At 39.0% G+C, this 144,179-nt stretch overlaps 2 protein-coding genes and 1 pseudogene across 8 annotated transcripts; 1 reads left to right on the forward strand and 2 right to left on the reverse strand.

Moving 5' to 3' along the window:
- Positions 1–8,326: 8,326 nt before the first annotated feature.
- LOC307176502 (centrosomal protein of 78 kDa-like) lies at positions 8,327–103,946 on the reverse strand (annotated as a pseudogene). Its single transcript, XR_013831794.1, has 10 exons — positions 103,560–103,946; positions 99,572–99,744; positions 99,408–99,480; positions 98,220–98,323; positions 96,025–96,190; positions 91,592–91,703; positions 14,524–14,627; positions 12,365–12,537; positions 9,055–9,118; positions 8,327–8,765 (listed from the first exon to the last, which is right to left on the reverse strand). The product of XR_013831794.1 is annotated as a centrosomal protein of 78 kDa-like (transcript).
- On the reverse strand, positions 55,870–104,144 carry LOC307176499 (UDP-N-acetylglucosamine--peptide N-acetylglucosaminyltransferase 110 kDa subunit-like). Of its 4 annotated transcripts, XR_013824799.1 has the most exons (5): positions 103,872–104,144; positions 69,401–69,458; positions 66,061–68,026; positions 60,145–60,175; positions 55,870–59,088 (listed from the first exon to the last, which is right to left on the reverse strand). XR_013824799.1 is itself a non-coding variant. In XM_079902682.1 (3 exons), the coding sequence occupies exon 3, from the start codon at positions 67,991–67,993 to the stop codon at positions 66,908–66,910; it is 1,086 nt and encodes a 361-aa protein (XP_079758808.1). In that variant the 5' UTR covers positions 67,994–68,026; positions 69,401–69,458; positions 103,872–104,144; the 3' UTR covers positions 55,870–66,907. The 4 variants fall into 4 exon arrangements, 1 of the variants encoding a protein (XP_079758808.1); XR_013824800.1 differs by having other exon boundaries at positions 55,870–63,919; XR_013824801.1 differs by having other exon boundaries at positions 55,870–59,093; positions 59,852–68,026.
- Positions 104,145–127,850: 23,706 nt separating this feature from the next.
- Positions 127,851–140,597, forward strand: LOC307176501 (centrosomal protein of 78 kDa-like). Of its 3 annotated transcripts, XM_079902686.1 has the most exons (7): positions 127,851–128,309; positions 130,220–130,316; positions 131,429–131,600; positions 134,980–135,188; positions 139,254–139,425; positions 139,736–139,783; positions 140,315–140,597. In XM_079902686.1, exons 5-7 carry the CDS (start codon positions 139,273–139,275, stop codon positions 140,564–140,566), a joined length of 453 nt encoding a protein of 150 aa, XP_079758812.1. In that variant the 5' UTR covers positions 127,851–128,309; positions 130,220–130,316; positions 131,429–131,600; positions 134,980–135,188; positions 139,254–139,272; the 3' UTR covers positions 140,567–140,597. The 3 variants fall into 3 exon arrangements, with proteins under 3 accessions (XP_079758812.1, XP_079758811.1, XP_079758813.1); XM_079902685.1 differs by lacking the exon at positions 130,220–130,316; XM_079902687.1 differs by lacking the exons at positions 130,220–130,316; positions 134,980–135,188.
- Positions 140,598–144,179: the final 3,582 nt, after the last annotated feature.

Consider the following 144,179-nt stretch of genomic DNA (forward strand, 5'->3'; position numbering starts at 1 on the left):
AGACTATATTTAGGCTTTCAAAAACCACAGGACTAATTTTACCTGATGTACTTAATCAACTTAAAAATTTAGAAGTAGTTCTATTGCCTTTTCTCTTTTTGTATTTCTCAAAAAATGTGAATTGATTGAGACTTTATTTAGATATACCTAGAGACAACTGAATATCATAAATTTAAAAATTATTTAATGTCATACTATTTGTCTTTCATTACTCTACATTAGCACCTGTCATATTGCTTAAGATAGGGAGGACTTCAATAGATATCTGCTTCTCTAATAAGTGAATTAATAAAGTATATAGTCACATTCATAGAAATTAATTTAGACTTACTCATCATCATCTCATAATTCTTATATGGGCCGAACAAAAAATGAGTGACAAGGAAAATTTGTATTTTAATTATTTGAAAGTCAGTGAGATTTTCTAGAGGAATATATCACCACATCTGTGTGTCACCATTATTATTTGTATCAATTCCTCTTTCAATGTGAGGAAACTGGGCTGAAAATTACTAATATTAAGAGTTTTTCTTGTTAAATATAAATCTTGAGCAAATTATCAGGAAATATTTTGTTTCTGCTTGTTTTTCATCAAGGTAATTATTTTATACATGATAAACGATTTGACATTTAGTAAAGCCTCTAGTGCATCAATAGCATGATATCATGTGTAAGTTTTACACATTTTATAGCAAATAAGAGTAACTTTTCATTATTCATAAATTTACCTAAATATCAATTAAATGTTCAAATTTACTTCAGTAAATTAGTATATAGATTTCTCGTGTATGATGACACAAAAGAAACTTAGATAGAAAACAGTGACATTTATCATAGGTGTGTTTAATTTAGGTGACTATGATTATATGTATTAGAGAGCGAGGGAGAGAGAGAGAGGAAGATCTAAACAGAGTGTAGAGGAGAGAGATATTTAAATAGGGTGGACAAGTTGACATGTAAATTACTCAATGAGCTTATGCTAGTGAGTAGGCATGAGAAGGAAGACAGAAAACTGCTTTCTATTTGTTAAATTCAACTGCAGCAAGACCTGTAATGGTTTGAGCATCTCACAATGCAGTGTATAATGTAGAGTGTTCACATGTATGATACAGATTTTTCATATCACTTGCTTACTAATTTTACCTCTAACCATTTTAAGAAACTTCAATGCCAGAAGATAAACTAACTGTAGAACCTAATTAATAGGGTTCTTTATGGTTGACTTATGTAGAAAGATTTTGCTTATACTAATTCACTTTCCATACTTAATTTCAAGCTTACTTTCCACCTTTACACTTGTATTTATTAACTCTAAGCTACCTTCTAAGGCAAGTGCATATTTCTAAATTTTAAAAATCTCTTATTTATTAAAAAAGCCAGAATAATATAGTATTATATTCTCTATATCCTTGAAGAAAACATTCTATTGTTATACTGAAATGAAAAAAGAGAGAGCTATTTTAAGTAGTGTCTTGATTACTAATTAATAAATTACCATAGTGGTCCCCAAAATTCTTTTCACCACTCTGACAAACTTGAGAAATATTTCACAGTTCCCATTATGCAAGTAATTTTCAAATGGGAATTAAGCACTCTGAAATGAATATTAGAAAAGTGAAAGGACAGAGAACTATAACTAGGGAGGAGACTTCTCAAGTGATTCTTACACATTTTTGGGGAGTTCTCTTAAGAATCATTGACATGAAAAGCTTGGCATATATGCTGCATAATTGATTCATATGCACACACACACATTTAAGAAAGAAGAATGGCAGTAAGGAGGAAAGGGGACAAAATGCAATGAAAGGCAAAAACACACAAATCAAATATTGAATAGTTTATAGCTTTGTCTAGTGGTAACTTATTTGTATCATCTGACTCATCTCTCTCAGATATTTTATGAAAATGTCTAAAGTGAAGGAATTTATGATAGATTCTTAATTGGAGGCCACAGGCCCAAGGAAGTAACACTGGCTGTGTGGCCCTTGCTGCTTTGCACTTTTCCCTAATACTTGAACTACCCAGCCACTCACATTCTATTTTAAATATCTTATCATACAATTGCAATAAAATACATGAAATATTTCTTCCTGTTAATTATTAACAGCAAAACAAGTTAAAAACGCTCCAGGCTTCAAGGCAGATGATATATCCATGGACACCAAACAATAAGCATAAAATAGAAGACTTTATGCATATGATAATGATATTTCATCTTGTCTCTTTAGCATTCAAAATCTTACAAATATTTGATGTCACTTTGGCTTAGGATTTATTAAGATTGCTGTCTTTTCTATTTACCCACAAAAGAATTTGCCAGAATATTAAAATCAACAATGCCATGGATTTTAAACTAACTGCAAGAGATAAAGTCCAAGAAGACCTTAACATTTCTGTCAGCTTGACTAAACCTCAGGCAGGCTTCTTGCTGCTGTTAGGTTCCTGACCTTTTCTCATAGCAGCTCTTACAGATTCCAAATGGCCTAACCACAGAGGTCCCTCCTCTTCCATTTCTTAAACTATTTACTTGAGAAAACTTGTCTTTCTTTGTGCCTTGAAGTGTATGTAAATTCTTTCAAAAAGTTTCTTGCTGGTTTTACAATCCAGGAATGTCTTTTTCAAGGACCCAGGAGCCATCACTTTGAAATGTAAATATCGATCAAGATAGTGTTCCCCTGTGCCAGTTTCTCTGGGAGGGTAAGGAGCCAAACTTTTTATTCTCTTATCTGTTTTTCGCTGATGGTTTTATGATCTCAAGTCAGCTGGATTCATGGCTGGCTATTTCCTAGGTTTATATTCTTAGATTTCTGTGATCAAAGAGGAAAAGGAATCGACTTCAACCTCAAAACAATTTGAAAATTCCTAGGAAAGGACACAGACATACTTGGATCATGTCGCATGCCTACAGCTTGAACCAACATCACTGCTGAGGAGGGGATGCATGTTTATCCCTGTAACAGGGATAGAATAGGATGAATGGATGGCTGGTGTGCAAGTCTAAGGGACTGGTTAGTGAAAAACAGTATACAAGTGTTTCATACTCTAGTAACAGAAATAAGTGACAGGGGTGTATAGCAAAGAACTGAAATTTCCTCTGAAAAAGTATGATGTGCTTAATTTTTATGTTCTTTATCAAGAATTAACATTTCATATACAGCATTGTTAATTGCAAATAAAACAACTTCTCCACATAGTAATATAAATGACATAGGCTAGCTTCATTAGATTAATAAGCCAATGACTCCAATTTTTTAATTATGCACAATGCACCGTTTCTTTCAAAATAAGACATCTTTTAATTAGATAAATATGTCATCTATAGGTCATTGACAGCTAAGATGATCACTGATGATTCAGTTTAGTCCAAGGTAACTTAATACTCCCATGGGATTTCCAGAAAAATTTCATCTTTGAACCAAAAAGTTCTTTTCTAGTAAAGGATAATAGAGAAGTAAAATAAATTTCCAAATCCTTAACTTTTTCATACAGAGTAATGTAACCCAAGAGATAAATGCAACATTCCCCAGAAACACGTGTGAAGATGTCCTTTCAGTGGTGCAAACTAATTGTTTGAAAGAAAGCATATGATTGAAAAAGAAAGATTTTATTTAAAAATAAAATATTTTTTATTGTCAATATTTAATAAAATGTCATTCTTCTTAAGAAGAAGAAATATAAAAGGTACTCAAAAGAAAAATATTTGGACCACCAAATAGTCATGGAAAACAATCCTTTCCATTTTTTATGTTCATCTATAAGAATATTAAAATTGATGCTCTGGGAATATTTGCTAAATATATTCTTTTAAAAAGTAATAAAATAATAGTATTTCAATTGAATGATTGCAAGTGGTATAAATATTATTGCAAACACATAACAAATTGTCTATTTAAAACAAGTATCCTGTAAAGATTACAATTAGAAATAGAACAAAAATTTTTCATTTTCCCCCCAGTCTTCAAGCCAGTTGTCCAAATAGCATAATGCCAAATAATAAACCAAATAGCATAAGGCCAAATAATGAATATGATTATTAATATCATAGAATATTTTCATATCTATAGTTCTTACACAGAATATTATCAAAATGTTTTATATTCTTACTTATGGTGTCTTATCAGATTTGGCATGTAAACTAACCTTTACAAAGTTACTTATTCCACAAATGATATTGCAACAAAACACACTTATTTATAAAGATAAAAACTTCAGATATGAGATTTGGCATAATATTTTCTGTTTGTTGCAAAAGGATACTTTCATTTTTTCTCAGTGTTTTAATATCCTAAAAGAACAAAACCTTATGTTATTTGTGGACTTAAAGTTTAAAAATCAGAATAGGGATACAATACATATATGTACATTACGTTAATTTTTAATAAATCTCCTTTATAAAAATATTTTGGAATTATTATTCCATTTCCTTATGATATGATTTAACTAAAATTTGTTTTTCTGCTAATCTTTTCATTCAAAAGTCCAGTTTATTACCTTTTTTCTGTACTTATAATGCATAAACTTGAACAAAATATTCCTATAAGAAAATATTGCTATATGTTAGCTGAGTAGATTCTTCAGGGATTTCTGGATTCTAGCACACATTTCCATGGATTTTTATCAAGCATCTCTCTGTCTATATAAAACAGATTTAGATCATATGCCCTCAAAAATAACTGAAATGTGAGAATAATATTTTGTTTTCCCAGTACGCGGGCCTCTCACTGTTGTGGCCTCTCCCGTTGCGGAGCAACAGGCTCCGGACACGCAGGCTCAGCGGCCATGGCTCATGGGCACAGCCGCTCCGCGGTATGTGGGATCTTCCCGGACCGGGGCACGAACCCGTGTCTCCTGCATCGGCAGGCGGACTCTCAACCACTGCGCCACCAGGGAAGCCCAAACGTACCGTTTGCTAGGATACAAATAATAACAAATTCAAACAATGAGTGAATAGAGAATACATACTAAAAACCTATCATGAAAGTATGATGGCCAAGAACTCTCGCGGTAAAACGTCAGACATAAACCAAAACAAATGATCATGACTTCTAGTAGTTCTGGGGCTGAACAACCTACTCATTTAAACAAAAGCACAGGTATTAAAAACTATTACATGAAAGGAAACTATCATGAGTCATTTATTTAAGTGTTGAGTGGACCATCACATTAAAATAACTGGAGTCTTTCAACACCCCATGACATACAGAAATAGCAAGTCAGACATATGGATCTGACAGGATATGATACAACCATTACAAACTCTCACTACAGAAGAATGGACATACGGTGTTATTAACCAACTAGCCAAATGAATACAAACAGCCAGTAAACCTCACCAGTAAATCAAATGAATACAAAATAAAACAAAATGTGGTTATTCTCCTATCAGATTAAGCCAAGATTCTGTAAGAAAAGTCTTCAAAATGTCTATACTTTTTCCACGTTCTGCAGTATGCCACGGCCAGAAACCAGACACACCAGGTGGTAGAGGTTCAGGACCATAACATTCTTTACCAGCAGAGTGTTTCATTCCATTACTTACAGGTTGCTTTGCAGCCAAGCCTATGTTTGACAAAGCATGAAAAGAAGGAATCTTTATATGAAATATTTGGTTGCAAAAACTAGACCTACGTGTTAATATTTTATTTAGAACAAGCCACATATTAAAATTCACATTTAAATATTTAATTTGAACTTACTGAAAACAAACATCATAGGTTAAAAGGGTTATATTTATCCTTCAAAGCTACTATATTTTGTGTTATTTTATTTATTTATTTTAATAGATCTTTATTGGAGTATAATCGCTTCACAATTCTGTGTTAGTTTCTGTTACACAACAAAGCGAATCAGCCATATGCATACACATGTCCCCATATCCCCTCCCTCTTGAGCCTCCCTCCCACCCTCCCTATCCCACCCCTCTAGGTCATCGCAAAGCACCGAGCTGATCTCCCTGTGCTATGCTGTTGCTTTCTACTATATTTTAGCACCATTAGGATGCAGGGTAAAATGGAGTGTATGTGGTAATATAGGACAAATATTTCATAGAGTGTAGATTGTTGATAATCACCACACGATCCTGTGAGATTTACATGCCTCTTAAAAATATATAGGAGCTCAGTTCATTTTGTGCTATTATATTGTGTTTTTTAACTTAATTACCGTCAAAAAAAAATGTTTGTATGCATGTGGTTTGTATGTGTATACCCTTCCTTTACTTTCAGAAACGAATGCAAATACATTTGTATTAAAATTTTTTTAAATTACACTTTTCTTGTTAGGTGATAAAAAAAATTTCTAATAAAAGTTCCCATCTTTTTTTTAGGCATACATAATTACAATATAAATGTGACGCCATTCACACCATTATTTCACCCCTATACTCACCTGGATCTAGGTATAGAGCCAGATACTGATTTGGCTTACCTCTATGTCTCCAAATAACTGAGGCAAATACAAAAAAAAAGCCCAAGAAATAAAATTACTCTTCAAATAGCTCAATGAGTTTGTATATTTCAGTTACATTTCCACTTCGTTGAATCATGCTAAATAAAAAAAAAGTTTAACTGTTTTCTTCTCATTCCATGATGCCCTTTTATATACCGCCGGTACTAATTTTACAGAATTCCTAATATACATGCTTTATTTATATATATTTCCATTTCTAATATCATAGCAAAAGTCAACTTAGCTATTTTAAGAATACTTTACATGTGATATAAATTTTTAATAATAATATCTAATTAGTGTGATACCACAAATCTTAACTTATTTGTATGTACTATTTCATTATTAAAATATCACTCTCTTGAAATAACAATTGGCAGACAATCATAAGCTTTTTTTTGACTTCATAAACACTCTTAACAACTTCTATTTAATACGCTATTGTCCAAGCAAGTTGATTAATAGAGAATCAAAAACCTGGATTGAGAGTTGAGAGGCGGTTGAGAGTCCGCCTGCCGATGCAGGGGACACGGGTTCGTGCCCCGGTCCGGGAAGATCCCACATGCCACGGAGCAGCTGGGCCCGTGAGCCATGGCTGCTGAGCCTGTGGGTCTGGAGCCTGTGCTCCGCAACGGGAGTAGGCCACAACAGTGAGAGGCCCCGTACCACAAGAAACAAAAACAAAAACAAAAATACATCTTTAAGTAGAAAAAAAAAAGCTGTATTTATGAAGATGTTTACAATAGTTTATTTTAGGTTATTTCCAGTTTTTCACCAATTTAAAAAATTGACCAACTCAATTAAAACCTTGTAAATACAATGTTAAAAAGTATAACTATGAATCATAGAATTTAAATTTAGTATGAAAAGAGAAGAATGGCAAATTATATTGAAGCTACGTGGAATTATGTTTATGGACAGCAGGAAGAGAAAATAAAAATGTAAATATTGCTTGATAGGATAATGGAATTAGAGGTGGTCTTTTAAATTTTTCATTCTTATGCTAATACAATACCTTTATAAAACCCCCAAATCTTCAAACAACACATTTAAAAAAAATTGTGGTAAACTACACAAAACAGAAAATTTATCATTTTAACCATTTTAAAGTGGACCGTTCAGTGATATTAAGTCAACAAATTTTTAAAACTTTCAGAGGGCACCTGAATAAAAGATGTGTTGTCCATTGGTGATTTTAATGTATCTGGTATATAACTAAAGTCACCACAAAACTCTTTCTGGGAAATTGGCAGATCATAAACATAAAAAAATTTATTTTGCTTTATATTCAACCTTATTGTTCTGCTGTTTCAAAATTCAAAGTTACTCACAAGAAAGAGTCAGTTTCATATTAGATTTGGTTTCACAAATGCTGCTCCTGCTATTCATTCTTATCACCAACAAAAAAGGACAATTTGTGACTAACCATAATATGTTCCAGAAAATAAAAAGTTAAGGTCTCTTAGAAACAATACAAACGTTATCAGTAGAAGTGAATTCTAGGAAATTTATATATTCAGGAGAATGTGAAACTTACACCACTGATTGTTAAAGGCTTTTAAAAGCTTTCTATTACAATTACATTTCGTAACAAAATAATAGGCTTAGTTGTAAAATCCTGGGTTAACTACCATTTGGAAAATTAAATATACATTACAGTAAACATTTAGAAAATGGTTTTCTAAAATGTTCAATCTAGGTAAATAAACTTGTCTGTAGAAGTCTTTTATAAGTATCATACATATTTCAAGTTTTTTTAATCATTCACAGAAACAAGATATTACCTGATTCAAAAATTTAGGTAAGCATTTCTAAGAAAGAAGCAGGAAACAATGGGAAGGTTGGAACTGAGAAGAAATTTTGTTTCTTGTAGCGCAAAAGGTAATTCTGCATTTAAAAAAAATCATTCCTCAAAAGCACCACTACTAAAATTATCATCAAAGTGCACCCCAAATTACAATTGCAAAGTGTCAGAAGTAATTATCAACCAGGAAATATTTTCAAAATAACGAAGTTTTTATGAGATCCAAACAATAATGTTGGTTAATATTAACATCTCTTTAAATTCATTTATTATATCTATATTCTATAAATTCTCATAAGTCTCAAAATAATCATTGGCTTCCTAATATGCATGTGGTTAATATTGGCTGCTTTAATTTTAGCACACCAGAAAACATAAGGGGTATAAGTTCAGAAAGAGTTACCAACTCTAATCGTAGCTTTTCCTTTTCGATCACTTCCCCAAATTAGAGTTCTCTTTTTCTGTCTAGCAGCTTTGGATGGTTCCTTCACGATGGAGAAGTTATCCACTGGTACTGAGACAGAAATGATAAATATGCCATTTAAGTTTCAGGTAATTTAGGAGGGTTTGATCTTCATTGGAAATTAAGATACTTTAAGTTAATAAAAGGTTTTCAATCTGCATTTCTGGAAACCTAAATTAAAGCATCACACAGCATTTTCAAAAACAGAAAAGCCATTTCATTTGACTAAACACTTAGTTTTAATATGGCAGAAAGTACCTTGTAATTTTCTTTTAAGAAAGAAAGAAAAACAAGCCATTAAAGAGAAATTCTTCCGAGAGAACTGAAACGTGTGATATACCTCTGACTTGGCACTCCTTCCATCTGGAGAACTTTTTGGATAACTGCTTTCATCACACAATGATCTAAAGTAAAATAAATTGAGATTAGAGTAATTAGTTCCCAATGAGTGGCTATTTCCATTTAAAACCAAAAGCCAACTAATTATTGCTTTTCCCATAAATGTAAATACGAAATCTACATTATGTAATTATACACTTATCTCCCCCTTTGTGTATTCTAATTTCTTCCTCAGAAACCTAAGATGCCATCTTGCAGACTGCCTCCAGTGGCTACTATTTTGGCAGCAGCAAAGGTCAACTTTAAACATTTTGCATCTAAAGTGGCTTTGGATACCTTTGGATAGAAAGTACAGTCTGAGCACTGTCCAGACACTTAGATACCTAAAGGGCATTTAAGATAACAAACCAAAGTCCTGATATTCCCTCAAAAGCTGCTCCTCCCATCAGCCCCCTTTTTCTAAGTGATACCACCCAGTTGCACACATAATCATCAACGACTTGTCTCCTTGTTACTATTCCCTTCATACCCCACATCTAATCTATCGGCAAGCCTTGTTAGTTACACCCTCAAAACACAACCTGAATTCAACCACTTTTCACTTGCTCCAAACTTCCAGCCTAAGCTAAGCCATAAACATCTGTTTTTTGGACCACTGTGATAGTCTCCTAACTGGTCTCCCTGTTTCTCTTCTTTATCCTCCCAAGTCCATCCTCTATACCAGGTCACCTTATTCAGATACTATTTGGATCATGCCGTTTTCCAGTTCAAAACTCTCTATTCATTTAGAATAATCGAAATCTTTACTCTGGCCTTCAAGACTTTACAAGATCAGACCCCTGGCTAGCTCCTTGACCTCATGTCATACCACATCTTCTGCACTCAGTCCTCTGACCATGTTAGCCTCCTTGCTTTTCCTTAAATACTCCACCCACCTACCTGCCTGCATATTCATTGCCTCCTTGCTTTTCCTTAAATACTCCACCCACCTATATGCCTGCATACTCATGGGCTCCTTGTCCTGGAATGTGCTTACCCCAGATTTTCCATGGCTTGCTCCTCTCTTCATTCAGGTCTCCATTCAAATGCCACTTCTCCAGTGAAGCTGTCCCCTAACAAACCTGTCCAATGGAGTCCTACCTGCCCCCGCTCACTCTCTTTACATTAACATATTTTTGCACCTCCTACTATCTAAAATTATATTACTTATCTGTTTACTCATTTCTATCTGAACTCCTTCACTAGAATGTAAGCTCCATGAGGGCAAGACTTTTGTGTGTCTGGTTCACTGCTTTATCCCTAGTGCCTAAACACGTATCTGGCACACAATAGGTATTAAAAAAATTACTTGTGAAACTGACAAATAAATAAAGTACTCCTTGCAAGAATTCAGAGGTTGCACAAGAAAGAAATAATGCTCTTGGTGGAAGCAGGCTTAGTATCTAGGTGCACCTCTTTCTGAGTAGAGATGAGAACAATTTACAAGTATAACTAACTTTAATTAGTAAATTATCTGCTAAAAACATAAGGGACGTACAACATTAGAAAAGTAACAGGGTTTTTTTGTTGTTGTTTTTGTGTTGCTTTTTTTTTTTTTTTGCGGTACGCAGGCCTCTCACTGTTGTGGCCTCTCCCATTGTGGAGCAACAGGCTCCGGACACGCAGGCTCAGCGGCCATGGCTCATGGGCACAGCCGCTCCGCGGTATGTGGGATCTTCCCGGACCGGGGCACGAACCCGTGTCCCCTGCATCGGCAGGCGGACTCTCAACCACTGTGCCACCAGGGAAGCCCAAAAGTACCGTTTGCTAGGATACAAATAATAACAAATTCAAACAATGTGTGAATAGAGAATACATACTAAAAACCTATCATGAAAGTATGATGGTCTCGAACTCTCACGGTAAAAGGTCAGACAAAAACCAGAACAAACGATCATGACTTCTAGTAGTTCTGGGGCTGAACAACCTGCTCATTTAAACAAAAGGGATCATCACCAAAGCACAGGTATTAAAAACTATTACATGAAAGGAAACTATCATGAGTCATTTATTTAAGTGTTGAGTGGACCATCACATTAAAATAACTGGAGTCTTTCAACACCCCATGACATACAGAAATAGCAAGTCAGACATATGGATCTGACAGGATATGATACAACCCCTACAAACTCTCACTACAGAAGAATGGACACATGGTGTAATGAACCAACTAGCCAAATGAATACAAACAGCCAGTAAACCTCACCAGTAAATCAAATGAATACAAAATAAAACAAAATGTGGTTATTCTCCTATCAGATTAAGCCAAGATTCTGTAAGAAAAGTCTTCAAAATGTCTATATCCTTTTGATGCAACAACTCTCTTTCTAAGAATTTAACCAAAAGAAATAGTCAGAGATATAGGTAAGGATATATATCAGAGTACTGTTTGTAACTGAAAAACTGGACATACCTTTCATACAAGATTGGATAAGTTATGTGTACTGTGGCATATTCATATAATGGAACACTGAACAGTCACAAAAAATGATGCAGTAGATGCAAATTTACTGACTTGCTAAGATGGTCATACTAAATTAACTGAAAAAAGGTATAAAATTTGGAGTAATCCCACTTGCATAAAAAAGGGAGAGGTACTCATTTTTGTAGTCTTTCAGTTTTTTAAAAGTGCTACCAGCCAGTGTTTGTGAGAGGCAGGCTTCACATCCACTCTTGGGGTGGACCACAAATTGGCATAGCCTTTCTGGGTGGTGATTTGGCAATGTGTATCAAAAGTGTTAAAAATATGTCACACTTACTCATTCCACTTGTAGTACCTTATTCTACACAAGTAAGCCCAATGGACACAGAGGTGTATATACAATGTATTCACGTTGCTTGTGACAGGGAAAAGCAAACTATCTAAATATAATTGCAAAGAATTGATTAAACTATGGGACATCAATATGATGGAACATTACATGATACCTCATTAAGTGAAAAAAGCAGGAATATGAAATAGCAAGTATACTACAATTCTATTTTAGTAATCCCTAAGTGTATAAATATATTTATATATAAAAAAAGGACTGAAAATATATACACCAAAATGAACAGTGATTATGTCTGGGTATTAAGCTTATAGGTAACTGTTCTCTTGTTACTGTGTATTTTCTGTAAAGAATACATGCAACTCTTAGAGAAAGTTTAAAAGCAACATAAAAGCTATCAGAAAAATGAGGCTTTGAAAAAAATCCTATCACAACAGTATCACGCCAAAAGCTAAGCATATATTATATTAAAAATTCAATATTTTCAATTTTAGAATTTACCTCCAAGCCATAAATCCTCACTAAGAGATTCTGCAAAAGCACGAACCAAGGTCACCAATGAGCTTGTTGCAGTTCAGAGTGATGCGCCTCCAACCAGGCATACAGTCAAGATCAGGTCTCCTGGAACGAAGACTCTCAGCCCAGGTTTCTTCATGCCTTCTGGTAGTCTGATACTTCAAAGATTTAATGGGAGAAAATTAAGATGCTTCAATAAGGAAACAGGGTGTGCCTACTGAGTATGGCTTATTATGTCAGAGATTTACACACACACATATCAAGCATATGTGCCAGGAGAATCAAGCTGAGAAATTAAACAGTCAGTTCTGCTTTACGAGTCCAGTGACCCACATTCTAGTCGGTCAGTGATTAGATTCCAGCCACTGGATGACCTGTTTTTGAACAGTTATGTAAAGTCGGACAACTCAATTACAGTCTAAGAATTATTTTCCTTATCTTCTAAGTCAGGGAATTGGTTCTAAATTCTATCATTGCTGAGGCTCTAAATGTCATCATTCTGTCCTCCACTGGTCTCCAAACACCTGACTGGGCAACCCATAAGAAAACTTTTTAATATGCATCTTATTTTTTAACAAATTATATACACAAAGTTCTATACATTTAACTTACGTACATTATAAACTACACAGATAGTTTTTCATGATACAAAGCTAAATAGGTTCTAATATTTTCTTGCCCTAACTCCTAAGGCATTATTTTATTTTATTTATTTTGAAAAAATATTTATTTATTTGTTTGTTTGTTTGTTTGGCTGTGCCGGGCCTTTAGCTGCGGCCTGCCGGATCTTTTACTTATTGCATGTGGGATCTAGTTCCTTAAGCAGGGATCGAACCGACGTCCCCTGCATTGGGATCGCAGAGTGTTAACTGCTGGACAGTCAGGGAATTCCCAGGCATTATTTTAAAAACTATATTCACAAAATGGATCTCACATGCTACCTAGGGTATGCACACAAACTTCAGAGGCCTGGACTATGCAGAGCCAGTTTGATGTGCCTTGGGAAAATAATGGTTTGACATTTAACCACAAGTCTTGTCTTAAAGACATTCAATTCTTTATATTCATAAAATAAACTCTGGTAACAGGGAACACTGACTTTAAATGAGAAAAGTCTTGTTACATTCTTGAAAAAAGACTCAAAGTGCCTTTGACACTCTAAAAGGAAAATCATTAGTGTCATTTTCCTATTAACAATAGCTTATAAAAGCTCCAAGCAGAAATAACAGCAAGCACTTACACGGTGCTTAGTATGTGCCAAGCACTATTTATATAAATGAGTTCATTTAAACCTAAATGAAGCATAGAGGTTAAGTGATTTGTCCATGATCACTAGTTATGAAAAGGGAGAAAGGGAATTTGAACCTAGGCCATTTGGCTTCGGCACCCAAGCTCTTGACTGTTTTCTCCCCCAGGGGTCAGTGGACTTGCCCTGTAGAGGATCAAAGAATTCTTCAATTTTTAAAATCTAAATTTAAACATTTCCAGCTTTGTGGGCTATATAGTTTCTGTTGCAACTACTCAACCCCACTGGTGTAGGCTGAAAGTAGCCATAGCTACCACGTAAACAATGGGCGCGACTATGTTCCAAAAAAACTTTCTTTACAAAATCAGGCGACAGGCTGGATCTGGCCCACCAGCCATAGTTTACCTATCCCTGATCTGCACCAGCAAAGTACTAAAAAGGCTTCATGTCGAATTATTAAATACTTTAGGCCTAAATACAGTAATTAGAGCCACTGTAAACTTGTTAAGGCATTAGTTGAAAAACTGTATTTACAAGTTGCTGATGTAGTAATTTTTATTAGTTTATAAACTACAGCAGCTAACAGACACTTGATTCATTTAAATCTTGAAGACTGTAATGGCATAGTTTCTGCACAGCATCACAATCAGTGTTTTCAGTAACTAAAAATACATAAAAGTATTATTATGTATTATATATTAAATCTCTTATTTTTAGAATTAACTGGACTATCTTTACTAAATGGTAGAATCCCAAACTGAAAACTGGTCATATTCTTTCAACAAAATGAAAGATGCACTCACAGGTATCAAAAGACAAAAATTAACTGCCATCTGTGTCAACGTATTAATGTGCTTCAATCACATATGTTTTCATGAAAGTTTAAATATAAAATCACCTTTAAGATCTTGGCCACGTAATCTGCTCCCTGCCATGTCAGATTACAGCCCGTGAAGTTTACTGTCTTAAGAGTGATAGAGTTCTTTATACCTTGACAAAAAACTAAAAGGAAAAAAAAAAAAACCACACACACAATAAGATGAAGAGCCTATACATTTGTCAATCTTGACTTATTTGCTTTTCTTGAGTCAATTGGAGGTTTACAGCCACATTTTTTAAATCATTAACAACAACCTTCCCAAACACGTAATTGATGAACTGATGCGTTCTAAAACTTGTCAGTGACAAAGTCTTATTCCAGTTTACAGCAACACTTTAATTCTATTTAGGTACTAAAACTGAATACACTGAATACTGCAAACTTTATTGCCAACCACTCAGTAAAGTATGACATACTTTTGAGACAGAGGAAAAAGAAGAAAAACCTAAAAAGCATAAGACTCTTCCGATTTTCAGTTCCAATGATACATGCCAATCTTGATGATCAATCAGTGACTTAAATGTCAACTATAAACCCAGTATTTTATTAGCTGCTATGCAGTATACTAGAGCAATAGAAGAGAGAGAACCTCAAACCCTCTGTTCCCTCAAACTGAAAGGCAGGCTTCCTGACCCCTCCAGACCACTACTGGACATAGGGCACGCACGCTAACGTTTCAGGACTCCAATGAAGAGTCACCTGGTTTGTGATTACTTCCATGACACACCCTCACCACCACTGAATTCACTGCTCCTACGGGACGTTACATATATTTCCTATTTGAACACACCCACAGTGCATTATAATTATGACTGCAGACAGACGTTCTAACAATTTAAAGAGAATGATGACTTTTTTGCTCTTTAAGTCTTGCTATTTCCCTTCCCATACTATTTCTTGAAGAGAAACCATAAAAATATAAACACACATAAAAAACAGAAAATATAGAAAACGCATTGTTTGTGGCTTAACACAAACTTAAGTAAGATTAATTCTGACAGTATCCAGCATGACAAACTTCCATGGTACAAATGAGAATGGACCAAGGTTTGAGCAGGTACAGGAGACAATCCACGCATGAACAACACCAAGGAAAGGTAGACAGGAAAAGGTAGACAGACATGGTGTGTAGGAAATCATGAGACCAGTCCGATGGGAACAGACTTAAACAAGACTGAAACTCACTTTCTAAACCTCAATCTCTAACTGGACAACTCGCAAGACACAGGCACACCAAAGTGGCCAAATATTCAATCTCGTTAATGGGGAGGAACAGTTTAAAATTTTATTGGTTGAGTTTGCCCCAAAAGCAACTATCAAAGGTTGGCAGGACACAATGAAGGCTTACCTTTGTTAACATAGTTAAGTCTCTCTCTCTCAGAGCTAGCCCACTTAGCTGAAAAGGAATGGATATATGTATAACTGAATCACTTTGCTGTACACCTGAAACTAACACAATATTGTAAATCAACTATACTCCAATATAAAATAAAAATTTAATTAAAGAAAAAAGAGATTCTGTGCTCTGTAGCACCAGAACTCACTTCTTCCAGAGCACTGACTACTGTGCTTGTGTTTACTTGCCACCCAGTAGAAGGCGAGCTTACCTAGGGCAGAAGCATCACCCTTGGTTCTGACAACTCATTCAAGTGCCAGGATACTTTACACACATAACCTGCTTAATTAATTCTAAGAACCCACAGAAAGAGTGGTTTTGAATGTCATTTTACAAGTGTGGGGATTGTAGTGAAAAAGAAACCTGCCCAGGCCACAGAGAGCATAAGCCCTGGAATTCAAACCCTAAGCTGCCTTCACACCGGTGCTCTTTCCACTATAGGATACTATTGAAAAATTTTTTTTTTCCTGAGCCCTGTTTGAACGGAAAGGAAATGAAGCTGGGATAGATCAATTTCCTAACCGCTTTGGTCTGTACCAGGCAAAATCATTCAACACACCAGGTAACATCTGTGCAACCATTAACGACGCTCCAAACTGTGCTAAGTGTTCTACATTGTAGAGTCTGCAAGCATTAACAGAGTGAGACCTTGTAACCTCCACAGAGTGGGTCCTGTTAAGCCCATGCTACAGATGAGAACACTGAGACCTAGAAGTCTTAAAGCACTCGGCCGAGGTCACCGAGCTGGCAGGGGTCCTAAGCCGCACGCCCCGTCTAGTGCACGCACACCCGGGCACTGGGCACCGGTTCTACTGCCCAGCCTCCACCTTGCACCATCTAAAACCCCGCTTCTCAGCGCCCACATGAGGGCCTGTCTCGCCAAGCCGCGGCTGGAAGAAACTCTGGATACAGATCACGGGCAGAGGGTGCTCAAGAGCGGCGTCCAGTCCACTCCACGGAAGCGGTCGGCCTAGAAGTCCAGCAGGACCTCCCGCAGGGAAGCGCGAACGGGGGCAGAGGCAGCGAGTCCTGCAGCGCACACAGGTCCTCACAGCGCCAGAAGTCGGCACGCTGTCGCGGCGCAGCTTCACCGAGTGATCATGGCCAGAGCGTGGCCTCGGGGACGCTGGCTGCGGACACGATGCCCACAGCCGCCTGGCGGTCCCTGCTCGCCTCCCAGCCCCTCGGGCGGCTGCGGCGCCGAAGCGTGGGCAGGACCCGCGTCACAGGCGGAAGACGCAGGGCCACGTGCCCCAGCTACGCCGGCTGTTAGCGCCGGCCTCAATGCCTCGCGAAACGCGGCGCTGCGGTTTCAACTTCCGGGCGGGCCCGTGGGGGCGGGGCTCGAGGACGTCAGTGCACGCCCCGTGCGTCTGCACGCAGCCCAAGGGTCCTCCCATGGGGATCCGGCGTGAGGAACAGTGGCGGGCGCTTCGAGACTAGGGCATCGCGAAAGGTAGGAGGTGTGGAGAATTTGGGGTTTCGAAAACGCGTTTGCTGACTGATCCGAACAAAAGTGAGACATGATTGTATCAGCGCATTTTATGATTTTTGTTGTTGTTGTTGTTTGTTTGTTTTTTTGCAGTACGCGGGCCTCTCACTGTTGTGGCCTCTCCCGTTGCGGAGCACAGGCTCCGGACGTGCAGGCTCAGCGGCCATGGCTCACCGGTCCAGCCGCTCCGCGGCATGTGGGATCTTCCCGGACCGGAGCACGAACCCGTCTCCCCTGCATCGGCAGGCGGACTCTCAACCACTGCACCACCAGGGAAGCCCCCCTCAGCGCATTTTAAAAGTAAACTCCCGCTAAGTGTCTGTGCTCGCGCTGCCCAGGAGAGAGCGTGCACTCCGTGAGGGACACAGGAGAGGCTGAGTGAACGTCTGCCTGTGGTCCGTTACCTATTGCACGGGTGTGTGAATTTCTGCGGAGAGCTCTTAATTTCTGTAGTTTCTGCTGACTTGACACGGTGGTTGGCAAACGGTGACGTGTTCCGTGCATTCAGGACATGATCGTGGTTACTAATAATCACTTTGTTTTGTACTGACAACCCCACAGAGAATTTACTACTGCATGTCTACTTTACAGAGGAGAAACTGAGGCATAGGAAGTGAAGTGACTGAGTGAGAGGAAGGACTCAGACAATTGGTGTCAGTAAATTAACCCTGTGAGGCGGCCGTTAGACCGTGGTGGCTCTAGTGATGCGGCTGCCTATGTAAACCAACCAAAATCTAAGCCTGTCAACGCCTCAGAGTGACGAAAACTGCTGAGGACAACCAGTCACAAACCACCAACTAGGCGTTAAAGCCACAGCAAATCAGTCATTTCCTTGCTTTGCTTCTGCCCTTTTAAAAGAAACATCTCTGCAGCTCCTGTGGCTGGAGTGCTCCTCACCTCTTCCGCTTTGTGGTGCCTGAATCGAATCTATTTTTGCTCACATAAAGTGTTAAAATTTTAAATATGCCTCAGTTTGTCTTCTAAGGTTGGCCGTAGAAGTTGGATTTGTGCCCAGTTTCTAGAACAGTGGTCGTCCTCTGGTCGGGCCTTAGGCGTTACATGTACAATGTTCCTCTTCTACCACCACCTCCTGGATGCCTCCACCCACTGCCAGCTCCCGCACATCAGATCCCCTAGATGTGGTCAGCAATGGCTTTTACATGCAGCGTGCTCACCTTTTAACATCACAGACACTCCTCCGTCCTCCAGCCAGCATGTGAAGTGAAACATTGCCATTCCTGTTGAAGAGTCTCTGGTGTGACCACTTTCCCAAACACAGCCACTCCCCAGCTGACCCTGGACTGTTTTTTTCATTCGTGTCTGTTTTTCTTCAGATGATTTTCTAGTAGTTTATACAAATATGTGAATCTGGATAAACTAATATATTTTACTCTCAATTTCAGGTTGCATCCTTTGCTCTCCAGCAATCATTGGAGTGCTGTTTTCAATATGTCCACGCAGGCATTCAAAATAACAAAAATGCTTTTGAAAAATAATGTCGTAGGTTGACAGAGTGGTTTATAAATTATAGCATACTCTTATGCTCTTAATTCTTCTTCACAACCCTGCTTATCATGGCTGGAATTGCTGCTACACCTGTGGGGTCAGCTGGGGGCTGGCTGTAGCCGGGCCGGGGGCCTGACTGGGCCACATGCCACTTATGCCCCAGCTAGTAACTGGGGCTTGTGCTCATGGGGGTAGCAGGGCTCTGAGAGGGAGAGTAGAAGCATCATGGGACCTAGCTCTGAGCTGGCGCACCATCGTTTCTGCTGCCTTCTATTGGCCATGGCAAGTCACCTAACTTCAAGGGGGGGAAAATCAACTCTGTCTCTTGATGGGAGAGGTTGGAATGTCACATTGCAAAGAGTGAGGACACAATGAGTCAACCTGGAGCCATTTTTGCAATTTGGGATGGCGCTTGGTGCCTTCCTCGAGGAGGTCGTCTAAAACCATTTTTCAAACATCTCAGGTTCCTATAAATCTCCACCTCTGGTTTGGCGGCCCCTAAAAATTCCCAGTCAGTTTTGGTGAGGGGACACTTGGTGACAGTGTTGTCTTTCATAATGAGTAGTTCCGTTACCGACATTACATTGCTCCCCATACATTATTTATAAGGTTTCCCTGTTTGTATGTGCAAACTATTTCTGTGTATATTTTGAGAAATACATTGTACAGGCCTCTTTTTTTTTCTTTCACACACCCTAGAGATGTCATAGAGGCAGTAAATGTGTCCAAATTTTTGAGAAATTGGAACAATCAAGACTTACCTGTATGGAATGCTGTTAACGATGTCAATTCCCGCTACAGTACCTTTCATCTGAGACACTTAGGGTTTGTTAACAGATTAAAAGTAGTAAAAGACGCGGATCGAGAGAATTTTCATTATCTTGTGCTCTGAAAACTTGGATTTTCATTGGTTTGAATGGGCCTGAAAATGCATTTCTATTACTAGGTGCATAGAAACCTCTAGCGGTATTCTTAATAAAGCAAGGTTAGTTATAAGCAATCTGAGTTATAAGCAATCATCTGATGGAGGGTAAATGTACCACACTCCATTTTAAGAAAAATACAATATAAAAGTCTTACCATGGAAGAAAATCTTTATATGATCTTTTATTAAAAAAAACTTCAAGAAAAATAAAGACATGACACCATATTCAGTTTAAAGTCAGTGACTTGTAAGAAAGGCAAAGCAAAGACAGTCTGATTAAGGCCGTTGCATTGTTCTGGCAATTTTTAGGTCTCACCCATTTCTGTGGCCTTTTTAGAACCTAAGCTTATAGGGCACAGAGAACTTCATCTTGACGTAGGACTGAGCAAATGCACGGAGCGTTTCTCAATAAATAGGCATTAAATTCTAAGTCCAGAAGGGGCCTTGAGATGCCCTCTCTTTACTCCTTGGTAGAACTGTTTTAACCAGCCCCTGAAAACAGATTTTTTTCTTTAAATCTCAAAATTCAGAGATTCCACAATCAGAACTTACTTCTCATATTGCCTTGTGGTCTGCTGTGGGCATCTGTCGAATGGTGTGAACTCTGCGTGGGGAGCCTGACCTACCCTCCAGGCCCACGGTTTGGGCTGCTGTGGTGCCATGCTGTGCTCAGGGGCCTTCTTCTTTGGAGGTCTGAGCTCCAATGAGCCTTGGTCATGTTCTTTTATGGACCCTTGGGTGCTTGACCACTCTGTCCCTCAGTCTCATTTGCAGGTTCTGGGGAGGATTAAATGAGCTCATGTGATATCCAGGTGACTGAGGCAGTGTAGGCTCAGGATGAATCTTTGCTTCATTTTCATTAGCTGCGGAGAAGACGATGACCCTAGGGATGAGCAACGTGGACTCCAGCTTGGTGCCTCTCCAACGTTAATGTGGGTATGCCTCTCTTGTGGATCTTGTTAAATGCAGGCTGGTATTCAGTAGTTCTGGGTGGGGCCTGGATTCTGTGCTTCTAACAAGCTCCTAGGTGACGGTGACGCTGAGGGCAAGGGTCCAGCACCTGCGTTTTTCCCTTTCCGGAAGAGCAGGACGTCTGCCCCCCCCCCCCCACCGCCCTGGGAGGAGAAAACATCCACAACGTGACTACTAGGAACCAGCTTCCCTCACAGGCAAGGGACCTGTACCTTTGCTCCCAACCATTTTGTCTGAGGCGCAGCAAGCCAAAACACTGAAATGCTGAGGTTTGCAGCAAAGAGGAGGTTTATTCACAGGGCAGCCAAGCGAGGACGTGACGTGAGAATAGGTCTCAAATCCGCCTCCCCAAAGGCAAGGGGCTTGGGGTATCTGTGGGATAAAGGATAAAGAAGCAGGGCAGTATGAGCCATGGGGAGCATGAGGAAAGGTGATTGGAAAAAGGTGTGCTCATCATTGTTCTGAGCTGGCGTAACTAGGCTACAGGGCTCAGCACATTCTCAGGCTGGAGTTTTCAGCCCTCTGACGGCAGGAGGTCAAAAGGCACTTGCCCAGGTGGAAGATCGGTGGTCCTGTCCACTCTAAACCAGCTCAGTCTAACTAGGCACAGCTGATTCCAAGTTCCTGGACAATCCCGGGGCAAACATCTTATTTCTTATGCTACCTGCTACTTGGAGGACGTGCAAGCGTTCAAGCTACCTTGATGAGTGAAGACAGAATGTGACTAATCATGGCACATGGTTTCACCTCCAGGCGAGCAGAAGAGAGCTGTAGGCTGAGTCTGGCTCCTGGCACCTGGAATTGGAGGCAGGTGGTTTAAAAACGGGCTCTCCCACCCTCTGTGTGATCTTAGGTAGGTAGACTATTGAACCTTCCTGTGCCTGTTTCTCCACCAGCAGCATGGGGACACTCAGAGTCCCTCTCTTGGGGGCTGTTATGGGGGTTCAGTGAGATATAGATGCATGCACAGGCACATGGGAGACACCCAGTGTGTGTTACCTTGGTGCTTATTTTTATTAAGACACCAGTATTGTTAGAAGATTTCTGGTTTGGACAACAAATTAGATAGGTGGTCATTGCTATAGATTATGCAACAGCAATTCACATTACCATTTGCAAAAAAGTAGTTGGTTGTCCAATGGGGATTATAAACATCCATTTACCATGAGCTACTGAACAGATAGTTTACACAGTAACTACTTCAAGTACTATTTAGAATCAATTCTCTTTGTTTTCTTAAGCAATGGTTAACCCCCAATTTCGTGAATCCTACCAAGTAAGTCACTTGAAAATCATCTAGAGCAATCTATTTCACTTAGCAAGCCTAAAGCTATAGTTCAACAATTTTATTTACTGTTCTATGACAAAAATTACTCTGAACAGCTATCCCCTGGATAAGTAATCAGCTAAAGCTAGTTTGACTGACTAAATCGATTTACTGAGTTAATAAGCCAGTTGTTTTAGAATAGGTCTAATGCATATTTCTCATCCATTCTGCATTAAACTATTTCCCATACCTAAAATGTCTTTTTCCCCATTCATACATATCCAAATTCCTACTTCTGTGCTGTGGGGCTTGGCTGAACTACACCTGCCTTTAGTGAAACTTTTCTCCCCTGCACAATTGGAGATAATTTTAGTCTCCTCATGACTCCCATGGGGTTACCTCTGTTGTGACACTTGACTGTTTGGTGGCATATTTTATTTTATTTTATTTTATTTTATTTTAAAAAGCCTTCCATTACTCCATGCATGTCAAACGGTCAATGCTTTCTCTTCATAAACCTGCATAACAATTTTCTGAACTCTTCTGCTCTGGGCAAGATTCCTCAATACACCAGGCAAACATAGTGAAAGAGGAGACAGTACTTGTGTTGTATTCAATTGGGCCTTGATACCTAAGTGTGACTCTTAACCAAGGATTATGCAGTAGTTAAGGACACAAATTAAAGTTGTTTAGGGTGTGTCCTAAAGTCTCAGTGGCAGAATTTAAATCTCTACTCTGGAAATTGTAAACCTGAGACAAACTACTTCCCTAAACGTCATTTCCTACATCTGAGAAAGATAATAGTATCTACCTTGTAGTAGACTGAATAATACCATTGCCCCCAAATATCCACATTCTACTCTCCAGAACCTGTGAATGTCACCTTAACTGGCAGAAGGGACTTTGCCAATGGGATGAAAGTAAGAGTTCTGAGATGGGGAGATTCTCCTGGACTACCTGGACGGGCCCAAATATAACCACTGGTGTTCTTGTAAGAGAGAGGCAGAGGGAAGTTTTACTCCAAAGAGAATGTGATGATGAAGTTGGGGTTAGATTGATGTGGCCAGAAGTCAAGGAATGCTAGCAAGGAAACAGATTCTCGCTTAGAGCCTCTAGAAGGAGGATGGATGGCCCTGTCAACTCCTGGTTTCAGCCCAGGGAAACTGGTTTTGGACGTCTGTCTTCCAGAACCATAAGAAAATAAGTGTGTTTTGTTTGAAGCAAGCACATTTGTAGTAATTTGTTACAGCAACCATAGGGAACTAATGCGTACCTCATAGGAACTATTTCTCCAATTAAAATGTGTGACTGGAAACACACTTAGTGGCATGTGTGACACACAGTAGTTATGCTACCATAGGTCGTTCTTGGAAACTGAAGCCTTGGTTTTGAGAGATCATCAAAACCAGTTCAATGGTTGCCATGTTTCTCCTTGTTCATCCTGGTGACAAACCTGGTAGACAGAGCTCCATCCTTTCCCACAGGACCCCACCCCTAGTACTTAGAGGGAAGCGGTTATGTCTCACTTAAGGCATCTTTTTCTTTTCCTTTCTACTTTTTTCTTCATTAATCTTCATCCAACTGGCCTTTCTAAATTTTACAGAAAACAAAACCATTTCTCAGTGGATTCAGATACTACCCGCAAGTTAATATTCCAACCAAGTTCTTGTTCTTCCGAGTCTCATCACCAGAAATTTCTGAGCCTAACTCTTCTCTAGTTTCTAGGATCACTCATTTTCTCATTTCTCCCTTCTCCTTTTAGTTCAGAGTCTTGTCAATTTAGTCCCTTCCCTAACCACAACTTATAATAAGGTGACACAGCAAAGTGATGAAAGTCTAGATGGTCTGGTTTTAATCCTGGGTTTTTGCCACCTACTTACTGTGTGGCATTAGGCAAGCTATTCAACGTCTCTGGACCTCAGTTTCCCCCAAAAAAGTGACTATTGTGAATATTCCCTACCTATAGGGTTGCCATTATGAGGAATAAGTGAGTTAATATTTGGTAAGCCCTTAGAATAGTACTAGTTATAGTCTAAGCACTACAGTTGTGCTTGTTAATAATAATAAATGAAATTCCAAGCGTATAACTTACCCAACTTTTTGTCATAACTTTGAAGTGTCGGTCTATCTGTTGGCCAACGTTGCAGGTAAATGAGTCAAGGCATGGCCTGAGGCATTGCTACCACTGGGTGGTTTGTTCCCAGAACTTGGAACAGTGGTGTGAAATGGATAGTGGTTCTACCTGGAGACAGGGCAGACTGGAAAATGACAGCCTGGGAAGGAGGTGTGATGTCCATAGCTTTGTTGTCAGAGCTGCTGCCTGCTGAAGCACCGATACCGACCTAAGCTGTAAATGGGGGGCTGGGGAAAACAGGAACAGGATGGAAGATGACAGCTTGGGAAGGAGGTGTGGTGTCCATAGGTTCGGGGTCAGACGTGCTGCCTGCTGAAGCAGCGATGACACCCGAAGCTGTAAATGGGAGGCTGGGGACAAGAGGAGCAGAATGGAAAGGGAAAATGGGCAGAATGGAAAAAGATAGCCTGGGAAGGATGTGTGGTGTCCATAGCTTCGGGGTGAGATGTGCTGCCTGCCTGATCGGAGAAAAGAGAGTGAAAGTGAGAGAGCTTCTCTCTAGCTTCTAACTCTTCTCGAGGTCTAGCATGAACTGGACACTGGACGGCTCAGCCTGGGTCTTGACATTCCATTGTACGTGTCACAGAGCAAGGGCGGGCGGGTCAAGGGATGGGCTGGGGGCCCCACGCAAGCCCAGCCCCTGGAGAAACCCGGCCCAAGGGCAAAGAGCCTGACTCCTTCTGGACTTTCTATCGGCTGGGACTTCTCGCTGTGGGTGGCAGGTGTTTGGCACCGGATGGGCCACCATGCGGAGACTGTTGGTGACTGTGGAAGCCTTCTCCTCCAGAGCTCACCCTGCCTGGGCACCGGCTCTGCAGGCCCCTCAGCCCTGGATATGTATCGGCCAGCCCTTCCCCACAACGGGTCCCAGAGGCCAGAGCCTACTCAGAGGTGAGTGCAGGATGCACCCAGAGCTTGCCAGGCTGTGGCCCGCCTCCTCCGTGGACCTCTCCAGCTTGTGTGCGAGCCGTGGAGACAGGAGCACCTTCTCCTTGGCTGCTGAGCTGCCAACATCACCATGAGCCAGGCAGTGAAGGTTTCTGAGCAGGAGATGCAGAGCCCTGACCCGACTGGATGCTGCACCCCACGAGGTGCCTTCCTGGCAGATAGGTTCTTTCTTCACTTCTTTTTTGAAATTTGGTAAAACAACATTTAAACCTTGGCCTGTCCTTCAGGATATACAGATGGTAGTGGCTTAGCCGGGATTTGAACCAAGCCTATGTGATTCCAGAGCTCGTGCTCTGGACTGTGGTGCCTCCTTATCATATATGCTTCATGTGATACTTTTTCTTTTTTTCTTGATGTCCTTATGATACTTAGCCCTAAGTGCCATACCTGTAATGAACACATACACTGTCCTGCAGGAGGTGTTCATTTGTTCAACGCGTGAATTGGTCATCCACCACACTGGGTTTTAATCTCAGAAGATAGGTCAGGGACCACCAGTTGTCAGCATAGCACCATCCCACATTTCTAACTGAGGCTTGCAGCCTAGATTTTTCCCTTTGGTCTAGTTTGAAGGATCCAGGTATGTAAAGCTTATATTCTAGATAAATCATGGGCTGTCCTGAAAGGAATTCATCAATGAATTATTCTGTATGGATTAGAAGCCAGTTTCTCTGGCCTTCGTGGAGTATATCCAGTAAGGCATCTCATTCATGTCTAGAAAGCAAGTATATCATTTATTGCAACTTCAGCATGGAGCGATGTATTGGTTTAAAATAAAGTACGATCAACAGAATTTGGTCATTGTGAGTATGCCTGCTGGGTCCACTCTTTACTACACACACATGTGTAACTCTAAAGCTTATTAGGCCCCAGAGAGGAGACATACTCTTGTGTGTCTAGGACAAGGGAAACATGTGTTGCTATTCAGGAGCTGGAAGCTATATCATGACAGGAAAGAATTGAAAAATCCTGGTTTTGGTCTACACATCACTTGACCTTGTTCAAATCTTGTTTCTTTGGCTTGCTTCATTGGTGTGTTTTCTCTCTCCTGGGACTGACATTGTGTGTTATATATCAGGCATGTAACATGTAGAAGTTTCAGAACCCAGAATCATATAGATCAGTTAAAATTTATATATTTAAAATAACACTGGGCATAATTCATATATTCCAAAAGTAGTTTGACCCTCTGCTCATGAGATTCTTTTTATGGTATCTCAAAGCAAATTTGGACTTCCATCCCCAATAAACTTTGAGGTTGGAGGACACAAAAGCTATTGCTCAGACCTAAATTCTGTCTGAAAAAAAAGGGTAAATATTATAAGCCCTTTCTAACCTGTCCAAGAGCAGAAATGATTTACAGCTATGGCATTGAACCATAATTTCTTGATCTCATTTGAGAAGAGTTCAGTAAGAAACAGTATCTTGATTTTTGTTTGTTTGTTCCCTGTTTTCTTGTCTTGCTTACCAACAATCCACTGTAATACATGAGTGAGTATCACAGCAGGCTGAGTGTTCCCTGGATCTCATTAAATGAACTTTTTTCCTAAAATGAATTTTGTCTCCTTGTTTTCAGCCCCTCTTCTTTCCTCTGCCCTTTTCTATAACTAGAGCTCAGCAAAAGCTGACTGGCTTTGTGCAGACCCTACTTAGGGTAATCTTTTCTTCATTATTTTATTCATGGCCCCTCCATTTCATTGTTTGCCTTGTCGAAATGTGTTGAAATCTTTCTGTGGTTGATGACTTCCAAAATGTCTTGGCTTTTATTGGTTGATAGCTTTTCGTATTTCTACAGTTTTATTTAAATATGGTTTCAGGAGGACCAGAAAGTAAATATATTTCCTAGTCTGCCATCTTGAGAAGAAAATCCCTGTTGATTTTAGCATCCAGTGTTCCCATGGGAAAAAACACAACCTTGTCATTAATAGAGGTAACACTCAAGATTTCAGCTTTTCTTCAGCAATCACTAAGCATTTAATATGTGCTCATTTCTAATGGGAAAATAATAACTATCTCATGGCGTTGATTTGAGGATTAAATTAGATAATGGACATGAAAATACTTTGTAAGTTTTAAAAATCTATAAAAATGTTTTTGTTATTATTTGATTTGTTGCTATTTCAACTTTAGCTGACAGTTGTTTATGACCTTGCTTATGTGAGAAAATGCCTTCTGGTTTATTGTTTTGAAAGCCAGATTATACTTTTCAGTAGCTCAATGGAAATGACATCATTTGTGAGGGTTAAGGGTGAAGGCATAAATGTTTCTTGACACCTATCACTTTACAATGTTTTCAGGAACTAACTGACTCATGTATTCCTCTTCCAAATTTTGCTGAGGACCTCCTACCAGCCAGATGCCTTCCATCAGGTGTTGGAAAGCATTTTCTGGATTTTAGATATCTTAGGCTCTGTGGGCCATATACGGTTTCTGTAACTTCTCCTCCTCTTTCTTCTTCAACAAACTTTCTGAACGTGAGAACCATTATTAGCTCTCAGTCACACAGTTCCAGGCTGAGAGCCTGATTTGATTTGTGGCCAGTATTTGCCGATCCCTACTCTGCGTCCTCACTGAGGAGGGGGACGATGTTTGAGTAATCACTTATTTGAATCAACTGTTAATCTTCTGGGGCTTATCCTTATTCTCCTGCAGTCCCTAATGAACATGGCATCCAGAGAGATCCTGTTAAAACATAAGTCAGATCATATCACTGAAGTCTCTTCAATGGCTTCTTCACAGGAAAAGCAAAGTCCTCAAAGTGCCTCCACAGCCCTAGAAATCTGGCCCTCTGTTTCCTTTCTGACTGTTTCCTTCTCCTCTCTGCTTTGCTCCCTCTGTTTCCCACACACTGACATCCTTTCTGCTCCTTGGATACTCCAAACCCACTCTTGCCTCATTGCCTTTCCATCTGACTGTTCCCTCTGCCTGTACTATTTACTTCCCAGATATGCACCTTGCTCCCTCTCACAACCTTAGGTTCCCTCTTAAATTTTATCTTCCCCAGAAAGCCTTCAGTGATCACTTAGTTTCAGATCGCAGCCTCCTCCTACCAGGTAACAATCTCCATCTCCCTTCCTTGCTTGCTGTTTTTCTCCAGCACTTACCTGATATACTAGTTATTCTACCCATTTATTCAATTTTTATTTATGTATTTATACCTATGATTTTATATTTGCTTCTTTACTTTTGTCTCTCCCCTCAGCTCGAGAGAGGCTATATTCATCTGTGTTAATCACTGCTGTGTTTCTTGAACATGCCTATAAAACATACTGAAGAAGGGTGCCTGAAATTTGGTAAGGGATCAATCAATTTTCTTGGCTGAATGAAGAAATATGTTCATAAATTAATGAACAAATCTCTGGGGTTTCTGAATTAAGGACTAATGGGAAGAGGAAGGCAAATGGTTGGGACAGGGTACTGCAAGAAATAGTATTTGGAGTACTCTGATAGCTATCCTAATAGATAACATTTTGTTCATATAAATAGTTTTAATGAGAGAGCTGGGAACTAGGGACACACAGCATCAAGGTTTTTATAATGCATTCTGTAGAGTTCTTTTTAAGTGTATACAAATATCATTGAAAGTATATGCATGCATGTAAACCTCTGTTACTTTATTTAGTGCTTTACAAGAGCCCCTCAAGTAAGGGGTAGTAGCAACTATCAGTGTCCTTCCTTTATGATGAGCTTAATTTATTCAAAGTTACATCGTAATTTATTTGTAACTGTGAAACTAGACTTAGTTATTTAGTAGACCCTCCCTAGAAACCTATGACATTAATAAAACCAACAGAAATGTGTTCAGTTTCCAATGATACACACACTACAGACTCAGTTATGTGTCACCCATTTTAATGAAGGGAAGAAGTGATTTAACAAATACAGAGCAAACAGAATATGAAGTTTTGTCCTCCATTAATATTAGTAATGGATAAAGTGGGCTCCAACGCCTTCAAGGTAGCTTGAGAATATCACCTCTGTGTCATGGGCAGGGGGATCCTCTGCCAGGATGTCTTTCTCTGTCACTGAGAAAAATTTCCATAATATATAATGATACTTACTGAAACAGATATGGGGCATTTGGGTAATTCGGAATCCATTAGCATATTTTTCCGGAAGCCTTGACTACAAAATGAAGATAGTAGATTTGGACACTTTCAGCTATGAGGAAGTTGTTTGGGTATTCATCTTTATGCCAAATGAAGTAAGCTTATTTCATCTCTGCAGCTTCCCATATACCATTTTCCCACCTCTGTTTGTGTTTGGAAAGACATTTAGAAATTAAAACTCAAGTTGAAAAGTGAGTGACGTGCTTCCCTGGTGGCCCAGTGGTTGACAGTCCGCCTGCCAATGCAGGGGACATGGGTTCGAGCCCCGGTCCGGGAAGATCCCACATGCCGCGGAGCGGCTAGGCCCGTGAGGTATGGCCACTGCGCCTGTGCGTCCAGAGCCTGTGCTCCGCAACGGGAGAGGCCCCAACAGTGAGAGGCCCACATACCGCAAAAAAAAAAAAAGAAAAAAAAGTGTGTGACAACTTAAATGATATATGGAATATTTTGCTGACCTACAAGTACATGCAGAATTAAATATGACCCTGTTGAAATGTTAATTTTATTTTAATGTGTATATTGAGGTGGAGTCTTAAAGGTGCCAGAAAACAAGCATTCACCCATCCTGTTTGGAACTGCAGCACACAGGCACCTTCAGTTACCAATTCTGTTCATTCCACAGAATCATCTTGAGAAAACATACTGTTTTTTTTATGTACCTGGTATATATCTTAATTAGTTTGAAGAATTTCCCAAATATCTGTTAATATGTAGTTCTCCAATTCCAATCTTGTCACGTCCTGTACCGGTGACACAACACATAGGAGTTTTATTTCTCTTTCTTTCTCTGGGTTGTTCAGAACCCAACGAAAGAACAATGGAATGGCATCAAAGAAATCAGGGTTCTTGACTGAGATTTACCATAAAATAGTAGTGTCCTCTTGAGAAAATTATAGTTATTCTAGGCCCCTTTCCTTTTCTTTACTTTGACAGAGCTGCACTAGATGACCCCAAGTAACATTGCACTCTTTGCAGTAGTAGCTTAGATGTTATTGGTTTTCTGAAACAAATGAAGACAATGACACAGGAAACTGTGCAACATCTCTGTAACTATGTTTTCTTAGAGTTGCCTCCATTTTGCAGATGATAAGATGGCTGAGCACAGAAGTAGATGTTTTGACCAGAGGTCCCAGAGTAGATGGAACTGAACCACAAGTTTCCTTCTTTCCTGAAGCTCACTTAGCCAAAAAATAGGCTTCTGAATATTAAGCTGTAAAGCATATTATCAGTATGCTTTAAAAGAAGCGGTTCTTCTAGGATTTCTAATTAATAGCAGGAAGTTTTGAAATTCTTAAAAGATCATCTAATTTTGTGAGATTTACAGCTCTATTTTCCTGTCAAGCAAGTTCTATTAGTGCCAGATAATCATCTGAGCTTCTGGATGCTTCTCTGGACCTCTTGAATTTTTCTTCTTGCTATCTGAAATTCATGCCAGATAAGCCTTTTTGTAGAGAGTATGTACAGACTTGTCCATTTTCATATAAGAAAGTGATGCAGTGAGTCAGGTCGGGGGTTAAGCCCTCATTCTCAGAGTGGTATTGAGCTCCTGGTGAAATATAATCATCATTTCCTCAGAATAGAAAAACAGTTATCTCAAGTTTTTAATGCCATTAACTATTTATACATTTATGTATAATACATATATTTATTGTACCTACGAGGTGTGTTCTCTTTGGGAAGTACAAAGCTATTTGAGACATAGGTTGTTCATTTTATTGTTTTCCCACAAATACCGTGACCCTTTGAGCAGGAAGGTCTATATTTTACTAACATCTAGAACAAGCAGCTAACACGGTGTCTAAGATGTAGTCAATGAATATGAAATAGATAAATGAACACATTTTTAAGGAAGGGCCAGGACATGAACAAATAGAAAATTTTCATTTTCAGTCACAAAGCCACAACAGATATAAAAATGATACAGACAACAAGTGCTACAGTCATTCAGAGAAAGCATAGAATTGATACAACAAGGATCTCCTCTATGGCACAGGGAACTATACTCAATATTTTGTAATAACTTATAAGGGAAAAGAATCTGAAAACGGAATCACTGTGCTATACACCTGAAACTGACACGACATTGTAAATCAACTATACTTCAATTAAAAAACAAACAAACAGACAACAACAACAACAAAAAACCAAAGAGGTCATAGAAGTTCTTACGGGATTCCAGAAGAGAAGAGAAGCCAAATGAGGATGGGAGAGAAGGCTTTTGAATCAGTTCAGAGGAAAAGTCACAGAGGAACTAGTGTTTGATCTGAATTTGAGATTAAGATGAATTAATCTTAATTAATTAAGATTGCAACACAGGGATATTACAGATGAACGTAATCACATAAACTTACTATACTGAAACTTGCAGAGGTTATGAGTGTTGTTCAAGATCCCAAAGCAAGTGCATTGTGGAATCAGAATTTTAAGTGAGGCCTAATGAACTAAAAACAAACAAACGCAGAAACAAGCCCTTCCTGTGACACCACGTTGCCTTTGAAGTCGTTTTTCTGGTGGGTTGGTAGAAACTGGTTCCAGGGTTTCTTGCAGGAATGACTAGTTATGTCCCCCCATGGCCCATGAGCCCCGGGTTGATCCTCAGAGTTTCCTTTAGAATGGACTTGCTAAAATGCAGACATGCAAGTATTCATGACGCCTGTGTCCGATCATTTCTCCGGCCATTGCCTACTTCACTTCTGGATTATATGAACAATTCACTGTCTTCATTTATGTTTTTCTCTCCTCCAAGAATTCCTTTCTCCCTATGGGGCACCTGGGAAACCCACTTCATTTTTCAAAACTCAATTTACATATTATGTCTTTTGTGCAGTCTTCTTTTTAGTGCTGTGATCACACGCTCCTTTTTGCTACCTTGCACTTCTGCATGCCTGATTGTTGCACTCACTACACTGTATTGGGTTTTTTTGTTATTTTCTTGCGGTACGCGAGACCTTTAAACCTTTATCAAGCCTTTAAACTTCCTTGAACCCATAGATATATAAATAATTGCATAACTATCCTCCCTCTATACAATTCTAAGATGATCATATCAAAGTATGGTCGTTAATTGTTTATTTTGATTTTTTGTTTTTGCGGTACGCGGGCCTCTCACTGTTGTGGCCTCTCCCGTTGCGGAGCACAGGCTCCGGACGCGCAGGCCCAGCGGCCATGGCTCACGGGCCCACCCGCTCCGCGGCATGTGGGATCTTCCCGGACCGGGGCACGAACCCGTGTCCCCTGCATCGGCAGGCGGACTCTCAACCACTGCGCCACCAGGGAAGCCCGCTACACTGTATTGTGATTGTATTTTTAACATATCTCTGTGTTCTCCTGGGCAACATTCCTTGGGGCCAGGGACTACTTTTTTTCATCTATTGATGTTGCCTTAGCATGTTACTTGTTGTGAAGTAGTTAGTTATAAAAATGAGATTTGAATAAATTAAAAATTGTCATGTACATATTACTTATTAGCACTTTACAGATATAACAGGAAAAAGTATTAATGTTGGTGCTGAAAGTTCACTTTTAGTAAATGGTGCTGGTACTTGACTCTACTTATAATATTTTTCCCACTATTTTATATCTTTTTACCTGATAGCTCTTCTTTATTTCCACCTATGTTTCTTTATTACGAAACCAAGAAAAACAGGTATGAGGGTAGGGCTAGGCCATACATGGCTGAAATAGTAAAGAAATTGTGTGGGGTTTTCGTGAGAAAATCCAGAAGCACACAGGTCTGCATGTTCCCTTTGAGGCATGTGGAAGGGTCTGTTTCTGATTTCTTTTACATTGTCAATGTGGATGATCATTTTTTACTGCTGGGGTGGTGGTGGTGGGGAGTGACAGAATGTTCCTTTCCTGCTCCTGATGTTTCAGTCCTGTCAAGAGAGCTCTTAGGTTCTTTTCAGCCCTGCTTCTTTACTGACTCTGCCCTAGGGTGATCAAGTGACTTATATAGAAAGCTTGAAAAGAATTAAGTGAGCATGCTTGCCTTGACTAATTCTGTCCTCTTCCTTGAGAGTGTGAGTGAGTGTCTTCTGTTTCTCTCATTCTGTGTATTACTAGTTAGTAAATCTGCCCAATTCTGGGGTTCCGTTATGTGATCATCTTATTGAAACTGGATTCTCAAGCCAGGGCTATCAACAGTAACAGGAATATTCGGCCCTCCATCTTTTCGCTTTTATCTTATTTCCTAATTTATTCCAAACCAAATGGAATTAAGGCATTGTACTTCCTGGAAGGTAATTAAAAGACCCTAACACTTGGTGCATTACCTGGGAACACTGAGAAATAAAAAGAAAAGAGCGGACATTTTAGAGAGCAAAATGTCCATGTGGAAGATACTTTGTTACTGCCAAGGAAGTTAGTCTAGTGCCTTGGTTCTTAATGTATGGTGGGATGTTGAGACCTTTGACTGTTTGAAAATATTTAGGTTTGTGCAGTAAACTGCTGAAGCCTAGAAAAGGTTTAAGGCATGCTGTATAAGTGTCCCGTGCTTGCTGGGTGACTAATAAACTTGGAGGCTTAACACAATAGAAATGTACTATCTCACAGTTGTAGAGGCCAGAAGTGTGATATCAAGGTGTCAGCAAGGCTGCCCTCCCTACAGATGCTCTAGGGGAGATTCTATCCCTTGCCTCTTTCAACTTCTGGTGGTTGCCATCTTACTTGGCTTCAGGCCACATCACTCAGTTCTTGTCTCTGTCTTCACATCACCCCCTTTCTGTGTCTGTATCTTCTCTTTTGTCTGTCTCAAATGTCCCTCTGCCCTTCTTGTATAATAAGGACAATTGTCATTCTATTTAGGACCCATCCAGATAATATAGGATGGAAATCCCATCTCAAGATCCTTAATGACATTTGCAAAACTTTTTTTTTCAAATGAGGTAACAGTCAAGGATTAGGACATGGATATATCCTTTTGGGGGCCACCATCCAACCCACTATACCAGCCGTAAGATACTTTGATTTTGGCTGATGGCTGCAGCTTATGGTGTGGGAGACTGGCTGTTTCTTTCGAGCCACTTAAGTAAAGGTCTGACATAAAGAAAAAGGGCATTAGGGAGTTCCAGGTGACTGAGCAATACCTGGAGCAGAATGAATAAAGCACGTGGAGGGTCTTCAGTATACAGAGACCATTACCTGGCACTTGACTTGAAAGTGTGCAAGAGTTTACAGGGCAGGAAAGTCTCAGGCAGCCGTCCACCTTGCCTTACTCTTCAGGTACAATTTTTCCCAAGCAGGCTTGACTGAGACAAAGACTCAATTGTAAGGAAAACATGTTTCGTAGAACTTGTTGGCATTGACACATATGGTCTGCCATAGGCTGAAGTGACTCCCTTTATATGTGGACCCAAGCTGACACTGGTTTTGTCAATTATGTTGGAGAAAGAAATGTTCTCTTAAAGGCAGCTGCCTTTGGTCTATGCAGTTCCATAGCAGGAGGCAGTGAAATTGGCCATGGCTGCCTAGGACTGTCAAATCTATGCATCACAACTGGAGGTATAATGTCACTTCACAGAACCCGTAATCAGTTCAGTACTGCAGTGTGAACCACAAGGTCATCAAAGAGGAAGGATAACTCAAGAGTCCATGTGTGACAGATGCTCAGGGCTGTGCACTGCACATGGCAAATTCATAGTGACAAATCAACGTCAGTCTTCAAAGATTCCTCCTGGTTCGAAGTTCGCAGGTCAGAAATTTCAAATAAATGGCATAGACTAATGGACATCCTAGTGAGGCTAAAACGAAAGAGACTTTATCTTTCTCTCAAATGCCATTGAGTTTCTGCTTTGTTCTTTGGTCAAATTCTGTACTGGATTCTGGGAACAAAAATGTGCCTAGTTTCTCTCTTCTAGGAGTGGGGGATTGATTGGCTTGCTTTTGAGATTGTTTTTAAATTTTGGGGATAGTGCTGTAAAATCAAATTGTATCTTAGTAACTCTTTGGACTCTTTAAAAGCATGGCTCATGAGAGACTTGATAAACTGATAAAACAGCCAAGGCCCTGAGAGACCCACACCTGTGTCAGTGACAGAAGTCCAAGCTACAGATACTGAAGGAGGCCTCAGTCCCATTCAGGCAATGAAAGCCCTGACACTGAGAATGAACCAAATGTACATTTGGGAGGATGGTTTATGGACATTTAGGACTTTGGATTTTTAACCCACAGTAACAAGGAAACTTGATTTCAAAATTGGGCTTTAATACTTTGGGACCTTAATTCATAAGAGCATTTAATGTGTGCCCTTTTAATTTCTCTGTGAAGAATTTGATACTGGCACAGGTGTACTTTCACGTTTGCAACATTTCTATGATTTCTGAATTGTATTACTGGATGCTTTTATGTATTTAATCTTAGTTCTCACTTAACCTCATGAACTTTCTATGGTTAGCTGTGCTGTGGATGGCTGATAGAATAAAAAGTTGTTTCTGATTGTAGGATATGAGTAGCCCTGGAGTTATTTTAAGTTAAGGCAATTTCTCACCCATATCAGAGACTTCTGGGATGAAACTCTAAGTTGTCCACCAGCAGTTCCCAGAGGCCACTCAAATGAGTAGCCCCATAACAGTGTGAGCAGGACTGTCCTGATAAAGGTTTTTTCTTTTTCCTGAAGGGAGAGCCACATTCCGTTAATTACAGGCTTAAAGGCATATTTGAGTGGGTTAAGAGATTGAAAAAAACAGGGAAGCATTAGTGACAATTTCCCTTCTCATTCCTAATGGTACCAGCATGTGAAGGGAATTTGAGTAGTATAACTTTTAACCTCCCTGCTCTTATATTCACTGACACTGGCTAGGTGAGGTGACCTACTTGACTGGCAAAGTTGGGAAGAATAACTGGCTATGCTTTGCTAAGCTCTTCTTTCCTTCATCTTGGGAGTGAGTCTGGTGATAGAGAGACAAAAGTTCTCTGCTCCACTGTGGACATGCCCCTTTCACATGGGTTTGCCTGGCACCAACTTGCTGCAATAAAGTGGGTAAGTCTGGATAATTCTAGAATTCAGTTGACAGACTCACTTGGCTGTCTCCTGAAGCCCCACTTTCCAACATGGGCTCTAACAGTAAAAAGTGACATAATGTGTGGGCTCCAGTGCAAAATGAAAATATAGTGCCTCTTTTTCAAACTGCAAAGAAAAGGTGTTGTTGAAAGTATTTGCACCGGGGTGCATAGTGTCCTCCCCAAATTCATGTTTACCTGGAACCTGTGAATGTGCACACGTAAATTCTTTTTTCAGATAGAATCGAGATAAGATGACATTGTACTAGATTAGGGTGAGCCCTAAATGGGTTCTATGTGTTGTTCTCTCTTCTCTTTTTCTTATATGTCATCTTTTTCAGCAGAAGTGTTTGGCTAATATTGGGAAGTAACACGAGTAAGAAAGGATATGATAAGATTCCTTGGACATTCTTCTTTCTTAAAAAACAAACTGCTTTCTTTCTGTGTTAGAAGTAAGTTCAGATTCAAATGGAAAGCATGGCCTCCCGGAGCTCTTAACACCTTCACTTAGTCTTGGATGTGACCAGTAGCACAGAATTCTGGTGGAACTCAGTAAGACTCCAAATGGGTACCAAATAAGCATGTCATGGAAAGCACACCATAAGCAGGGTGAAAACTAGATGTGAATGGGGCAGCAGGAATGGTGGCAGACACACATATTGCACATGCCTCCTCTGCTCATGCGTATATTTTATTGTCCCATAAAGTTTACTTACAAACGTAAGTTCAAAGATAAAATCATTAAGAATTTCAAGACAGCAATAGCAGAGCATGAAACCAAGCAAGCGTGGGGCCCTTCTGAGCATGGTTCATGCGGGACTTGATCAACTGGTAAAAGAGCCAAGGCTCTGAGATACCCACACCATGTCAGTGACAGAAGTCCAAGCTACAGATATTGAAGCAGCCCTCAATGCCACTCAGGCACTGAAAGGCCTGTCACTGAAAATGAACCAAAATGTAAATTTAGGAGGATAATTTATGGACTTTTAGGACTTTGGGTTTTTAACCCACAATAACAAGAAAACTTCATTTCAAAAGAAAGTGTGAGGTCTTCAAGTTTGCTTTGGTTGTTGAGGGTCCTTTGTGGTTACATATCAATTTTGAAGTCGTTTCTTCTATTTGTGCCAAAATAGGGGATTTTGATAGGCATTGCATTAAATCTGTAGGTAGCTTTGTGTAATATGGACATTTTAACAATAGTTCATGAATGTGGGATGTCTTTCCATTTATTTATGTTTTCCTTAATTTCTTTCAATAATGCTGTAGTTTTCAGTGTACAAGTCTTTCATGTCTTTGGTTAAGTTTATTCCTAAGTATTTTATTCTGTTTGATGCTATTGTAAATGGAATTGTTCTCCCAATTTCTTTTTGGGATTGTTCATTGTTAATGTGAGGAAATGCAAGTGATGCATATATGTTGATTTCATATTCTGCAAACAAACTTTGCTAAGTTGTTTTATTAGTTCTAATAAATTTTTTGTGAAATGTTTAGCATTTTCTACATCTTTTTCAATAGTTTCCCTTTCAGCCTAAGTGTATCCTTAAATCTAGGGGACATTTTGACCTCCATCTTAGGCTTTCATCTTAATTCTCAACTTCTTCAGAGTCTTAGCTGGTTAGTGGTTAGTGTTCTCCTTATTGTTTGCCACTTTGGAGAATCCAACAAAATGTTGTACTCAAGGTGAGACCTATTTTCTCTTCCACCTCTGAACCTGAATATCACTTATTACTTACTTCATTCTCTTAGAACTTAGCATTCGAAGTTTAAATGGTGATCTTTCTTAAAGGAGGTCAATATGCTCACCGAATTCAAGACCTCTGGTGAGTTGTGTCAAGTGTGTAGGAATCATATTAACTTTTTGGCTGTTAGCCCCCCTGGAAACATTTCTAAAGTGGTGTTTGAACTTGATATTCAGGTTTATTGGACACCGCATTAAAGAGTTTAACAGAGTAAGAGTAGGCTGGTCATTCCTAAAGCAGACTTTATCCAAGGGTGACCTTGTAGCCACCTGCATCAGGCTCATCCTCGTTGAGTCATTGAGTGCCCTCAACCCCCCTAAACTGTAAACTCCTTATAGACAAGAATTATGTTTTATAGCTCTTGTTCCCCTTCCCTATACCTAAACATGCCTGGAATAGAAGGTGCCTCTATGAACAGGTGTTGCTTTATTTTAAACTACATTTAGTACATGTATATGTTCATTTCCCTCTGGGAAAGGAGGCTACATTCCACAGGATTCAAATATCAAGCCTTTAAACTTCCTTGAACCCATAGATATATAAATAATTGCATAACTATCCTCCCTCTATACAATTCTAAGATGATCATATCAAAGTATGGTCATTAATTTTTTTTGTTGTTTTTTTGTTTTTGCGGTACGCGGGCCTCTCACTGTTGTGGCCTCTCCCATTGCGGAGCACAGGCTCCGGACGTGCAGGCTCAGCGGCCATGGCTCACGGGCCCAGCCGCTCCACGGCATGTGGGATCTTCCCGGACCGGGGCACAAACCCGTGTCCCCTGCATCGGCAGGCGGACTCTCAACTACAGCGCCACCAGGGAAGCCCCCATTAATTGTTTTTAATTGCAAACAGATAATAAGCAAAGTGAAAGGAAGTTTTTCCACCAAAGTAAAGGCCAAAGTTCAAAAAGTCAAATTAATATTGGATTTGTTACTATTCTAAATAGTAAAGAACACTGACAAGAAATATCACAGTACTGGTTGCTATTATCATCTTTTCATTTTCCATTACAGTTGTTTATATTATCTTCATGGGATATCACTGAAGTTATCAAGGTTTCTTAATTGTCAAATTAAAAAACAAAATCCCTTGAAATACCAATACAAAGAAAAATGAGTCAGAACATGAAAAAATGTTTTAGACAAGTTGACAACATATATTCGTTGCTCATTTCCCTTTCAGAGAGAAGTTCCATCTTATTCACACCCACATGTACAATAGACTGAATAAAATACAACCCCATCACTCAATGGTGATAAAAAAAGGAAAGACAAGCTGGTTCCAGAAAATTCCCCTATTTATTCCTAGTATCTGGTTGCATCTGGCAAAAAAGAGCATTTTGAAATATTCTCTAAATTTTTGTATTTTATTTTATAATAATTTGCTTATTTATCTCAATGTAAATATTAAAAACACATGAGAAATATTTTAACATTTGGCATTTGACTATTCCTATCTATTTCCTTAATGTTTCCTTTGCGTCCTATGATGATCTTTTGGGATAGACAGCACATACCACTCTCATACTCCCCAGAGTCTACAGCACCATACACATGCAAAATAGCTTGTGGGGATGTGTTAACATACACTTGGTTGAGGCAGGAAGGCTGTAGAGTACATAGTTTTTACACCTCAACATTTTAAGTGTTTTTGGAAAGTAACCCTAGTTTGAGTGCAAGTTCCATCGATTTATCAAATGCATTTCAGGTATACCTAGGTATGTCCAGTAAAATGGTAAGGCTATATTACTGGGAGACTATTTACATGAGCAAGTGAAAAGACATCGTGAAAAAATATAACCAAGAGTCAGATATAATATGTCAATCAAATAGAATGTAGATCCCAGAAACATATCCACACATATAAGGACAATTGATTATTCAGCAGAGTTGCAAAGCCAATTTCGAGGAGAAAGGATAGTCTTCTTGACAAATGGTGCCGGAAGCATATAGCACACGGATATCGTGCATAGATAGCCATATGCAAAATTATGACCTTTGATCCCTACTTCACACCATATAAAGAATTAACTAAATGTAGATCAAAACATAACTCTAAAACGTGGACAAAATCTTTTTGACCTTGGGTTAAGCAAAGATTTCCTAGAGATGACACCAAAAACAAGATCCATAAAAGAAAAAAAAGTGATAAATTGGGTTTCATCTTTGGAAGCCATTATTAATAAAAGAAAAGCCACAGCTTGGAAGAAAATATTTACAAATTATATACCTGAAAAGACTTGTGTCTCTAACATGTATAGAACTCTCAAAACTCAGTAATTAGAAAAAATTTTTTAAATTAAGAATATGGGTAAAAATATTTTAAAAGAGAATCCTGCCAAGGAGGTGTACGGATGCAGATAAGCACATGAAGTTGCTCAATGTAATCAATTATTAGCTAAATGAAAATGAAAGCCCCAGGAGATATCACTACACACGTATTGAATGGCTAAAATTAGAAAAGTCCAACCACACCAAGTATTGGTGAGGCAGTGTAGGAACTGCAAGTCTTTTACACTGCTAGTGGGAAGGAAAATGGTGCAGTCACTTCAGTCAACAGTTTGGCTGTTTCCTTATAAGTGAACATACACCTACCATATGATCCAGCATTTCTGCACCTAGATATTTATGCAAGAAAAATGAAAGCATATGTTCATACAAAGACTTGTACATGGATCATCACAGCATCTTTATTTTTAATAGACAGAATTGTAACAACCTCGAGCACCCATCAACAGACAAATGAATAAACCTACTGTGGTATACTCATACAGTGAAACACTACTCAGCAAAGCAAAGTGATAAACTATTGATACCCACAAAAATATGAATTACTCTCAAAATAATTACATTGTGTGAAAGAAGCCAGATAAAAGAGTCCTCACTGTGTGAATCCATTTATATAAATTTCTAGAAAGATGCAAACACATGTCTAACGATAGAAAGCCTATCAGTGGTCACTTGGGGATGTGGAGGGGTGGAATTTGAGGGAAAAAAGGGGCTTTATGAATGAGGCATAGAAACACTTGCAAGTGAGGATATGTTCCTTTTCTTGATTGTGTTGGCAGGTCCATGGGTATATGCATATTTCAGAACTTAAATTGTGTTCTTTAAGGATGTGCAGTGTACTGTGTGTCCATTCTGTTTAACAGAGCCATTAAAAAAAGCCTAAGAACAGATGGTTGTCTCAACAAATAAATGTAGCAAAGAACAGAAAAGTCAAGTACAGTATGATCTCTGTCAGTTGAATTTTCCTATAGTTTATTTCCCTCAAAAAATATATCTGAGTCCTTAAAAGAGATGGGACTCTTAATAAAAGGTAAAAAAAAAACCTGGCAAAGCCATCAGCAGGGTGAGCTCCAGCTACTTTTCAATTGTGGGACACTAGGTGCACGGTGCAGACATGCTAGGATGTTTGTTCTTCCTGCCCAATATTTTAGAGAGGATATTAAACACCCCCGTTAAATGCCTGCAAGTGATGGCCAGAGTGGAGTTTGGAGAATGATGTCTGTGATCTTTAATATGGTTGTGCCTTTGTAAAGGGTCTCACTCAGAATTTCCAGGGTAATTTTGGAGTCAACTTTTTTTTGTTTTTTGGATGATATATATTGTTTAACTCACCTCAAGAATATATCCACGTAGACTTGAAGTTAGGGACCAGCTGGTGTAAATTTGTGTGGTTATCTCCTGACCTAACCTTTTAGCTTCTTTTTGTTCCTTGATTGTAGTTAAGCTTCATCTTGCCTCAGGGCCTTTGTATTTGCTGTTCCCATGTTCTGGAAATATTATTTCCAGAAAAATTGTCCATAAATTATTCCTTTCTATTCTTTGACACTCATCTCTTAAAGATATTTTTTTCCTTGATTGTCCTACCAGCCTAACTTAGTCCCAATTTATCAGATTACCTTACTTCTTTCACAGAATAATAATAAAAACAAATATTATCTTTGGTGTCTCTTTGTATTTAGATCAACTTTTTCCCAAAGAACACAAGCCCCACAGTGACAGAGGTTGTTACCTTTCTTATCCCTTATTCTGGGTCTTAGAACTGTGTCTGGCATGTAGTAATAACTCAAGGTCTGTTGACTATGTAAAGAATATGTGAGTAGATGAACAGATTTGGAGTTATTTGAGGTCGCTGTTAATGATGGCTGGTGTTGGTGATTAAATTAAAATTGTAGGTTTTCGAGTTGGAAGTGATCTTACTGAGTCTCACAGCTACGGCAAATCTCTCCCTACTGTAGCATCCCTGACAGATGATCAAGTCTGAGCTTGAATAACGGTATATGAAAGACCCTAACCAGGGCAACATCGTAGCTTTCTTCAAGCAGATCAGAACCTTCCTTGGGAGTTTGCTCCCTACTATTCAGCTGTAGTTAGGAGGAAACGGTTTGATTTACCCAGAAGCATCTTCTCTCAGTCTCCTTGTTCTAGTTTCTAGAGAATAGACAGGACAGAGTTTCCTCTAAATTACATCCTTTTGGGTTTGCATTCCTGCTTGTAACAAAATAAGCACCATGCTATGGCAAAATTCCCCTTGTCTGCCACTTGTTACTACATTCCTTGTTAGTGTTTAGAAATAATTTGTCTTAATGTTCCACATTACAATTGATGGAGTACAGAAATCAAAGCGATCTGGGGGTTATGTCAGAAGCAATCAGACAGATATATTTTTTTTAACATCTTCATTGGGGTATAATTGCTTTACAATGGTGTGTTAGTTTCTGCTTTATAACAAAGTGAATCAGTCATACATATACATATGTTCCCATATGTCTTCCCTCTTGCGTCTCCCTCCCTCCCACCCTCCCTATCCCACCCCTCCAGGCTGTCACAAAGCACCGAGCCAATATCCCTGTGCCATGCGGCTGCTTCCCACTAGCTATCTACCCTACTACGTTTGTTAGTGTGTATATGCCCATGACTCTCCCTCGCCCTGTCACAGCTCACCCTTCCCCCTCCCCATAACCTCAAGTCCGTTCTCTAGGAGGTTTGTGTCTTTATTCCTGCCTTACCCCTAGGTTCTTCATGACATTTTTTTCCCCTTAAATTCCATATATATGTGTTAGCATACAGTATTTGTCTTTTTCTTTCTGACTTACTTCACTCTGTATGACAGACTCTAGGTCTATCCACCTCATTACAAATAGCTCAATTTCATTTCTTTTTATGGCTGAGTAATATTCCATTGTATATATGTGCCACATCTTCTTTATCCATTCATCCAAAACAACTTAGGTTGTTTCCATCTCCGGGCTATTGTAAATAGAGCTTCAATGAACATTTTGGTACATGACTCTTTTTGAATTTTGGTTTTCTCAGGGTATATGCCCAGTAGTGGGATTGCTGGGTCATATGGTAGTTCTATTTGTAGTTTTTTAAGGAACCTCCATACTGTTCTCCATAGTGGCTGAACCAATTCACATTCCCACCAGCAGTGCAAGAGTGTTCCCTTTTTTCCACACCCTCTCCAGCATTTATTGTTTCTAGATTTTTTGATGATGGCCATTCTGACTGGTGTGAGATGATATCTCATTGTAGTTTTGATTTGCATTTCTCTAATGATTAATGATGTTGAGCATTCTTTCATGTGTTTGTTGGCAGTCTGTATATCTTCTTTGGAGAAATGTCTATTTAGGTCTTCTGCCCATTTTTGGATTGGGTTGTTTGTTTTTTTGTTATTGAGCTGCATGAGCTGCTTGTAAATTTTGGAGATTAATCCTTTGTCGGTTGCTTCATTTGCAAATATTTTCTCCCATTCCAGACAGATATTTTAACTTACCCTTTTAATGTATTTAATGCTGACACTGTGAGGAATTGAGCAGTATAGGCACCGCATTATTGCCATTGCTGAAAAAAATGTATTTATGGTGAAATTTATGGTAATTTTGAAAGCATTAGCTGATGGGGGAATTGTCAGCTACATCTTAGAGCTCTGAGCATTTCTCAAAAAGTTGTGATATGAAACAGCTCTGCCTTTTCTTGTATTTCTGTTATGTTCAACTACTTCACAAAAAGCATTCTTCATATTCCTGAAATAATGATGGGCTTAGTCGAGATTCTTTTGGGTCCTAACGGACCAACATGTGTGCATAATAGTGTCGAGTTACACAGAGCCTGGATGTTTGGCTCCAGACTGAAAGCCTCATGGAGTCGTTTTCTCACATCTGTTCACCAATGTGTATGAATGGAGAAAGCCAAAGTTCTGGTTTGTTTGATCAAGGGGAGCCACACTCCTTTTACTTATGCTGAGACAAACAAGTAAAGAGGTGTAAAATATCTGAAAAGTGTCTCTTAAGGCTTGGTAGAACGCTTAAGTAGGATGTAGAGAATATACAACAGAAAGAAAAGCAAGTGAGTTCTGCTGGCAAACTTTTTCAAGGACAGCTAACAAAATAATAATAGTAGTAACAACAATAGTAAGATTGATTTTAAAAGACTTAAGAGTGGCATGGATTCCTAACCACTCTACATGTATTAACTCCACGCCACAGCTCTGTAAAATGGGTGAGGTTATTAAGCCCTTGTTTTTCAAAGAGGAAGTGAAACACAAAGAAGTACCACTCCTGAAATCCCACCACTAATATGTAGTGGAGCTGGGGAAAAAAGATCCAGGCAAATTAATTTCACAGTTAGTGCTCTTAACCAGTAGGTTATGTCCCACAGGTAATATTTGCACATTTTGAAATCACTTTACAAATACTATTTTTACCCCTAAAGTACACAGGGAATACCCAGGGAAATTGGCATTATATTTATTTTTATTTCTTTGCCAATAATCTGTTAACTTTGGCAGTTCAGTATTCTTCCGCAACTTCTTAAAAATTCAGCCTACAATCCAAGAAAATAAGAGCTAGTGAAAATAAATGCCTTGTAAATCCAGTTCAAGAGAGCAACTAAAAACTAAGGTCCCCTGGATGTAAAAGAGAATGCAAAAGAAAAGGAGACAAGAAGCCCAAACCTTATGATTAAGCTCCACGTTGTTAGGTAAAGGGGAATTTAATTAATGCTTCTTTAATACCTTGTGCATGGAGGCATGGCTCTACAGAAGCCAAGGAGTCTCCCTTTCATCACTGACTCATGGTATGCTTCTGGCAGGGTCACTTCCTTCTTTGAGCCTCAAAGCTTTTCATCAAGACAGTGAGGGAAATGGAACAAGGTTAGCTCTCACAAGCCAGCTCTCATGTTCTCTCATGTTACCTGTGAGTCTAGGTAAGTGCCGAATGTCTTTAACATGACAGATTATATTTTTTCTTAACCATTTCTCTTCTCCTGATTTTTACGTGATTTGAACTTTAGTTAAACAGTAAAATGAGCCCTGACTCTACTGGCTGGAGCTAGACAAGGGATATGGATTTAGTGGGATGAGAAGATAAAGAACACCAGGGAGTAAATCAAATGTTTTACACCTGTGCTTAGCTAATTGTTACTCAGATAATTCAGACAATCTTACAGCATCTGAACCCTGAAATTCCTTAGTTCTGTTTAAGAAAAAGTAACTCTTCAAGTAACTGAACTCTGAGAATCATGTAAATCATAAAGAAAAAGAAGAAATCTTATTTTTTGAATTAGTTGATTTCATATATACTGTTTCACTTTCATGATATTAACTAGCTATCTTTCCATTTTATGTTTGAGGAAAGTAAGGCTTTAAAAATCTCAGTAATTTTCTCAAGGTCACTTGTTAAGGATGTGGTAGGCAGCATAATGGCTCCTAAAAATGCCCTCACCCTAATCCCTAGAACCTATTAATATGTTACCTTACATGGTAAAGAGGACTTTGCAGATATGACTGAAGTTACAGACCCTGAGATAGAAAGATTATCCTGGATTACCTCATGGAACAAATCTAATTGCATGAGTCCTTAAAAGCAGAAAACCATTTCCAACTGTAGAAAGAGAAAGAGAGAGATGTCCTAATAGAAGCAGAATCAGAGAGATGCAACATTTTGGGTTTTTTAGGTGGAGAAAGGGGACTCTGAGTCAAGGACTACAAGTGACCACTGGAAGCAGATAAAGTCCAGGGAACAGAAACATCCCTAAGAGCCTCCAGAAAAGAATGTAGCTCTGCCAATACTTTTTTTTTTCTTTTTTAACCATCTTTATAGGAGTATAATTGCTTTACAGTGGTGTGTTAGTTTCTGCTTCATAACAAAGTGAATCAGCTATACATATACATATATCTCCATATCCCCTCCCTCTTGCATCTCCCTACCACCCTTCCTTCCCTATCCCACCCCTCTAGGTGGACACAAAGCAGAGCTGATCTCCCTGTGCTTTGCGGCTGCCTCCCACTAGTTATCTGTTTTACATTTGGTAGTGTATATATGTCCATGCCACTCTCTCACTTCATCCCAGATTACCCTTCCCCTTCCCTGTGTCCTCAAGTCCACTCTCTATGGCTGCGTCTTTATTCCTGCCCTGCCCCTAGGTTCTTCATAACCATTTTTTCTTTTTTTTTTTTTTAGATTCCATATATATGTGTTAGCATATTGTATTTGTTTTTCCCTTTCTGACTTACTTCACTCTGTATGACAGTCTCTAGGTCAATCCACCTCACTACAAATAACTCAATTTCATTTCTTTTTATGGCTGAGTAATATTTCATTGTATATACGTGCCACATTTTTTTTTTTCCTGCAGTACACGGGCTACTCACTGTTGTGGCCTCTCCCGTTGCGGAGCACAGGCTCCGGACGCGCAGGCTCAGCAGCCATGGCTTACAGGCCCAGCCGCTCTGCGGCATGTGGGACCTTCCCGGACCGGGGCACGACTCGTGTCCCTTGCATCAGCAGGCAGACTCCCAACCACTGCACCACCAGGGAAGCCCTGTGCCACATCTTTATCCATTCATCTGTCGATCCTGCCAACACTTTTACTTTACTCAATTGAGACCAATGTCAGACTTGTAAGGTAATAACATTACATTGTTTTGAGTCACTAATTTTTTTGTAATTTGTATGAAAACAATAAAAAACAAATACAGAGGTCCTACAACAGCCAGGCTATATATTTATACTTAAGTATTTCTGAAGTGAATTTACCTTGTGATTGACAGCAGCAGCAGCTTCCGAGGGATCCCACCACACACCTGAGGCAAAAGCAGCCTAATACAAAGCAGTGACAGCATCAGGTCACTGCCCCACACTTGGGGTAGAGGGGGACTTGATCTACTGTAGCAGCAGCATAGCCTGAATGGGAACCCATCCTCCTGTGGCACTAGTCCCATCAACATTAGTCTAATCTGCTAGCATCTGCTGTGCCAACAGGCCCAACATATACAAACCCTCCAACTCAGTAGCATTAAGTGAGCCAGGCTCAGTGTTTCCTGAAACTCATATCCAATGGCACTGGAAAGCCCAGATATCACCTACTGTTATGAAAACATAAAAAAACAATAACAGAAGACTGGGAACTTCAGAAAGAAAAGGGGAACAATGGAATGGGTGAAAACAAATGGGGTAAATATCAGAGACTATCATTAGCCTCATGAGTTTCTTGATGGTCAAAGCAAAAATGATGACACCATCTGATGTGGTTCTCAATGCAGAGAAAGGAAATACTACAGAAAATCATACTTTAAAACTGGGGAATATTAAGAGACCTAAATGGAAGTAAAATTTTGAAACTTCACTTGAAGTAATAAAACACTGATTCCAGTAGGCTATGATAAGTTACATATGTATACTGTAATGCCAAAAACAACCACTAAGAAAACTATACAAACAGTATACACAAATGATTATAAATAAATTAAATTAAAATGGACTTATTAAAAAATGTTTAAGTAACCTACATGAAGGCAAAATAAGAGAAACACAGGATTGAGAAACTAAGGTAAAAGACAAAACAAAAAATAAAATGGTAGACCTAATCTAACATAGCAATAATTACATTAACTGTAAATGATCTAAATAACCAAGTCAAAGACAGAGATTGGAAGAGTAGATGAAAAATCAGAAGCATGATCCAACTATATACTGTCTATAAGAAGCTTACTTTAAACATCATGATATAGGTAGTTCAGAATAAAAGGATGAAAATGATATATCCTGTGAACGTTTATCAGAAAAAGCAGGAATGGCTATATTAATATCAGATAAAGTAGATTTCAGAGCAAAGGAAATTATTAGGGGCAAAGAGGATCATTACATAAAGATAACAGGAATAATCCACCTAGATGACCTAGTGATACTAAATGTGTGTGCACCAAACAACAGAACTTCAAAATACATGAAGCAAACACTGAAAAAGGTAAAAGGAGAAAATTTTAAATCCACAATTATTATTTGAGACTTCAACACAGCAATTTATAGAACTACCAGAGAGAAAAATCAGCAAGGATGTGGAAGAACTGAAAACATCATCAATCAACAGGATATAACTGACATTTAAAGAACACACTCAATAAGAGCAGAATACATATTCAAGTGTCCATGGAACATTCACTCATATACCATATACTGGGTGATAAAAAAACATTAGCAGATTTAAAAGAATTAAAATCATAGAGAGTATGTTCTCTAGCCATAATGGAATCAGACTAGAAATCAATAACAAAGACAACAGGAAAATCTTCAATCACATGAAAACTAAACATCACAATTCCAAATAACTCATGGGTAAAAAAGACAGCATCAAGGAAAAAATTTTAAATTCAGAGAATAAAAGAATGCAGATATAACAGATCAAAGTTTGTGGAATGAAGTGGAAGCAATGTTGAAAGGGAAGTTTATAGCACTAAATTGGGAAAGAAAATATTTCAAAGCAATAATCTAATTTTCTATATTAAAATAGTAAAAAAGGAAGAGGAAAAAACACTAAACAAGCAGAAAGAAGGAAATAATAAAGATGAAACAGAAATCCATGAAACTGAAAATGGGGGGGGGAATCAATGAAACAAAAGGCTGGTTCTTTGAAATAAACAATCTAATCAATAAAGATCTAGCAAGACTGATAAAGATAAAAAGAGAGATGGCACAAATCACAGATATCAGAAATGCAACCAGGGATACCATGACATATCCTGCAGGTTAATAAGGGACAAGTTATTATGAAAAAGTCTACACTATAAATTCAAAAATGTAGATGAAATGGACCAATGCTTCTACACCCAAAACTACCAAAACTCAGCCAAGATGAAATAGATAATCTCAATTTTCCTGTAACCATTAGAAACATTGATTTTTCATTTAAAAACTCCCAAAAGAAATATTCAGGCTTAGATGTTTCACTTTTACCCAAGACTTAAAGAATTAACACTAATTTTACATGACTTGATAAGAAATAGAAGTAGAGGGAACAGTTCCTAATTAATTTTATGAAGCCAGTATTACCTTGATACCAAAACCAGACAGGGATAGTATAGAAAGAAGAAAACTACATACCAATATGTTTTATGAAATTGGCTGTAAAAATCCTCAGTCAGATATTAGCAAATTAAATCCAGAAATATATAAAAAGAATAATATACCATGACCAAGTGGTATTTATTCCAGTTATGCAAAGTTGGTTAAATATTTGAAAATCAAACAATGTAATCCACAATATCCAATAGATTAAGGGGGAAAAGTCATGTGATCCTATCCATTAATTCAGAGAAAGCATTTGACAAAATCCAATCCCATTCATGATTTTAAAAAAAGAAGGAAAAAAAAACTTCAAGCAAACTAGGAATAGAAAAGGAACATACTGAAACTCATAAAGAGGATCTACAAACAACCTATACCGACATTACATTTAACTGTGAAAGACTGAATGCTTTCTCTGTAAGATCAGAAACAAGGCACTGATATCTGCTCTCACCACTTTTATTAAATATATTACTGGAGGTTCTAGTAAGAAAATAAAGCAAAAATAAATAAATACATAAATTTAAAAGTTAAATTTTTAAAAAGTTTATTTAAAAGATAAAAGGACTATTCCTACTATGTTGAATAGGAAGGAACATATCCTACTGAATGTTGAATAGTAATATATCCTATTATATTGACTAAGGAAAAGTAAAACTGTCTGTATCTGAAGATGAGATGATAATCTAAATGGAGAAAATACCAAGGAATCCACAAAAAGCTTGAGAAATAATATTAGTTTGTAAATGTTTTAGAGTACAAGGTCAACACAATTTTATCAAATTATATATTAATAACAAATGTGTAGAAGCTTAAATAAAAATATGTGATGCCATTTACAACTGACCTAAATAAATACTTAAATATAAGCCCAATAAGACATTTATAGGACCTCTATACTGAAAATTACAAAATGCTGATGAAGAAAAATTTAAAAGTCCCAAACAAATAGGGAGACATACTTTGTTCATGTATTAGAAAACACAACATAATAAAGATGTCAATTCTCCCCAAGAGGCTTAACACAATTACTCTTAAAATGTCCTTAAGGTTTTTGTGGATATAGACAAGCTTATTCTAAGATTTATATGGTAAGAAGAGGCTGAAGAATAGCTAAAACAATTTGTAAAGGAAGATTAAAATGGGAGGAATTAATCTACCCAATTTCAAGATTTTGCAGTAATGATGGAGGGTAGATACATAGATCAATGGAATGGAATAGACAACCCAGAAATAGACTGACATAAATACATTTAACTTGCTTTTGACAGCAGTGCAAAAGCTATCAAGGAAAAATAGACTTTTCAAAAAATGGTACTGAAACAGTTGGACATCCCTCGACAAAAACAAACAAAAAATGAACCTTAACCTAAACCTCCACACCTTACACAAAAATTAAATCAAAGTGGATCATAATCTTAAATGTAAAAGCAGGACATTTTTAGAAAAAAAAATAGGAGAAAATCTTTGACATCTAGAACTAGGTGAATAATTCTTAGACTTGACACCAAAAGTATGATCAATAAATGCAAAAACTGATAAATTGGATCTCATCAAAATGAGTTAAAAATGCTTCATAGAAGATCCTTTTAAGTGGGTGAAAACTCAAATTACACAGTGGGAAAACATATTTGAAAATCCCATATAAGACAAATGACTTGTATCTATAATATACAAAGAACTCTCCAAACAACTTAAAAAAATCCAACTAGAAAATAGGCAGAAGACAGGAACAAACATTTCATGGAAGAGAAGGGGGTAGAAGGTACAGCAGGGGAACTTTGTGAGGTTTTTGTGGTCCCAGTACAAATAATACAGCAATCTTGATTTTAATCCCTAAAGATTTTTAAAAGCAATTCCTAATAAGAGATGTCCAGATATTTAGCAATGGCAGCAGATTAGAGGTATAGCTCCCCAACATGACAACTTCAAAACAGATGGTACTAATTCAATGCATATGTTAATTTTTAAAAGGCCAGTCACAATACTTAAATGGTATATATCTTAATGATATTATTCTAAGGATCCAGCTATACCAGATGGACTAGCAGGATTTCCTGTACATTCAATCTTATTTAAGACAGTAAATCTTATAATAAGACAGTTAAAAAAAGAAAAAGAAAAAAAACAAACCAACTACAGGTGGATATTCTCATAGGAAGATGAGGTGAAAATATGTAGCAGTGGTTCAAAAGCTTAAGCAGTGGCACCTAAATTTGGCTGCACATTAGAATCATCTGAGGCACTTTTTAAAAACCCTCACACTGACGGTTGGTCATCCTAGACTGATAAAATCATTTTAAATCTCCTCAGACGATGCCAATGTCTAGCCAGAACTGAGAACCAGCCGACTAAGCAGAAGGGGATGTTTCTACGAAGATTTCTTAACAATAAGTCCTTTCACCCAATCAGATTCACCTCCCTGCAACTGGGTAAAGAACGCTAGATGTTGTCCATACTTGCTTAGCTTTAATTAGCACTTGTGACTTGCCCAAAACCTAGATCATGTTTCCCCTAAATTTCATGTTATTCCCTACGTTTTTCAAACCCAGGGCTAAGGGGTTTGCCAGGATGAGATTTTAAGTGCTCACAGAGGGGAAGTCCCTGGCAAACCAGGACAGCCGTCACTCTACATCGAAATGTAAAGCATCCTAAATAACCCTGCCACTGCTCCCAGATCCTAGTCTGTGCCAACCAGTGGAGAAAAGGCATTCTCCATTACTACCACGGCAAATGCTGCTGTACTTGCCTTGGCTGGTCCCTATCTTTTCCAGGCGCCACTCCCCTTCACCTGCTGGTGGACGCTTTGGCCAGCTGACAATGCAGATATTTTCAAACTTTAACGTGAATAAAAATCACCTGGAGGGCCTGTTACAACAGAGATCACTGAGCCCCACCAGAGTTGCTGATTCCATAGGGCTGGGACAGGGCCCTAAAACTTGAATATCTGACACATTATCAGGGGACGCTGGTAAAGCTGGTCAGGTTGTTACCGAATGCAGGTTCCTGTGTCTGAAGCACAGTGAGGCCAAACAAACTTAAAGGTTGGAGTCTGGAGCAGAGAAAGGTTTATTGCAGGATCAAGCAAGGAGAGGGATGGCCCGTGTTCCAAAAAACCCTGAAATCTCCAAAGGATTTCAGCAAAGCATTTTTAAAGGCCAGGTGAGGGAGGGACATCCCAGGGAATGTGATCAGCTTGTGCACAATCCTATGATTGGTTGATGTTGAGGCCACAGGGCAGGTAACATTATCCATCCTTAGGTGCCAGAAGGTCTGGGAGCTACATGCTCATGATCATCAAGGAGTTAATTTCCTCCATTGGGGGGTGGTTTTTAGCATCTGAAAACTCAAGAAATATGCCTGAGATACTATTATCTGAGTACTTCAGAGAGGAACTACAGCAGAGGATATGGAGGATGGGTCTGTCCTAGGAAGGCCCCATAAGGTACTGCTTGGTTACAAGGTGACCATACTTTGAGAACCACTGCTCTAGTGGCTTGGAATGTTAAGAAAGTAATGGAAGAATCCCTTCCCAAATCTAGATTCTAGTATCGCCAGCTATTTTGGTGGGGGGAAGGGTAAGTTTTTTCCTTTCTTGGACTTCTTGTTCATTTATATCAAAGCCTATTTGAGGCAGTGCGCTCGGCGGTCCTGCAGATCTGTCTTTTGCTTCAACAGTGTTTGGAATGAACAGACCCAGGGACGCTCCTTGCTCCAGCCCCCGACCACCCTCCAACATTTTTCCTGTCGCAACCTTTGGAATCATCCACTCAGCGATCCTCAGCCTCCAGGACAGGCCAACACCATTTTTTTGAGCTTAGCTCCTTATCACTGATCAACCACGAGTTCCCAGGTTCGTCAGAATTATTCCATCGAGGTGGAGGCGGCCGTCCACCGCCTATTCAACATGAACCTGTGGACACTTACCTCTCTCTGAACTTCTATTTCGACAGCAACAATGGGACTCTGGACAGTGTGGGCCACATTTTTCGCCAACTGGCTGAGGAGAAGTGTGAGGGTGCCCAGCTTCTTTTGAAGATGCAAAACCAGTGCTGCGGCCGTGCCCTCTTCCAGGATGTGCGGAAGCCTTCTCAAGATGAGTGGGATAAAACCCAGGATGCTGTGGAAGCCACCATTCTTAGGGAGAAGAACCTGAACCAGGCACTATCGGACCTGCGCGCCCTGGGCTCTGCCTGCGCAGGCTCCCACCTCTGTGACTTCCTGGAGAGCCGCTTCATGGAGGAGCAGGTGAAACTCATCAAGAAGATGGGCGACCACATAACCAACCTCCGCAGGCTGGTGGGTCCACAGGCTGTGCTGGGCGAGTATCTCTTTGAAAGGCTAACCCTCGAGCACAAACAGGAGTCTCTGAAGTCCAGCGGCCTCTGAGAAGCCCCTCTGGCGTCAGAGCTTCTGCCTGAAGCACCGCTCTGCAGCCACTAGGCAGCTTTGTAACTGCCCTGGAGCCCTCTACCAAGCCTTGGACCAAATGGAAACAATAACGCTTTTTGCAGAAGAAAAACGAAAAGCCTATTTGAAACACCAACAGAATAAAGAGAAAAGATATATATATATATATATATATATATATATATATATATATATATATATATATATTCATCATGTTCTTTTAACATATGAATTGCCCCACTTTATCTGTGTGAAATAAGTTTGTTTCCGTTATTGGGCTTGTTCTCAAGCTTTGCTGCTCGTTTGAATTACCTGAAGAGCTTTTAAGAAAAACATTGGCTTCTGGATCCCAGCCCCAGAAATTTTGATTCAGTAGGTCTAGGGAGGAGCCTGGGCACGGGGAGGTCTCAGAGTTCCCCAGGTGATTCTAATGTGCAGCAACTTTGTGAACCACCTCTTGGCTTCAATCCAGCTAATGATCAGATATTAAATCTCAGACACATGGGCTAGTGCGTGAGCTCTGTTGCTAGGTGTATTCCATTTTCTTCCTCCTGGAAGATTCGTGCCAGGGAAAATGATTGATAGTTGTGTTACTTCTCTGAAATTGATTGAAATTTCCAATTAGCGTGAACAGGGGAGGGTGAATGGGTGAATGCAATAAGGTGTATCATTTACGTATTGCCCTATATGTATGGCTAGAAGCTTTTGCAACTGAGGTCTGCCCTACTTTTCATGCTAATGGTAATGCTTGTCCTCCTAATGCAGCTGTAAACTTTATAAGCCCATAGGTAGACAGCATCACAAAATATTTACCCCTCCCCACTAGCCCACTCTCAAGCTTCACTCTGCTTCCCCAATACACAAATGTACATCAATCCACTTGAGACCAATATCAACATATTGACCTTCAATTCTTCTACTTTGCAGCTTCCCTCTTATCAGGAGATGTCAGCATTTAGTGCAAGGACAAATGCTTACCTCTTGGTGAGTAACGTAGACAATGCCTCCAAGAGACAAATAGCCCTTAGGGAGGGGGAAAAAGTCTTTCAAAAAGGTTGATGCCCAGAGGAGGCATTTTCAGTCATCTCAGCTTAGAGGTCAAATATCCAAAATAAAAAAGGTTAAAAAGAAGAAGAAGAAGAAGAAAGCAAGGAAGAAAAGAAACAATTTTCTTATCTCATAGTAATAAGGCAGTTTTCCTTAAAAAAAAAAAAAGACTTAAGCCTTAAATTCTCTTTCCTAATCAAAATGTGCTTTTCCATCTTTAGACTATTCCTCTTATATCCTGTATTATTCATGATGTTTAATTCTTGAAATAGCACATGGCTGAAAACAGAAGCTAACCTCTTGTCCACTATGAATTAAATCTTCTTTTCCTAGGACCCGTCTACAATGTACAATTTGGGGTTTGCCAACATAATCATTTTCTCTGAAATAAGTTACAGCATTTTGCCTTTTCACTATATATAGTTATGCAATATATTGTTAACACAACATAGTTAATATAGTAAATACAACTATAACACACATGATATGATGCCACTTTGGTGATTTTCTTCATCCATGTAACTCTGAAATTTGACAGTATAGTTTTCATATTCTAATGAGCTGAGTATTACCTTTGCAAGGATAGAAAAATAAAATAAATTCATAATATTCTTGTGTGGTTTGCCCCTGGGGTGGATTACCATAATGGGGGGATATTTGAGCCTTTCCCCAAGTCATTAAAAAACCTCCAGCGAGCAGTCCCTTGTCCTCTCCAGGGAGTGGGGGGAAAGGATCTTTAATCATAATAATCCTGGGAGATTTCCTGAGAAATCTTGGAAATAAGACATCTGCTTCTGTGCCTTGTTGTTTTGCAGAATAGCAATGATTGCTTTAGCAGCTTCTATTGCCATATGTGTACAATAAGTAAATGAACATAAAATTGAATGAACGCATAAAAGAAGGATAAACCCACCCAGCTTAACAAATCCACTCTCTCACCTGCTGTGCCCTGAAACATGAAAGAAAGAATCACGGGATCATAAGGATTAATAAAATAACAGTCTCTGTTAACAATATTGACAGGAGGTATAAGGATAATTTGTCTGATGTGGGACAAACAGCTTAACTGCTTAATTTTTTTTTTTAAGGGCAAATCATTCATTTATTGTTTAAAGCTTGCAAGACAACATCTGAATTTCTGTAGCACAATTTAAATGTTTTACTTTTTTGATAAAGCAGAGTATAATAGAAAAAACAATTAGTTTCCAGTAATATCTATATCTCTATTCAGAATTAAGTCTTCCACAGACATGTAACCTGGAAACAAAAGACTGTTACAATAAGCAAAGCTTCAACAGAGCAGCTACTTTTTGGGCCAGGGAAAGGTTCATCCCTATAGGAGGATGATGTGCTATGTAAAATGGCTGCAAGGTCACAGCCTTGAGGGCATTGGAAGTCTATTATCCTATTCCACATTAAGTAGTTTGGTGAACTTCAAACGTCCATTCATCTGCAACCAAGCTGGCAACTTTTAACTGATATTTCAAGCAGGTAAAAAATAAATTAAAAGAAATCCCTACACTGATGTTCCTTGATTTACACTGTAAAATGGTTCATTAACATGTAATTCTGGCTAAGAATTATATTTGAGACTCCTTGCTCAGATTTTGGTTAACAGTACAAATCTTTCAGAAATTCAAGTTCTTATTAATCAATAATTTTCAGCTAGGATACATTCAGGCATCAGCTGCAACTACAGAATAGGTGCACTGCCTCAGCGCTTTGGAAAGACATAACCTAGAACACTACTAGCAGACAAAATACCTGTTACTAGACAGCATATGTGCAGTAGAGCAAGACAAAAACATATATTCATATGTGCTGCGGACCAGCCGGAGAAAGAGGATTTCACCGCCCAGGGCCAGAAGGGAAGGGGTAAGGAACTGAAGTAGCACCGACGATTGGGGTCAGAAGGACCAAGACAACTGATGGTTGCAAGGCAAATTTTATTGCGCTACAGTTGCAGATTATATAGACTAGAAAAGGGAAGGTTGCCAGACGGTGGTTTACATTATGTACAGACTGTCTCGGCTCAGGGTTAACTTCCCTGGGAGAAAACCCATAAAGCCAGAATCATCAAAAATAACCTACACGTGCAGGGGGGAGACAGCTTTGCTTATCTCAGTTTACGTTCTTTCTGATCTCTGGGCCCTGGTGATTTATTTCCCATGGAATGGAACAAGAAGGGGAACAAGTAGGGACAGTCCCTTCGAGCAGGCAGTGAGCGGCAGCATGCCTGGCACGTCCATAGCCTGCTCTCATGGCTGACTGCTTCCCACAGGTCCCCCTTTTTTATTTTTTAATTTTTGCTGCAAAATTATTCCATGAAGCTTAGTGCCGAGAGTAGTATATTGTTGCATGAGGATACGAAACAGACATGAGAAGATTATTATCAATAATAGGCAAATTATGGCCAGGGTAATAAATCCTGACAACCTTCCAGTAATCCAAGACTGAGGGTTTAACCACTTTAAATGATCCAGTAAAGTTTGAATTACATATTCTGGTGAAATATCATGAAGATGTGCATTTTGTATAACCTGAATTTCAGCATTTAACTTCTTAAGATCAAGACTAATATTATTATCTGACCAAACACTCAGCAGATGCATTTTTACTTTTTCCCATTCCCAAATACAGTCATTGTACTTTTTAGGAGTAACACAAATCCATGTATACTTTGCATGACAAGCTAAACGCATCCTCAATTTTAATGCTGCCATCTGATCTCCAATCCCCATAACTGCATTTTTAAATTCATCTAACTTGTTATTAATCTGTAAATCTATGTGACTTTGTAAAGATAAAGCAAGACTGGTATTCTGAGATAATTGATTAGCAAAGTGAGCATGATTAATACTCTGTGAAAGAGCAAGACCGGCAGTAGCTGCGGTAGCAGACAGAGCAGCCAAGGCAAGTAAACTTACTATTAGCCACCCAATAAAGCATCTCCTTCTCTGCAAGGCTTTAGAGAGTTCCATCCATGCCTGTACTCCAGTATCTTCATACCAAGGTTCTCTCAGATGTACAGGCACCATAACATATATGGGTTGCTTTAGTATAAGCACAGATTGCGTTCCTGCAGAAGGGAACACACAACTACTAAAAATACAATTAACACAGCTAGTATTATATCCTCCTTTGGAAGAACTACCAATGTTAATAGAACCAATCAAAAGTGTATATGGAGGAGCAACACAAGTTATAACAGGTGTATTGGAATAAATTAGAGCTAGTTTCCTTATATCCCAGTTCTTTTGAAATATGATTGATAAACCTATCTATGAAGGGAATAGAAGAGATAAGAATTGACCCCTTGGTATAATCTATAGTACACCATATTTGGTTATTATTCCAAGATGCATTGCAACGTTCAAAACTGGATCCAGGAAAATTAATGGTCATAAAAGGAGGAAATTGATTTTTTGATTTTCTGTTAAGAATAGTAACCTTATGTCCAGCTATAAGTATCCCTTGTCCTCCAAGTAAACACTTCATACAGAAATAATTTCCTGAATCTTCACCTGTAACCTTGGCTATAGTAATAGTGGAATCCCTAAGTGGTGAGGCGTATGAGATTCGACCTCTAATATTAATAGGTTGCCCATTTTATACCAAATGATGGTATTGTTAAGATCCTCTCGTCGGTTGGTAGCCGGGCATGTAAGAGTAATGTTGGTTCCTGTAAAACGAAGGATGCCTGGAGAGTCTGACAAACTAATTGATTGATCCGTTCCCTCATAAACATCTGTATGCTCATAACTAATAGTCTTTACACATCCAGTTTCCAGATTCAATGGGCTAAGACAGACAGGATGGGTACTAAACCAGTTAGTATAATTTACAGACATATTGATTTGTTTTATATTCCCAATAAGAGGCCCATAAACAGTATCATTGTAAAATACAGGAAACTCTGCTTCAGACCAAGATATGGGTTGTAATAGTGGAGGATCAGGTACATAGGCCCAGTAAGTTGCTGCATTAACAGAGGGAACACATGAAATGGTTGCCAACATAGCCAAAAATAAAGTTACAGGTGTAACAGGATTATTCTGTTGTTTCACTAACTCTTGAGCTCGTGAAACCAATTGTTTAATTTGTCCCCAAGTTGGAACATCACTCCTTTGAGTCGTCCTGGCAAGTGGTCTCCTCTTCTTCTTTTTCTGAATCAACAGTGTCAAATTTTCGGGAGAGATGCAGAGCTTCTTCATCTTCTGAACTAGTTGTGGGCTGTGGCGAGCCATCTATTTGCTTGACTAAGCGCTCAGAAAGCCAGCGACGTCCAGGCGCTGATCTGGGAAAGATACACACGTGACCACGGCCCCAAATCAACACAGGATCAGGACCATGCCAAGTGCTGGTTAACGGATCTTTCCAGAGGAGCTCCGGAGATTGAGAGGCCAATCTTGGCTCAGCCATCAACCTCTCCCCTGCAGACCGGCCAAATTTATCAACAGTGCGAAAATTTAAAATAAACAAAGCATGATTTATAAGGTTATGTGGTGTTGTTCTGTATAATTCCCCCTTTTTTATTTTTTCAATAGTTAGCTTTCAAGATCTATTTGCACGTTCTATAATACCTTGTCCTTGAGGGTTATATGGAATGCCTGTAATATGGGTAATTTGTAATGAATTACAAAATGTTGCAAAAGCAGCACTAGTGTAAGTGGGCCCGTTATCTGTTTTAATAATTTTGGGAAGGTTCGTGAAAGCAAAACAGTGTAATAAATGAGTGATAACATGTTCAGTAGCTTCTCCGGTCTGTGCTGTAGCACAGAGGAAACCAGGATAAGTATCAATAGTGACATGAACAAACTGTAATTTCCCAAAAGACGGGATATGAGTAACATCCATTTGCCATAAATGACTAGGTAATAATCCACGAGGATTAACACCATAATGTGGAACAGGAAGGTGACGTAAGCATTGCTTAACAATTTGTCGGGCAGCTTCACGAGTAAGGGAAAATTGTTTGCGTAATGTAGCCGCCGACTGATGGTGTAAAGCATGCGATTGTTGTGCTGCTTGTGAAGCAGTTTGATCATAACTTACCATAATATGAGGGTGTCCAGGACATGCACCATGAGTATCAACAGTATGAAGATAATGAATGCAATACATTAGCCATTCTTGACAGCATGACGAACAGAAAGTAGGAGTACGGTAAATTGGGATATGTCCTGCTTTAGGGAAAAGAGATTGAGGAGGAGGAGTAACTTCAACTCTATTCTTGGGAGGAAAGTGCACAGGATAAAGGTCACGTTTAGATGGAGTTAAAACATCTGCTGTCACATTAAGTTTAGTCAATGGACCAGGCAAGTTAGAATGAGCACGGATATACAGACCTGCAACAGGACCATCGTGGGAACGAATAAGCTGTTGAAGCAAACAAAAAGAGGATGATAATTCAGGGTCATTAGTATGTCCTATGGTCGCAGTCTCCAGAAGAAATAATAAGCTAATAAGATATTTACTATCAGAAAACAAATTAAAAGATATAGAAGGCAAATGTTTAAAAGCCATAATGACAGCATACAGTTCAACACGTTGAGCTGAAGTCAAGGAAGTTTGTCTAATGAGTTTTGTTCCGTCGTCAATGATTACAGTATCCACTCCTGAAGAAGAACCGTCTGTAAAAACCAAAGGTACATGAGGAATAGGCTGTTGCCTAATTATAGAAGGAAAGATATGAGTTAAGTTTGCTGAATTGGATCAATTTATCAGCAGGGTAATGGCATTCCAAGGTACCTGAAAATCCTGCAAGAGCAAGACCCCATTAATTACTATGTTGAAAAAGCCAATTTTGTTGACTAACTGAATAAGGGATAATAATTTGAGAAGGTTCTGTATTTATAAGTTGTAAGCATCTAGTTCTACCTTGCATTATTAAATTACTAATAAGTTCATAATAAGGGTTAATAACTTTAGAGGGTGTAGATTTCATATGAATCTATTCAATAATTCCAACAGTTTGCCATAAGACGGCAGTAGGCACATAAGGAGTTGGACAAATTATTAAGAAAATTGGAAGGTGAGTATGAACTCTAGTTAATTGTGTAGAACTGACAGATCTATTGACTATTTGTAAAGCTTGAAATCCTTCTGGAGTCATAGAGCGTGAAGAAGAAGGATCTGAGTCACCTTTAAGAATATCCAACAAAGGCTGTAATTGAGCAGTAGTAAGTTTTAAGGAAGCCCTTAGCCAATTAATATCTCCAAGTAATTTTTGAAAATCATTTCATGTTTTCAAATTATCAACTCAAATTTGCAGTTTTTGAGGCCTAATAGTAGTGTTATCAATATATTTTCCCAAATATAAAAATGGAGATTGTCTTTGACTTTTGAGGCAATGACCAAGCCAAATGATCGTAAGGATTGTTGTAAAAATTGAAAAGCAGTCTCTAATAAAGAAATATTATTAGTGGCTAAAAGTATATCATCCATATAATGTATGAGCTATAACGTTGGCAACCTTTTTCTCACAGGAGTCAAGGCCTGAGCCACATATTTTTGGCATAATGTAGGACTATTTGCCATGCCCTGAGGCTATATTTTCCATTGACATCTCCTCATGGGTTCCTTAAAATATAAGGAAGGCAAGCTAAAAGCAAAATGTTTTCTATCTTCAGGAAACAAAGGAATAGTGAAAAAACAATCTTTTAAATCTATAACTAAAACATGATAATTGTGTAGTATGGCTGTTGGAGAGGGTAGGCCTGGTTGCAGAGCTCCCATTATTAGCATAGTTTTATTAACAGCTCTTAGCTCCTGTAATAACCTATATTTTCCAGATTTTTTCTTGATAATAGAAATAGGAGTATTCCAAGGACTATTGGAAATTTCTAAATGCCCTAATTGTTCCAGTACTAATTGTTCTGCAGCTTCTAATTTCTCCGTTGTGAGGGGCCATTGGTCCACCCACACAGGGTCATCAGTCAGCCAAGTAATTGGATCAGCAGTGAGTGGAGGAGAATCCAAGGCCCCTAAGAAAAACCTAAAGCTTGTCTATCATTTTTTATTTTCACATCAGTAGGATAGACAGTTCCTTGTTGATTTGTTCCCAGCCCTTTTGTGTGAAGAAATCCTTGATTCAGCATCATATTAGAGACTTGAGAATTTGGACTATAAAGTAATACTCCCATTTCTTTTAATATATCTCGGCCCCAGAGGTTTAAAGTCAGCTCAGGCAAAACATAAGGCTGGAAGTATCCTGAATGGCCCTCACTATCTTGCCATAATAATAACTGACTACTTTGCACAGGAGAAGAACTTTGTCCTATTCCTTGAAGTTATGTAATAGTAGGACTAATGGGCCAATGTTTAGGCCAGTGTATCTGTGCATAACAGAGACATCAGCTCCAGTGTCTAACAAACCTGAAAAAACCTTTCCATTAATGGTTAATTTCATTTCTGGACGTTCTTTCCCTATCTTCTGAATCCAGTAGGCAGCATTAGATGATCCAAAAGCCTCTGTTTCTCTCTTTTGATGTTGTAAAATTTGTCCACGAGGTACAAAGGGCAAAAGTAGCAATTGTGCAATTTTATCGTCAGGAGAAATAGTTATTATATTTTTAATAGTTTGTGCCATGATTTTTATTTCTCCTTCGTAGCCAGAATCTATGACTCCTGGCATAATAGTTAAACCCTTCATGGTGACACTACTTGTTCCCAATAACAGTCCCATCAAACCCTTGGGTAAAGGTCCATAGATGCCCGTAGAGAGGGCCTCAGGACCCATTTCAGGAGTTAATACATATCGGGTGGAGGTACTGAGGTCCAGTCCTGCGCTTCCTGGTGTTACTCTGGAGAGCGAGGATACTGTATGTTTTTGTTTCTGGTTAATGTCTGATTTATAATTTGAGAAGGATACACAGACATTGGCCCTATTGTTTGTTGGGGCCGGGGAAGGCCCCGGCAGGAGTTTTCCGACAGTGGTGTCCCATCCTTGTTGGCCACTGAGCGACAATCTCGTGCCCAATGTTTTCCCCTATTGCATCTAGGGCATAAACCAGGGATTTTCTGACCATCTGGAGATTTTTGAGTAGGGAAGGAAGGACTAGGTTTAGAACTAAAAGATCTACATTCTCTAGCAAAATGACCTGCCTTTCTGCATTTAAAACAAGTCTTTGTTTTCTTTTGATTGTTTTTAAACCCCACTTTAGTTAATGCTGCAGCCATAGCAGCACCCTGTATATAAGCAGGCCCAATGTCTGCACAAAGGCGAATATAATCCTCCAATGTTCCCCGTTTTCTCCAAGGTCGAATCGCAGCCTGACATGCATTATTAGCGTTTGCAAAAGTTAGTTGCTTAACTACAATTGTACCAGTGAGTCCATCCACAATGAGTCTCCCCACCGCCTGTAACAATCTATCTACAAAATCAGCATATGGTTCATTAGGTCCCTAATTTTTGAAAGATCCTCAGTTGTGTGTGTATAAGGTAATTTCCTCCAGGCTTCTAATGCTAAATGATGTATTTGAGGATAAGCAACAAAGGGATAAGTTAATTGATCTTGTAAAGAAATACATTGTCCTTCCCCAATCAGCATATTATAATCAACTGGAAAATTATGGGCCGCATTCTTTTCTGCTTGTTCAACAGCCCGTTCATAAAAATCAAACTTCCATATTAAATAATCTCCACCATTTAAACAAACTCGTGCTATAGATTTCCAATCAGCCGGGGGAAGAGCTTCTCCTGCAATAGCTTCTCCTGTCAACCATAGCAGTAGTAAAAGGAGCAGTGGGCCCATATTGAGCACAGGCAGATTTTAAATCTTTCAAAACTTTAAAAGGAAGAGCCCGATGCTCCCTAATAGCTTGTTGAGGATTATTAGGATCAGGTCTTTCTATGACAGGACAACAGAAAATAGGATCTTCTCCTCGTTTTATTGCTCCTTGTACAGCACGCTGCAAGGGACTGAGCATTTTTACAGATGTAGATTTTTGAGGAAGACAGTCCTTACTAATTTGAAGCTTTTTCACTGACTTATTTATCATAGCCATTAGAAAATGTTCCTCTTCGGGCTTCCCTGGTGGTGTAGTGGTTGAGAGTCCGCCTGCCGATGCAGGGGACACGGGTTCATGCCCCGGTCTGGGAAGATCCCACATGCCGCTCATCTGAAATATTTAAATTAATTAGCTCTTTCAGTTTATGAAGTGGCAACGCAGTAGCTGATAATACAGTCTTTTCTTCTGTCAGAGGCTTATGTTTTTCTGACTTTACATTCAAATCAACACTATCATGAGAAGAATCTAAACATTCTTTTATCAGATTCCACACACTAAATGTAACAACAGGAGTATGAGTAGGCCCTCGAGACTCATAATAATTTTTTAAATCTCCAACTTTCTGCCAGATTTCTATGTCAACAGAGCCGCCATCGGGAAACCAGGGAGATACATCACGGATATGCTGCAAAAACTCAGTCAGCTGTGAGGTAGAAACTTTATTACCCCGAGCTTTAAGCATCGAAAGTAAAACCTGAGCAAATAATTCACACTCCTTTGAGCCCTTTGCCCCATCTTATTTTACTTCTGACTATTGCCTTATGCCTCTATTAGTTTCACTTTTATTCGTGGCCACACATATTTTGCATAAGGGTTCTCTTACTTGCATTTTCTTTTTCTTTTAATTGCCTTCACGCTTCAGGTCCCTGTTCGGGCGCCACTTGCCGCGGACTAGCCGGAGAAAGAGGATTTCACCGCCCAGGGCCAGAAGGGATGGGGTAAGGAACTGAAGTAGCACCGACAATTGGGGTCAGAAGGACCAAGACAACTGATGGCTGCAAGGCAAATTTTATTGCGCTACAGTTGCAGATTATATAGACTAGAAAAGGGAAGGTTGCCAGACGGTGGTTTACATTATGTAAAGACTGTCTCGGCTCAGGGTTAACTTCCCTGGGAGAAAACCCATAAAGCCAGAATCATCAAAAATAACCTGCACGTGCAGGGGGGAAACAGCTTTGCTTGTCTCATTTTACATTCTTTCTGATTTCTGGGCCCTGGTGATTTATCTCCCATGGAATGGAACAAGGAGGAGAACAAGTAGGGACAGTCCCTTCGAGCAGGGAGCGGCGGCATGCCTGGCATGTCTGTAGCCTGCTCTCAAGGCTGACTGCTTCCCACACATATGTTGGCTTGTTTAAGCCTCAAGCCCTCGATCCTTTGTGGAAATACAATAATTTCTTTCCTATGGTTTTCAATACCAAAAACTCAACTTCCAGAAGGGCTAAAGTCTAATTTGTACTCTAAACCAAGTAGCAGTGCAGTTCACTACTACTGAGGCTGAATCCATAAAGACTTCAAGACCACGTCCAGAAGACAAGTTTTAATATATAATACCCTAGAATATCTGAAACATAATTATCATATACATAGCTGGTCCTTCAGAGCTTTTTACCTATAACGTTTTTTGATGAAAGTTATTTAATGTACTGGAGATAACTGTGACTTACTGATCAAATATTTGAATACTTATACTTACCTGGGATTTCATTTCTGCTGAAAGAAAAAGGAAGAACAGGACTCAAAAAAAAAAGCAAACTTTAGAAATGAAAGTAAAAATCTTATCACACACTATCACTTTTGGAAGCAGCATAGAGGGGCAGTCAATGGTAAAACACTGGTGAAATAGGTCAAAACTCTAGGCCAAAAATCCATTATTATTATCATCAGTGACAGTACCACAACTGTGCCCTTCATAATTAATAATCACTCCTAAGAATCTTCATTTGGCACCAGATGATGCGGTTAAGAGAAACACTCTGGGAGGTTTTGAATCAGACTTGGTTTTTTGTTAGCCAAGTTACAGGAGAATTTTTAAAGTGGGGGGAAGGGAAGAAGGAAACGGACCAGAAAAAGAATTTAAGCCATCATCTATAAACCAACAAAGCACTGATAGTTCCAAACATTATATCAGACACTAAAATGAGTGATATAGGCTCAAGTGGTTTATAAAACCTATAAAAAGACTACACCAGCAAAGTCCCCATTTATCTGTACGGTTCAGAAACTAAAACAAGGAATATTTTAGCTTAAAACCTTATCTCAAGAGAATCATATACACTTCACATGAACAAAAATACCTGAAACCAAACATTTTTAAAAGCTCCAATACCTAAAATATAAAGAAAAAAAATTATTCAGAAGACTCAATCAATCCATGATAATCACAAAACGGCTGGGCAATCTCTATCTCGCTTCCACACTAACTATCCATCCCATGGAAGACCAAGGGAGATCAGACCTTCCAGACTTACCTTCCAGACCTTCCAGACACCTGGCTGCTGCAAAATTCTATGGAGACTCCTTGTGGAACAGCAGTTTCCCATCTCTTGTGTCTCTCCCTATCATGATCATGCAGGAAGCAAGTCTGGCTGTGCTATTTCTTATCATTGTCATCCATCTTCAACATGGTATTGTACAGATAAGGAGAAAGTAATTCCCTTTCCCGCAGAAGGTTGAGGCTCAGGTACAGGGGTAATTCTCTTGTACATACAGTCATTATTTAGGCCGACTCAGTGACTTCAACAGGCTTAATCATGTGATCAGGTTTGTTGCCAACTGCATAATGTTCCCACATCTGTAGATAGAGCCTCTCTAGTTCCATTGTGTATTGTTTGGTGTTGAACAGAGGGCTAGATGTTCTCTGCTTCCAGACTTTGCCACGAATTTTCTTCAGGTATTCTAGATCAGTTCGCAGTTTCACAGCTATGTCTTCGTATTCTTGTCTATTTTTAGCAATAAGCTCAAGACAACCTAAACAAGTAAGCTGGGAAGCTGCAACTCAGGAAGCAAGAGTCTCTCCTGGCATAGTCACCATGGGTGTCCCTGCCCAAAGGACATCCATCCCTGTGGTGTGTCCATTACAGAGTGGAGTGTCCAAGCAGACATCAGCCAGCTGACCTCTCCGAACATGTTCCTCTTTAAGAGCAACAGGTGAAAAAATGATACGGTTCTGGGGGAAGGCCCATATTTTGTGCATACTGTTGAATATTAGGTTCTCCTACTGCTGGAAAACGCAACAGCCACAGTACACTATTGGGAACACCCTTCAGAATATTTGCCCACATCTGCAAAGTAGATGGGTCAATTTTATATAACTGATTAGTTACAGTACACAATGGCATCTTCCGGTAACCCATACTGAGAACGTGTGGTTACAATAATGGTATGGGGAACCTCCTCTCCAGTGGCAGCCTTATTGTTGATCAAGGTAGTTGCCAGCCCATTGCTAATACTGAATCCATTAATTGCTATCTGAATTTGTCCTCTGTTAATCATTTCAATAACTGCTTCTGCAATAGTATTCATTGGAATGACAGGCATATTAAGAGCTGTATTACTGCTGTCGGTGTTGTGTCCTCCATCAGGACATTTCATCTTGACAATTTTCACATCTGGTAGACTATCAAGAAATGCTTTGAGGTCGATGTCATTCAGCACAATCCGATTGTCATAAATGTGCCCATTGGACTTAAAATCGATGACTGCTTTCTTCTTCAGGTGAGGGAACATATTAGCATGATCACCAATAAAGAAAGTATGGGGCATATAAGCCAGTTTCTCAGAATACTGCTCAGCAACTTCAGCAGGTGAAGTTTCCTGATCAGTGATGATATAATCCATGAAAAGCATGCCACTAGTCCCAGGGTACCCCAGCCACATTGCCTGAATAGGAGCTAGCCTGAGAGCAAAGAGTTCATTTCGAGCACCCTTGGTATAACCATTCATATTTACAAGGATGTGTATACCATATTGATGGATGCGATCAGCTGCTTTTCCATTGCATGGAATCTGAGAAAGATCAATGAAATGATTGGCTTCTGCCATCACTTTCACTCGGAAGTTTGTGCCATCATCTGGGCTCAGGGCATAACAGAATACCTCAAATTTATCAGGATTGTGCATGCCTGGAATAGACTGCATAAGATGAGAAGTAGGATGATTCCCAAAGTCAGAACTCACATATCCTACACGCAGTCGACCATCACTGAGCTTCAAGTCTTTTGGATGTTCATACGGTGGTTTATGAAGGACATTTATGTTATCCAAGTAGAGGTTCCCATGCCTCTCAGCAATAGCCTTCCTGACGCCATGAGAAAGAGGATACAGCACACTATGATGAGGCTGCACAGAAGGCAACCTATTCTTCTCTAACTGGTCAGCCACAATGCTGACCAACTTCTTCATTCGCTCATCATAGTCTGTCCAATCAGAGACAATCTGCAGGCAATGAGCCAAATGACAATAAGTGTCAGGAAAATCAGGTTTAAGCTTCAGAGCAGTGCGATAAGAAGCAATTGCTTCTGGAATATTCCCTGAATCCTTGTGAATGGAAGCCAGATTGCTGTAGGCATCCGCAAATGCAGGGTTAATCTGAATGGCACGAGTATAACACTGCAAGGCTCCCTGAACATCCTGCATTCTCCTTCAGAGTGTTTCCCATATTAGAGTAGGCATCAGCAAAGGTAGGACTGATTCGAATAGCCTCCTTATAATGCATCAGAGTTTCCTGCAGTTTTCCCTGATGCTGCAATACACTTGCTAAATTTGAATGGGCAGCAGCAAACTCTGGGAAGACTTCTAATGCTTTACAATACAAGCGAACTGCCTCTTCAATGTTTCCCTGTTCTCGTTTGAAATTGGCTAGGTTATTCAGAGAGTCTGCATGGGTGGGACACAGCCGGAGAGCTGTATTATAACAACCTTCTGCTTCGGCAACACTGCCCCTCTCTTTGAGGGCGTTAGCTAGGTTGCAGTAAGCATCAGGGAAATGTGGTTGCAATTCAATAGCTCGCCTGTAGGTGTCTATTGCCAGATCTATCAGGCCTTGCTCATAGTATACACAAGCCAGGTTGGCATGTACCATTGCATGATTTGGACTCAAGCTTAGGGCACAAAGGTAACCTGCCACAGCTCTGTCACAAATCCATGCCTCTTTCAAGACATTTCCTAAATTGATATAAGCATCCAGAAAATTGGGGTCAAGGGTGACAGCCTTTTCAAAGTAATGAATTGCAAGCCAAATCTCCCCTTGTGCATTGAAAACACAGCCAAGATTACTCCAAGCTACCACAAAGTTCGGTTGCATCTCAATTGCTTTCAAATAACATGCCTTGGCTTCTTCCAAGCCACCCAGGGCTTTAAGCAGGTTCCCCAAGTCACTGTGAACACGGTACAAATCAGGATTGTACTGAAGGGCAGAGACGTAAGCTTGTACTGCCCCTTCCATGTCACCTGCTGCCACCAAAGCAGCTGCCAGGTTAATATAACCATCGATGAAATCTGGTCTGAGATGCAATGCATACCGGTAATGCTCAATTGCTTCCTGCAACTGCCCTGTTTCCTTGTACACATTCCCCAAATTCGAATAGGCTTCTGCCAGAATAGGGTTCTGTTTAATTGCCAGAGTACTAAAGTGGGCAGATCTGTCCAGCCTTCGACACTGGAAGTGTATAGATTAAAGTAATAAAAGTACACCAGTGTTGTCTGGCTCTTGTCTCCAGAGCTGCATGCAGTGTCTCTCAGCTGCCTCAAAATCTCCTGCCTGATATTCTCGATGTGCCAACTCAGCTAACCCTTGGAAGGAAAGCATACGTTTCGTTGGTTCTGTGCTGTCGGCCACGTTGCCCACGGAAGACGCCATCTGGAGCTTCTGGAGAGAGAGCGAAAAGGGGGTAATTGAGTCCCGCTGCCGCCACTACTGGCAAGAATGTTTCTAGAGGTAGCAAATACGAGGGCAGCAGCCATACCACTGCTTTGGCAGGCTTAAGCGACGGCAACAGTTACAGGCACCGAACCTTAGGAACTCTGGTTGGCCATCTACCTCTCACGGTCTTGAAATCTTAATTCTTAACCCTGCCCTCTTCCACCATTTTTCTCCTACTCAGGGAATAAAAATTACCTATACATTTGCCTTAGAAGAAATCAAAAGTCAGTAGTCCACTTTTTAAAATTTTGTTTTCTGTCCAGTTGGAAATGAAATACATGATTGAATTTTCTTCATCATTCATATAGTCAATGTGGAAAACATTAGGGCCATGAATTTCAATACGGTAAGATCAGAAAATTTTCAATTGGCCTTCCCAAACCACTAATAAGTAACCAATGTTGTATATAATGTTAAAATCTTAGAGACTGAGTTTGATATTTAAAAAGTTCTGAAAACATTAGCTAATTTTTCCTCATCATATTTCTCATGCCTCAAACCTGAGTATTACTTTTTTAAAAATAAATATTTATTTTTATTTTGGCTGTGTTCGGTCTTCAATGTTGTGTGCAGGCTTTCTCTAGTTGTGGCGAGCGGGGGCTACTCTTTGTTGCGGTGCCTGGGCTTCTCATCACAGTAGCTTCTATTGTTGTTCCACAACTCTATGGGTTCCTTTTTAGGTCCTACGAAGAAGCCTAGAAATTAGTTCATGTAATTATAGGTTTTTGCAAAATTGTCAAAAGTGAGATATTTTAACTTCCATCAGGGAAGACCAGCATCTCTTTCTTTGCCAATTTTCCTTCCATCATATTCTGCTACATTGGATCATATTGGAATGGCCACCGGCTTTTTTGAAATCTGGCTAAGGATATATATATATATATATATGTATATATATATATGTGTATATATATATATATATATACATATATATATATATATATATACACATATATATATATACATATATATATATACTTTTGCGTTCCGCGGGCCTCTCACAGTTGTGGCCTCTCCCGTTGCGGAGTACAGGCTCTGGACACGCAGGCTCAGCGGCCATGGCTCACGGACCTAGCCGCTCCATGGCATGTGGGATCCTCCCAGACCGGGGCATGAACCCGTGTCCCTTGCATCGGCAGGCAGACTCTCAAACACTGTACCACCAGAGAAGCCCTAAGGAGATGTTTTAAGTGAGGCTATTATGTGATTTTCAGACACCACCATATGTAATTGACTATATACTATCCCATTACAGGAATAACTTCCAGTACTCCTACTGACTACTCTACTGACTTAACTAGCACAAGACACAGAAGCATAAGGACAAAAACCACCTTACAATATAGCCATGTCTTGCACTTCACAGCTCTCAAAGCATGTGCGTTTGAAGAAGAAAAAAAGAACTGAAAAGTATAAAACCATAAGCTATTCTGTGGAAAATTATTTCAATCATCAGGCATGTGAAAGATAAGTCAAAGATTCAGTTCTCATCAATGCTTAGTCAAAACGGAAATTTTCTTCTCTCAAGAATATATTCCAGGGTCTTCCCTGATGGCTCAGTGGTTAAGAAGCCACCTACCAATGCAGTGGACACGGGTTCGAGTCCTGGTCCGGGAAGATCCCACATGCCGCGGAGCAACTAAGCCCGTGCGCCACAACTACGGAGCCTGTGTTCTAGAGCCCGTGAGCCACACCTACTGAGCCTGCAAGCCACAACTACTGAAGCCTGCGTGCCTAGACCCCGTGCTCTGCAACAAGAGAAGCCACCGCAATGAGAAGCCTGCGCACCACAACAAAGAGTAGCCCCCACTTGCTGCAACTAGAGAAAGCCTGTGCACAGCAACAAAGACCCAACACAGCCAAGAAGAAAGAAAGAAAAGAAAGAAAGAAAGAAAGAAAGAAAGAAAGAAAGAAAGAAAGAAAGAAAGAAAGAAAGAAAGAAAGAAAGAAAGAAAGAAAGAAAATATTCCATCAATAATGTGTGTAATGGAATGGTGTGAATGAGTATTTTATCAGAATTCCTGTTATGCACAAACCTATAGCAGTACTGAAATCAGTAATGCATTTATAATAGTAAATATTTATGAGGAAGTAATCTATAGAGGTTTTCTTAAAGTTAACAATGAAAATTAATGTGACATTATCAATAATAAATTGTGAAGCTGAAATAAACTTTTCTAAACTATTAATAACTAAAAGCAAATTCTAATCAACCATGTTAAAAGAAATCTATGTCTATAAACTACAAAGTTTATTTCTTAAAATTTTATTTCTAAAATAGATAAACTGTCATATGAGGAGGCAGTTAAAGAATATATAGATAAAAGAGTGGGGGAAAAGTTTTATAGAGACACACCTGGCAGTAGTTAATTTTTAAATGTCATTTTTCTAGATTTTGTGACACCTATAGTATTGATATTTGAAAGCATTTAAAAAATTGTAATTTGAAGATTTGCTACTTCCAGGTAGAATAAAATATTTTGAAGCAAAACAACATTTCCACTGAGAAAAACAAAAAAAAGCCAAATAAAATAGCCAGCATTCAATCAAAAAGTTCTAGACATACCAAGAGATAGAATCATATGACTAAAATTCTAAGAAAAGAACAGATAATACAAAAATATTTATATAAGATATTGTGTATCTTTATCAGGAAAAGTCTTTATCAATAAAATACTTTAAAATCATCAGAATATTATATTTTATTTATTTGTATATTTTATTTATATATAGATATTTATATATTTATATAAAGAACTTAAAGATAAAGCCCTAGTTAAGGCAGTGACAATAGCAGTAGCAGTGGGAGTGAAAAGAAATGGTTATATTCAAGCATATTTTGTCAGTAAAAGTCCAAGATCAGATGTCTGACTGCATACATGGGATGGATAGACGGAGTGGGAAAAATCAAAGTTAACTATAGAGGTTCTAGTGAAGATGGGGTTGCCATCACCCAACCCAAGGGGTTGCGATCATCCCCAAGGTCTAGGAGGCTCAAAGGGAAGGTTATGGTCAGCAGAAAAGTTAATTGGTGGGAAAATAAAACTCCCAGTCTCTCCATCTCCTTATACCAGTTTTTTTTTAACATCTTTATTGGAGTAGAATTGCTTTACAATGGTGTGTTTCTGCTTTATAACAAAGTAAATCAGTTATACATATACATATGTCCCCATATCTCTCCCCTCTTGCATCTCCCTCCCTCCCACCCTCCCTATCCCACCCCTCTAGGTGGTCACAAAGCACCAAGCTGATCTCCCTGTGCTATGCGGCTGCTTCCCTCTAGCTATCTATTCCTTATACCAGTTTTGTTTTTCTGCTCATATACGTAGCAGCATTTCATTCAAGGGGAAAGTCATTGATCTGACTGGTCAAATTAAACAACATAGTTCAAGGCACATTTACAGTGGTTACTTCCTCCACAATTTAGAAAGTCACGTTCACAATTTCCCTCTTCCTACACCGTGGAACACATTGGTCATTCCTCCAAAGTTTCCACTCCATAGAGTGGACTAGAGAGGACGTTAGCTCAGAACTGAGAGCTTGGCATGAGATGGTGTCAGCCCCACGCAGAGCTCTGGCATAAGTTATAACCCAACCCAGCTCTACAGAGAGCTCTGCATGGAATCTTGGGAGTAAACTCAGCCATAATAATGTGATTCTGTTTTTCATTTGGTTTTCTTCCTTGCTTAACTTTCCTTGGCCACTCTGACAAACAAACTTTCAGGCATTCCTGGGCCACTCACTAACTTTATTCCATTTAATGTCATTCAGATTCCCAAGAAAATTAGTAACAATAAGGAGGGAAATTTGGAACATGGTGAGTTTTAGATGCCTGAAATATATAGGTAATTGAATCCAGTTAAGTAGCAAATTATCTGGATCTCAAATATGCCAGTAGAATAGCAGACTAAGCTCAATTTAATGTACTCTTACTGGAGACACATGTAAATTCTGGGTCAATTTTGAAAAAATTAAAAGCACATAGCTGAGATTAAAATAAAGAAAGGAACACTGCATGTTTCAAAAAGTAACAGAGAAATTAAATCCAGAGAAATAAGAGCAGACTGATGTCTATGGGTTCTGTTCCTTAGTATAGGCCTTATGTAAATAGGGGCTGGAGCTAGAAATCTAACATTACCTTGAGGCCAGGAATTTAGACTCAGGATGGAACAATATTGAGAAGTTAGTACAGATATCCTACAGAAATTTCTTGAGGAACTTCTTAGTCCATTAAGAGGGCCAAGGGAGGTGGTGAGGAAGATTGGTATCTCTTGAAAACCTTCAGGTACAGAAAACATCAACACCTCTGAAAAGTAGGCCTGTCCTTCCCAGAGTTGTGATGGCCAGGTTGTCACTAACCTGTAAGGCCCTGTATGAATCAGAAACTGCAAGGAGAATAATTCAAAGAAAAACAGATGCAGGATGGGTGTGGCAATAAATCCTAGGACCCTACCAAAAACAAAATTAAAACCACTCTAAAGGGAAATTTTAACAAACCACAGCAGATAGTATCCTAACCAGAATAGAATAATAATTCTGAGGAAGTTACTTTAGTTATTTAAGTAATATTCAATGCATTTCCATGGCCAGGCCCTTTTGAAGAATTCTAAAACATATACAAACAATTCATTTACATCTTATATCCCACCATCCAGAGCAAAATTCACTTAAGAACTGTACTGGTGGAAATTGGGCAGCACTATGGAGACAATAAAAAGGTGTTTATCATCAAAAAACGTGAAGGTAAGAAAGATAATGTCTAATTTTTAATTATCCTGTGGTTTATTGAAATCTTTTGGAAACCCAAAATAGAGAAAACCTAGGAGGAAATGAAGATTTAAATAGTTAGAGATTTATCAACTCATCTACAAAAGCTTTATTAATCTCTTCTTTTAATAACATTCCTGAGAGGTATAAATGTGTCCAGTGATAGGGTTGAATAAGCCTGAGAGAATTTCAATTGTTTACTATTCTAGGTCAGCTATTAAGACCTTTCAGGAGCATCTTTATTTTCATGGCATCATCCAACAAAAAGCAGAATATTTTACAGGAAGTCCTGGTCCACTTTTTGGCTTGCTTTTGTGTTTATGTTTTTGTTTTTTTCACATTGGGCGGTACATTAGGCTACCTATTGCATACTCCCTCATTCATGCATGCATTTATTCAAACAATATTTACTGAGTTGAGACATTTAATTAACACTCAATAAATGATGTTTAGATGAATGAATGCGCTTTTTATCAAAGTAAGTGTAAGTACTGAGAAAAATTACAGAATGTATGATCCCGGCCCCGCAAAAGCTTATAACTGTGTTGAGGATATAACATACGTTGTTGAAATAACTAATATATCATATTGGCCAGTTTCTAAGTTCAAAAATGAGTTTTTATAAATAATCAGAGCCTAAGGAAGACAAAGAAGGGACAGTTCATTATGGGTTGAATCTATCAATAAATGTACATTTCAGATGAGATTTGAGATTGACCTTAAAGAAAGAAGAGGACTTAGATATATGAACAGAGAACAAAAAAGGCATGGTGATAGCATGTGCATAGATAGTGTGGCCAATATTTATGTTCTTCATTAAGTATAGTCAGAGATAACCCAAATGTAACTGTTCCCATGGGTCCATTCTCAGTATCCAAACAAAACGGCAAATCCTATCTTAGTAAAAATAATGAAAAACAGTCTTTAACAAAGAGATTGTGAAGGAAAGGGGGAGAGAAAGGCTTGCATCCCACACCACACAACAAAACTTATTTAATTATTTATTTAATTTTCTCCCTCTGAAAATTTCCTCTCCCTCTCTCTGTACGTCTCTCTTCTCCCACATCTGGCCACACTCTACCAGCCATCTTTCCAGATCTTTCCAGAACTCTCCATCCTAGTTTTATTATACCACAATTTAAACATCTCACAGGTCTCCAGGATGCATCCCATCACTTATTCCACAAAGACAAACAAAGGACACTTCTCAGGATCACGTTTCTTTGAAGGAAGAGGTCATGAGGAGTGATTATAAATAATATAAGGTGGAGAACAGTGACTTAAAATACCATTTTTCCTCTTAGAATGTGAAGACAGGGAACTTTGGAAAACTAGAAAATCTAGAAAGGATTCATTGATAATTATTTATTTTCAATGAATAAAATAAAATGTAATAATATGGCTAAACTCTGACAGATTAACTTTTTCAAAAGTTGATTTCACACACCTTCACTACTGGGATGTTTGATAAACACAACCTTCCTTCTTTACTTTCTTCTTTCTTTGCAGATATACTGGCACCAAACTTTCAAATAATAAGAACCTTCCCATAAGTCCCTTGCCAGGCAAGATTAAGGTATAACAATCCAAACAAATTTTTGAAGAAGATAACTGGCTGAAAGCACAGGAAAAGAGCTGGGTTTCTCTTATTCAACAGTCACATAATGAGTAATGTGGGAATTGGTTTAAAATGTCTCTCTCCATGAGGGGCTAAGGTTAAGATTAGAACTTCTGAGGCCAGAAGAGCAAAATAACTACAACAATCCACATATTTTCAAGAGCCGCCCTTTGGATGTGAGGGATTAATTTTTCCCACTATTTTTTCAGCAACACAACTGGTGTCTTTATTAAATGACATAAGAGAATACAGTGTGGCCAAGAAGGCTTAGATTTCCTTAGCCCCAAGTCAGATATTCTCAAGTGACTGTCCACTCAAATTAAAAAGAGAGATTTACAAGAGGAAACTGGATACAATTGAGTGTACTTTTATTTCAACCCTTTACCTGAATTTTTTGTTTTGTTTTCAATTCTCCACTGAAGTGCCTACATTAATATATTTTTAAGAACATTTCCTTAAGTTGAAGTATTCATTCAGTATATTCATTTACTATAATTTAGAAAAGCCAAATGACTTAGGCAAATTCATTTCTACGTTGCCACAGCAGTGTATTGTGAACTAAATGACACCTGGCAGTTCTTTACTCAGATACTAACTCAATTAGAAGGCAGAACAAGGATACTTACCCATTCAGGGAAGGAAAGGTCACTTAGCCTCTGTAGCTGTCTTAGGTCTCTTATCATCACAGTAATAAACTGAAGACTAAAAACTGTATGATCATCTCAATAGATGCAGAAAAAGCTTTTGAAAAAAAATTCAATATCCATTCATGGTAAAAACTCTCCAGAAAGTGGGCACAGAGGGAACATACCTCAACATAATAAAGGCCATATATGACAAGCCCATAGCTAACATACTCAATGGTGAAAAGCTGAAAGCATTTCCCCTAAGATCAGGAACAAGACAAGGATGCCCACTCTCACCACTTTTATTCAACGTAGTTTTGGAAGTCCTAGCCACAGCAATCAGACAAGAAAAAGCAAATAAATAAAAGGACTCCAAAATGGAAAGGAAAAAGTAAAACTCTCACTGTTTGCAGATGTCATGATACATAGAAAATCTGAAAGACACCAACAAAAAACTATTAGAGCTCAAAAATGAACTTGGTAAATTTGCAGGATACAAAATTTATATATAGAAATCTATTGTATTTCTATACACTAACAGTTAACTACCAGAAAGAGAAATTAAGGAAACAATCCCATTTAAAATCGCATAAAAAAGAATAAAATACCTAAGAATAAACCTGCCTAAGGAGGTAAAAGACCTGTACCCAGGAAACTATACGACACTGATAAAAGAAATTAAAGATGACACAAACAGCTGGAAAGGTATACCATGGTCACGGATTGGAAGAATTAATATTGTTAAAATGACCATCATACCCAAGGAAATCTACGGATTCAATGCAGTCTATACCAACATATCAAGGGCATTTTCCACAGACCTAGAACAAATAATTTTAAAGTTTGTATGGAAACACAAAAGATCCTGAATAGCTAAAACAATCTTGAGAAAGAAGAACACAACTGGAGGAATCATGCTCCCTGGCTTCAGACTGTGCTACAAAACTACAGTAATCAAAACAGTATGGTATTGGCACAAAAACATCAATCACTGGAACAGAATAGAGAGCCCAGAAAGAAACCTATGCACTTATGGTCAATGAATCTATGACAAAGGAGGCAAGAATATGCAATGGAGAAAAGTCTGGGCTTCCTTAGGGATGGTTTCATCAATTAATTTGTTTTCTTAAATGGCCCATACTTTTTCATGTCTTTGTATACCTTGTGATATTTTTGGTTGAAAATTTGGCTTTCAAATATTATAATGTGGTGTCTATGGAAATCAAATTCTCCCACTTTCCCAGGGTTTTCTGGGCTTTTGATTGTTGAAGGCTGTAGTAGTCTGTTTGTTTAGGGACCTTTCCAAACTATTTTTGCAATGACTGTATTCCTTATCGTATGTAGGCACTGAAGTCTCTGTTCCTTTAGTTCATGTTTAGCTAATGTTTTGACAGAGATTTCCTTGAATTCCTGCACCTAAAACAAACAAAAACAAATATACACAAGCACATCCACATGCACACTCAAAACCACACACCTCTCCCCAGTGTGCAGATTGCTGGATCACTCCTTCAAGATTTAGCTGACCTGAATTGAGCTCAGGGCTCAGCCCATGGTAAAAACTTAGAGACTCCTCTGGTGTTTTCAGAACATGCATCTTATCTTGAGTATGCATGTGGCCTTCTTAATTTCTCTGGACACGTGTACTTTTTGAATGTTCTTATTTCCCAAAGAATCTCCCCCAACTTTTGCTCCTGCATCTTATGTGGTCTATTGTATTTCAATGCACAGTCTTCTGCCCCAGCCATCTGTGCTTTGTTAGTTCACCTTGCACTTTTTTTGAGCAATGACCGCTGCTTTTCCAGACTGTGTTCCAAGTTAGCTAAGACAGAGATAAGCACCTTGTGTCAGTCCTTCAGGTAGCTCCCAGACAGGTTAGAACAGATACACATAATAATCTGAGTGTACAGTCTCTTCTGCTCCCTCCTGAAGCAGGATTGAGGGTCCCATACTAGGAATGGTCTGCTGCTACTTTAAGACTATCACTGCATTAAGACTCCACCACTTTAAGACCATCACTACACTAACAGTGGATGGGGCAAGGGCAAGTAAAAATGCCACAGAGCTTTCCTGCCATTTTCAAATTGCCTCTTCCCTGGTTCAGTATGTGTTTGGTTGCTGTAAATCTTTGGCTGATTTCAGGACTAAGAGAAACTCAAATAACCCCACAACAAGAAACAGTATAATCAAACTCTCAGAAGCCAAAAGACAGAGAAAGAATCTTTTCTCCCAAAGGAGAAAGAAAAAAGAAATTTGTTACAAAGTAGGGATCCTCAAAAAGATTAATAGCTAATTTCCTATCTGAAACCACGGAAGCAAGAGGCCAGACATATTTAAAGTGCTGAAAGAAAAAACTGTCCACCAAGAATTCTATATTTGGCCAAACTGGTTTCAAAACTTAGGGAGAAATTAATACATTCCCAGATGAACAAAGGCTGAGGGTGTTTGTTTTACAACTTCCTACCACTGCCCTATGAGAAATGCTAAACTGAACCTTCAGGTTGAAATGAAAGGACACTAGACAGCAACTCGAAGCTGTATAAAGAAATAGAAATCTCCAGTAAAGATAAATACATGGGCAAATACTAAAGCCAGTATTGTGTTATTGGCTTGTAACTCTACTTTTTATTTCTTACATGATTGAAAAAACAAATGCATAAAATAATCATAAATCCATGTTATTGGGCTCACAAAGTATAAAGGTGTAATTTGTGACAACAATAATGTAAAGAGGAGGAATGGAACTGTAGAGGAACAGAGTTTCTGTGTGCTACTGAAGTTGGTTTCAATTCAAATTATATTGTTTTAACTTTAGAATGGTAAATGTAATCTTCTTGATAACCACAAAGAAAATATCAATAGACTATAAGCAAAAAGAAATGAAAAGGGAATCAAGAGTTCACTACAAGAAAATCGGCTAAGCACAGAAGAAGTCAGTAATGCAGTAAATGAGGGGCAAGAAATGCATAAGACATACAGAAAACAAGCAGGAAACAGACAGAATTAAGTTCTTCCTCATCAGTAATTTTTGAAAAAGTAAGTGGATTAAGCTCTCCAATAAAAAGATAAACATTGGCAGAATGGAGTTTAAAAAGAACCATAATCCAAGTATATGCTGTCCGCAAAAAACTCACTTGATTTCAAAAGACACAAGTTGGTTGAAAGTTAAAGCATAGAATAAAATATCCCATGCAAATAGTTAAAAAAAAAGAAAGAAAGAAAGAGAGAGAGAAAAAGAAAGGAAGGAAGGAAGGAAGGAAGGAAGGAAGGAAGATAGATCTGGGATGGCTACTTTAATATCACACAAAATAAACTTTAAATCAAAAACTATCACAAGAGGAAAAGAAGGCCACTATATGTTGATAACAAGTTCAATCTATCAAGAAGATATAACAACTATAAACATATATGTACCAAACAACCCTGAAATATGTGAAGCAAACATGACAGAATTGAAGGAAGAAATAGATAGTTCTAAAATAACAGTTGGAGATCAATACCTTGCTTTCAATAATGGATAACACATCTAGACAGAAGATCAGTAGAGAGGTAGGGGGACTTAATAACACATTTAACCAACTAAACCTAACAGCCATATATAGATCACTCCACTCAACAACAGCAGAATACACATTTTTCTCAAGTACACATGGAACATTCTCCAGGGAAGACCATAAGTTAGGCCACGATACAAGTACCAATACATTTTTAAGAAATTGAAATCATACAAAGTATCTTCTTTAGCCACAGTGAAATGAAGGTAGAAATCAGTAACAGAACCATTGGTAGCCATTTCCCATCATGCCTGCCACACATGATATAAAGCAAAGAAGGGAAAAACATATTTTACCATTTAGAAAAGTGGGAAAGAGGACATACCACTAACACAGAGTATGTGCTGTTTCCCGTTGTCAGGGATAGAAATAAATTAGCATCATTTATTCATTAGTGCATTAATTTCTTGGTCAATCATTGGGCAGCCAGTGTTTCTGCCTGATGGGAAGATTTCCTATACTCATGTTGAGTGGAGCCAACCTTGAAAGGGACATTTAAAAGGATTATACTGTGATGGGTTTCGCAGTATCCTTCCTCCTATGCCAGTATTTAGGCTGGGGTATTTCCATGGAGTGTGTACAATCATAGGCCCCAGGTCACCAGAATTTAGTTTGATTCCTTTTGTTAATACATTCCCTCAGTACTTTGTCTTTTGTATCCTTTTGCATTTACTTCATTCTTTATTATCACTGCAAAACAACTTTGTTTCCTGTTCAGTTGCCAAAAAGTGGATATCAATATCTCCTGAGTTTTACACCTCACAGATCAGTTTTACATATCAGGGACAGAGACAGCAACTATTTCCAATGACTTTGAGACATACTTTGAACATGTGATTAACATGTGGAGTGTTGAAATGTGTGTCGAGCTCATTATACTTGCTCTAAAGATTTAAAAATCTTTATCTTTGAATAGTTTTCCTGTGCTGTCCCTTTGTGTCAGACTGTTAATGTGCAGTCTGGCACCTTCAAATAATGTGGCTTTGTAACCAATTATTTACATGTTGTTTTATCCACAGAGAATCTTTTTTTTAAAATAAATTTATTTATTATTTATTTTTGGCTGTGTTGGGTCTTTGTTGCTGCACATGGGCTTTCTCTAGTTGGGGCGAGCAGGGGCTACTCTTCGTTGTGGTGTGCGGGCTCCTCATTGCTGTGGCTTCTCTTGTTGTGGAGCATGGGCTCTAGGCGCTGGGGCTTCAGTAGTTGTGACACGTGGGCTTCAGTAGTTGTGGCTCATGGGCCCTAGAGCACAGACTCAGTAGTTGTGGCACACGGGCTTAGTTGCTCCGTGGCATGTGGGATCTTCCCGGACCAGGGCTCAAATCCACGTCCCCTGCACTGACAGGTGGATTCCCAACCACTGTGCCACCAGGGAACTCCCCACACAGAGAATCTTAAGGTCAAAACATATAACTCGATTAATTACACTTCCTCCTGTTCACATTTCCCTCATCTTTTCTTCATCTTCTGTCTATGTTTCCTTGGCCCTGTTTATATTAAGTGCTTTTGCCATTATATTTGATTGTCTGTATTCCAGTGAGTTACCACACTGCTTTATGAGACACGGTAGGATATAAATGCATCTAAGTAATATATGTGTGTGTGTGTGTGTGTGTGTGTGTGTGTGTGTGTGTGTGTAGTTTGCTTGACTGCAGTGTTTTTTGTTTTCTGTACTGAATTCATTAGCATGGGTTGGTATAAAATTTAGCATAGGTCGATATGTAATTTGTAAACTAATAAAGTCTTAAAAGTGAGGAATTAAGTCTTTTAAATTTAATTATTTATTGCAAAGAGCAGAATAGCATACATAAACAGGTGCCTAATGAAAACTTGTAGTCTAATTTAGAACTCTCACGAACACCTTTTTTTTGGTTCTTCTAATGGTATGATAGTAGGCCATTTGATTATTTTTATTTTTATGGCTTTAACTGTAGAACAATGAAATATTCGTAAATTTTAAAAAGTATTTTTCTTTATTCGATGCGGGTGGGATACTGGAGAAATGAAAGGTCAAACACCTATTGAGGAATCCATACTTGTCTATATATTGTGTACTTTTATTTCAATAACTGATTTAAAATTCCTAAAAGGATGCTATAATAAGTTATTATGCCATTTTACAGACTGAATTAAGTGAATTTTAGGGAGGTATGAAACTTGCCTAAGGCTATCGAGCTGCCAAGTGGTAGAAGTGAGAATTAAATCCAGGTATACCTATCGCCAAAGTTTCTGCTCATTTCTTTACATCATCCACTTTTAATAGCCAATGCTTTCCTGCTTACAAATATGACTGAGGTTTCCAGACAGTCAACATTGCTTTTTAATCAGATAGAAAAATTACTGTTGATTCTCTAAAGACATATTCCTTTTCCATTAAGTGACTTTAGTTGTCCAAATAATACTTCCAGACAGTAGTAATCATACAGTTGGAGACTAAGAACAGAACCCAGGGATGTGTCTAGCAGTCAATAAAGACCAACTGGGCTCACTGATGATATTTACGGTCATTTCCTCTAGACTAACATAATCTTATTAATAAGAACCTAATAATTCACAGTACTGCCCTTGCCTGATTGTTTGTTCTTCTCCCTCTATCACTCTCTCTTTCCCCATATTATTATTTTTTTGGACAATTTTTGCTGAATTAAATTCAGGGATTAATATTCAGGAGTACTAGTCACAAAAGCAGAGAATCTTAGCTCACACCAAAGGAAGAAAATAGAGAAAAAGTATAAACTATATGAATACACACACATACACACATGTACCAACTATATGTTGCACTTCTCTAAAATCTATTTGGTATCTGCACATTTATTGTATATTAGCAGTAAGACTAGAAATGAGCGTAATGCTCTATTTACAAGATACAGAAAACAAACCCAAATATGGAAATTACTAGCAATGAGAATGGGGAAGAAAGACTACAACAGGAATCTAGATGATATTTTTGTTTCCTAGCTATGATGCCAAATATTGAACTTTCAACTTGAGACAAGGAGGTCATAAAAAGTTGTATTAGTTTCCTAGAGCTGCCATGACAAAGTACCAGATACTGAAGAGGTTAAACAACAGAAATTTACTCACTCACAGGTCTAGAGGCTAGAAATCTGAGATAAGGTGTCAACAGGATTGATTTCTTCCGAGGTATCTCTTCTTGGTTTGTAGAAGCCATGTTTTCCTTTTGTCTTCACATGATCTTCTCTCTGTGCATGTCTGTGTCCTAATATTTTCTTTTTATAAGGACGCCAGTCATATTGGATTAGAGTCCACTCATTTGACCTCATTTGACCTCAATTACCTATTTAAGGGCCTTATCTCCAAATACAGTCATATTACGAGATATTGGGGGTTAAGACTTCCACATATTAACTTGAGCAGGACACAATTCAGCTGATAATAGAAGATAAGAGTAATTTAAGTAAGTAACTACTGTTTACAGTGAGTTGCTTAAGGATATGAATTTACTCAAGAAAAACTAGAAGAAATTACATAACACTGTACGTTATACAAAGATATTAAGCTTCAGCAATGTTTCCATGGAGAACGCTAACAACAGAACCAGAAACATCGTTATCCTTTTGGTTCAGTGATCTTTCCTAAAGCACTACAAGAATCAATTTTACGAAGCCCAATGTTTTCTAAACTTTCACCAATGGGCTCTGTAGGGTCCTCTAACAATATCTAAGAGACTAACTAGTTTCACATTCCAAGCCACTTAAGACAAGGAGTTCTGATTGTTCTCTGTGAGGAAATCAAGTGACAATCATAGCTGGTAATTTAGCATAGTTTCTTCAGGGCCCAGGCAAAACCTAATACACAGTAATAATCATTGTTAACTGCATCTTTGACAAGGATTAATGAAGTATCAAAGAGGTCTATAAATTGGGAGAAATTATGATCAAAGAGAAACATAGACCACAGATATTTAATTAATGCTCAATTATTTATGAGTTTAACTTTGGTTAAGCTAATTTTCCTTCTTCTAGACAATTTCCAATTCATCTCTGCAAAGAGACCAGAATACTCACCTTCCAATACAAGATTTATTGTGTTCCTTTAATTAAAAGCATACAGTGACTTCTACATTCACTCCACAAAGTTTTGCTATGAGAGAAAAGGAGCCATTATATTTTGTCTTGAATTAGATCTGCCACCATACTTGACTTAGCTCATCTTACTGGAAGCACGTTGAGGGCAGATCCTACAGTCTTGTCTTATTACATCCTCTACAGAATAAAACCAAGGGAATCACACATAGTTACAGCTGGAAAAACACTTGTTCTGGGTTGATATTTTCAGCCTTTACCACCAAGACTTTATCACCAAGACCTATCTTTAGAGTCTCTAAACAGAAGACCTTCTTGCCTTCCATTTTCACATTGACTAGGAATGTAAAGGGAAGAACTGAGAAGTAGCCATACTCTGCTAGCTGCCAGCCCACATAACCCATCTACGGAGATACTGTTTCTTTCAAAAGATATAAACCTAAGAGGAAGTCCTAGAGTTTGTAACAATTGTGCATAATAAAATTCCATGAAAACCTAGAAATCCAGATGCAGATCAGTAACATATTGGTTAAATAAGCTGTTATGTTCATGTAATGGACAAGTGTACAGACATTAAGAAGAACGAGATACTCTTTTGTATGAGATTCTCTTTTCATTGAACTCATCAGTGCTGCAAAAACAATGTTACATAATACTTTTTCTTTAAGATTATATCAGGCATCTTCATCTTGTCCTGCATTTATTGCCAGTGTTACTAAAGTTTATCATTTACCTCTTTCTTTTTTAGACATATAATTTCTTCTTATTTTGGAAGCATTCATCAATCCCTATTTTACTCTTTCTTTTAAATTACTAATGAATATTGAATTTTATAAAATATCTTTTGGGGTATATTTCAAGTGATTGTATAGTTTTGCTTTCCTTGGACCTTGTTATATGGTAAATTATATTTTGTTATTTTATATTATGCTATTATATATTGTATTATGTTTACTAATTATATTTATTATATTATAATTACATTATAATTAAGGTAGCATTTTGTTTTAGATAGACAAAACAACCAGTGGAATAGGAAGCATCTTAAAACTAATGCAAGAGCATAAGGGAATTGAGATTAAAATAAAATTCACATTTTGGATCAGTAGCAAAAATTATTCAACCAAAGTGGGAAAATATGGCTATCATTACTAAATTCTAGATACAGAAATTAGTTAAAAGTTTAAAAATAATGAAACTGTAAAAGTATCAGAAACCTGGTAGACTTGAAATAAAGTATTCATGAGGAACACCTTTCTAAGATACAAAGAAAAAAGGATACATTTAATTATATAAGAATTAAAATTTTCCTCATGCACTACAAAGGTGAGAAAACAAGCAAAAGAAATTGGGAAATATATTTAGAAATGGATATGCTTTCTTTACAACTTTTGAGAGAAGCACATGTTTCTTTTTCGTTTAACCTGCTATGTGGGTATTAATCTATAATGTAAGTGCATGGTTCCTTTCCTTTAACGTGTAATGTGAGATTTAATCTATATGGTAAGTGCATGCTTCCTTTCATCTGTAATGTGAGTGTCAACATGTGGCACTGTTTCCAAGCACAGACTTTGGATGTTCCTGTACTGGTCCCATCACTGACCATCCACAAAAACTTACAAATGTTGCTTTACTTTCCTGGGGGTTAGAGTCTTAGATAAGAAATGGAAGCAAAACAGAAGTTTTCCCCAGGGATGATAGAAGGTTTAAAGGAGTAAATATGTAAGTGACTTAGCACAGTGCCTAGTACAAGAGAGATCAATATAAGTATTTATCAATTTTTTAAAGAGACAGATGAAAGAAAGAAAATGTGGTGTTTGCAATCTATTGATATATATTCTTGACATTAAACTACCTTTTCATTCATTGGATGACCTAACTTGCTCATGCTTTTTCTTACTCTAGTGAACTTGAGTAGCTAATATCATAGTTTAAAATTTTTGCTTTTATATTTACAAGTAAATTTGACCTGTAAATTTCTTTTTCCTTAGAGTCTTAATCTATTTTCAGTATTAGGATTATATAGACTTCATAAGATGAATAAAGGAGCATTCTTCCTTTGCTACTCTCTAGAAGTTTTTCTTTGTTAATATTGATGTTATCTGTTTAATAGAAGTTTGATAGAATTCACCTCCCAAATGATCTGGGTGGGTCTGTTATTTTCTTGGTAAAAGATTGTAAACTATTGACTTAATTCCTTTACTGGTGAAAGAACTCCAGCTATAAATTTCCTCTTGTGTAAGTTTTGGTAAACTTTAGGAGCTAGGAAATTGTCCATTTTACATAAATGTTCAAATTTACTGGCATTTCATATATTCTCTGCTATAACATTGTCCTGATTCTTTCTGTATATTTAATATTTAAAGTATAAATATACTTATGTTTTTGTTTTACTTAATCAAAGTGTGCTTTTTAAATATTTTCACAGAATATTCTTTTGACTTACTAAATCACCTCAATTTTATACTTTTTTCTGTTTTATTAAGTTCTGCTCATATCTTTATTATCTATTTTTTCTATGTTCTCAGGATTTATTGTTTTGCTCTTCTGCGTACCACAAAAAAAAAAAAATGAATGGGTCAAGTTTCATCTAGGATACGTTAGTATTTGACTTCAGTTTCTGATTTGGAAAGTGAGCAAGCCAAAATTATCTTCCACTGACAACCAAAGGAGACAAACAGAAGAAGAGCTGACATGCTATTCTGGATAATAAGGAAAATATGTAATAACTCTCTCCATTTTCTCAAACACATCCTGTCTTATTCTTCCACTTCTAAAGGGTGGGATTCATTGAAAGTAAACAGCAAAGGGCTTCCCTAGTGGCGCAGTGGTTGAGAGTCCACCTGCCAATGCAGGGGACACAGGTTCGTGCCCTGGTCCGGGAAGATTCCACATGCCACGGAGCGGCTGGGCCCGTGAGCCATGGCTGCTGAGCCTGCGCGTCCGTGGCCTGTGCTCCGCAATGGGAGAGGCCATGACACTGACAGACCCGCGTACTGCAAAAAAAAAAGTAAAGAGCAAAGAAAAGCAGTGTGAGGAAGCCCCCAATAAAGCCAGGCTCGCCCCTCAAGGCACACACATAATTCCTGTTAAGGTTAATAGGAGTCAACTGCACGTCGACAAAGAGAAGAGACGCAAGCAGGGAAACCAAGTATCTGGTAATAGGCTTTGAGGCTGAATTCTGGGCCTCCTTTGCACAGCTAGTAGATATTCTGGTTGACATTTACATCAAAAATTTAGTGTCGGGCTTCCCTGGTGGCGCAGTAGTTGAGAGTCTGTCTGCCAATGCAGGGGAAACGGGTTCGCGCCCCGGTCTGGGAGGATCCCACATGCCGCGGAGCGGCTGGGCCCGTGAGCCATGGCCGCTGAGCCTGCGCGTCCGAAGCCTGTGCTCCTTAATGGGAGAGGCCACAACAGTGAGAGGCCGGCGTAACGCAAAATAAATAAATAAATAAATAAATAAAATATAAATAAATAAAAATTTACTGTCTACCCTCTTTGATATTGTGCTGCCTCAGGCTCCCCAGGTGACAGTCCAATCATAGAGCTGGAGCAGCAAAAAGGACACATGAGTTAAGGGGAAAAAATATTAAAAGGGGGAAGAATTAGGAACCTGGATTTACAAAGAATCTGTATTTACAGTCATCCCCCGCACATTTACCCATCCTACTGTGAACGTAGATCGTATCATCACAGCAACAGTGTCATAACAACTAGAAATTGAAGACTAAATTTGCACGGTGCCCAAGAGTGTCCCTGCTGTGGGGCTGAGGGAAGGAAGAAAAAGATGAAGGGGAATCAGCTGCTCCAAAACTAGCAAGACGGCTGTGGAGGGAATTCAAATTCCACAGGACAAGCGCTGTGGAAGCACAGAACTGAGCAAGTACCTCTGCCTGAGGGAAGATTGATGGTTTCAGAGGAAGGGAGGTGGGACGGGTCAGGACAGGGGGAGACAAAGGAATGGCAGCTGGCAGAGAGTTGTCTCTGCCAAGGCACGGGGGACACCAGCAAGTTCTCTGCAGCACCTGCGGTGCTGGGTGCCTGGCTGGGGACAGGACTGCAGACCGCAGAGGGCCCTGCGGACACGCTCTCCTGGGAACTGGATCGATCAGATCCTGGAGGAGCAAGGAGCAATCAGGTCTGCACGATAAGGAGTTGTGCGTTTTAGAAAAAGCACTAGGACATAGAGGCTGGAGGGTGGGGACACTGGGGGAGAGGCCTGCTAGAAAGCTCCTAGAAAGAACTTTCTAGGTCAACAGAATTAGGGCTCGTGACCAAGACAGGGACACTGGGGAGTTTCAAGCTTGGGCAGTAAATGCAAATGCCAATAGGGACCCAACAGTCATATAAATGAGTATAACAGGCCCAACATGACAGACTCAGCACAAACTCCCTACGTTACCTGTTAACTGTGAGGGCCCGTTCTTTACTTCAACAGAGAAACAGTCTCCCTTTTCCTTGAAACACACGGCCCTCCCAGTCTGTTTCTCCCACTTTCAGAGACACGGGGATTATGAAATAAGACATCTGGATTTAAATCATCTTCCCATGTTCCAGTAAGGGCTCAAATTGTGTGTTTTAAACCCTGTGAGCCACGCCGAGCACTGCCGTGGGCTGTGCTGGGCCACTGCTCCCAGGCGTTATCACTAAATCCCAGAGCAAGGGCAGCACCTGTGGCCTGAATGAGTTGGGGGGCAGGGAGAAGGTGCCAGGCTGACAGAGCGCTGGCAGGGGGCTGGGAGGGTGTGGAAGCAGCGGGTAATCCTGAGACTGCAAAGCTTCCAGGACAGAGTCTGAGCAGCGCTCCCCAGGGAGTCTATCAGGGAAGCTGATAAGGATGGTTGTGACTGGAAAAGTGGTGCCACAGTCAGTCCTAGAAATTTAGGAAATCCTGAACTAACAGGGCTACACGGGTTTCTTGACTCAACTTCCTAGAGCGTCTCAAGAGCTCCGGTGAATCATGAACTCCCAAGAGGATAATTCATACAGGAACAGAGTTTTCCCCAAATGCTTGTGGCTGAAAAACCCACTGCATCTCTGGGATGAGTATTCTAGAATGCCCACTGAGAAACCCCGGGACTCCCCAAGGTACCAGAGGGGTGTGTGTGAGGGGAAAGGCACCACCTCAGCGCGAAACAGCATCTCACAAAGGTGGTGAGGGTTAGGAGGGCGCAAGAAAACCGCAGGCAGTTGGCAAGCGATGACAAGACGCTCGTTTCAGTGGTGTCTGCTCCAAAAGACAAACCAGAAACAACAAGGGCACGAAGAGTGCATCCTGTGGTGAGAGAAGCCCACAAAAGAGTCACTAGGCCTCTCCTGACTGCCTAACTTTTAAATAAAAAATTAACTCTAAATTTGCACATGATTAGGAAAACTAGAGTAAAAATATAAAGATCTATTCCCTTCCATAGAGGTGGTTGCCATTAACAGCCTTTTGTGCATTTTCAGGATCAGATACACAAATATGTATACGTGTATATATGCGTGTTTCCATATGTACATATATACATATATAGTATTTACAAATACAAACACTGTGGGTTTCTAACTGGAATAATAGACATGTCCTTTTCTACACCTGCTCTTTTTCCTTTTGACCTGATGACGTATCATGTCATCCTCCCAGTTTGCTCACAGACCTTCCCCGTTCTCCACACACACGTTACTCCATACCATGGATGGATCCTAATTTCCTTCATCAACCCCTCCTGAAAGACATCCGGGTTGTCTCTAGATTTTCCCCATTACATAAGTATCCCTCATTGGACTTGCGGGTGCCTGATTTTATGCACACTTCTGTGCAAGGCAGAGTACTGGCAGAGGGCAGGTGCCTAGAAGTAAAAGTCTTTGGACAAAGAGCAAGAGAGTTTTGAACTTTGATGGACGCTGCAAACCTCGCTCCAAAATTGAACACATTTATTACACTTAACATAGGCAAAGTTTGCTTGTTCCCTCGTCTACACCAGATGTTATCAGTCTTTAGAATTTCTGCCCATCAGAGGGGAAGAAAATCCCATGGTTTTAATCTGCATTTCCTAAAGAAGTTGGTCTCTCTTCATTTGTCTAGTAGCCAGCTGTGCTTCTTCTGAGTTGTTTGCTCATACAGGTAGAAACCAGCCCCTGCCTTTTTAAAATTTGGTTATCCTTTTTCATTTATTTGTGGGTTCTTCTCTATATCAACAGTAACCTTTATATGTTAATATACTACCAAATTTTTGTGTCTGTCATTTTGTTTTGTTTACGTCTTGAACTGTAGAAAAGTTTTAAATTTTCATGTAATTAAATATCTTTTACTTTATGGCTTCTGAGTTTTATGGCTTACTTAGGAAGGCTTCTGTACTCCCTACACTTACACCGAAATTCTCTCCTGTATTTTATATTTGCTTCTTGCAGTTAGGTGCATTTGCACCTTTTCGACTGACTAGAATTTATGTATGCTGTGATGCAAATATCTAATTTCTGTTTAAATGAATTATCAATGCTTCAATCAGTCAATTAGACAAAAAGTCAAGTTAGACTTTAAAATTGTCTAAGTTAAAATACAATTCTCAAGTAAACACGGATCACTTTCTGGACTTTTCCACCGATCTGTCTTTCCCTCTGCCAGTGGCTTTATATGTTAATAGATCATATGTTAACATTATATTTTATTAATGTTAACATATATGTTTAAAATGATTCATCTATCCTTTTGCACTAACTTTTTCAGGTGAACACTGAACTGACTTCTAGATATTTACTAATTTTTGTGACTATTGCAAATGGGATCTTTCCTTGTTTTTTAGTGTTATTTCTGGAGAATGGGAAAGTAACTCACTTTTACATATTAAGAAACAACTGATCACAATTCTGAACGTGATCCTTTCTAGTTTTTCCACCGATTCCTGCATTTGGAAAAAAACAGTCATTATCATCTGTGATAATGGAACCGGCCCTCCCCCCGACTCTCCCCATGTCCTTTTCCTGCCTGATCCCACTTCCCCGCTGCACCTGACCCTAACCTGTCTGCGCTGCTGTAAAACACTGTCACAGGGTTGTGATGCCAAAAAAATGTATTCATATCTGTAAAGCGCCAAGGGCTCTGCCTACTTGACTTTGGGGTTGTCACTAGACACATCACATGCTTCCCTTTCTTTCCTAAGGCCTGGACCCCACAAGAAAGGGAGAAAAGGTGACCTCATATCTGGATATGGATTTTGTCACTTCATGAGCTTTATCATATTAAAATTAATATCTAATACATATTAAAAACTATGTGTCAGGAACATCCTAGGTGCGTTCCATAAGAACCACCATAACATAACATTACATAACATAACATCCATAACAAATAATATTAACAGCTAACCGTTAAGGAAATAATTAACCGTTAAGGAATAACCATTAAGGCTGTTTTAATTTTAGCACACCGGATATATAAGCGGTATAAGTTCTAGTAACATTAAAAAAAAGAAAGAGTTACCAATTCTAATTGTAGCTTTTCCTTTTCAACCACTTCCCAAAATTATAGTTCTCTTTTTCTGTCTAGCAGCTTTGCATGGTTCCTTCACCGATGGAGAAGTTATCCACTGGTACTGAGAAAGCAATGATAAATATGCCATTTACGTTACAGGTAATTTAGGAGGGTTTGATCTTCATTGGAAATTAAGATATTTTAAGTTAATAAAAGGTCTTCAATCTGCATTTCTGGGAAGCTAAATTAAAGCATCACACAACATTTTCAAAACCAGAAAAGCCATTTCATTTGACTAAAAACTTAGTTTTAAGATGGCAGAAAGTACCTTGATAATTTTCTTTTAAGAAGGAAAGAAAAACAAGCCATTAAAGAGAAATTCTTCTGAGAGAATTAAAACATATTATATACCTCTGACTTGGCACTCCTTCCATTCTGGAGACCTTTTTTGATAACTGTTTTCATCACAGAATGATTTAAAGTAAAATAAATTGAAATTAGAGTAATTATTTCCCAATGAGTGGCTACTGCCATTTAAAACCAAAAGCCAACTAATTATTGCTCTTCCCATAAAATTAAATATGAAATCTACATTATGTAATTATACACTTATCTCCCCCTTTGTGTATTCTAATTTCTTCCTCAGAAACCTAAGATGCCATCTTGCAGACTGCCTCCAGTGGCTACTATTTTGGCAGCAGCAAAGGTCAACTTTAAACATTTTGCATCTAAAGTGGCTTTAGATACCTTTGGATAGAAAGTACAGTCTGAGCACTGTCCAGACACTTAGATACCTAAAGGGCATCTAAGATAACAAACCAAAGTCCTGATATTCCCTCAAAAGCTGCTCCTCCCATCAGCCCCCTTTTTCTAAGTGATACCACCCAGTTGCACACATAATCATCAATGACTTGTCTCCTTGTTACTATTCCCTTCATACCCCACATCTAATCTATCGGCAAGCCTTGTTAGCTACACCCTCAAAACACAACCTGAATTCAACCACTTTTCACTTGCTGCAAAGTTCCAACCTAACCTAGGCCATAAACATCTCTTATTTGGACTCCTGTGATAGTCTCCTAACTGGTCTCCCTGTTTGTCTTCTTTATTCCCCCAAGTCTATTCTCTATACAAGGTCATCTTATTCAGATACTATTTGGATCATGCCTTTTTCCACTTCAAAACCTTCTACTCATATAGAATAATCTACACCTTTACTCTGGCCTTCAAGACTTGACAAGAGCAGACCCCTGGCTAGCTCCTTGACCTCATGTCATACCACATCTTCTTCACTCAGTACTCTGGCCATGTTGGCCTCCTTGCTTTTCCTTAAATACTCCACCCACCTACCTGCCTGCATACTCATTGCCTCCTTGCTTTTCCTTAAATACTCCACCCACCTATATGCCTGCATATTCATGGGCTCCTTGTCCTGGAATGTGCTTACACCAGATCTTCCATGGCTTGCTCCTCTCTTCATTCAGGTCTCCGTTCAAATGCCACTTCTCCAGTGAAGCTGTTCCCTAACAAACCTGTCCAATGGAGTCCTACCTGCCCCCGCTCACTCTCCTTACATTACGATATTTTTGCACTTCCTACTATCTAAAATTATATGACTTATCTGTTTACTCATTTCTATCTGAACTACTTCACTAGAATGTAAGCTCCACGAGGGCAAGACTTTTGTCTGTCTGGTTCACTGCTTTATCCCTAGTGCCTAAACCCGTATCTGGCACACAGAAGATATTAAAAAAATTACTTGTGAATCTGACAAATGAATAAAGTACTCCTTGCAAGAATTCAGAGGTTGCACAAGAAAGAAATAATGCTCTTGGTGGAAGCAGGTTTAGTATCTAGGTTCACCTCTATTCAGAGTAGGGATAAAAACAATTTGCAAGTATAATTCACTTTAATTAGTAAATTACCTGCTAAAAACATAAGTGCAACACTAGAAAAGTACAGATGACTCTTGAACAACATGGGTTTAAACCTCGCAGGTCCACTGACATACGGGTATTTTTCAATAAATATGTACTATCATGCTACACGATCCAAGGTTGGTTGAATCCACAGATGTGGAACCACTGACTATAAACTTATACCCAGATTTTCAACTGCATAGGGGTCAGCACCGCTAACCCCACGTTGTTTAAGGGTCAACAGTATACGATGAGGAAAGTTAAACACATTAAGTTTTAAAAACTGTCAATACATGAACAAATTCTTTTTGTTTTGTTATGTGTTAATCAATTTTTAAAAAGTGACCAAATACCAACAAGTGGATATTTTCTTACATCCAGAAAGAGCAGCGTTCTGTTGGTTTCAAGAGCCTTTAGTAAAGCCTTTGCTCCTTCACTGGTGAGGCCACACTGCTGCAGGTCAAGTGTTTTGATGAAAGACAAAAGGTCACTTGCTAACTCTACAGATTTAACACATAGACAACTCTCATTTTCTCACGTGTCGAAGAGTCCTGCCCAAGACAAGTCACGGCAGGTTTGTAATTTTGGGTATGGAAAAACAAAAGAAAGGTATACGCACACACATAATGCATAATCCAATTTAAAAACCTCTTCTTGTGCAATGATGTGCAATGATAACCCTTGCTTTAGTACCAATAAATCATCCAACATATTTTACAATTACAGAACTGAAGAATAACTGTATATATAACCTGTGAGCAAAAAGCATCACAAAATGAATCTCAGTTCATAATTAGCAAGGGTGGCAGTGGCATGTAAACCTCACAAGCAAAACCTGGTGGAGCTCAGAAATGCAATGCATTCTTTTGATCATGATCTTCAGCTCCAAATCACACTTGAAACTAGTTAAAAGGGGAAAACAAAATACAAGAAATGTAATAACTGTTAGTTTTAGAGCAAAAAAGACAAGTCTAAGAGGATACAAATAATAACAAATTTAAACAATGTGTGAATAGAGAATACATACTAATAACAAATTCAAAAAATGTGTGAATAGAGAATACATACTAAAAACTTATCATGAAAGTATGATGGTCAAGAACTCTCTCCATAAAAAGTCAGACAAAACCCAGAAAAACTGATCATGAATTCCAGTAGTTCTGGGGCTGAACAACCTACTCATTTAAACAAAAGGGATCATCACCAAAGCACAGGTATTAAAAAATATTACATGAAAGGAAACTATCATGAGTCATTTATTTAAGTGTTGAGTGGACCATCACATTAAAATAACTGGAGTCTTTCAACACCCCATAACATACAGAAATAGCAAGTCAGACATACGGATCTGACAGGATATGATACAACCCCTACAAACTCTCACTACAGAAGAATGGACACACGGTGTAATTAACCAACTAGCCAAATACAAGCAGCCAGTAAACCTCACCAGGAAATCAAATGAATACAAAATAAAACAAAATGTAGCTATTCTCCTATCAGATTAAGCCAAGATTCTGTAAGAAAAGCCTTTAAATAATGTCTATACCCTTTTGATCCAACAACTCTCTTTCTAAGAATTTAACCAAAAGAAATAGTCAGAGATATAGGTAGGGATATATAGCAGAGTACAATTTGTAACTGAAAAACTGGACAAAGCTTATATACAAGAAAAGATAAGCTATATGCACTGTGGCATATTCATATAATGGAATACTGAACAATCACAAAAAATGATGCAGGAGATGCAAATTTACTGACTTGCTAAAATGCTCATACTAAATTAACTGAAAAATGTTATAAAGTTTGGAGTAATCCTACTTGCATAGAAAATGGAGAGGTACTCATTTTTGTAGTTTTACATTTTTTTACAAGTGCTACAAGCCAGTGTTTGTGAGAGGCAGGCTTCACATCCACTGTTGGGGTGTACTACAGATTGGCATAGCATTTCTGGATGGTAATTTGGCCATGTGTATCAAAAGTCTTAAAAATATGTCACACTCAGGTCATTCCACTTCTAGTTCCTTATTCTACAGAAGTAATCCCGATGGACACAGAGATGTATATACAACGTATTCACAATGTTTCTGACAGGGAAAAACAAACTGTCTAAATCTAATGGCAAAGAATTGATTAAACTATGGGACATCAATATGATGCTATACTACATGATACATCATTAAATGAAAAAAGCAGGAATATGAAATAGCATGTATACTACAATTTTATTTTTGTTATCCCTAAGTGTACAAAATATATTCATAGAAAAAAAGAGACTGAAAGTATATACACCAAAATGAACAGTGATTATGTCTGGGTATTAAGATTATAGGTAATTGTTCTCTTGTAACTCTGCATTTTCTACAATGAATATATGCAACTATAGAGAAAGTTTACAAGCAAAATAAAACCTATCAGAAAAATGAGGCTTTAAAAAAAATTCCTATCACAACAGTATCAAGCCAAAAGCTAAGCATGTATCTTATTAAAAATTCAATATTTTCAATTTTAGAATTTACTTACACAAATCCCCACTAAGAGATTCTGCAAAAGCACTTGCACCCAGTTCACCAATGAGCATGTCGCAGTTCAGAGTGATGCATCTCAAACCAGCCATACAGTCAAGATCAGGTCTCCTGGAACGAAGACTCTCAGCCCAGGTTTCTTCGTGCCTTCTGGTAGTCTGATACTTCAAAGATTTAATGGGAGAAAATTAAGATGCTTCAATAAGGAAACAGGGTGTGCCTACTGAGTATGGCTTATTATGTCAGAGATTTACACACACACGTATCAAGCATATGTGCCAGGAGAATCAAGCTGAGAAATTAAACAGTCAGTTCTGCTTTACGAGTCCAGTGACCAACATTCTAGTCCGTCAGTGATTAGATTCCAGCCACTGGATGACCTGTTTTTGAACAGTTATGTAAAGTTGGACAACTCAATTACAGTCTAAGAATTATTTTCCTTATCTTCTAAGTCAGGGAATTGGTTCTAAATTCTATCATTGCTGAGGCTCTAAATGTCATCATTCTGTCCTCCACTGGTCTCCAAACACCTGACTGGGCAACCCATAAGAAAACTTTTTAATATGCATCTTATTTATTAACAAATTATATACACGAAGTTCTATACATATAATGTATGTACATTATAAACAAACAGATATTTTAAAAATGATACAAAGGCAAATACGTTCTAATATTTTCTTTTCCTAAATCTAAGGCATTATTTTATTATTATTATTTTTTTTAAATATTTATTTGGCTGTGCCGGATCTTTACTTGCGGCATGCCGGATCTTTTAGTTGTGGCATGAGGGCTCTTAGTTACGGCATGCATATGGGATCTAGTTCCTTGAGCAGGGATCGAACCCGGGCCCCCTACATTGGGAGCGCAGAGCCTTAACTGTTGGACCGCCAGGGAAGTCCAAGGCATTATTTTAAAAACTATTAACAAAATAGATCTCACATGTTACCTAAGGTATGCACACAAACTTTAGAGGCCTGGACTATGCAGAGCCAGTTTGATGTGCCTTGGGAAAATAATGGTTTGACATTTAACCACAAGTACTGTCTTAAAGACATTCAATTCTTTATATTCATAAAATAAATTATGGTAATAGGGAACACTGACTTTAAATGAAAAAAGTCTCATTACATTCTTGAAAAAATAAAAGACTCAAAGTGCCTTTGACACTCTAAAACGAAAATCATTAGTGTCATTTTTCTATTAACAATAACTTATAAAAGCTGCAAGCAGAAATAACAGCAATCACTTACACAGTGCTTATTATGTGCCAGGCACTATTTATACAAATTAGTTCATTTAAACCTCATAATGAGGCACAGAGGTTAAGTGATTTGTCCATGGTCACTAGCTATGAAATGAGAGAAAGGGAATTTGAACCTAGGCCATTTGGCTTCGGCACCCAAGTTCTTGACTGTTTTCAACCGCAGGGGTCAATGCACTTGCCCTGTATAGGCTCAAAGAATTTTTCAATTTTTAAAATCTAAATTTAAACATTTCCAGCTTTGCGGGCTACACAGTTTCTGTTGCAACTACTCAACCCCACTGGCGTAGGGTGAAAGTAGCCATAGCTACCATGTAAACAATGGGTGCGACTATGTTCCAAAAAAACTTTCTAAACAATGGGTGCGACTATGTTCCAAAAAAACTTTCTTTACCGGGCGACAGGCTGGATCTGGCCCACCAGCCATAGTTTACCTATCCCTGATCTGCACCATCAAACTATTAAAAAGGCTTCATGTCAAATTATTAAATAACTTTAGGCCTAAATACAGTCATTATAACCACTGTAAAGTTGGTAAGGCATTATTTTAAAAACTGTATTTACAAATTGCTGGTGTAGTGATTTTATTAGTTTATAAACTACAGCAGCTAATAAACACTTGATTCATTTAAGTCTTGAAGACTATAATGGCATAGTTTTTTGACAGTATCACAATCAATGTTTTCAGTAACTAAAACTACATAAAATATTATTATGTATTATATATTAAATCTCTTATTTCTAAAATTAAGTGGACTATCTTTACTAAATGGTAGAATCCCAAACTGAAAACTGGTCATATTCTTTCAACAAAACGAAATCTGCATTCACAGATATCAAAAGACAAAAATTAACTGCCATTTGTACCAATATATTAATGTGCTTCAATCACATATGTTTTCATGAAAGTTCAAACATAAAAAAATCACCTTTAAGATCTTGGCCATGTGATCTGCTCCCTGCCATGTCAGATTACACCCCGTGAAGTTTACTGTCTTAAGAGTGATAGTGTTCTTTACACCTTGACAAATAACAGAAAAACACACACGCGCACACACACACACACATACACACACACACACACACACACAATAAGATGAAGAGCCTATACATTTGTCAATCTTGACTTATTTGCTTTTCTTGAGTCAATTGGAGGTTTATAGCCACATTCTTAAAATCATTAACTACAATCTTCCCAAACAGATAATTGACGAACAGATGCATTCTAAAACTTGTCAGTAACAAAGTGTTATTCCAGTTAACAGCAGCAGTTTAATTCTATTTAGATACTAAAACTGAATACACTGAATACTGCAAACTTTATTCCTAACCACTCAGTAAAATACTACATACCTTTTCAGACATAGGAAAAAAAAGAAAAACCTAAAAATCTTAAGACTCTTCCTATTTTCATTTCCAATGATACATGCCAATCTTGATGATCAATCATCGAATTAAATGTCAACTATAAACCCAGTATTTTATTAGCTGCTATGCAGTATACTAGAGCAATAGAAGAGAGAGAACCTCAAACTCTCTGTTCCCTCAAATTGAAGGCAGGCTTCCTGACCCCTCCAGACCACTACTGGACACAAAGAACACACACTAATATTTCAGGACCCCAACTTACAGTCACCTGCTTTGTGATTACTTCCATGACACCCCCCCACTAACACCACTGAGTTTGCTGCTCTTACGGGACATGACATATATTTCCTATTTTAACACATACCACAGTTTATTATAATTATGACTGCAGATACATGTTCTAACAATTTAAAGATCATCATGACTTTTTTGCTCTTTACATCTTGCTATTTCCCTTCCCATAATATTTCTTGAAGAGAAACATTAAAATACAGACAAACACAAAAAACAGAAAATATACAAAATGTGTGGTTTGTGGCTTAACACAAACTTAAGTAAAATTAGTTCTGACAGTATCCAGCATGACAAACTTCCATGGTACAAATGAAAATGGTCCAAGGTTTGAGCAGGCACAGGAGATAATCCAGGCATGAACAACACCAAGATAAGGTAGACAGGAAGTAACATGGTGTGTAGGAAATCACGAGACCAGTCTGATGGGAAGAGACTTGAACAAGACTGAAACTCACTTTCTAAATCTCCATCTCCAAGTGGACAACTCGCAAGACACAGGTGCACCGAAGTGGCCGATTTATTCAATCCATTTAATGGGGAGAACAAGTTTAAAATTTTATTGGTTTAGTTTGCCCCCAAAGCAACTATCAAATGTTGGCAGGACACAATGAAGGCTTACCTTTGTTAACATAGTTAAGTTTTTCTCTCTCACAACTACCCCACTTAGCTCCAGGTTCCGTAGCGCACACGACACACTTACACAGCATTTAAGAGCTTTACACAACTAGAAGGTCACATCTTTATTTCTAATCGCAGGAACACGACTTCTGTAAACTTTATTTCTGTCACAACCTAAACCAAAATTATTGTAAAATGAGTGATTTAAACCATATATTTTATCATCATTAAAAAACATCTAAAGGGCTTCCCTGGTGGCGCAGTGGTTGAGAGTCCGCCTGCCGACGCAGGGGACACGGGATCGTGCCCCGGTTCAGGAGGATCCCACATGCCGCGGAGCGGCTGGGCCAGTGAGCCATGGCCGCTGAGCCTGTGCGTCCGGAGTCTGTGCTCCGCGGCGGGAGAGGCCACAGCAGTGAAAGGCCCGCATACCGCAAAAAAAAAAAAAAAAAAAAAAAAAAAAGCATCTAAATAAAAAACAAAGCATCTATTCTGTGCTAAGGATTAGAAACGACTCCTGCCCTTAAAGCCTTCATTAAGAAGGGAGATGTATAAACTCAAAATTTCAATCACATGAGATAAAGAACCATAACTTTTATGCACAGAGGTTCCTATGGAGGCAAAAAGTTATATCTAAGTGACGGCTTCACGATAACCCTGAAGTACAATCTAGAAAGATGAGAGTATGCAGAGTTGGAGTACAATGTGCATTAACTGCACAGGGAATATCTGTGCAAAGACACTCAAGCCTGACACCTGCTGGGCACATTAAATACTGCAGGTGGGGATGACTAAAGGCCAGGGGTCCAAGTGTGAGAAGAGACAGAAAGGAAAATAGAGATGCTGGCCGAAGCAAGCCTGGGAGAGAGCATGGCTTCTATCCCACAGGTGATGAGGCCTGGGGCTACCACTGGCTGAGTAGGGTGCCTCCGCTGATTAGAAAAAGGCACCCCGCTGCTGAAGGACCGATTAGATAAAGGGAGTGATCACAAAAAGCTCCCCTTCGTCAGGGCCAAAGAGCCCCATGAGGCTTGGCCGAGCACAGTTCAGACTACACGCCTCTGTGCAGAGCACACGCTGGGAGGCTAGTATGCACTAACTCGGTGTGGGCAAGCCATTAGCAGCATTATTTTAAGCGTATGTTTTTACGTTAGAAGATCACTTAAACTGAGTAGGCAGATAAACAGAGGAACGGAGCCCAGGGGCCGTGAAACCACCCAGGCGCTTCTGCCACAGTCCGGGCAAAATGTAATATGGATGAAGAAGCAAATTTAGGAGGAGGCCAAAATCTACAAGTTAGACGCACTGGATAAAAAACATAAAGAAAGTTCAGTGAAGGAACTCTGAAGAGAATGGGCTCAACAATAAATTTTTGTTACATTCAATGTAAAATATGTGGCAAAATTAAGTACCGTGGCCTTTCAGGTCCCTTCCAGCTATAATTTCTTTTGATTTCTAACTTATTACTCTGCTTAAGTAAAGTCCCTTCAGAGGTACAGAACAGTTCCTACACCTAAATGGGATGTAAAGAATAATCTGACTTCTCTTCACCAAGGGGATGAGTTGAACTGTCCTTGCAGAAGAGATAACAGATGGTGTGAACCCCAGATCCTAGAAAAAGGCCAGGCACACGATAAGTATTCAGCTTTTTTAAAACAAATGAACAATCATTTCCTATCCTAAATCTTCACACCTTTCCTCTGCTGGCTCCTTTCTCTCAGCTTATAAACATCCTCAAATATACTCACTTAAGAGAGGCCCACGCACCGCGATGGAGAGTGGCCCCCACTTGCCTCAACTAGAGAAAGTCCTCACTCAGAAACGAACACCCAACACAGCCATAAATAAATAAATAAAAATTAAAAAAAAAAAATATATATATATATATATATATATATATATATACACTCACTTAAAAAACTCTCAGACCCATGATTCTTTGTATTGTCTTGTGGGTAACCTAAGTATCTCCCATGCCTTCAAACACCTGTCCTCCCAAAAAGCCCAGATCTGAACCTTGGGCCCAGACCCATCTATCAGGCCCCTCTACAGCACTGAAGATCAAGTAAGATCCTCTCCCCATCCCCAATCTCTTCCTACTGTGCTCTGTATCTCACAAAAAGATGCAGCTGTAAACTGTCACCCAAGCTTGCTGCCCTTCCTTTTCTAGCTGGTCACCAGGCCCCACCCACTCTCTCTCAGATCTCCAAAATGCAGTCCAACCTTTTATAACTTAAGTGGGACCTTTACATTTCGATTCACCCTGCACCCAATCAACTGCCTTCCACATGGAGGTCCGAGTGAGCCTCTAAACCAGAAGTCCATCTTATTGTTTATTAGGGTTTCCCACAGCCTTCAGGATAAACATCCAAACTTCTGACAGGACAAACAAGGCCCCTTTATGTTTGTCCCCACTAGGTTTCCAGTATCAACTCTCATTTCTTTCCCAAACCCTGAGCTCCAGTCCTGTACATTATTTTGCCATATTTTCTTATATTTCTCAACCTTTGACACACTGCTCCCTCCTGCCACCCCAGGAGGTTCTACTATCCTTAGAAAGGATGGCACCTCCTCCAAGAAGCCTACCCTGAACTTTCCCTTTTAAGATTCTGTGCTCTGCAAAGGGGAAAGGTGGCGGGGAGGGATAAATTAGGAGTTTGGGATTAACATATACACACGGCTATATATAAAATAGGTAATCAACAAGGACCTACTGCATAGCACAGGGAACTCTACTCCATATCCTATAATAACCTGCACGGGAAAAGAATCTGAAAATGAATGGATATATGTATAACTGAAAAACTTTACTGTACACCTAAAACAAACACAATATTGTAAATCAACTATACTCCAATATAAAATAAAATTAAATTAAAAAACAAAAAGATTCTGTGCTCTGCAGCACTAGAACTCACTTCTTCCAGAGAACTGACTACTGTGCTTGTGTTTACCTGCTGCCCAGTAGAAGGGGAGATTACCTAGGGCAGAAGCATCGTCTCCAGCAGCCCTTGGTTCTGACAACTCATTCAAGTGCCAGGATACTTTACACACATAACCTGCTTAATTAATTGTAAGAACCCTCAGAAAGAGTGGTTTTTAATGTCATTTTACAAGTGTGGGGATTGCAGTTCAAAAGTAACCTGCACAGGCCACAGAGAGCATAAGCCCTGGAATTCAAACCCTAAGCTGCCTTCACACCGGTGTTCTTTCCACTATATGATATGACTATTGAAAAAAAGATTTTTGGGGGCCTCCCTGGTGGCGCAGTGGTTGATAATCTGCCTGACAATGCAGCGGACACGGGTTCGAGCCCTGCTCTGGGAAGATCCCACATGCCGCGAAGCAACTAGGCCCGTGAGCCACAACTACTGAGCCTGCTCGTCTGGAGCCTGTGCTCCACAACAGGAGAGGCCGTGACAGTGAGAGTCCCGCGCACCGCGATGAAGAGTGGCCCCTGCTCGCCGCAACCAGAGAAAGCCCTCGCACAGAAACGAAGACCCAACGCAGCTAAATAAATAAATTAAAACGAATTTATAAAAATATATATATTTTTTATTCTGAGACCTGTTTTAATGGATAGGAAATGAAGCTGGGATATATCCATTTCCTAATCGCTTTGGTCTGTACCAGACAAAGTCATTCAACACACCAGGTAACATCTGTGCAACCATTAACGATGCTCCAAACTGTGCTAAGTGTTCTACACTGCAGAGTCTACAAGCATTAACAGAGTGAGTCCTTGTAACCGCCACGGAGAGTGGGTCTTGTTAACCCCATGCTACAGATGAGAACACTGAGACCTAGAAGCCTTAAGGCACTCGGCCGGGGTCACCGAGCTGGCAGGAGTCCTAGGCCGCACACCCCGTCTAGTGCACCCACACCCGGGCACTGGGCACTGGTTCTAGTGCCCAGCCTCCACCTTGCACCATCTAAAACCCCGCTTCGCAGCGCCCACACGACAGCCCCTGGAAGCGGGAACTACAAACCTGTCTCGCCCAGCTGTGGCTGGAAGAAGCTCTGGATACAGATCAGGGACAGAGGGTGCTCAGGGGCGGCACCCAGTCCACCCCGTGGAAGCGGTCAGCGTTAAGTCCAGGAGGCCCTCCCGCAGGCAGAGGCACTGAGTCCTGCAGCGCGCACAGGTCCTCACAGCGCGGGAAGAAGTCGGCTGCTGTGTTGCAGCGCAGCTTCACCGAGTGATCACGGCCAGAGCGCGGCTTCGGGGACGCTGGCTGTGGACGCGATGCCCACACCCGCCTGGGGTCCCCGGCTCGCCTCCCAGCCCCTCGGGCGCTCACCTCCCGGCGGCTGCGCCCCCGCAGCGTGCGCAGGACCCGCGTCGCAGCCAGACGACGCAGGGCCACGGGCCGCAGCTAGGCCAGCCCCTCCATGCCGCGCTCCCGCGCCGCCGCCCGCGGCGAATCGCCGGCCCTTGGCGCCAGCCTCATAGCCCTCCGCGCGCGGGGATGCAGTTCAAACCGGCGGCGGCTCCGTCGGGGCGGGGCTCGAGGACGACTGCGCGCTCGCCGTGCGTCCGCACGCAGCCCCGCCTCACATGGGGATGCGGCCTGAGGAGCAGGGGCGGGAGCTTTGAGACTAGGGCAACGCGAAAGGTAGGAGGTGTGGAGAATTTGGGATTTACAAAAAGCGTTTGCTGACTCATCCAGTGAGACATGTTGTATCAACGCATTTTAAAAGTAGTAAGACTCCCAATAAGTGTCTGTGCTCGCCCCTCCCAGGAGAAAGCGTGCACTCCGTGAGGGACACAGGAGAGGCTGAGTGAACGTCTGCCTGTGGTCCCTTCCTGGTGCAAGGGTGTGTGAATTTCTGCGGTGAGCTCTTAATTTCTGTAGTTTCTGCTGACTTGACACGGTGGTTGGCAAATGGTGACGTATTCCATGCATTCACGACATGATCGTGGTTACTAATAATTACTTTGTTCTCTCTGTGCATGTCTGTGTCCTAATATTTTCTTTTTATAAGAACACCAGTCATATTGGATTAGAGCCCACCCATTTGACCTCATTTGACCTCAGTTACCTATTTAAGGGCCTTATCTCCAAATACAGTCATATTACGAGGTATTGGGGGTTAAGACTTCCACACTAACTTGAGCAGGACACAATTCAGCTGATAATAGAAGGTAAGAGTAATTTAACCAAGTAACTATTTTTTAAAGTGAGTTGCTTAAAGATATGAATTTACTCAAGAAGAACAAGAAGAAGTTACATAACACTGTATGTTATACAAAGATATTAAATTAATCATCATAACAGCCTGTGAGATGGGCATTAAATTAGACTAAGCAAGATTAAGCAACTTATTCAGAATTGTATAGTTGGTACTTTCCAGAATTTAAACCAGACATTTTCCCAGTTCCATTCTATATTATATCTTCCTTTCATTATTTGAAATGAATTTTGAGTCTTCATTTTGCTTAGTTTCTGAAGTTATATGGGGATAGAATGGAGTTGGATATTTTCAGTGACATTCACACATGGGAAAGGAAATTGAGTCCAGAAGCTTCCGTGATGTTTCCATGGAGAACGCTAACAACAGAACCAGAAACACTGTTATCCTTTTGGTTCAGTCATCTTTCGTAACACACTACAAGAATTAATTTTAAGAAGCCCAATGTTTTCCAAACTTTCACCAATGGGCTCTGTGGGGTCCTTTAATAATATCTAAGAGACTTCTTAATTTCACATTCAAAGCCACTTAAGACCAGGAGTTCTGATTGTTCTTTGTGAGAAAATCAAGTGACAATCATAGCTCGTAATTTAGGATGGTTTCTTCAGGGCCCATGCAAAACCTAATACACAGTAATAATCATTGTTAATTGCATCTTTGACAATGATTAATCGGGTATCAAAGAGGTCTATAAATTGGGAGAAATTATGATCAAAGAGAAACATAGGCCACAGATGCTCAATTATTTATGAGTTTAACTTTGGTTAAGCTAATTTTCCTTCTTCTAGACAATTTCCAATTCATCTCTGCAAAGAGACCAGAATAACCACCTTCCAATACAAGATTTATTGTGTTCCTTTAATTAAGAGCCTACAGTGACTTCGATATTCACTCCACGAAGTTTTGCTTTGAGAGAAAAGGAGCCATTATATTTTGTCTTGAATTAGATATGCCACCATACTTGACTTAGCTCATCTTACTGGAAGCACGTTGAGGGCAGATCCTACAGTCTTGTCTTATTACATCCTCTACAGAATAAAACCAAGGGAATCACACATAGTTACAGCTGGAAAAACACTTGTTCTGGGTTGATATTTTTAGCCTTTACCACCAAGGCTTTATCACCAAGACCTATCTTTAGAGTCTCTAAACAGAAGACCTTCTTGCCTTCCGTTTTCACATTGACTAGGAATGTAAAGGGAAGAACTGAGAAGTAGCCATAGTCTGCTAGCAGCCAGCCCACATAACCCATCTACGGAGATACTGTTTCTTTCAAAAGATATAAACCTAAGAGGAAGTCCTAGAGTTTGTAACAATTGTGCATAATAAAATTCCATGAAAACCTAGAAATCCAGATGCAGATCAGTAATATATTGGTTAAATAAGCTGTTATGTTCATGCAATGGACAAGTGTACAGACATTAAGAATGAGATACTCTTTTCTATGAGCTTCTCTTTTCACTGAACTCATCAGTATTGCAAAGACAATGTTACATAATACTTTTTCTTTAAGTTTATATCAGGCATGTTCATCTTGTCCTATATTTATTGCCAGTGTTACTAAAGTTTATCATTTACCTCTTTCTCTTTTAGATATATAATTTTGTCTTACTGTGGAAGCATTCATAAATCCCTATTTTACTATTTCATTTAAATTAGAAATGAATATTGAATGTATAAAATACCTTTGGGGGATATTTCAAGTGATTGTATAGTTTTGTTCTCTTTTGACCTTGTTATATGGTAAATTATATTTTGTTATTTTATATTATGCTATTTATTATATATGGTATTATGTTTACTAATTACACTTATTATATTATAATTACATTATAATTAAGGTAGCATTTTGTTTCAGATAGACAAAACAACCAGTGGGATAGGAAACATCTTAAAATTGGATGCAAGAGCATAAGGGATTTGAGATTAAAATAAAATGGACATTTTGGGTCAGTAGCAAAACTTATTCAACAAAAGTGGGAAAATATGGCTATCATTACTAAATTCTAGATACAGCAACTAGTTAAAAGTAAAAAGATAATGAAACTGTAAAAGTATCAGAAACCTGGTAGACTTGAAATAAATTATTCATGAGGAACACCTTTCTAAGATTCAACGAAAAATAGGATACATTTAATTATATAAGAATTAAAATTTTCCTCATGGCAGAATGCACTACAAAGGTCAGAAAATAAGCAAAAGAAACTGGGAAATATAGTTAGAAATAGATATGCTTTCTTTACAACTTTTGAGAGAAGCACATGTTTCTTTTTCCTTTAACCTGTTATGTGGGTATTAATCTATAATGTAAGTGCATGGTTCCTTTCCTTTAACGTGTAATGTGAGATTTAATCTATATGGTAAGTGCATGCTTCCTTTCCTTTCATCTGTAATGTGAGTGTCAATATAGGGCACTGTTTCCAAGCAGAGACTTTGGATGTTCCTGTACTGGTCCCATCACTGACCATTCACAGAAACTTGCAAATGTTACTTTACTTTTCTGGGGGTTAGAGTCTTACCTAAGAAATGGAAGGAAAATAGAACCTTCCCCCAGGGATAATAGAAGGTTTAAAGGAATAAATATGTAAGTGACTTAGCACAGTGCCTAGTACAAGAGAGATCAATATAAGTACTTATCAATTTTTTAAAGAGACAGATGAAAGAAAGAAAATGTGGTGTTTTCAATCTATTGATGTATATTCTTGACATTAAACTACCTTTTCATTCATTGGATGACCTAACTTGCTCATGCTTTTTCTTACTCTAGTGAACTTGGGTAGCTAATATTGTAGATCAAAATTTTTGCTTTTATACTTACAAGTAAATTTGACCTGTAAATTTCTTTTTCTTTACAGTCCTAATCTATTTTCAGTATTAGGATTATATAGACTTCATAAGATGAATAAAGGAGCATTCTTCCTTTGCTATTCTCTAGAAGTTTTTCTTTATTAATACTGATGTTATCTGTTTAATAGAAGTTTGATAGAATTCCCCACCCAAACGATCTGGGTGGGTCTGTTATTTTATTGGTGAAAGATTGTAAACTATTGACTTAATTCCTTTACTGGTGAAAGAACTCCAGCTATAATTTCTTGTGTCAGTTTTGGTAAACTCTAGGAGCTAGGAAATTGTCCACTTTACATAAATGTTCAAATTTACTGGCATTTCATATGTTCTCTGTTTTTACTCTCTGCTATAACATTGTCCTGATTCTTTCTGTGTATTATTTACTTTTGTTTTTGTTTTGCTTAATCAAAGTGTGTTTTTAAAATATTTTCAAAGAATATTTTTGATTTACTAAATCACCTCAATTTTATACTTTTTTCTGTTTTATTAAGTTCTGCTCATATCTTTATTATCTGTTTTTCTATGTTCTGAGGGTTTATTGTTTTGCTCTTCTGATGTCAATTAAAACACTTGGTTATTAATTTTAAGAAATCTTTTTAGTTATAAATAGTTGAACTTTTTGAAGATTCCAGCTTAGTTGTAAGTACCTAAGGGTGAGCTCCTCCACATTGTTGCTGGCCTAAGGCTTACTTCACCCTATAGCAATGTATATATTGACATTTTTTCCCCTCGACTTTCTGTGTTTTGCTACTTCTCACTTTTCTTTGGAGAGAAGCCCTTTGAAATACTCTTAACTTATTTTATAGCCACTAAGTCTTTAAAATAATGGGTATTTTTTAAAGATAGATCTACTTATATAATTAGGCAGAAAATCTGATCTGCCATATTTATAAAAACAGCATAATTTCACTCTTCTCCATGATTAATCTGCTGTATTGCATGACCTTCGAGTTTTTAGCTTTATCAATGACATGTACTTTAAAAATGTTTTAAAGATCCTACCCAGTCTTTTAAAACACCCTTGTTCCTTGTTTCAGTTCTAGTTTTATGTATATTTTCTGCCTTGCGCCTGAGTATTCCAACATCTGATGGATGGCCTTGGGAATCTAATTCTGGTATTGATTGCTTTTGCTGATTCTCTCCACTTGTAGCTGATTTCTTCATTATTGTGTAAATTTAGATCATGAGCTCATGTTTAGCTAAACTTTATCTGTGGGAAGGCTATAGGCCTGGGTTGAAGGTCTACCTCTCTATAAAGGGTTTAGTTTTGTGTTTGGAATACCACTGATTTGGGAGCATTTTAAGTTGATTTCCTAGCTTCTGTTTGCAAGACCGCACATAAATTTGCAACCCAAACACTGTGAACACAGATCTGGGGTTCAGAATTCTCAAGATTTCCTACCTGTTTCCTACCCAGAGCAGAGGCCAAGAGAATTTGGTCTTAGTCTCCCCTTGCCAGCAGATATTTTTTCTCCTGGCACACCCTTTCACTAAAGGTGAAGCTAGGGATAGATAGGTTTAGTTCTAACTTCGCATCTAGTAGGGATGGAGTCTTACCTCCTGCCTCCCATGTGGTCATGGCCATTTTAACAACAAGTCTCTATGTCAGGTCAGGTGTGTCATTAAACTATGGCCTGTATTCCAAATCCAGACAGATGCCTATTTTTTATGGCCTATGAGCTATGAATAATTTTCACATTTTAACTGGTAACATTTTAAATGGTTACCTAAGTACCTAAATAATATCCTCAATTTTCCCTCTTTGGTCTACAAAGCCTAAAATATTTGCCATTTGGCTCCATAAAAACAGGATTGCCAGCTTCTGTTCTAAGCTATCAAGATCTTCAATCCACTCCTAATATAGCTATAATTCTGACACATGTACCACCCTTCTTTCATGGGTCCTGGAAATTTCTACTGCACACTTCAAAAATCAACCACGCACTTAAAAATAAGTTGTGTACATTTAACCTAGCATACCTAACCCTTTTCCTTTAGGAGAGTTTTTCAAGTAATCTTGCCCACCGTATTCTTCAGAGCTTCATTAATAATGGCAAAAAATTAAAACAGCTTAACATTCAACAAATGGGAATTGTTCATAACAATTATAGAAGCACATACAGTAGAAAATTATAACCTGTTATTGAAACAGTGAGACATAACTACTTTTATTCTTAGAGAACTATGCTTATTTAGGTCCCTTTTGTTTAAATTAGTATATTTCTGTGTATGTATGTATATAGTCATGAATTTATATACACATACATTATTTGTATGATACATTTATATAAATATATGAAATACATACCTATACACATACCTTTGATTTATATTTGTATACATACACAGGAATATAATTATATATATTATATAGTTATATACATTCAACTGGAAACTGGTAGTATACATATATATGGTGTATAAATGTGTGTATATGTGCATGTGTAGAAAAGCAGGTTGAGAGATATGTAAGCATGAGTTAGACAGGGTTCAAGATTTTAAAAGTAGTTATGTGTAGGTAGTGAGGTTAAGGCCCATTTGATTGAAAATATTGCATATTTTTACATCTTGTTATGATGAACAGATTTCTATGTAAATAAAATTATAAATAGCTATACATACTCATATGTGTAATTAAAATATATAGTTTTATATATGTATTATATTTATATTATATAATACAATTGTCTTATACTAATACATTATATATTGTGTTATATAGAATATATTAACTATAGTGTATTATATCAGATAATAATAATATATATTTATATATTATGATATAATTGTATAATCAATATTACAGTATATATCATATTAATATTATTAACATATTAACCATATAAATACATTTCATTACTCATATATGTTGCATATAATATATGCTAGGCAAATGTATATATTAATATAATACATAATTGTTATACATTAATATAAATATTAGAATATTACATTTATACATCAATATAATATTTAATATTGGTATGTTTATATTATATTTAATATATACGTAGCTAATGCTCTTTTAAGCCGTCTGCTACAAGTAGAATAAGACCAGGACTATGGCCAAAGCAAATTCTAAAAATATTAGGTTACTTATATTCATTTATATGTCATTTTCCTGGAATCTGCATCTGGCTATTAGAGAGCACACACAGCAAAATCAGCAAAACGTGCCCGGGAGGATATAGGATCCTTTATTTATTGGAACCTCAAAGGAAACACAGTGCTATTCAGTCCCCCATCAAAGAGCCAAGAGCAAACCTTGAAGCACCCAATAAAAGCCAATTCAAACAGAAAAGCTTTTCCACTTAAACTGGAAAAAGTTAAGTTTCCAAGAGAACCCCTACATCAACCACCGAAGCTCATTTGGCAGTAAAAACAATAATGTTCACCGAACAACAAGAAACCCAAAACAATAGATGTTTTACCAAAAACAAAAAAAAAGCAGCTAATTAGTGTCTCTCCTGTTTGAAAGAAAGGGGTGGGAAGTGGGCAGAAGACCTGATAGAAAAGGAAAAGGAAAATAAAAGTTTCCAGTTTGACACTCAAGCTGTCTTCTGCATCCATTTCATCAAGACCACCAAGTCAATGTGGAGGCTTTTTCCTCCTTCCCTTTTCTTTTCATGAGACTGATCACAACCAGCACTGCGAATTAAGGAATTAATTCGAATTAAGGAATGCTGTTGCCTGCATGTGTGAATGAGCTGTGAGTAAAGTACTGAAGTAGAGGAGACATAAATGAAAACGTCCTAATGAATGTCCATGTGGCTGAGCAGGAAGGTAACCTGTCATAGATGTGCTAAAGAAGAAGAGTTGGGTTTTATTTTATTTACTTTTCCCTGGACTGCGTTGAATGACTATCATCTACAAGTTCACGCTACTTTTTGCTGAGGATTAATGCACTGGGAGAGCTGAGAGAAAACTGAACAGTAGAGCTGTCTTTTTCTTGACCAGTTCACCTTAGTTTCCCAAACTCTAAGTCTTTCCCTAATTCTTTCTCCTTTTTATGGTAGTAAAATGAACATAACACGAAATTCACCATTTTGATCATTTTACAAATCACTGTACCATTCAGTGGAATTTAGTAATGTTGTGCAACTATCACCACTGCCCAGCTGCAAAACGTTTTCATCACCCCAAGAGAAAACGTACACCCATTTTAAGGAGTCATTCCCTATTTCCCTCTGTTCCAAACCCCTGGCAAACACTAATGTATAATATTGTCCATGTGTATGGATTTGCCACTGCTGGACATTTCTTATAAATGGAACCATACAATATGTAGCCTTTCGTGCCTGACTTCTTTCACTTAGTTGCATCCATGATGCAGCATGTATCAGAAATCCATTCATCTTTATGGCTGAATTCCCTGATCCTGTTTTCTTCATACTGTTTGAATACAAACTTAAAAATATGTGGAGAGTGGGGCTTCCCTGGTGGCGCAGTGGTTGAGAGTCCGCCTGCCGATGCAGGGGACACGGGTTCGTGCCCTGGACCGGGAAGATCCCACGTGCCGCGGAGCGGCTGGGCCCGTGAGCCATGGCCGCTGGGCCTGAGTGTCCGGAGCCTGTGCTCCGCAACTGGAGAGGCCACAACAGTGAGAGGCCCGCGTACCACAAAAAAAAAAAAAAAAAAAAAAAAATGTTGAGAGTGAAGCTCTGTTTTAATGGCACATCTATGAGGCCAATTTATTTAAAGAAGGTGAAAATGGAAATATTGTTGTGAAATGATAATCGTTGAGAAGCCTCAGGCAATTTGATAATGAAAAGTTTGGGAAATGTTGCAAAAAATTATCTGCTTTATATTAAAAGCCTTTTAAACAAGGATTCAGGAGACTGTCTTTTTCTTGCAGGGAACTTAAATGAGTCAGAAGGAAATAACTGCCCTTTAAAACAGATTTTGAAAGGATTCTATTTATTCTTAAGAGACGAATGGAAGTACAGGTAGTTCACATCCAATATGGACCCCCTAAAAAAAAATACTCCCTCCAAAATTTTGGGGCTTCCCTGGTGGCGCAGTGGTTGACAGTCCACCTGCCGATGCAGGGGATAGGGGTTCGTGCCCTGATCTGGGAGGATCCCACATGCCGCGGAGCAGTTGGGCCTGTGGGCCATGGCCGCTGAGCTTGCGCGTCCGCAGCCTGTGCTCTGCAATGGGAGAGGCCGCAACAGTGAGAGGCCCGCGTACTGCAAAAAAAAAAAAAAAAAACTCCCTCCAATATGGACTCCCTGTCCAAACACTGTTTATCGTTCTAGCCACCACTATCGAATTATATTTCTTGAGAGTAAGGCAGCTCAATTCATGCATATTTTTAAAATTCATCTATCAAATCCATTAATACAGTATAAACAAGAGATGTTCATGTTTCAGTGCAGTTCAAATACCAGGTATAAAGAATCCCCAGTAAGAAAAAGAATCCTATATCTCTTGCCAGAATGTGGTCAGCTCTGGGGTGCTCTGCTAGCTGAAAGACACTTTCATTGTTAAGAGGATAGAGGCTGTTTAAGAGGGATGAGAGCCAAAAAATTTTAACTACATGTATGTGTTAAGAACAGTGCTAGGTTATCTCATGTTCTATATCAGTCAAGTCTCACCATTTTACATATGTGAAAAGCGAAGTTAAAGGTGTTTTAGTAGGGCTTCCCTGGTGGCGCAGTGGTTAAGGATCCACCTGCCAGTGCAGGGGTCACGCGTTAGAGCCCTGGTCCGGGAAGATCCCACATGCCACGGAGCAACTAAGACCATGCGCCACAACTACTGAGCCTGCACTCTAGAGCCCGTGAACCACAACTACTGAAGCCCACACACCTAGACCCCGCGGTCAGCAACAAAGAGAAGCCACTACAATGAGAAACCCGCGCACTGTAACAAAGAGTAGCCCCGCTCACCACAAATAGAGAAAGCCCGCGCATAGCAAGGAATAGCCAACGCAGCCAAAATTAAATCAATCAATCAATTAAAAAAGTGTTTTACTAACTTACTAAAAGGCACGCAATCAGTAAATGTGAGCAAGAATTCAATCCCAAATCTGTCACACTGAAGTATAAGCTAATACTTGAGATTAATAAAAACAGCACTAAATTAAAAGTTCAGAGATATTTTTTATTTCATACTTTCACTAACGCTCTTTGGAGATAAATCATTTCATTTATATGGGTCTTAGTTTTCACAACTATAATAGTTGGAAGCTTGACTAGATGATCTGTATGTAGTCTTCCAATTCTAAAATGTTCCACTAATTTGGGTTCCTACAATAATTGCCCTTGCAATACATGCATGCTGCCACCAAGTAGCAGTAGAGACTACTAGTTCCTTTTTTATCCCTAGTGGGGAGTGCATTTTGACATCAGACTTATCCGTCAATAGTACAGCCTGTTAATATAACTATAAAATGAGAAAATAATCTGGTATTCTTTCCTGTAAAGCAGAAGCTTTACGTTGTCTGTGAATCATATCAGAATCACCTGTAGGTTTGTTTTGTTGTGGTTTTTTTTTAACATCTTTATTGGAGTATAATTGCTTTACAATAGTGGGTTAGTTTCTGCTTTATAACACCTGTAGGTTTTTAAACATAGAGGAAATCCAGAACCGATTGAATGAGAATCTTCAGAGACAGGTCATGGGCATCTGGATTTTTGGGCTCCCATCATCTGTATATTTTATTTTATTTTATTTTTTGCCTATGTACAATATTTGTCACATCCTCTTGAATCTTTAAAAGTTTCCTTTTGTTTTAAAATTTTAGAATATTCAATAATCTTCACCTACTTTTCATAAGGTGTTATCTGTTATGTTCATTCGATCTTGTGCTTCTCCTGGTTAAGTCTTCTTTTTTTCCTTTTTTTTTTTTTCAGGGCCCTGCCTCATGGCTTGCAGGATCTTAGTTCCCTGACCGGTAATTGGACCCCAGGTCCCCAGCAGTGAAAGCGCCAAGTTCTAACCACTGGACCACCGGGGAATTCCCAAGACTTCTGTTTTAAATGACATTTTTTCCCACTCTTATTCATTCCTGGGATCAGTTTCATGTTTTAACATTAAACCAACCTTGCATTACTAGAATAAAGCTACTTTGATTGTGATATATGATTGTTTTACATATCATGGATACAGTTTGTGCTTCTGTTTACACATTTTGCATGCATGTTCAAAAGAGAAACTGGCCTGTGATTCTATTCTTGTAATATTCTTTTTAGTTTTGATCTAAAGCTTATGTTGGCCTTATAAATATTTTGAGCAATATATAGTTTTCTGTTTCCTGGAAGATTTTTATGTAAGATTACCAATATTTCTCCCCTAAATATTTGGAAGAATTTACTTGGAAAGCCATTTATCCCTGGAAATCATTTTCTGTAAAGTTACTTAATTATACAAACAACTTTTGGAGTAGATATAGGTTTTTTAGATATTTTTTCTTTCTTGGGTTAGTCTTGTTAGCTTGCATTTTTTAAGAATTTGTCATTTTGGATGAATTTTCAAGTTTATAAATATAAAATTATCATAATTTTAACAGCTTTATTGGGATGTAATTTACATACCATAATTTCAACACTTTAATGTATACAATTCAGTGGTTCTCAGTGTAACCACTAAAAGACTTGTGTAAGCATCACAACAATCCAATTTTAGATTTCTGTCCCCCCACAAAATACCCATTACACATTAACGAGGTTTTTTCATTCTCCTCAACCCTCTCAGCCCTAGGCAACCACTAATCTACTTCCTGTCTCTACAGATTTGCTATTCTGGTCATTTCATATAAATGGGACCAAACAATATGTGATCTTTTGTGAGTGGCTGATTTTACTTTACATAATGCTTTCATGGTTCATCTATGTTGTTACATGGATCAATATTTCATTCCATTTTATAGCTGAATGCTATTCTATTGTACGGATATTCCACATTTTGTTTATTCATTTATCCAATTGATATTTGAATTTTTTCCACCTTTTGTTTTTAGAAATATGCTTCTATGAACATTCATGTACAAGCTTTTGTGCAGACATAAGTTTTTATTTCTCTTAGGTATATATTTAGTAGTGGAACTGCTGGGTCATAGGGCAACTCTATGTTTAACACTTGCAGGAACTCTCAAGCTGTTTTGTAAAATGGCCGCACCATTTTACATTCCCACCAGCAATGTATGTGGGTTTCAATCTCTTGTCTTACAGCCTAGCATGTCATCTATGCTGGAAAACGTTTCACATGTAGTTGAGCAGGATGAGTATTTTACTGTTCAGTTGAGTGTTCTGTAGACATTTATTAGGTCTCGTTAATTCATAGTCTTATCCAAGTCTTCTATATCGTTGTTGATCTTCTGCCTAACTGTTCTATCCATTATTGACCGTGGAGTACTGAAGCCTCTACCTAATGTTGTGCAATTATCTATTTCTTCCTTCAATTCTTCATGGATTTCGGTATTTTCTTCTTCATGTATTTTGGTTTTATCTTATTCAGGGCACATATGTTAAAAATTTTTGTATCTTCCCTTTTTTTAATCATAAAATGTCCCTTTTCATATCTAGTAACTTTTTTGTTTGTTTTAAAGTCTATTTTTTCTGGTATTAGTATAGCCACTTCAGCATGCTTATGGTTGCTATTTGCATGATGTATATTTTTTCATCCTTTTACTTTGTACACATTAGACTTTTGAATCCAAGGAGTGTCTCCTAGAGAAAACATTTTTTAAAACCCAGTTCGACAATATCTGCATTTTGATTGTATTGTTTAATTCATTTACATTTAGTTTTTATTATTGATATGGTAAGATTTATTTATGTCTATCATTATACCTTTGGTTTTCTACATGTCTCATGTTTTTGTTTTTTTGTTATTGTTGTTGTTCCTCCATTTTCCTTTTATAGTAAGTAGATCTTTTCTACTGTAACATGTAATTCCTTTAATGATTTTTAACCACATTGTTTGAGTAATGGCTGCACTAGGGCTTATGTAATATACCTTCTCAGAATCTCTTCATATTTTTACTAGCTTAATTCCAGTGAAAAACAGAAACTGCACTTTTATAGAGCTGTATGCCTTCCCCTCTTTTTTGTTTTTATTACATTTATATATGTTACATACTTAAGCTTAGAGAAGAACGTAGAGCAAATAAATATTTTTGAGTTTGTTGGGTTAATCTATTTACCATTTCTGGTTCTCTTCCTTTCTTCCTGCAGATTCAGCTTATGATCTACTGTCATTTTTATTCTAACACAGCTTTTTTTCTCACTGCCTTCTTTGTGCCATATCATCAAATATATGATATTTCTTTATGTTATATACAGAACAATCCAAATATAGTCATATTGCTTATGCACTTTTTAAATTAGCTAAGAGAAGAAAGGAGAAGAAATTTGAAATTACATTATCTTTTATAATTCCCTACACAACTGCTCTAGTCAGCATTCTTTGTTTTGTTTTTATGGCTTGAGTTACTATCTGCTATCATTTGAAGACCTTCCACTAGTACTGCTTGTGAAGCCCGTCTGCTAACAAAGAATTCACTCAGTTTCTGTTTCTGTGTTATGGTACAGTATTGATGATAAGTTGTGCAGTGGTAGGAAAAACTAAAATGTGATGTACTGTATGATGTATGTTTTATTGAAGTGGCTTGGTCAGATTTTAATGATTTATGATAGAAATCACGTAAAGCAAGCATCACAATTCTCCAGGAATGTTCTGTAGAATGCTAATGTTAATTATGAATATGTGAATCCCAAATCTTTCATTTATATTGACCTTATCTCATTAATTCTTCTCCCAACAATGCCATAACTAGAGTTGAGTTCTAAAATGTACCTTCCTCTTTTCCCATAGAAATTGTCTCACAATTTCAAAAAGTTTTCAAAGGTGAAAAAGTGCACACGACTTTTATCACGTTTGCAAATGCCAATGAAAATGCTAAGGTAACAACTGTCCAAAATGCAATATTCTTCTGTGAGAGCACCCAACTTTAAACAAATACACATATTCTAAATACAGCTTAGATCTGTGACATGTTTTGGCCACTGAAGTATGAGCAGACATGATGGCCTTAAATGAGCAGAAGAGGCCTTAAATGGGCTTGTGCGGCTGGGCTCACCTCTTATGTTTCAGTGAACTTTGTGAGAAGACAGGGCCTGGGAGCTGTGGCCTCACAGTTGGGCTCCAGAGGAAGATGTGTGTGACAGACCTCAAACTGACCCAAAACACGAAGCAAAACCAGCCATCTAGAGGTCTAAAAGAGAGCCACTGCAGCTAGCCCATAGGTACAAGAAAAATAAATTCTTGTTTATGTAACTGAGTTTGGTGTGATTTGTTCCAAAGCATTATCACAGCAAGAGCTGACTAACACAACATCCTCCAAATCATTGTTATGTAAATGGCTGCCACCATGCCTACATGTAAGGCAACTGTGTACTCAAATTGTGAGAATTCTTGAACTCTTGGTGCCTCTCCAACACAAAGTACATGGCTAAATTTCCACAAATAAGTTCACTAATATACCACAAAGATCTCCCTAAACTTTTATTAAATGTAATGCAAAGTTCTTTCTTTTCATTGTCTGCTTCTACATGGTTAAAATGCTTTTTATCAATGTAAAACGGCTCTTGCCGTTTGGCTTCTGTCGTTAGAGTCTTTTGAACTCTTTGGCTTTTCAGCTCCTAGGCTGTAAGATTTGAATCAGCAAATGCCCCAAGGAGAAAACCTGCACCAAATGTCAAGCTTGCGTCTGTGTTTCCCTTTTCTCCAGAATTTGGCCCACATGTCTTGGTGTCTCTCTAACATTCAGATGCCAGTGAACAGAAGTTTTCTTACTCTATCCAGGTTTTCTAAAATTTCTTTAGACTTCACCTGATCTTATGTTATTATTCAACTATCATCTCAATTACCCCTAGGAAGAAAATTTACAATTTTTAGAGAAAATGGAACCCTGGTACACTGTTGGTAGGAATGTAAACTGGTACAGCCACTGTGGCAAACAGTATGCAGGGTTCTCAAAAACTAAAAATAGAACTACCATATGACCTCGCAACTCCACTCCTGGGTATAAATCCAAAAAGAACAAAAACACGTGTTTTCAAAAATATGCATTTGAAAAGATACATGCACCCCAATGTTCGGAGCATTAGTATTTACAATTACCAAGATGTGGAAGCAACCTAAGTGTCATCAAGAGATGAATGGAGGGACGAGGGGAAGATGGAGGAAGAGTAAGACGCGGAGATCACCTTCCTCCCCACAGATACACCAGAAATACATCTACACGTGGAACAACTCCTACAGAACACCTACTGAATGCTAGCAGAAGACCTCAGACCTCTCAAAAGGCAAGAAACTCCCCACGTACCTGGCTAGGGCAAAAGAAAAAAGAATAAACAGAGACAAAAGGATAGGGACGGGACCTGCACCAGTGGGACGGAGCTGGGAAGTAGGAAAGGTTTCCACACACTAGGAAGCCCCTTTGCGGGCGGAGACTGCGGGTGGCGGAGGGAGAAAGCTTCGGAGCTGTGGAGGAGAGCACAGCAACAGGGGTGCGGAGGGCAAAGCAGAGAGATTCCCACACAGAGGATCGGTGCCGACCAGCACTCACCAGCCCGAGAGGCTTGTTTGCTCACCCGCCGGGGCGGGCGGGGCTGGGAGCTGAGGCTCGGGCTTCGGTCGGAGCGCAGGGAGAGGACTGGGGTTGACGGCATGAACACAGCTTGCAGGGGGTTAGTGCACCACGGCTAGCTGGGAGGGAGTCTGGGGAAAAGTCTGCACCTGCCGAAGAGGCAAGAGACTTTTTCTTCCCTCTTTGTTTCCTGGTGCGCGAGGAGAAGGGATTAAGAGCGTTGCTTAAAGGAGCGCCAGAGACGGGAGCGAGACGTGGCTAAAAGCGCAGACCCCAGAGATGGGCATAAGACGCTAAGGCTGCTGCGGCCGCCACCAAGAAGGCTGTGTGCGAGCACAGGTCACTATCCACACCCCTCTTCCGCGGAGCCTGTGCAGCCCGCCACTGCCAGGGTCCCGGGATCCAGGGAAAACTCCCCTGGGAGAACGCACGGCACGCCTCAGGCTGATGCAACGTCACGCTGGCCTCTGCCACCGTAGACTCGCCCCGCACTCTGTTCCCCTCCCTCCCCCCAGCCTGAGTGAGCCAGAGCCCCCGAATCAGCTGCTCCTTTAACCCTGTCCTGCCTGAGCGAAGAACAGACGCCCTTAGGTGACCTACACGCAGAGGCGGGGCCAAATCCAAAGCTGAGCCCCGGGAGCTGTGAGAACAAAGAGAAAGGGAAATCTCTCCCAGCAGCCTCAAAAGCAGCGGATTAAAGCTCCACAATCAAATTGATGTACCCTGCATCTGTGGAATACCTGAATAGACAACAAATCATCCCAAATTGAGGAGGTGGGCTTCGAGAGCAAGATTTATGATTTTTTCCCCTTTTCCTCTATTTGTCAGTGTGTATGTGTATGCTTCTGTGTGAGATTTTCTCTGTATAGCTTTGCTTCCACCATTTGTCCTAGGGTTCTATCCATCCATTTCTTGTTCTTGTTTTTAATTTTTTTCTTAATAATTATTCTTTATTTTAATAACTTTATTATATTTTATCTTATTTTATTTTACTTTATCCTCTTTCTTTCTTTCCTTCCTTCCCTCCTTCCTTCCTTCCTCCCTCCCTCCCTTCTTTCCTTCTTTCTTTCCTTCTTTCTTTCTACTTCTACTAATTCGTTCTTTCTACTTTTTCTCCCTTTAATACTGAGCAGTGTGGATGAAAGGCTCTTGGTGCTCCAGCCAGGAGTCAGAGCTGTGCCTCTGAGGTGGGAGAGCCAACTTCAGGACACTGGTCCACAAGAGACCTCCCAGCTCCACATAATATCAAACAGTGAAAAGCTCCCAGAGATCCCCATCTCAACACAGCACCCAGCTTCACTTAACAACCAGCAAGCTACAGTGCTGGACACCCTATGCCAAACAACTAGCAAGACAGGAACACAACACCACCCATTAGCAGAGAGGCTGCCTAAAATCATAATAAGGCCACAGACACCCCAAAACACACCACCAGACGTGGACCTGCCCACCAGAAAGACAAGATCCAACCTCATCCACCAGAACACAGGCACTAGTCCCCTCCAACAGGAAACCTACACAACCCACTGAACCAACCTTAGCCACTGGGGACAGACACCAAAAACAACAGGAACTATGAGCCTGCAGCCTGCAAAAAGGAGACCCCAAACACAGTAAGATAAGCAAAATGAGAAGACAGAAAAACACACAGCAGATGAAAGAACAAGATAAAAACCCACCAGACCTAACAAATGAAGAGGAAATAGGCAGTCTACCTGAAAAAGAATTCAGAATAATGATAGAAAGATGATCCAAAATCTTGGAAATAGAATAGAGAAAACGCAAGAAACATTTAACATGGACCTAGAAGAACTAAAGATGAAACAAGCAACGATGAACAACACATTAAATGAAATTAAAAATACTCTAGATGGGATCAATAGCAGAATAACTGACACAGAAGAACGGATAAGTGACCTGGAAGATAAAATAGTGGAAATAACTACTGCAGAGCAGAATAAAGGATAAAGAATGAAAATAACTGAGAACAGTCTCAGAGACCTCTGGGACAACATTAAACACACCAACATTCGAATTATAGGGGTTCCAGAAGAAGAAGAGAAAAAGAAAGGGACTGAGAAAATATTTGAAGAGATTATACTTGAAAACTTCCCTAATATGGAAAAGGAAATAGTTAATCAAGTCCAGGAAGCACAGAGAGTCCCATACAGGATAAATCCAAGGAGAAATACACCAAGACACATATTAATCAAACTGTCAAAAATTAAATACAAAGAAAACATATTAAAAGCAGCAAGGGAAAAATAACAAGGCCAGAAGGGACTGTCAGGACATATTTAAAGTGATGAAGGAGAAAAATCTACAACCAAGATTACTCTACCCAGCAAGGATCTCATTCAGATTTGATGGAGAAATTAAAACCTTTACAGACAAGGAAAAGCTGAGAGAGTTCAGCACCACCAAACCAGCTTTACAACAAATGCTAAAGGAATTTCTCTAGGCAAGAAACACAAGAGAAGGAAAAGACCTACAATAACGAACACAAAACAACTAAGAAAATGGGAATAGGAACATACATACTGATAATTACCTTGAATGTAAATGGACTAAATGTTCCCACCAAAAGACACAGATTGGCTGAATGGATACAAAAACAAGACCCATATATATGCTGTCTACAAGAGACCCACTTCAGACCTAGAGACACATACAGACTGAAATTGAGGGGATGGAAAAAGATATTCCATGCAAATGGAAACCAAAAGAAAGCTGGAGTAGCAATTCTCATATCAGACAAAATAGACTTTAAAATAAAGACTATTAGAAGAGACAAAGAAGGACACTACATAATGATCAAGGGATCGATCCAAGAAGAAGATATAACAATTGTAAATATTTATGCACCCAACATAGGAGCACCTCAATACATAAGGCAAATACTAACAGCCATTAAAGGGGAAATCGACAGTAACACATTCATAGTAGGGGACTTTAACACCCCACTTTCACCAATGGACAGATCATCCAAAATGAAAATAAATAAGGAAACACAAGCTTTAAATGATACATTAAACAAGATGGACTTAATTGGTATTTATAGGACATTCCATCCAAAAACAACAGAATACACATTTTTCTCAAGTGCTCATGAAACATTCTCCAGGATAGATCATATCTTGGGTCACAAATCAAGCCTTGGTAAATTTAAGAAAATTGAAATTGTATCAAGTATCTTTTCTGACCACAGCACTATGAGACTAGATATCAATTAAAGGAAAAGATCTGTAAAAAATACCAACACATGGAGGCTAAACAATACACTACTTAATAACGAAGTGATCACTGAAGAAATCAAAGAGGAAGTTAAAAAATACCTAGAAACAGATGACAATGGAGACACAACGACTCAAAACCTATGGGATGCAGCAAAAACAGTTCTAAGAGGGAAGTTTATAGCAATACAATCCTACCATAAGAAACAGGAAACATCTCGAATAAACAACCTAACCTTGTACCTAAAGCAATTAGAGAAAGAAGAACAAAAAAACCCCAAACTTAGAAGGAAAGAAATCATAAAAATCAGATCAGAAATAAATGAAAAATAAATGAAGGAAATGATAGCAAAGATCAATAAAACTAAAAGCTGGTTCTTTGAGAAGATAAACAAAATTGATTAACCAGACCCATCAAGCAAAAGAGGGAGAAGACACAAATCAATAGAATTAGAAATGAAAAAGGAGAAGTAACAACTGATACTGCAGAAATATAAAAGATCATGAGAGATTACTACAAGCAACTCTATGCCAATAACATGGACAGCCTGGAAGAAATGGACAAATTCTTAGAAATGCACAACCTGCCAAGACTGAATCAGGAAGAAATAGAAAATATGAACAGATAAATCACAAGCACTGAAATTAAAACTGTGATTAAAAATCTCCAACAAAAAAATGGCCAGGACCAGATGGCTTCACAGGCGATTTCTACCAAACATTTAGAGAAGAGCTAACACCTATCCTTCTCAAACTCTTCCAAAATATAGCAGAGGGAGGAACACTCCCAAACTCATTCTACGAGGCCACCATCACCCTGATACCAAAATTAGACAAGGATGTCACAAGAAAGAAAACTAAAGGCCAATATCACTGATGAACATAGATGCAAAAATCCTCAACAAAATACTAGCAAACAGAATCCAACAGCACATTTAAAGGATCATACACCATGATCAAGTGGGGTTTATTCCAGGAATGCAAGGATTCTTCAATATATGCAAATCAATCAACGTGATACACCATATTAACAAATTGAAGGAGAAAAACCATATGATCATCTCAATCGATGCGGAGAAAGCATTTGACAAAATTCAACACCCATTTATGATAAAAACATTGCAGAAAGTAGGCTTAGAGGGAACTTGGCTTAATATAATAAAGTCCATATATGACAAACCCACAGCCAACATCGTCCTCAATGGTGAAAGCATTTCCGATCAGGAAGACAAAGTTGCCCACTCTCACCACTCTTATTCAACATAGTTTTGGAAGCTTTAGCCACAGCAATCAGAGAAGAGAAGGAAATAAAAGGAATCCAAATCGGAAAAGAAGAAGTAAAGCTGTCACTCTTTGCAGATGACATGATAGTATACATAGAGAATCCTAAAGATGCTACCAGAAAACTACTAGAGTTAATCAATGAATTTGGTAAAGTAGCAGGATACAAAATTAATGCACAGAAATCTCTGGCATTCCTATATACTAATGATGAAAAATCTGAAAGTGAAATCAAGAAAACACTCCCATTTACCACTGCAACAAAAAGAATAAAATATCTAGGAATAAACCTACCTAAGGAGACAAAAGACCTGTATGCAGAAAATTATAAGACACTGATGAAAGAAATTAAAGATGATACAAATAGATGGAGAGACATACCATGTTCTTGGATTGGAAGAATCAACATTGTGAAAATGACTCTACTACCCAAAGCAATCTGCAGATTCAATGCAATCCCTAGCAAACTACCACTGGCATTTTTCACAGAATTAGAGCAAAAAATTTCACAATTTGTATGGAAACACAAAAGACCCCGAATAGCCAAAGCAATCTTGAGAACGAAAAACGGAGCTGGAAGAATCAGGCTCCCTGACTTCAGACTATACTACAGTGCTACAGTAATCAAGACAGTATGGTACTGGCACAATAACAGAAAGATAGATCAATGGAATAGGATAGAAAGCCCCGCGATAAACCCACGCACATATGGTCACCTTATCTTTGATAAAGGAGGCAGGAATGTACAGTGGAGAAAGGACAGCCTCTTCAATAAGTGGTGCTGGGAAAACTGGACAGATACATGTAGAAGTATGAGAGTAGATCACTCCCTAACACCATACACAAAAATAAGCTCAAAATGGATTAAAGACCTAAATGTAAGGCCAGAAACTATCAAACTCTTAGAGGAAAATATAGACAGAACACTCTATGACATAAATCACAGCAAGATCCTTTTTGACCCACCTCCTAGAGAAATGGAAATAAAAATAAACAAGTGGGACCTAACAAAACTTCAAAGCTTTTGCACAGCAAAGGAAACCATAAGCAAGACCAAAAGACAACCCTCAGAATGGGAGAAAATATTTGCAAATGAAGCAACCGACAAAGGATTAATCTCCAAAATTTACAAGCAGCTCATGCAGCTCAATAACAAAAAAACAAACAACCCAATCCAAAAATGGGCAGAAGACCTAAATAGACATTTCTCCAAAGAAGATATACAGACTGCCAACAAACACATGAAAGAATGCTCAACATCATTAATCATTAGAGAAATGCAAATCAAAACTACAATGAGATATCATCTCACACCAGTCAGAATGGCCATCATCAAAAAATCTAGAAACAATAAATGCTGGAGAGGGTGTGGAGAAAAGGGAACACTCTTGCACTGCTGGTGGGAATGTGAATTGGTACAGCCACTATGGAGAACAGTATGGAGGTTCCTTAAAAATCTACAAATAGAACTACCATATGACCCAGCAATCCCACTACTGGGCATATACACTGAGAAGACCATAATTCAAAAAGAGTCATGTACAAAAATGTTCATTGCAGCTCTATTTACAATAGCCCGGAGATGGAAACAACCTAAGTGTCCATCATTGGATGAATGGTTAAAGAAGATGTGGCACATATATACAATGGAATATTACTCAGCCATAATAAGAAACGAAACTGAGCTATTTGTAATGAGGTAGATAGACCTAGAGTCTGTCATACATAGTGAAGTGAGTCAGAAAGTGAAAGACAAATACCATATGCTAACACATATATATGGCATTTAATAAAATAAATGTTATGAAGAACCTAGGGGTAATACAAGAATAAAGACACAGACCTACTAGAGAATGGACTTGAGGATATGGGGAAGGGGAAGGGGAAGCTGTGACAAAGCGAGAGAGAGGCATGAACATATATACACTACCAAACATAAGGTAGATAGCTAGTGGGAAGCAGCCGCATAGCACAGGGAGATCAGCTCGGTGCTTTGTGACCGCCTGGAGGTGTGGGATAGGGAGGGTGGGAGGGAGGGAGACGCAAGAGGGAAGAGATATGGGAACATATGTATATGTATAACTGATTCACTTTGTTATGAAACAGAAACTAACACACCATTGTAAAGCAATTATACTCCAATAAAGATGTAAAAAAAAAGATGAATGGATAAAGAAGATGTGGTACATATAACAAATGGCATACTACTCAGCCTTAAAAAGGAAAGAAATTTTGCTATTTGCAGCAACATAGATGGACTTGGAGGGCATTGTGGTAAGTGAAATAAGTCAAACAAAAACAAACACTGTAGGATATCACCTATATATGGAATCTAAAAAATACAACAATCTACCAAATATAACAAAAAAGAAGGGGAGTCACAGATACAGAGAACAAACTAATGGTTGCCAGTGTGGAGGGGGAGGAGGGGGCAATACAGGGGTGGGGAAGTGAGAGATCTAAACTACTGGGTGTACGATAGCTCAAAGATGTATTGTACAACACGGAATATAGCCAATAGTTTGTAATTACTGTAAATGTAAAGTAACCTCTAAAAAGTATATAAAATTTTTTTAAAACAGAAATCATACTGAAAATTGGAAACAATTTAAATGTCCATCAACAGAAAAATGCACATATAAATTATTGTATTTCCCTACATGGGAATCCTACATAGTGAGGAAAGTACATGAACTAGACAGATCTTTATGTGTCAGCATGGATGAACCTAGCAAAGATAACACTAAAAAAAAGCAAGTAAGAAGAGAAAACATAGTAGAATACTATATGAGGTTTAACAATACTTAAAAATGTAGCCTAAACAGAAACACATCCATGACAGTGCTGGAGACCAAGTTCAGAAGAGTGGTTACCCAGGGTCAGCTGGGGAGTGGCTGTGATTGGGAAAGTGGTCACACCAGGCTCTTCAACAGGAATGGTAATGTTTCACTTCACACGCTGGCTGGAGGACAGAGGAGTGTCTGTGATGTTATAATGTGAGCACGCTGCATGTAAAAGCCATTGCTGACAACATCTAGGGGATCTGATGCGCGGGAGCTGGTAAGTGGGTGGAGGCATCCAGGTGGTGGTAGAAGAGGAACGTTGTACGCATAACGCCTAAGGCCTGACCAGAGGACGACCACTGTTCTAGAAACTGGACACAAATCCAACTTCTACAGCCAATGTTAAAAGACAATCTGAGGCATATTTAAAATTTTAAGACTTTACGTAAGCAAAAATAGATTTAATTCAGGCACCACGAAAGCAGAAGAGGTGAGGAGCACTCCAGCCACAGGAGCTGCAGAGATGTTTCTTTTAAAAGGGCAAGAAGCAAAGCAAGGAAATGACTGACTTGCTATAGCTTTAAAGCCTAGTTGGTGGTTTGTGACTGGTTGTCCTCAGCGGTTTTCGTCACCCTGAGGCGATGACAGGCTTAGATTTTTGTTGATTTACCTAGGCAACCGCATCACTAGAGCCACTGCAGGCTAACGGCCTCCTTGCAGGGTTAATTTACTAACACAAATTGTCTGAGTCCTTCCTCTTACTCATTCACTTCACTTCCTACGCCTCAGTTTTTCTTCTGTAAAGTGGATATTCAGTAGTAAATTCTCTGTGGAGTTGTCAGTACAAAACAGAGTGATTATTACTAACCACGATCATGTCCTAAATGCACGGAACACGTCACCATTTGCCAACCACCGTGTCAAGTCAGCAGAAACTACAGAAATTAAGAGCTCTCCGCAGAAATTCACACACCCGTGCACCAGGTAAGGGAGCACAGGCAGACGTCCACTCAGACTTTCCTGTGTCCCTCACGGAGTGCACGCTCTCTCCTGGAGGGGCGAGCACAGAGACTTATCGGGAGTTTACTTTTAAAATGCGTTCATATAACCATGTCTCACTTTTGTTTGGATGAGTCAGCAAACGCTTTCTGGAAACGCCATATTCTCCACACCTCCTTCCTTTCGCGCTGCCCTAGTCACAAAGCTCCAGCCCCTACTCCTCAGGCCGCGTCACCATGGGAGACGGGGCTGCGAGCGGACGCACGGCGAACGTGCTGACGTCCTCGAGCCCCGCCCCCACGGCCCCGCCCTCGTGGCTTAAACCCAAGCCCCGCGGCGTGCAGGGCGTTGATGCCGGCGCTAGAACCAGACCAACCGGGGGCTTCAGAGCGCGGCATGGAGGGGCTGGCCTAGCTGAGGCCCGTGACCCGATGTCTTCTGGCTGCGACGCCGGTCCTGCGTACACTGCGGGGCCGCAGCCGCGGGGCGGTGGGCGCCCGAGGGGCCGGGAGGCGAGCCGGGGCCCCCAGGAGGGTGTGAGCATCGTGTCCTCAGCCAGCGTCTCCGAGGCTGCGCTCGGGCCGTAATCATTCGGTGAAGCTGCGCCGGGACAGTGCGGCCGACTTCTCGCGCTCTGAGAATTGTGCGCGCTGCAGGGCTCGGTGCCTCTGCCTGCCATGCGCGCTTCCCTGCGGAACGCCCAGCTGGAGTTAAGGCCTCCGCGGGGTAGACTGGGTGCCGCTCCTGAGCACCCTCTGCCCCTGATCTGTATCTAGAGCTTCTTCCAGCCACGGCTTGGCGAGACAGGTTTGTATTTCCCGCTTCCGGGTGCTGTCGTGTGGGCGCTGCGAAGCGGGGTTTTAGATGGTACAAGGTGGAGGGTGGGCACTAGAACCGGTGCCCAGTGCCCGGGTATGCGTGCACGAGACAAGGGCATGCGGCCTAGGACTCCTGCCAGCTCGGTGACCCCGGCCGAGTGCCTTAAGGCTTCAAGGTCTCAGTGTTCTCATCTGTAGCATGGGCTTAACAAGATCCAGTCTCTGTGGCGGTTACAAGGACTCACTCTGTTAATGCTTGTAGACTCTGCAATGTAGAACACTTAGCACAGTTTGGAGCATCGTTAATTGTTGCACAGATGTTACCTGGTCTGTTGAAAGACTTTGCCTGGTACAAACCAAAGCGATTAGGAAATGGATATATCCCAGCTTCATTTCCTATCCATTAAAACAGGGCTCAGGAAAAAAAATTTTTATTTCAATAGTCGTATCATACAGTGCAAAGAGCACCGGTGTGAAGGCAGCTTAGGGTTTGAATTCCCGGGCTTATGCTCTCTGTGGCCTGGGCAGGTTTCTTTTGCACTACAATATCCACACTTGTAAAATGACATTAATAACCACTCTTTCTGTGGGTTCTTAGAATTAATTAAGCAGGTTATGTGTGTAAAGTATCCTGGCACTTGAATGAGTTGTCAGAACCAAGGGCTGCTGGAGACGATGCTTCTGCCCTAGGTAATCTTCCTTTCTACTGGGCAGCAAGTAAACACAAGCACAGTAGTCAGTGCTCTGGAAGAAGTGAGTTTTGGTGCTACAGAGCATAGAATCTCTTTTTTCTTTAATTTAATTTATATTTTATATTGGAGTATAGTTGATTTACAATATTGTGTTAGTTTCAGGTGTACAGCAAAGTGATTCAGTTATACATATATCCATTCCTTTTCAGATTCTTTTCCCGTACAGTTTGTTACAGGATATGGAGTAGAGTTCCCTGTGCTATGCAGTAGGTCCTTGTTGATTACCTATTTTATATATAGTCGTGTGATATGTTAATGCCAAACTCCTAATTAATCCCTCCCCCCCATCTTTCCCCTTTGCAGAGCACAGAATCTTGGAAGGGAAAGTTCAGGGTAGGCTCCTTGGAGGAGGTGCCATCCTTTCTAAGGATATGTAGAAGCTCCTGGGGTGGCAGGAGGGAGCAGTGTGTGTCAAAGTTTGAGAAATATAAGAAAATATGGCAAAACTAATGTACAGGACTGGAACTCAGGGTTTGGGAAAGCAATGAAAGTTGATACTGGAAACCTAGTGGGGCCCCACAGAAAGGGGCCTTGTTTGTCCTGTCAGAAGTTTGGATGTTTATCCTGAAGGCTGTGGGAAACACCAAAGAACAGTGAAATGGAATTCTGGTTTAGAGGCTCACTCGGACCTCCATGTGGAAGGCACTTGATTGGGTGCAGTGTGAATTGTAATCTAAGGGTCCCACTTAAGTTATAAATGGTGGGACTGGGTTTTGCAGATCTGAGAGAGAATGGGTGAGGCCTGGTGACCAGTTAAAAAAGGGAGGGCAGCAAGCGTGGGTGACAGTTTACAGCTGCATCTTTTTGTGAGATAAACAGAGCACAGTAGAAAGGGATTGGGTGTGGCGAGAGGATCTTACTTCATCTTCAGTGCTTTAGAGGGGCCTGGTAGAGAGGTCTGGGCCCAAGGTACAGATCTGGGCTTTTTGGGAGGACAGGTGTTTGAAGGCATGGGAGAGACTTAGGTTATCCACAAGAAGATCCAAAGAATCATAGGTCTGAGAGTTTTTTAAGTGGGTATATTTGAGGATGTTTATAAGCTGAGAGAAAGCCAGCAGAGGAAGGGTATGAAGATCTAGGAGAGGAATTCATTGTTCATTTGTTTTCGGAAAGCTGAATGCTTGTCGTGTGCCTGGCCCTTTTCTAGGATCTGGGGTTCACACCATGTGTTATCTCTTCTGCAAGGACAGTTCAACTCATCGCCTGGTGAAGAGAAGTCAGATTATTCTTTGCATCCCATTCAGGTGTAAGAACTGTTCTGTACCTCTGAAGGGACTTTACTTAAGCAGAGTAATAAGTTAGAAATCAAAAGAAATTATAGCTGGAAGGGACCTTAAAGTCCACGGTACTTAATTTTGCCTAATATTTTACATTGAATGTAAGAAAAATTTATTGTAGAGCCCATTCTCTTCAGAGTTCCTTCACTGAACTTTCTTTATGTCTTGCATCCATGGGTCTATCTTGTAAATTTTGGCTTCCTCGTAAATTTGCTTCTTCATCCATATTACATTTTGCCCAGACTATGGCAGAAACTCCTGGGTGGTTTCTTGGCCCCTGGACTCAGTTCCTCTAAGTTCATCTGCCTACTCGGGTTAAGTGATCTTCTACCATAAAAAGATGTGCTTAAAATAATGCTGCTAATGGCTTGCCCACACAGAGTTAGTGCATACTAGCCTCCCAGCGTGTGCTCTGCACAGAGGCGTGTAGTCTGAACTGTGCTCGGCCAAGCCTCATGGGGCTCTTTGGCCCTGAGGAAGGGGAGCTTTTTGTGATCACTCCCTTTATCCAATCAGTCCTTCAGCAGTGGGGTGCCTTTTTCTAATCAGCGGAGGCACCCTACTCAGCCAGTGGTAGTCCCAGGACTCATCACCTGTGGGATAGAAGCCATGCTCTCTCCCAGGCTTGCTTCGGCCAGCATCTCTATTTTCCTTTCTGTCTCTTCTCACACTTGGACCCCTGGGCTATAGTCATCCCCACCTGCAGTATTTACAGTGCCCAGCAGGACTCAGGCTTGAGTGTATTTTGACAGATGTTCCCTCTGCAGTTAATGCACCTAGTACTCCAACTCTGCATAGCCTCATCTTTCTAGATTGTACTTCAGGGTTGTCATGAAGCCGTCACTTAGACATAAGTTTTTGCCTCCATAGGAACCTCTGTGCATAAAAGTTATGTTTATTTATCTCATGTGATTGAAATTTTGATTTTATACATCTTCCTCCTTAATGAAGGCTTTAAGGGCAGGAGTCGTTTCTAATCCTTAGCACAGAGCAGATGCTTGTTTTTTTTATTTAGATGCTTTTTAATGATGATAAAATGTATGGTTTAAATCACTCACTTTACAATAATTTTGCTTTAGGTTGTGGCAGAAATAAAGTTTACAGAAGTTGTGTTCCTGCGATAAGAAATACAGATGTGACCTTGCAGTTGTGTAAAGCTCTTAATTGCTGTGTAAGTGCGTCGATGCGCTAAGGAACCTGGAGCTAAATGGGCTAGTTCTGAGAGAGAGAGACTTAACTATGTTAACAAAGGTAAGCCTTCATTGTGTCCTGCCAACCTTTGATAGTTGCTTTTGGGGCAAACTAAACCAATAAAAGTTTAAACTGTTCCTCCCCATTAAAGGGATTGAATAATTGCCTTCTTTGGTGCACCTTGTCTTGTGAATTGTCCACTTGGAGATGGAGGTTTAGAAAGTGAGTTTCAGTCTTGTTTAAGTCTCTTCCCATCATACTGGTCTCGTGATTTCCTACACACCATGTCTGTCTACCTTTTCCTGTCTACCTTTTCTTGGTGGTGTTCATGCGTGGATTGTCTCCTATACCTGCTCAAACCTTGGTCCATTCTCATTTGTACCATGGAAGTTTGTCATGCTGGATACTGTCAGAATTAATCTTACTTAAGTTTGTGTTAAGCCACAAACCATGCGTTTTCTATATTTTCTGTTTTTGTGTGTGTTTATATTTTTATGGTTTCTCTTCAAGAAATATTATGGGAAGGGAAATAGCAAGATATAAAGAGCAAAAAAGTCATCATGATCTTTAAATTGTTAGAACATGTATCTGCAATAATAATTATAATGCACTGTGGTATGTGTTAAAATAGGAAATATATGTAACATCCCATAGGAGCAGCAAATTCAGTGGTGTTAGTGGGAGTGTGTCATGGAAGTAATCACAAAGCAGGTGACTGTTCCTTGGGGTCCTGAAACATTAGTGTGTGTTCTTTGTGTCCAGTAGTGGTCTGGAAGGTTCAGGAAGCCTGCCTTTCAGTTTGAGGGAACAGAGGGTTTGAGGTTCTCTCTCTTCTATTGCTCTAGTATACTGCATAGCAGCTAATAAAATACTGGGTTTATAGTTGACATTTAAGTCGCTGATTGATCATCAAGATTGGCATGTATCATTGGAACTGAAAATCGGAAGAGTCTTATGCTTTTTAGGTTTTTCTTCTTTTTCCTTTGTCTCAAAAGTATGTAGTACTTTACTGAGTGGTTGGCAATAAAGTTTGCAGTATTCAGTGTATTCAGTTTTAGTACCTATATAGAATTAAAGTGTTGCTGTAAACTGGAATGAGGCTTTGTTACTGACAAGTTTTAGAACGCATCAGTTCATCAATTACCTCTTTGGGAAGATTGTAGTTAATGATTTTAAAAATGTGGCTGTAAACCTCCAATTGACTCAAGAAAAGCAAATAAGTCAAGATTGACAAATGTATAGGCTCTTCATCTTATTGTGTGTGGTTTTTTTATTTTTCCTTTTAGTTATTTGTCAAGGTATAAAGAACTCTGTCACTCTTAAGACAGTAAACTTCATGGGGTATAATCTGACATGGCAGGGAGCAGATCACATGGTCAAGATCTTAAAGGTGATTTTATGTTTAAACTTTCATGAAAACATGTGTGATTGAAGCACATTAACATATTGATACAGATGGCAGTTAATTTTTGTCTTTTAATACATGTGAGTGCAGCTTTTGTTTTGTTGAAAGAATATGACCAAATGGTAATGTGAATTGCTGTTGCATAAAGTATAGTGTTGAATCCCCAGTATTTGCACTTGAGTTTAACAACTCTGTGGTTTTCTATCTTCTTCCTGAGACACTTAATCTCAGGTTCATCCTCGTCACACAGAGTGGTAAATTAGAGTACGATTAATATCACCATTTACAGAAGTTAGACTGAAATCTCAACCATCCTGAACATAGGAGTGGAAGGGGCCTCTCAGCAGTTCAAAGAGTCATTACGAAGCCAGTCGGTTGAATTCTGTTCACTTTTCTCCATAGCAGAGCCTTGCCCGTCCTTCTTTTGAGCTTATTTATTTTTGTACACAATTCTATATGGATACTGTACATAATACTAAATAGTTGTATTAACTGGGTTTAACTGGTGATGTATTTACATCAAGATCTAACTTCGTTTTGTTGATATCTTTTTAGGGGCTTTGCATTCATCAAAGCTCGTGATGTATGTAATCAGTTGCTGGTGTGTAGCTATCATATTTATGATATATAGGACTTGAATTGGGAAAGGTGGATGGTCATTCTCCTTGCTTTTTAAACTGACAGAGCCTTACAAGAAGCATTTCCCTCTCTGAAATAAATCCATGGAAAATATGTTTGGTCGCTCTCCCAATGCAACTGTGTAGTTGTGTGGATTTGGCACACAACTGGCAGCCTTGTGGTTATGTCTGTAAACAAGGAAGCCTGTTCTCCAGTCTGCAAATCAGCTGTTACCCAGTGAAACGAACTTGACTGCCATTTCTGACCCCTCACATGGAGCTCTCATACTCAAGAACGTTCATATGTTTGCAAGAAACATTGTTTGCAGGCTATGTGTACAAATTTCCTGATCTGAAAGCCAATATAAAGCAACATTTCCCACACTTCTGCTCTCTCACCAAGGCCACACACATTCCCTCGCTTATGGCCTCATGGCAAGCTAATACTGTCAGTATCAGATTCTCCTTCCCAGTGGTTCTGGGAGACTGCATAGTTGCTCTGTGAAAGGCACCACTGCTGAGGTTGAGAGAAGAGCATCTTGGGTGTCAGTCCTGCCCTTGCATGCCCAGAGAGAGGGGTGTGCACCTCGTTCTCCTGTTCGGATTTTCCTATGCTGCAGGTTTGCTGCTTGTTGTCAAAATGATGTCCTAGTGACTTGTCTTCTGCGTAGTTACATAACCCCAGCACACTTCTTTATGATCTGTAGACTTTTATGGGGTTGTGGCCAGGTCAGGTTTTAAATGTTGGGAAATGTCCAACTGAACAACATTGCAGTGGCAGTGAAGCTTGATAGAATTGTATTACTGTTACCCTAGTTTTGGCTTCAGGGTGATGAGAAGATGAAATTTTTGATGGGTCAGTTTTAGTTATGTATGTGTATGTGATTTACTTTTTAAAATTCTAACATCTATTATACACAGCTTAGATATGTTGACTTTCTGATTATTCTTCTGATTCTTTATCAGTCCCTTTACTGGTGTATTTTCCTCCAAAAAACTACATTTTCTTCCAGACTGTTTTTGTCTGATAGTGAAAAATAAATTTTTCATTTGCAGTCTAAAGTTGATCTGAGAAAAACTGGTTACCTTGGATCTTCACTTGGCTTTTGTGAAAGAAAATAAAATAAGAATAATAATAATTCCCATTACTAATCCTAACCATGTACAACAGAGGTCTGTGCAGTAACATAGCGAAAATAAGTTCCTGTAATTTTACTTAGTCATTGCTTGTTTTAGACTAAGGAGCAGTGAGAGACATTTATAAATAATGATGCCTCAGATCACTTTTGTTAAATGTCCTTTAATATTTGGATATTTGGTATCTGTCTTGTGTTGTCTTTTATACAATCTTGTTTTCTTTCTTTGCACTTTAGTTTAACAACTCTGTGGTTTCCTATCTTCTTCTTGTGACACTCAGGTCCATCAGAATTTCCTGTGACTGTGACAGTAGAGAGTCCTTCCTCCTCAGAAAATGAAGAGGTCAATGAGTCCTCAGAAAGTGTTCAGGAAGAGCCAGAAAAAATCAGTTTGAAACAAGAAGCATTGCCGGGACAAAGTTATCACTTGAAAGCTATAGAGAAGATTATTTTTCAAACGGAAGCCTGATTGCAATACGGCAAAGCTTGTGTGAGGGTTCTGTTTTCTCTTCCCATCTGCATTGTATCCCCTTGAATGGTTCCTTAAGCTTAGACCAGGGTGAATGGTGGACACTTGAACTCTAAGAAATAAAAATCAAAACATGTCATTAGTACTATATTTTCCTTTGCTTAGAACTTTAGTATATTAGATTTAGGGAGAACCTTAGTGATCATACGATAAAGAAATTGAGTTCTGAATGAATGTAGTCAGCTGATTCAGTGCTCTTGTTTTACAGGTGAGAAAATTGGCAGTTCTAGTTGAACTCTCTTTTTACAAGAGGAAAATGTGGCCTCATTTTAAATAAAAGTAAAGTTGAAAAAAGTTTTCATGTTGATATTCTCCTTTCCTAAAATAAAAAATATCAAGAAGCTACATTCTGTTACCGAATAAACCTGACCTCTAATGTCATTCCATACTTTTGTTTGTATGGACAGAAAAGAAAAATTGATTTTCATAAGAAATTTTTGCACCTAAAAAATAATATATTTATTTTATTTCAACTTTAATGAAGAGCTGAACATTTCTAGTAAATAAAGGAACACCATTTGTGGGGGACCTTGTCTTTGTGCTACAAAGTGCATGTTTAATTTTTAAAAATTATTTAATATGATTTTCTTTTCGTATGAAACATGAAACTTGACCGGTTTCAGAACTAATTATCCCATTATTGTAGGACTATGGCAATTAACTCTTTGATTTTCAAAAGTTAGATTTTTATTTTTTTAAGTAAAATTAATGATAATATAGAGAAATTTTAAGAAACAAACTTAGAAAATTATGAAATGTTAGAGTAGGAGAAATCTATAGTTCATGTAGAGTTACCCTCTTTCATTTTATAAATGAGCACCTACAATTTTTAGCACATAAGTGGTTTATTAGTAAATGGCAGAGTACGACAAGACCCTAGAGCATCTAACCGCCTTCCTTGTCATTTTAGATGTGCTGTATTCATTTCCTTCACGAGTAGACCAGGAGATTGTATTTCTAGTAGTAATGATAGACACTGGGGAAGACCAAGAAGTTTACGCACTGGGACCACAGAATAGCAGATTCAGAATGCACTGAGAACGCTTTCAGCTCTTCTCTGTTTTGACAAGACACTACAAGGATGGTATCAATGTGTTTAAGTATATAAGCCCACAACAATCAAGAGATTTCAACATAGTTTTGAAAGACGGAAGACAAGTGGAAGAGTGTGAAACTGAAGCAGTAGAACAGAGGAAAAGCATCACCTAGAGTATGCACAGGGACAACCTGCAACTGAGGAGGATTCTGACCCCACCTGAAGAAGTAACCCCATGCTCAGATGCACGTGTAGGAAAGAGGGTGGAGTTAGTTAAAAGTATGACTGAAATAGGGGAAATCATTGAAGGGGTGTGTTTGGAGGAGTGGACTCCCAGCCCCGCCCTCACGCTCCTGAAATGAGATGCTTTCATTTTGAAAACAGTGAAACTGGTGAGAACTAGGGCAGCTAGTGTGAGTTTTTATAACCTAGAAAATTGTGTTTGGGGGGGATCCTATTACAGTTACTCCCCGCTTCTTCCTGCATAAGAAACCAATCAATCGTTGACTTCAGGGAGCTTTCTGCACTCATTCTTTAATAGAAAATAACTGTCATTTGCCTGATAGTTGAGTAAAGCTTACAACATGAGAGAGGGGGAAAAAGTGTGAAAACATATCCTGGTATGACCGGGGACAATTTAGGGAACAAAATAATTTAAGAAAAAACCCTAATTAGTATCCTGAGAGAGGTTTAAAAAGAGCTAGCAAGTATAAAATAAGACTAGGGTGTTAATTAAAAAGAGAATGATCAGAAAGCAAGAGAGGTCTCTTGGAAATGAAAATATGGTTGCTGAAATAACTTCAGTAGGAATTTAAAAAATTTCTCATTATATAAAAAAGAAAGACACAATGGAAAATGTGATAGCAATATGTTAGAGAGGCTGCATCTGGGAGATACAACATGTTACTATTAGAAACTCCAGACCCAGAAAAAAAATGGAGGGAAGCTGTCAAAGGGCAACAAAATTCCCCACAGCTGAAAGTAGACATCAGGCCTCAGATTGAAAATAGTTACTCAAGTTTTGAGCAAGATGAACAAGAATAGACTCATACCTAGGCACCCTTCATTACGAAACTTTAAAATACTGAAAAAATAAATTAACATAGAATAAAATACTGACAGGATACATCCATTCCAGAGAGAAAAGTACTTGTCACTTAAAAAAGAAAGTTAAAATCTGACTTTATCATACTTGTCATCAGCAACATGGATCCTGGAAGGCATTAGAAAGATACCTCCAAAGTTTTTCAGGCACATAATTTTCACCCTAGTGGTTTGTATCCAGCCAAACTATCAGTCATAAGTGGAGGCTGGAGAAGATATTTTGTACACAAAGAAATTTGAAAAATTGACCTCCTGTGCTACATCTTAAGCTATTTATAGAAATAATCCAGCAAAATGAGGCAATAAACCAAGAAGGAAGGTAATAGGGGATTCAGTGCAGAGAGCAGCTAGTCTAGATTGGAGAGGCTTCTATTGATTGTGTGATTGAGAGCTTAGAAACACCTTGAGGCATATTGTACTTACTAGGTATTAGGCACTGTTGGAAGGGAGGAGGGAGAGGAAGAGGAGAAGGAACTTGAACTCCAGAGGAGAAAAGGCTATACTGACATAAACCTGAAGCAAACTAAGCTATGGTTGATTTTTAACCTACCATTGGTGAGCAAGAGAATAATCCACTTAAACTTGACACTATAGATGTTCCCCTTTTCAGCGACACACATGGGTAATGACCACCTATCTAATTTGTTGTCCAAACCAGAACTTGTCCAAACTCCTTACACTTCAATAGTGTAAGGAGGCGCTGTAATGCTGTAACATCAGGACAACAGGTATAAACTGGAACAGCCCAAGGCGGCTTGGGGTATGTGGTCACCCTGCACCCTCCACACCCTGCACCCTGGCACAGTATGGATCGAGGTGTAGTCTATACACAGAGGCACAGTACATCTGCAGTGGGCAATATTAATTTCATTGTAATAATGGCAATACTGTCTTGGTTTGCAGCTTTTATTGTCAACTTGCATGTAATAACAAATAACTAACCTAAACTATACTTAGTATGTATTAGTGTTAACTTGGTATGTACTGAAATGTATTGTGTACTAGTATGTATTTAGTATATATTAGGCTCTAAGTGTTTTTGCATATATTAACTCATTTAATCCTCTGAATAGCCTTATGAGGTTGGTGCTAATATCATTCCCACTTTTGAGAAAAGGAAGCTAAGACAGGGAAGGAACTTGCCCAGGCTGTACCTAATTTAGGGTTGGATTGAGGCTTTGAGTTTAGGCTCTCCGCCTGTTCTCTTAAACCTTACTCCCTACTGACTCTCAAATAACGGTAGACTTAACTGCACACAGAACAGAATATAAATTTCAACTTTGACAACGTAAAAGCTAGGTTTGGAAGGTAGACAGGAGGTAGAAAAAAGGGAAGATGGTATGAATGTCCTCATTTTACAAAGCGTGATGTTGAGAGAGTTTATAGTTGATCAACAATGTAGGTTTTTAAGTATATCACTACAAGTCAAAGAGATCATGAGCAGTGGAATAACTAATGATGACATAACTTTACTGAGCAGTGTGGACATAGGAAAGAGTGTAAAGGAACTAAACCCTTACTTAGTAAAATAGAAAGTGAACAGATAATGCCTCAAATTTAGTGAGAAAATAGTCATGTAAGAGTATTACTTGTAAATGGAGAAGAATTCAAAATAACAATAGTTGGACCTCCCTGGTGTCGCAGTGGTTAATAATCTGCCTGCCAAGGCAGGGCACACGGTTTCAAGCCCTGTTCCGGGATGTGTCCTAGAGGATGAATCTGGGAAGGGCTGAGAATTTAGGGGAGAGAGAGGCTTGTAGTCTGGAGTAGGATGTTGGCTTTTAAGATTTTAGAAGTATTTCATGATTGTAGGTCTGGGGAAATCTAAACTGCTCTTATGTGATTATAATAACCTTTGTCTTTTCTCCTTTCCTCCTCTGGTCCAGGCTTGGGCAGCTGGCCACAATGGCTGGTATAGATCAGTCAGATTTTCATTTACTAGGTCATCCCCAGATGAATTCTACTGTTAGTAGTCCACGTAAAGAAGAAAAGAAGGCACTTGAAGAAGAAAAATCAGAATCAAAACTGGGTGCCCCAGGACAAATGCAAAACATCCAAGTAAGTGGAGAGAACAGCACTTAATGATTCTAAGAGTGATTAGCAAAAAGGAAATGACCAAGTCAGGGAGAAAACAATAATGATCAGTCTCTAATAGTTCATATGCTCAGGAGCTAATCCTTTCCAAATCTGAGATTAGTAAATGTGTGCCCATTTCATGATACTGTATTGTTGTAAATAAGGAGACTGGAAGTTCTTTAGAAAATTTATGAGTTAAAACGAACTATCCTTAATGAAGAAAGAAAACATTAGAGAAAATATTCCAGATTTTAAATTGTATAAATGTCTATTCTATTCATATTTTATCTAGGTTTCTATTTGTATGCAGTCAGCTTACAATGAAGGAACACTAATGAAGGTACACATACTGATATAATTTTTAAAATAAGTAATCCAGACATAGCTAATAGGTAACATATTACAGTGAATCACCTGGTTATGGGAATGGGAGGGAAAACCTGTCAGCTTTTCCTCTAGCCTTGCTTGGAGCCCCCATCAACCAATCTCAGACTGGTCTTGGGAACTGACAGCTTGAGAACACAGTCTGGTCACAAACTATATACTGTTTGCATGTGCCTGGAGGATAGAAAAGAAATTAATTATCTTACAGAATAGGGTTTTATTTTTAGTGAGGGAAAGGAAATGGGTAATAACTACCCCAGTCACCAAAGTCTGAAAATGTAGTGGACATAGCCTTGGATATAGCTAGGTTAAGCTGAGAATCACTTGGCAAGATATAATTAGAAAAAAACTGGCTCTGAAATCTTCTGAATATTGACTGTGTTAATAATAAGATTACAGAGTAACATTGAAGTTTTGAACTCTACTTTTTAATGGTTGGCTTTGTTCATCACTGAATTTTTGTCTTGTCTTTTGTTTTTCCCTCCAGTTTCAGAAAATTACAGGTGATGCTAGGATTCCTTTGCCTCTTGACTCCTTCCGTGTCCCAGTGTCTACTCAGGAGGCCTTAGAAACTTCCAAAGACAACCTGGGGGTCCCAGTCACAGAGCAGCAGCAGGAGTCTTTGAAGATTTCATTGTTAGAACATGTTCTCCTTCAGCAGACATCATTTCTGGAACTAGAAGTCAAAGAAAAGAAGAGGAATTATCTAGAAATAGCAGGTCTTCTTCAGAGAAAATGAGCAAAGCAGGTGAATATACCAAAAAATACTCTGCTAAGAAACAACCTGGGAAGGACCTGCATTCCTGCTCTGACTCACCTGTAAAGCAGAAAAGCAAAGGAATTGGGCAAAATAGTTCTTTGGTTAATAAACCAATTAAAAGTGAGTCTTCGAAAACACACATTTCTGTTAAGAAAGAGAGTAGAATAGTGACTGTTTCATCAAAGACAACTAAAAGTAAACTCAATCTACTAGAACATTCTGAAAGTGATACTCTTGGATCTGATTGTGTATTTCAAGAAAGCATCCATACTCTATCATGCCTAACATAGGTCTAAATCTTTTAAAATTATGTTTTTGCCTTCAAGTTTTAATAAATTACTTATGTTTTTATTATAGCATATCGTGTTTTCAGTTACTTGACTGGAAGCCATTAGAGAAAGATTTATCTATACTTTTTTATTATAATGAAAGTTTTGGTGTACTTTTCCTCATGACACTTTGCACCATTCATTCCGCTAGTATTTACTGAGGGCTTCATATGTACAGTACTTTTCTGGGTGCTATTGCTTTCAGCAGTGAACAAAATAAAGCCTTTACTCTCCTGGAACTAGCACTTTGTGGTGGGAGAAAACATAAACAACAAAGCAGGGTAAGGGTAAAAAGAGATGGGAATAATAAATGGAATAGTGTTACCATTTGGTTAAATGTCAAACTATTATAAATCACATGGCCAGAAGACATTGATGTATTTCAATTCACAATAACCAAAGAGCCTCAAACATTTACCAAGGCCCTTAACCGTGTTTATGGATTACAGCAACGCTCTGAGGTAGGGAACTGTTACCATTCCCATTTACAGATGAGGAGTATGAGGAGACATTATGTGAGTTGCCCAGAATTACACAGCTATAAGTAAGTGGGAAGCTGCCATTTGACCCGAACCCATGCTCTTTTTTTTTTAAATGTATGGACTTTATTATGTTTCATTTGTTTCTGATTTATGTGAATTTTTTCTTTAAAGATTTATTCTGATGTCGACCATTTTAAACTGTTTATTGCATTTGTTACAGTACTGCTTCTGTTTTATATTTTGGTTTTTTGGCCACAAGGCATGTGGGATATTAGCTCCCTGACCAGGGATCGAACCCTCACCCCCTCCATTGGAAGGTAAAGTCTTAACCACTGGGCCACGAGGGAAGTTCCCCTTATGTGACTATTTTTCTGGCAATTTTTTTAAATTTTATTTTTTATTGATGTACAGTTGAATTACAGTGTTGTGTTAATTACTGCTGTATGGGAAAGTGACTCAGTTACACATTTATTTACATCCTTTTTCATATTCTTTTCTGTTACGGTTTATCACAGGATATAGAATATAGTTCCCTGTGCTCTACAGTAGGACCTTTTTGTTTTTTTAAAAATAAATCCACTTTATAAAAAATAAATGTATTAATTAATTTACTTATTTATGGCTGTGTTGGGCCTTCGTTGCTGCACGCGGGCTTTCTCTAGTTGAGGTGCACGGGCTTCTCATTGTGGTGGCTTCTCTTGTTGCAGAGCACGGGCTCTAGGTGCCTGGACTTCAGTAGTTGTGGCATCGGGCTTAGTTGCTCTCTGGCATGTGGGATCTTCCTAGACCAAAGCTTGAACCTGTGTCCCCTGCATTGGCAGGCATATTCTTTTTTTTTTTTTTTTTTTGCGGTCTGCGGGCCTCTCACTGCTATGGCCTCTCCCGTTGCGGAGCACAGGCTCCAGACGCGCAGGCTCAGCGGCCATGGCTCACGGGCCCAGCTGCTCTGCGGCATGTGGGATCTTCCCGGACCGGGGCACGAACCCGTGTCCCCTGCATCGGCAGGCGGACTCTCAACCGCTGCACCACCAGGGAACCCCCGGCAGGCATATTCTTAACCACTGCGCCACCAGGGAAGTCCCATGTAGGACCTTTTTGTTTATCCATCCTGTATATACACCACTTTGCATCTGCTAATCCCAAACTCCCAATCCAACCCTCTCCCACCCCCTCCCCCTTGGCAACCACCAGTCTATTCTCTATGTCCTTGGTTATGTTTCTGTTCACAGATAGGCAGAACCCAGGCTCTTAATTACTTTGTTATCCTGTATCCTTGTTAAGAGAAGAAGGGTTTAAGGAAGGCACCGAGAGAGAAGGCAGTGAGCACTGGAAGTGCAAAACAGTGGGGCTGTCAGAAAGCACACCTGTCTCCTTCCCCCATCGTGAGCCGAATTTTTAAACGGCAGAGTATGTAAGAGTATGTGATGACACATCTCTGGATTAAATTATGTCTCCCTGGTAAAACATGTACAGATAAGTCTTTAGTTCGATCAGAGTGAAAGGTGAGATCAGAGAAAAGCTGGAGTGTCAGATTTCTTTTAGAAGGTCCTACCTGATTTTTACTAAGAGGGCTGCTACAGTACTAGTTAGTTCATTAGTCATGGACTGAGTGTTTGGGGAGTAAAACAATGAGCAAGATGTAGCGTTGGCCCTTTAGCAGTGGGGTGAGAGGGGAAGACGCACAGCAGATGTCTCATCCTGCACGTGACATGCTGTGACGGGCATATTCAGGGCGTTTGGTCAGTGTTTGTGGAAGAAGAGGGGGAGCTGTGAGGCAAAGAAAAATCATCGAAAGAGGCAGTCCCTAAGCTAAGTCTTAAAGGACTCGTGAAAAACTGGTGAGTCAGCCGGTGAAGGGCAAGGACACTCAAGGCAGAGAGGACAGCAGAAGTCCAGAGCCATGAGTGTGCGAGGGGTGTGTTACGGAGCCACAGGCATAGGCTCTGGAGGATCAGTGCAGTGTCCCCAGGCAGTGGCAAGTGCCCCTAACGGAGGCAGCAAGGAGGAGGAGAGCGGGTCTTAATTAACCACCCATGTGCGTGGAGCTGGTTTCCTCAGAAAACAGCTAAGAATGGAAAGGACAAGTTCAGGTGGCATTTTAGGCCACTGACGTCAGTATGGATGAGGAATTTGAAGAAGCCTGGAGACAATTATGCCCCACTCTTCTGAGGAGCAGTGTTTTTTATTTTCAAGTGGGACTTTCACGCTGCCACCTCCTCTCCTGTCCCTACTGAAAGGTTTATAGGCCGGCAGAAGGGAGAACCTGGCTTAAGTAAAGTTAATCAGGTTTCTTTACTGTACAGCTCCTCCGGGCTGCTGTAGGCTAGTGTTCATTCTGGATTGTCACAGCAGGAGTATGGTACACAGCCATCCTCAAAGCTATTTGACTCTAGAGTCCTTTTTTAACAAAAGTGTCTAACAACTGGTTCCACCAAACAGCAATTTGGTTACCTCTAGACCAGGTAATAGCAAGAAGAAAGGGGTCTGAAATAAGGTACAGATGAAGGGAGGAAATAAGTTCTAATTGTATTTAGGAAATTACAAGCAAAACTTGATCTTGGGAAATAAGGAAGAAGTAGGAGGTGGAGGCTGAACCCCCATCTGTGTGACTAAGGTTGGGTAGTGGTATCATTGAGTTTGGAAATAGGGGGTAAAGAACTGAATTGGGGAAAAGACTTTAGTTCTGGACATGTAGAATTTTAAAGCACCTGTAGAATTCAGGAGACAAACTGGTAGATAACTGGACATGCATGTGAAGACATGGAAAGATAAAAATTTGAA

Source organism: Stenella coeruleoalba (assembly GCF_951394435.1).
Source record: "Stenella coeruleoalba genome assembly, chromosome: 18".
NCBI lineage: Eukaryota > Metazoa > Chordata > Mammalia > Artiodactyla > Delphinidae > Stenella > Stenella coeruleoalba.

Excerpts from the sequence above, each read along its gene's own strand:
- LOC307176499 (XM_079902682.1), bottom strand. The coding sequence starts at position 67,993 with ATGAAGAAGTTGGTCAGCATTGTGGCTGACCAGTTAGAGAAGAATAGG.
- LOC307176501 (XM_079902686.1), top strand. The coding sequence starts at position 139,273 with ATGGCTGGTATAGATCAGTCAGATTTTCATTTACTAGGTCATCCCCAG. Across the intron at positions 139,426-139,735 it reads GACAAATGCAAAACATCCAA|GTTTCTATTTGTATGCAGTC; the intron begins GTAAGTGGAGAG and ends TATTTTATCTAG. Across the intron at positions 139,784-140,314 it reads ATGAAGGAACACTAATGAAG|TTTCAGAAAATTACAGGTGA; the intron begins GTACACATACTG and ends TTTTCCCTCCAG.